The sequence below is a fragment of the Nicotiana tabacum genome, chromosome 23 (genome assembly GCF_000715075.1).
Source record: "Nicotiana tabacum cultivar K326 chromosome 23, ASM71507v2, whole genome shotgun sequence".
Classification (NCBI taxonomy): domain Eukaryota; kingdom Viridiplantae; phylum Streptophyta; class Magnoliopsida; order Solanales; family Solanaceae; genus Nicotiana; species Nicotiana tabacum.
The window spans coordinates 69,761,877-69,890,139 of NC_134102.1; the positions used below are offsets into that span (position 1 = coordinate 69,761,877).

The 128,263-nt window shown below is 37.9% G+C and overlaps 7 protein-coding genes across 11 annotated transcripts; 2 read left to right on the forward strand and 5 right to left on the reverse strand.

Annotated features, from left to right (window-relative positions):
• The first annotated feature begins 31,318 nt into the window (after nucleotides 1-31,318).
• Nucleotides 31,319-34,176, forward strand: LOC107796624 (cyanidin-3-O-glucoside 2-O-glucuronosyltransferase-like). The gene has a single exon (XM_016619417.2). It carries the CDS (start codon nucleotides 31,546-31,548, stop codon nucleotides 33,019-33,021), a length of 1,476 nt encoding a protein of 491 aa, XP_016474903.1. The 5' UTR covers nucleotides 31,319-31,545; the 3' UTR covers nucleotides 33,022-34,176.
• Nucleotides 34,053-62,231, reverse strand: LOC107822749 (protein ENHANCED DISEASE RESISTANCE 2-like). 4 transcript variants are annotated; one of them, XM_075246873.1, is made up of 23 exons: nucleotides 62,020-62,230; nucleotides 61,326-61,463; nucleotides 61,007-61,081; nucleotides 57,078-57,131; nucleotides 56,056-56,121; nucleotides 55,823-55,926; nucleotides 53,505-53,572; nucleotides 53,308-53,424; nucleotides 53,090-53,130; nucleotides 52,848-52,948; nucleotides 50,635-50,730; nucleotides 48,560-48,624; nucleotides 48,404-48,475; nucleotides 48,097-48,252; nucleotides 47,333-47,559; nucleotides 47,222-47,261; nucleotides 46,975-47,126; nucleotides 46,772-46,873; nucleotides 44,699-44,743; nucleotides 44,471-44,611; nucleotides 42,941-43,036; nucleotides 42,728-42,829; nucleotides 34,053-34,383 (listed from the first exon to the last, which is right to left on the reverse strand). In XM_075246873.1, the coding sequence occupies exons 2-23, from the start codon at nucleotides 61,461-61,463 to the stop codon at nucleotides 34,273-34,275; spliced, it is 2,169 nt and encodes a 722-aa protein (XP_075102974.1). In that variant the 5' UTR covers nucleotides 62,020-62,230; the 3' UTR covers nucleotides 34,053-34,272. The 4 variants fall into 4 exon arrangements, with proteins under 4 accessions (XP_075102974.1, XP_075102977.1, XP_075102975.1 ...); XM_075246876.1 differs by having other exon boundaries at nucleotides 42,728-42,801; nucleotides 61,326-62,230; XM_075246874.1 differs by lacking the exon at nucleotides 61,007-61,081 and having other exon boundaries at nucleotides 61,326-62,230.
• A 3,238-nt stretch (nucleotides 62,232-65,469) lies between these two features.
• LOC107822747 (uncharacterized) lies at nucleotides 65,470-70,680 on the reverse strand. Of its 2 annotated transcripts, XM_016649313.2 has the most exons (3): nucleotides 70,488-70,680; nucleotides 69,338-70,077; nucleotides 65,470-66,079 (listed from the first exon to the last, which is right to left on the reverse strand). In XM_016649313.2, the coding sequence occupies exons 2-3, from the start codon at nucleotides 69,682-69,684 to the stop codon at nucleotides 65,602-65,604; spliced, it is 825 nt and encodes a 274-aa protein (XP_016504799.1). In that variant the 5' UTR covers nucleotides 69,685-70,077; nucleotides 70,488-70,680; the 3' UTR covers nucleotides 65,470-65,601. The 2 variants fall into 2 exon arrangements, with proteins under 2 accessions (XP_016504799.1, XP_075102343.1); XM_075246242.1 differs by lacking the exon at nucleotides 70,488-70,680 and having other exon boundaries at nucleotides 69,338-70,192.
• A 4,338-nt stretch (nucleotides 70,681-75,018) lies between these two features.
• LOC142177207 (uncharacterized) lies at nucleotides 75,019-75,642 on the reverse strand. Its single transcript, XM_075245673.1, has 2 exons — nucleotides 75,430-75,642; nucleotides 75,019-75,381 (listed from the first exon to the last, which is right to left on the reverse strand). The coding sequence occupies exons 1-2, from the start codon at nucleotides 75,640-75,642 to the stop codon at nucleotides 75,019-75,021; spliced, it is 576 nt and encodes a 191-aa protein (XP_075101774.1).
• A 2,305-nt stretch (nucleotides 75,643-77,947) lies between these two features.
• Nucleotides 77,948-78,397, reverse strand: LOC142177208 (uncharacterized). The gene has a single exon (XM_075245674.1). The coding sequence runs from the start codon at nucleotides 78,395-78,397 to the stop codon at nucleotides 77,948-77,950; it is 450 nt and encodes a 149-aa protein (XP_075101775.1).
• Nucleotides 78,398-83,030: 4,633 nt separating this feature from the next.
• LOC107822744 (uncharacterized) lies at nucleotides 83,031-83,968 on the reverse strand. The gene is made up of 2 exons (XM_016649310.2): nucleotides 83,908-83,968; nucleotides 83,031-83,725 (listed from the first exon to the last, which is right to left on the reverse strand). Exons 1-2 carry the CDS (start codon nucleotides 83,966-83,968, stop codon nucleotides 83,031-83,033), a joined length of 756 nt encoding a protein of 251 aa, XP_016504796.2.
• Nucleotides 83,969-86,343: 2,375 nt separating this feature from the next.
• On the forward strand, nucleotides 86,344-86,798 carry LOC107822743 (uncharacterized). The gene is made up of 2 exons (XM_016649309.2): nucleotides 86,344-86,477; nucleotides 86,600-86,798. Exons 1-2 carry the CDS (start codon nucleotides 86,344-86,346, stop codon nucleotides 86,796-86,798), a joined length of 333 nt encoding a protein of 110 aa, XP_016504795.1.
• Nucleotides 86,799-128,263: the final 41,465 nt, after the last annotated feature.

The window sequence follows — 128,263 nt, forward strand, 5'->3', positions numbered from 1 at the left end:
GATGGTAAAAAATGGTGATATCATAGTCCTTGAGAAGCTCCAACCACCTCCGCTGATGCAAGTTAAGATCCTTTTGCTTGAACAGATGTTGAAAACTCAAGTGATCAGTGTAGATCTCATAATGAACCCCATACAGATAATGCCTCCAAATCTTCAAGGCGTGAACAATAACTGCTAACTCAAGATCATGGACATGATAGTTCTTCTCATGGGGCTTCAATTGGCATGAAGCATAAGCAATCACTCTAACCTCCTGCATCAGAACATATCCAATACCTATCCACAAGGCATCACAATACACTGTGTAAGAACCAGAAGCTGATGGCAGAACTAGAACTGGGGTTGTGGTTAAAGCAGTCTTGAGCTTCTGAAATCTATCCTCGCACTCATCCGACCACGTGAATGGAGCACCCTTTTGGGTCAATTTGTTCAAGGGAGATGCAATAGATGAAAAACCCTCCACAAAATAACGGTAATAGCCCACCAAACCAAGAAAGCTCCTAATCCCCATGGTTGAGGACGGTCTGGGCCAACTCTGCACTGCCTCAATCGTCTTCGAATCCACCTGAATACCCTCGCTGGACACCACGTGCACCAAGAACGCCACCTAGCCAAGTGAAAACTCACACTTGGAGAACTTTGCATAAAGCTTCTCTTCCCTCAATCTCTGTACCACAATCCTCAGATGTTGGGCATGCTTCTCCTGGCAACGAGAGTACACCAGGATATCATCAATGAATACAATAACGAACGAGTCTAAATAAAGCTGAAACACACTGTTCATAAAATGCATGAATGCTGATGGGGCGTTAGTCAGCCCAAAATATATCACAAGGAACTCATAATGGTCATATCGGGTCCTAAACGTTGTCTTAAGAATATCCGAATCCTGAATCTTCAGCTGGTGATACCCTGACCTCAAATCAATCTTGGAGAACACCCTCGCCCCTTGAAGCTGGTCAAATAGATCATCAATACGTGCCAAAGGATACTTGTTCTTGACTATGACCTTTTTCAGCTGCCTGTAGTCAATGCACATCCTCATAGGACCATCCTTCTTCTTTACAAATAGAATCGGTGCACCCCAAGGAGACACGCTAGGCCGAATAAACCCCTTATCAAGGAGTTCCTGAAGTTGTTCCTTCAACTCCTTCAACTTCGCCGGTGCCATACGATACGGTGGAATAAAAATGGGCTGAGTGCCTGGCACCAAATCAATACCGAAGTCAATATCCCTGTCAGGCGGCATGCCTGGCAGGTCTGCAGGAAACACATTCGAAAAATCATGCACCACCGGAACAGAATCAATGGCAGGAGTCTCTGCACTAACATCCCTCACAAAAGCCAAATAGGATAGACAACCCTTCTCAACCATCCGTTGAGCCTTCAAGTATGAAATCACTCAACCGGGAACATAGTCTATAGAATTGCTCCACTCAACCCTCGGCAACCCCAGCATCGCCAACGTCACAGTATTAACGTGACAATCTAGAACAGCATGACATTGAGACAACCAATTCATACACAATATCACATCAAAATCGACCATGCTGAGCAGCAAAAGATCCACTCTGGTCTCCAGACCCCCAATAGTCACCACACATGACCGATATACGCGGTCCATAATAATAATATCACCCACATGAGTAGATACATAAACAGATGAAACTAAAGACTCACAGGGAATATCCAGAAAATGAGTGAAATACGAGAAAACATATGAATAAGTGGAACCAGGGTCAAATAATACAGAGGCATATCTGTGGCAAACTAAGACAATACCTGTAATCACAGCATCTGAAGCAATGGCATCTGGTCTGGCAGGGAGGGCATAAAAACGAGCCTGGCCACCCCCTGATCTACCTCCCCCTCTTGGGCGACCCCTAGTTGACTAATCTCCACCCCGGGCTGGCTGAGCGGGTGGTGGAGGGGCTAGTGCTGATGACATAGACTGGCTCCGCTGTGGAGCAGAACCTCCCACTATACGGGGACACGCCCTCCTCATGTGAACAAACTCCCCACACTCATAACAACACCCTGGTGCTAGTGCAGGGGACTGAAGGGAGCCCCGAGCACCGGGATAACTGGCAGAAAGACCTGGCATAGACGAACCCTGACCTTATGGAGCACGGGATGAACTCTGCGCTGGGAGGGCACCGAGAGATGAACGGCCCTGCTGATAACTGTGAGAACCATGGCCATATGATGCACCACTGTGACCTGGACGAGCCGTCTGAGCATGTCTTAAAGGACGGCCTCTACCGTGCTAGAACTGACCCCTAGAAGGATCCACAAGGCCTCTTGGCCTCCCTCTCAACCCTCTCATGACTGCGAACCATCTCAATCTGATGAGCAATGTCGACAACCTCATCAAAAGTAGCACCAGACACTCTCTCTCGGGTCATAAGCAATCGCAGTTGAAAAGTGAGGCCATTTATAAACCTTCTGATCCTTTCCCTGTCTATGGGAACCAACTAGATAGCATGACGGTCCAACTCCGAGAATCACATCTCATACTGCATCACAGATATATCACCCTATCGAAGTTGCTCAAACTATCTGTGCAGCTCCTCTCAGTGGGACTGAGGCACGAACTTCTCTAGAAAGATAACGGAGAATTGCTACCAGGTAAGGGGCACTGCGCCGACCGGCCTACGCCTCTCGTAAGCCTCCCACCAACTGAATGCAGCCCCCAGAGAACTGAAAGGTAGTGAACGAGACCCCACTAGTCTCCAGAATACCTGTTGTACGGAGTATCCTCTGACACCTGTCCAAGAAACCCTGTGCATCCTCTCCCTCTGCACCACTGAAAGATGGAGGCTGGAGTCTCCCAAACCTCTCCAATCTACGCTTCTCATTCTCAGGCATAGCAGGAACCACATAGTCCTGAGCAGCTGCAACCGGCTGGGCTGGTAGTGCCCCCGGTGTCTGGAATCCCTGTACCACCTGCTCTGGTGTGCAGGCAGCGGGAGTCTGAGCACCTCCCCCGGCCTGATAAGTGGCTACTGCGGCCGGAACAGAGACTGCCTGAGCAAGACTGGTACACACAGTCAGAATCTGAGCTAAGGCCTCCTGAAGGCCTGGAATCACAACAGGCACAGGCGGTGCCTGAGCTGGTGCATCAACGACTAGAATCTGGTCCTGATATGGGGCAACTGGTGGATCTGCAGGTACTGCCCCAGCTGATGTGCGGGCTGCACCTATGCCCCTACCGCACCCTCTACCGCGACCTCGGCCTCTCGCTGCCCTGGCTGGTGGTACTGATGGTTGTCCATCCTGCCCAGTAGTATGAATCCTCACCATTTGTGAAAGAATGAAATAACAAATGTTTAGTTACTAGAATCAACAAATTCGCACGACAAGAATTCAAGAATGTGGAGTTTCCTAAGGATTCTGCAGCCTCTCGATGATAAGTACAGACTTCTCCGTACTGATCTGCAAGACTCTACTAAACCTGCTCATGACTCATGAAACCTATGTAACCTAGGCTATGATACCAACTTGTCACGACCCAAATACATAACCAGTCGTGATGGGGCCTATCATGGAACTAGGCAAGCCGATATTCTCATTATGCTTTCAATGTATAACAGAAGTGAGCTAAAGAAATTAAACTAACTGAATGTTTACATAATAACGGGGTAAAAACCCAAAACACAAGTGTGGAATGATAGCCCGACATCGGGGTGTCACTAAGTCATGAGCATCTAACCACCAATCTAGAAAGCAGAGTCTAGTATAGTCTGTGCCAAATGCCAATACAAGAGAGAAAAGATAACAAGAAAGGAGAAACAAGGACTGCGGACGCTGGTATCTACCTCGTAAGTTTCCGATAATCTGCCCGCGCACGAACTCAGCGACCGCCAGAACCGTACACACCTGGATCTGCACATGAAGTGCAGGGTGTAGCATGAGTACAATCAACTCAGCAAGTAACAGAATTAAATAAGGAACTGAGAAGCAGTGACGAACTATAAAAATACAGATCATTTCAAAAGTTTTCAGTAAAGAGTGAACATGCTTTCAAATCTAGTGGTATAAGTCAAATCAGTTCGAGCTCAAGTAAAACAGATATGAATCTTCCAAAAATTTCACAACAACAACAGATAACAACTAAGTGCAACAATAAATAAAAACAAGTATAGCCTCTCAAGGCAGCAGTCACTCAACTCATCTCAACAGCTCATACTCTCGGATCTCAGTCCTCAGCCCGATCCCTGTTTATAGTCGACTGCGCTCACTGGGGGTGTGTAGACTCTAAAGGGGATCCTTCAGCCCAAGCGCTATATTGCTGCGGCGTGCATCCCGATCCAATATTGTTGCGGCGTGCAACCCGATCCAATATTGTTGCGGCATGCAACCCTATCCAGTATTGTATATATATAGCCTGAAGGCTCGTTGCGGCATGCAACCGGTCCATATAAAATATAATTAATATGATAGCAGCTCGCAGCTCGGCACTCAGGCCCTATCTCAGTCACTAACCTCTCCAGCCCCTCGGGCTCACAGAGATATAACACACAAGTAAGACTGTGACTGAGCAGTCAATTCAATAAGTATATGACCGTTGCGGGTCCCAACAGTGATATCATATGACCTAAGCATGGTTTCTAACATGAAAGGCAGTCAATTGCTCAAAGACAAGGAAAATCAAGTAATAACAATGGCTATTCGACTTTACAGTCTCACAGGACGGACCAAGTCACAATCCCTCATGGTGCACGCTCACACTCCCATCACCTAGCATGTGCGTCACCTCCAAATATTCACATCATACCACTTCTTGGGGTTTCATACCCTCAAAACCAGATTTAAGACTATTACTTACCTCAAACGCGCAGAAATCCTACTCTGAAATGCCTTTGCCTCTCGAATCGGCCTCTAAATGCCCTGAATCTAGCCATAAACAGTACGAGATAATCAATATTGGCTAAAAGGATCAATTCCACAAGAAAACTACTAAATATAGTCCAAAATCCAAAATCGGCTCAACTCGGCCCCCCGAGCCCACGTCTCGAAACCTTACGAAAGTCACAAAACCCGAAAGTCCATTTACTCACGAGTCTAACCATACCAAATTTATCAAAATCCGACTTTAGTTGCCCCTCCAAAACCCCAAAATTCAATCTCCAATTCCCAAGCCCTAATCTCCCAAATCTCACCTCAAACACTCACCAACTAGGTGTAAACATCAGTGGGGAAACCCCATTATTGAAGATAAATAGGCACAAGGAACTTACCTCAGTGATTACTCCGAAATGTCTCTCAAAATCCCCAAAATCCGAGCTCACAAATGATGAAAATGTTGAAAACTCTCAAAGTGTTCTATTTATAGGTTCTGCCCAGACTTCTCGCACCTGCGGCTCCATTTCCACATCTGCAGGCAAAGCCCCGCTTCTGCGAAAAAATCCCTAAACACTGCCTCTGCTTCTGCGATCAAGTGACCGCATATGTGCTCTTCGCGGGTGCGGGAACTACATCGCACCTGCGGTCTAAACTCGTACCTGTGCCCCTATATCCGCTTCTGCGACCATCGCAGGTGCGGGAATTCCATCGCTCCTGCGTCCTCTGCCCAGATCCTCCTTAGACGTATCTACGGCTCCTCATTTTCTTCTGCAGTCTCGCAACTGCGGTTCCTACTCCACAGGTGCGGTTACACCAGTAGCAGCAGCTTCAGCTGCAATTCCTCAACTCCCATCAAGCCGTTAACCACCTGAAATCACCCTGAAGCCTCCGGGACCTTAACCAATCATACCAACAAGTCACGTCCGATTGACCTCAAATTTTACACACAAATCAAAAATGACACCACGAACCTATTCCAACTTCTGGAACTCCAATCCGACCCCGATATCAAAATTTCCACTGCCGGTCAAAATCGCCAAAATTCCAACTTTGCCAATTCAAGTTTAATTTAAATACGGGCCTCTAAATCACATTCCGGACGCGCTCCTAAGTTCAAAATCACCTAACGGAGCTAACGGAACCATAAAAATTCAAATCCGAGGTCGTTTTCCCACAAGTTGACATCCGGTCGACTTTTTCAACTTAAGCTTCTAATTAAGAGACTAAGTGTCTCAATTTACTCCAAAACCACTTCGGACCCGAACCAACCAGCCCGGTAAGACATAAGAAGCAACAATGGGGGAAATGGGGCTATAATTTTCGAAACGTCCGGCCGGGTTGTTACAGTATACTGGGCACAATGTGAAGGCGATGGCTTGAACTTGGTAGTAAACCAAGGAAACAGAAAAGCCAACAATTCTTTAATAGTGGAATCTCGAATTGCAACTCTAAGGCAATAAGGAAGAAAGTGGTAAAGATCAGGTTCTATTATTTATTTATGAATTTCTATCCTTTGCATGATTTCTGTGCATTTTATTCTCATAGGATAGATATGTATTATGTGATGATCTCGTACTATAAATTGTATGCATGATCTGGAATAATATGGTTTTAATGGTTAATTCCATTATTCCTTCACCAAATGGAAAAATATATTTAATTTGGTAAAATGCATAAAATATGTGAAAAAGATTATTTTCAAAGGTGTAAGGCATGAATTAGGCTTACACTAAATACTTGAAAGTATTCTTGAGATCATGAAAAGTGTTGTAATGGTTTAGTTGAAAATCCATTTAAAAGAAAAGTTAAAATCATCGTGATTTTGTACTGCCGTTATGGATATTAAATCTTCGTGATTTTGTACTCCTACTTTGAGATTAAAATCTTTGTGACGTTTCACTCGTTCGTTGAGATTAAAGTCTTCGTGACTTTCTACTCATTTGTCGGAATAAAGTCTAAGTGACTTTATACTCGTTTTGGAGATTAAAATCTTAGTGATTTTCTACTCCAATTTATTATTGGTTTGAAGATTAAAAACTTCACCGTTTATTAAATTTGATTGTGTCACATATTACTCGGTTTGAAGATTAAAAAAGCTTCACCGTCTATTAGATCTGGTTGTATCAGATATCATTCGATTTGAAGATTAAAAACTTCACTGTTTATTAATTCTGGTTGTGTCAGATTGGTTTGAAGATTAAAAACTTAACCATTTATTAATTCTGGCTCTATAGTGATACAAATAACAGCTCATGTGGTTGGCTCTACAAAGTAATAGGGAAGTGAATGTGAATCTCCATTTGAAGAAATATGTTTGGAATATGGTATTATTCATCAAACGACAGCCCCTTAGTCACTGCAATCTAATGAAATTACGGAAAGAAAGAATAGAACCTTAAAGGAGATAATGAGTGCATTGTTGGTAAGTTCTGCTTAACCTAGAACTTGTGGGGGGAGGGGAAGCTAATTTTACAGCTAACCGAATGCTCAATCGAGTTCCCCACAACAAAACGCAATCCATTCCATATGAAAAATGGAAAGGAAGGAAGCCAACTTAAAATATTTTAAAGTGTGGGGGGGTGCTTGGCTAAAGTGCAAGTTCCTAAACCCAAAAGGGTAAAGATCAGACCAGAAAATATTGATTGCATTATCATAGGATATGCAGCAAATAGTAAGGTATATTATTTTCTGGTTCATAAATCAGAAAATCCCGACATTCATATTAATACGGTAATCGACTCAGATAATGTTGAATTCTTTGAGAATATTTATCCGTATAAAAAGGAATATGAGTCGTCTAGTGAAATATCTAAGAGACCTCGGAAGAAGCAAAGGAAAGTACACCTAATGAGGTGAATCCAAGACGTAGTAAACGTCAAAGGACAACTACTTCCATTGGATCAGATTTTCTGACATTCTTGTTAGAAAATGAGTTTCAAACTTTGAAAGAAGTTATATCTTTCTCGGACAGAAGCGGGCAATAGTGAGATAGAATCCATATTAAATAACCATACCTGGGAGTTAGTTGATCTTACTCTAGGCAATGAAACATTGGATTCCAAATGGATGGCATTATTGACATGTATAAGGCAAGACTTCTTATCAAAGGATATAGACAACGAGAATGCCTTAACTATTTTAACACATACTCATCGGTTATGAGTATTACGTACATATGGATGTTAGTAGCATTGGCTACGGTGTATGGTCTCGGAATTCATCAAATGTATGTGAAGACAACCTTCTTAAATTGAGATTTAGAGGAAGAAATTTACATGGAACAACCTGAAGGATTCATGGTTCCTGAAGGAAAACAAAAAGGTGTGCCAACTTGTTAAGTCACTTTACGGACTAAAATGAGCACTTAAACAATGACATGCGAGTTTTGACCAAATAATATTGTCAAATCATTTCAAAATTAATGAGTGTAAACAAATGTGTTTACGTTAAGAATACTTCAAATCATATAGTCATTATTTGATTATATGTGGATGATATGTTGATGAAATATTTAAAATGTGGGGGCTTTTAGCTTATGCATGACAAAAGCCAATGTTAGACATAATGTCTAAATGATATAATTTTGAACCCCACCAATCCTTAGTGGATATTGATATGATAGTCGGTGAATTCATTACTTGTTCAGTCTTAGTGATGACTAGTGATGAAACTACAAATTCGAAAGTTATTTACGTACCTTTCCAGAAATGACTTGTTCTTTATTGAACATTTATAATGTTTAGCTCTCTAATGAAAGGGTGTCACCTGGAAGGTTATGACTTTTCATAGAAAGATACGTCTATACATTTTTGTATGGACATGACCGTTCATGAACGAATGTATTAATACGTTGGTCTATAATGAGGTGAACTAACCGATGAACATGACCAAAATCCATTGCAAGTTGGATTTGTTTCATGAATGAAGGTGCTATAATATGCATATCATATAGATGTATGGATAAATATCATACAATTGGTTGAAAATGGCAGAGTGATTGCGAAATATGTTTTATATTAAAAGGTTGTGGCCACAACTGATGCAAATCATTCCAGTTGTTGCTATAATACACTATTGCTACATTAAGTGTAGTCAATACTCTGATATGCAATTGAAAGTCGAGACGTATTAGTCTACGACATAAGGAAGTTTGCATTGAACTTTCATGATAATGAAACGAGTCTTGAAATATAATCAAAATTATGCTTTGCACTACAATAAGTATCCCGCAATAATAGAGGGTTATAGTGATGCAAATTAGATCACCGGTTCAACCGATTCTAAACAGTCGATGGAGGAGCGATGTCTTGGAAATCGTCCAAACAAACGTACATTGACCGCTCTATAGTGGAGGCTGAGTTTATAGCCTTAGACAAGGCCGGTGAAGAAGTTGAATGGCTCCTAAAAATTTCTCAAAGATATTTTATTTTGGTCTAAATCGTTGGTACATATATGCATATATTGCGATAGTCAAGCAGCAATAGGAAGGGCTAGGAGCATTATGTATAACGGAAAATTTAGTCATATACGACGAAGGCATAAACTATTAGGCAACTATTCTCTAGGGGAATTATCATAATTGACTATTCTCTAGGGGAATTTAGTCATAAGTCAAGCGATAATGTGTCGGATCCACTTACAAAAGGCCTAACTAGAGAGGTAGTTGAGAGATCATCAAGGGAAATGAGACTATGGCCGAGGACAAGTCATTGTGGCGGTAACTCTACCTAGAAGACTGAGATCCCAAGATCTAGGTTCAAGGAGCTCAAACAAAGTCATTAATGACGGTTCAACATTGTCAAATAAAATTTCTTTTTGGTCCATTCTCGTGATGAGACAATGTTCAGTACCAAGGATAAAGAGTTAAGGCTTTTTAATGGTTTCTAAGTTTGATACGGGGTATATCAAATTGTGTATCTACGGGATAACAATTTAGGAATCACCTATGTAAGTGTGAAGTGTAAGCCGCTTCAAGGAGAACTCTGTAAGGCTAGTTCTCTACAAACTTATGAACCAGGTGGTGTTCATGGCTGAAACGAACACAACAATGAGAACCAAAGACGGTTAAGGGTTGATTGTGTGACTTATGGTTTTCTAGGTATACACCAAAGTTCGATGGTTCAAAGATATCAAATGTGCTTAAAATTGTATGGGTAATTTCATATGTACTCATTGGGGGTTGGGTAAATCATTTATCATGTCTACTTTGCCAATACCATGTCTAAATTGTGCAACAATTTGAAAAAACTAAGTTCAATGCCGTCTAATTTTGAATTGTGCGGTCCACAGATCCTTAGTGTTAGGGCAAGTCTGTGCATTCAATGTGTGGACCGCACTCAAAATTGTGCGGTCCGCAGAAAATGATCTGCGGCAGCAGAAAAATTTTTGCGACCGCAGATCCAAACTTCAGAGAACTGGTTTTACTGGACCTGGAATTGTGTGGCCGCACTCACAATTGTGAGGTCCGCACTTCAGTTGTGCGGCCGCACTTCAAAATTGTGTGGTCCGCACAAGGAATTTTGCGGCCGCCCTCAAAATTATGCAGACCGCACTTCACCCTCTTGCCCACTGTTTTATCTGCAACTGTTTTATAGTATGTGTTTGAACTTTAACTGACTCATGTTGCTATATATTGCAGAAAATGGTTAGATCAAGAGGACGTGGTAACACTTCCAAAGGGAGGGCTGAACCCGCCCGAGGTCGAGGTAGGGGTACCCTACCACTCTCCGTGCAAATAGTGATTAGTAAGAAGGCAACAATAGGCCAAGCTAGACAGCCAGAGCCCTCCAAATCAAGTTCATATGCCTCATCTAGGGAAGCATCGGAGGGCGACTCAGTGCAAAGGCAGCCTGTTATGCCAACACAGCCACAGATGTCCCAGGACAGATACCGACTGAGAGACGAGCCTACCTCTTCTGAGAGTAATTCTGAGGGATCGAAAGGGAACAGTCAGGCTACGGATCCCTCATCTACTCATTCCCCTACTGCACCAGTCACAGTTGATGATGATGATGATATTCCAAGTGACAGTCGGGGGGTGATACTAGAGTTGTAGGCCTGGAGAGGTCAAAGAAGAAGGAAGTTTGGGAAGATAAGTTTGTGAACCTGACTGCATTCAATAGGTTCCGAGAGTGGTGGCTGCAGAGATCGCTCACTATTGAGCGGCAGTTTGTATTGAAAGATCTGGATAGACTGGTGGAAATGGTTCACGAAAAGCGTATCGGATGCCAAGGAGCACTTAGTCCGGGAGTTCTACGCCAATGTGGCGCACATCAAGAAGGGGACTAAGGTGACTAAGGTGCGGAACTTGAAAGTACGATTTGATCAGAGCACCCTGAACACTTATTTAGGGTTCGGGGATATGGAGCCGGTGCAGTATTTACAGAAGTTCGTACTTGGTGGCGCAACTCGCCCTTGGCTAGCTGAGATACTGGCAGCTCCAGGACCACCGCCACCATGGATCACAGCATGGGTTCCTATTCTACGGAACACCCTCAACTTTGAAGAAAAAGGGTGGCAAACATTTGTATTCAGTCGTATAGACCCAAGCCGAAATGAAAACAACCTTCCAATCCCCCGGGCAGTCTTAGTTGTATCTATCATGGCCGGGTACCCAATTAATGCGGGTGCCATAATGTCCACCAACATGTCTCTGGTTGTCAGGCAGGGTAAAAGCTCCTATCCATATCCCAACACTATCACGGAGTATCTCACGGATGCAGGGGTGGAGCCCAAGAGCTTTGATACGAAGGTAAGGGTGAAGCAACCCTTCTCCTGGTACTATCTGAAGGACCCAAGTAACCCGAAAAACAAGGGTAAGTCAACTACTACCGTAGGCCAGTCTGATGAGCTATCGGCGGTAGTTGCAGATTCTACTGCTATGCCTTCTACAACGTCCAGGCCTTCCACAACAGCTGGGCCTTCCACCGAGACAGCCACCATGCCACCGCCTCCATCTTCAGGGCCATCAACATCGGTATCAGTGCCTTCGTCATCAACTTATCCACTCTCTGCGCTGCTAGTCTCAACAACTGGATGCAAATAGCTATTGCAAAGTTGTCTGACCTATCCAGTGTTGTTGCAGCTCAAACCTCTACCTCAACACCCCAGATTCCTCCTTTAGTGGAGGAAACATTGAAGAAGATTTTGTACAATCAGAAGACCATCATGGATACATTGGTGGAACATAGGGGAGCTATTGAGGAGTTGGGTAAATAGGTGAAGAAGATGAGAAAATCACAGGCCTCAAGAAAATCAGTGGACAAGTTGAGACAAGAAGTGACCAAGATAACAGCTGTTGGGGATCTTCCATTTGACTTACTGATAGAGACACATCCATCAGTACCCGCAAACCCAACAGCATCAGTGGTACCAGCTGGCCAGTCTGAGGAGCCAGACAGCGCTACCCACACTGTTGAGGCTGTGCTAAAGATGTTCACCAACCCAGCTGCTCCCCGAGCAGAGGATGATGAGATCCAGTTGGAGGAGCCTGAGGTAGGTGATGCTGCTATGGATACAGAGACCACATAGGGAGTCCTCTCCACTCTTTCCCCTCCTTATTTTGATTTTTGTTAAGCATTGAGGACAACGCTTATTCTTATTCAGGGGTGGTCTATTTTTGATTTGATATGACATTTGACATTGGCCTGTAATAACTATAATACTCTCTTTTTATCTTTATCTTCTTTTTCATTATGTATATATTCCTCCCTCTCTATTGATGTATATATTCTTTTTCCCATTCTCGTCTTGTATATTCATTTGTGCTTTCAGTAGTTACTTCATAGCTTCTTTATTTTGTTTCTTAGTAGTTTAGCTTCTTATTTACTTTAATAGCTTCTTGTTGATTTGGTAGCTTCTTTTTTTGTTTAAATGATCAATAAGCCTTTGGTTTTCTTAATGCCACGGTTCTTTCCAAAGGTGATTTTTGTGTGAACCGGGTGGCTCTTCCCAACGATGGATGGCGTGACAACCTTCTTAAGGGATTGAGTCCGTTTTTGATGATTAGGTAAAAATAGTAGTAATAATGAATAAGAGGGTCAAGCATACTTCACTTGGTACCAACACACTTAACTACACGCTTATGGTTAAAAATAAGTTCTTGGAAAGAAATGGCTCTAGTTAGTGACCTTGTGACTCTTGTTTTGACTTAGGCAATTATCGAGTGGTTTAGTTGAACCATTAGCGATTTTCAATCTTGAATACGGTTGTTGTGGGCCCTCGCCTCTATCCTCTTAAACAATCAAGCTATGTGAGAGGTGAGATATTTTGTTACAAGTCTAAGTACCCGTGTGAATGGTCTATAACTTGCCCCGAATGTGCTTCTAGGTGAAATTCTAAGTTTTGCTTGGGTTGAGAAGTGATTGTAGGCTCTCCTTGGCCCGTTTTAAAATTTTCCATGGCCCACCAATGATGTTATCCCTAGGCAACCCTTTTGAGCCTAAAGCCTTTCTCATTTGATAATCATGTTACAAGCCTTTACCCATTTTGTAGTGACCCTCTCTTGGCACCCGAGCTTTCCTTAACACTCATGAGAAGCAAATTGGCAAAAACATAAGTTTGGTAGAGAGACGAGGAGTTTGAAAGTGGTATCAAGGTACAAAAAGAGAAAAGAAATGAAGGAAAAGAAAGAACAAAAGAAAAATACAAAAATAAAGTGAATAAATTGAAGAGTTGAAGGGATTCAAAGAAAAGCAAAAGTGCAAAGCATGGAGAAAACAAAGAAGGAGAAAATGAATATCATGACCAAGAAAGAGTGATGTCAAGTCTCTCTAGTTCCCCTAAGGAAAAAGAATTTGACTCAAAGAGTCGGCAAAGAATGAGCCAAAAAGAGAAAATGGAGTGCTTAAGGAAAGATGAACCCGTTCTATTCCAACATTTCCTACCTTAGTCCAAAAGCCTTCATTACATGCCGAAAAATCCCTACGTGATTTCAAACCGAGTGAGCTTACATTAGTGGTGATTTACATGAGGGGAAAGCATATGGTACTTAGAGCCGTACTTGTGACATTCTTTTGAGAGTGATGAGTGAACTTTTCACAAATCATTGAATTGAGTACTACATTCTTAAGTGAGATGAGCTAACGGAGAGTATAGGAGGAGGAGTTTGGAATCCACAGTGACCTACATGAAAGTGCGAACTTCCTTGATGAGTAAAGTTAACACTTGATACTCAAGTGTCACATTAGAGCTATTTGTGCTTTAACCTTCAAAACATTGCCTTGTTGATGATTCATGAGTGTGTGGGTAATTGTTGGTCTCAATTGATGTGTGTTTGATTCACCTTAGTAGCTTAGCTAGAATAGCTCTTTTCTTGTGGAGGTGGGAATTACCTTATTTGCTTGAGGACAAGCAAAAGCTTAAGTTTGGGGGAGTTGATAAGTGGGGATTTTGACTACTTATTTGCTCCTTTTGACTTTCGTTTTAGTTCAAAAATGCTTAAAGATATTTCCGAAAACTGATGAAATATGCTTACTTGCAGGAGTATTGGAAAATGAGCCAAAGTGATGAAATTTAACTCAAGAAGTGATTTTTAACAAGGACAAAAATCAAGCAAAAAGGCTAAAGTGCGAATCGCAGAATTTTGTCTGCGGCTGCAGAACAAGAAGAAAATTTGACAGTGCTGCAATGCAAAGTGCGAACCGCACAATAATTGTGCAGCCGCATAAGTAAAGGTTCAGAGAGTTGGGAATTCAAGACAATCAAGATCTGCGGACCGTACTATAATTGTGCGGCCGCAGAAATCAAATGTGCGGCCGCACCCAGAATTGTGCGATCCGAAGAACTCAAGATGTACGGCCGCACCCAGAATTGTGCGGTCCGCAGAACTCAAGAAGTGTGGCCGTAGTTCAGAATTGTGCGGCCACAGAAACCACTCCTATCAAGAGCTGCAGCAAAGTGCGGACTGCACACAGAATTGTGCGGCCGCAGAACCTCCTAAATGGTAATTTTGTCCGAAAATTCCAGCTTTGTATAAATAGACTACTTTCATGAAATTATGTCAGGTTTTGAACATCTGAAAGTTAGTAGCCATTTTTTCTTTACTGTTTTAGGAAACTTTATCATAGCTTGTCAATTTTACATTGGATTTTCATCTATTTATCATTAAATATGAGTTTAATCATCTCTTCTTCTTTATTTTCTTCATCACCCACTATGAGTAGCTAAATTTCTAATTAGGGTTGTGACCCAACCCTAGTGTGGGTACCTAGTGGGTGTTTGATTTAGGGCTTGTTTATGGTTGGGTGTGTAATATTTAGCCTAGTTCTTGTTATAATTGTAGAATTAATGGTTGCAAACATTGATTCAAGCCTATTTGACTTAGTCTCTACTTGAGAAAGAGAGACTTAGTTTAGGAAAACTTGGCCAACAAGAAATTGGGATGAACTCAAGAAATTGATAGTCTCAATTAAAGGGTTGAATCTAGAGATAGTAAAACCCGACTTGAGCATCTATCAACTGTTTTGTGCACTACCCATTTGGATTTGAGAAAGCTAAATTGGGCAAAACCACTCTATTACCGAGAGGTATTGAGTGGGTAATTGTGTGTTGATTGCTATAATACACCCCGACCAACAAAAGCAGCTCTAAAGCCCACAACTCATTAGGCAAACACCTAGGTGGAAGTCACAGCCCTAGATCTTTTACATACTTGAAAAACAACACCAAAAATATTATTCTCTAGCTTTACATTTGCAAACCATAGCATAATTTAGAAGTAGAATCAAAACACATTTTGTGGAAGTGCATCTTAGACACTTTACGTGCTTAGTCCGAATATATACCTAATCCCATCTACACTCCTTGTGAATTCGATCCCGACTCCTAGTTAGGTATTATTATTGCAATAGACCGCTTCACAACCCCAAACTGAGGTGTGATTTGGGCCAGATCACTCCTACGTGCCAAGGTGATCATCAATGAACATGTTAGATCCTACACATTTAGTGCAGAAGTGCAGCATGAGTATGTAAATCAACGTGTACCAAGTAAGTATCTAGCCTAACCCCGGAGAAGTAGTAACGAGGGGTCGACATCGACACTTACTAGAGGTCCAAATAAATAATATGATAATTCATAAAAGATATGAAGTGTACGGCTATAGTGAAGAAAATCTGTAATCTCATAATTTTTCCAATTCATTCCTTTTAAAGCATAAATTTTTTCAATCTTGTATTCTTCCTTAATATCTCAGAACATGCCAAGTGTCAATACCAATTAAATAAGAAATACCATAAAATGCCGGGAATCAGTAGAAAGATTAGCTCGTGAATATTCGGGCTACTAGCGATATAACGCATGATACTGCTGAGGTCGTTCGGCCTAATCCAAAATAATGTGTACATTGCCGAGGGTCGTGTGGCACGAACCATAGATGCATCTATATACTGTCGAGGCGTTCGGCCCGCTCCACAAGAAAAGGAAGGAATTTACCGAATTACGAGATGTGTGTTTACAATACCGCACATGGGTACAAAATGTATATAGTCTTTACTGTTTCTCAAATAACTCGCCCACAACTCAAAGTGTTAAGGCTTGGTCTAGTATACATATATTTATTTCTAAATTAATTTCATTTATAACTTCAATTTATTAAGCCATCAACATGAGTTAAAATAATTCAAATGTTACAAAATAAGATCCTATGTCTACCCAGACATAAACATGCTTTAGCTATGGACGGACTCTCGTCACCTCGTGCATACGTAGCACCCACAACTAGTTGCACATAATAATAAATATTACTTAGGGGGTAGTTTCCCCCTCACAAGGTTAGACAGGAGACTTACCTCGCTTCGAAGTTCCGTAACCGGCTCCAAAGCCACTCAAACACCTCAACCTAATGCTCGTCTCTTCAAAACTAGTCAAATAACGTGCAAACCAATCAAAATATATTCTAATACCCACAATTAATTAGTTTAAATAAATTTTCAACTCCGCTCGAAAAGTCGATATAACCAACCATCAGGCCCACGTGCCCGAATTTCAAAAGTTTTCTAAGATAAACCTTACCTATAACACCACGAACTCAAATATATAATTTATTCCAAATTCCATGTTCAATTTCATGGTTAAAATCCAAAAATGTTAAATTTTAGGTTTTCTACCAAAATTCCAAATTGCTACTAATTTCCATATACAAACCATGTATTTAACTTGTAATAGGCGGGAGTCACCTACCTTGTGTTGCTTGATGAACATCTCCCCTTAAAGCTCTCCAAAATCGCCCCAACCAAGTGAAAATGAAAGAAAATAGGCCAAATCCCGTTTTTATAAAAATACCTATGCCCAGACGACGGGAATAAAATCTTATGCCCGATGACTCCTCCGTAAGCAATTGTATGACGAACGAACACATCCGACCTGATGTAGAGCACACACTCACATTAGTCCCACCAACGGACCTCACACTGATTCTGATCATACCATACTGAGCCAATAACCTTCCAAAGATCCACAATGGCTCTATTCATGACACATAAGAACAACCGTCAAATCCGAAACCAACTCCCACAGTCCACAACAAAAGGAATAGAGCGCATTTCAGGCATAAACTCTCACATTAACGATAGTACCATAATCTTCATACTTGGCTTCAATCTTTAACAATCAAGTGACTAACATGTCACATTTATACAGGTTTCCCCGTGGGATACTCTCACACGACCTTTGACACCAGGTATCAAAGTCTGCATATCCATACCACCAACCGTTCTAATCTATAAAGCAATTCACAATCTGAAACTCAATATATAATGCATCTTCCGCAGAACACCATTCTCAGGAGTCACTAAGATAACGCCAGCTTACTCTAAACATATGAATTCTTCCTTGCTCATCCGAGCTCGTGACATTCTTATCAACACCGAACCGCAACCTTGATCCTCAACTTCCAATTCTCATGTCGCTCACTGCACCCATCACGCCGCTACGCGAGAATACAAGAATTCATCATAACCCCTGAATTACCAGTAGAATAAACACTTCATTGGCTAGAAACCTTTCACTTAACTCATTTTAGAAGAATCAATGCAACACGCAACCGAATTTCCAAATCGCAGAAAATACAAACCTCAAGTCGTGATCTAGACCGTCATGACTCTTCCGGAGTCCATTTAAACAACAAGGCCATTTGAATCAAATACCTCCTAAATCAATCAAGTTATGGTGGCTGCCAAGCCCACACGCACGTCCACAAACCACATGTATAACGTCACACACCGAAGGAACTAATCATTGCCACAATCATGCCGATTCAACCATTACTAATCGACCCAACTTCTTTTAATTTACTCTTGACCTGACTTAGAAATATAATAGCTTCATTCACAACATAACGAACTCAATCCGCACTCATATCGAGTGACCCGAATCACGAGACCACATTGTCTCAATACCCATGAATCATCTCATACCTCTTTACGTGCACAATAGCATCTCCAACTGGTGCACCCATTCTACAAGACCTTTCGCGCATCCGAAGCTATTTCTTCCTTTCCTCCAATACTGCACCGCATACTCGATGATAACATAGAACATTCCAAGTCCCGTTCGAAATCCACTGTGAAAACTCGATCCTTAACCACACAACGAACCCGAAATCCTTAGGCATTGCACTTTAATTCTTGAATCCACTAGAACCATTGTTGAGAGTCACCCATTCTGACCTGATCCCGAATATCACCAAGCTTCAACGCTCTGCTAAAACATGAACACACTCTCAAAGAAGCAACCAGCTGAATTCTTTTCCTTGTACATCACACCCACAAAAGCATAAGCTCCGAGTCTTCCCAAAAACCTGAACATGCTTCGATAAAGCCGAATATAGCACACATCCATCAAGTCCTTTGCTGAATTACCCCTGATGTTCTCTTTTCTTATTCATAAATAATCCACCAATGCACTGATAACCAGAAGCTGCACAAGCCGTCAACCACGTGATCCAATCGTAGATGGTGGGGCTCCCCCACTTTGCTTTAAACTACCATCATATAATGTAGTGTAGAGCCCACAATGATTCCTTCTCTCATTTGCCATGATCCCATACCGTTAACCCGCCAAGTTTCTCGATGTCTTTTGTTAAGCCTTTCATGAAAATTCTGAATAATCAGTCACAATCACATATTCGACCTCATACCGAGTAGCAAATAGTATTCTTCACAGAAGCTTTATCCACATCACGCAACCGCTAACCTGCTCACAGGAGATAACCCACATGTGAAATTTCTTACCGACATCTTCCAACGACGCTGCACTGGGAATAACTACCACGAGTTCAGTAACCCTCCTAAGCCTATGCTCATCCTCCTGCTATACAAGTTTGTTCCATCCCCGCTGACCTCAACTGAAAGTGCAACAATACCTTCCAAACTCAAAGCCATGTTGCATCCGAAACAATAATCAAATCTTCACACCCTTTTTATTTCAAGCAAACTCCTTTCTTCCATATTCAATCTTTCTCAGTACAATAACCACCATCCCAAATAAAATCCGTAGACCAAACCACCTTCTATCACGATTCCCAAAATCGCTCTAAACTCTCTCAAAGTACGTGGCTATCCTACCACAGAATCTATACGCTACTCTGCCACTCCCACTTTGGTCAAACCATCTCCTTTAAGAAACTTCTCAACCTTTGCTTTTCATACTTGACCTGCTAGTACTTCAACCACCGCGAAACACTTCCCGCCATGTCCTTCCTCATACTTCACTGCCCAAATGTTGCCTCAAATCAAATCCATACCTGTAGCACCGGAACTAATGAATTGCTAACAACTCTAAACCTCCTAGAAGATCATCTGTCTCGAGCCATCAACATTAGAAATACCAATTCGATCCTGAACCGATGCACACCGCTATCTCTGACAACCGCCCCTCAGGCACCATTTCACAACACCCTGCCTCGAAGGCAAAAATCAAAGAAGACCATAACACCGCCGAATCCTTAATGCATTCAAACAAGGACGATGACACTGCGTCACAATGAAAATCCCACCAAGCTCGAAGATACCAAGCTCGTTACTCCATAAACCAAAACCTGAACATCCATCGTCTGATTGCCTTTGCTTTGCTGGAATTAAATGCTGAACCTCCAAATCATGTGCTGAGAAATCCTCCTTTCTAGTCATTCACTACCTCAACACGTAACCAAGCACCTTACCATTACACCAACATTGTGCAATAACAACGCATAGACATTATAGCAATCTGTGCACAGTCTCGAGACCATAGAAAGTACTGATACTGAACTGAAACAACAGAACATTCTTCTGCAACGCGACGATAATAGCCTGCCTGAACACGCAGGGAAAAACATCCTGCACCACGTCTGCAGTATCAATACCACTACTCGACGTCCAATTGATAACAAGTGATTCACGTCGCATAATATTGAGTATGAAGGAAATAAAGGCACAAGCCTCAAAGGAATCAAATCGCACGATAGGGAATCAAGAAGGGAAGTACTCCTAACAGCCTTATAGCCTCTCGAAGATAAGTACAGACATATCCGTACCAATCCGCAAGACTCTACTAGACTTGCTCATGACTCATGAGACCTAAGTGAATCTAACGCTCTGATACCAAGCTGTCACAACCCAAAATCCGCTAAAGGTCGTGATGGCACCTAACACCGCCATCAGGCAAGCCAACAATGGTTGATCAATTTAATTACTCATTCTAGTACTTTAGAGTCATAATTTTTATTAATTAAATTGTATAAAATAGATTTTTTACAGAGTAAGTGATAATAATTACACAATTACAACAACGAACAACCTGTAAGAACCCCCAAAACCCGATGTCACAAGTGCATGAGTATTTTCTAAGAAATATAATAATAATACAATATTTGTCCCGGATATAATAAGACAAAATAAAATAAATAGTACAAAGAGACTCGGTGGACTGTGATGCATAGCCTGGAATGAAGCTCACATAAAGTCTCCTCAAAAGGTGTGCCTACGCGCCAAGGTGATCATCAATGAACCTGTTAGATCCTGCACATTTAGTGCAAAAGTGCTGTATGAGTACGTAAATCAATGCGTACCCAGTAAGTATCTAGCCTAATCCCGGAGAAGTAGTGACGAGGGGTCGACATCGACACTTACTAGAGGTCCAAATAAATAATATGATAATTCATAACAAATATGAAGTGTATGGCTATAGTGAAGTAAATCTATAATCGCATAATTTTTCCAATTCATTCTCTTTAAAGCATAAATTTTTTCAATCTTGTATTCTTCCTTAATATCTCAGAACATGCCAGGTGTCAATACCAATTAAATAAGAAATATCATAAAATTCCGGGCATCAGTGGAAAGATTAGCTCGTGAATATTCGGGCTACTAGCGATATAACGCACGATACTGCCGAAGTCGTTCGGTCCGATTCGAAATAATGTGTATACTGCCGAGGGTCGTGCGGCATGAACCATAGATGCATCTATATACTGCCGAGGCGTTCGGCCCGCTCCACAAGAAAAGGAAGGAAGTCACCGAATTACGAGATACGTGTTTACAATACCGTACATGGGTACAAAAATGTATATAATCTTTACCGTTTCTCAAACTAGTCAAACAACGTGCAAACGAATCAAAATATATTCTAATACCCATAATTAATCAGTTTAAACAAATTTCTAACCCCGCTCGAAAAGTCGATAAAGCCAACCCTCAAGCCCACGTGCTCGGATTCTAAAAATTTTCTAAGATAAACCTTATCCATAACACCACGAAACTCAAATATATAATTTATTCCAAATTCCATATCCAATTTCGTGGTTAAAATCCAAAAATGTCAAATTCTAGGTTTTCTACCAAAATCCCAAATTTTTACTAATTTTCATATCTAAATCCATATACAAACCATGTATTTAACTTGTAATAGGTGGGAGTCACCTACCTTGTGTTGCTTGATGAACATCTCCCCTTGAAACTCTCCAAAATCGCCCCAACCAAGTGAAAATGGAAGAGAATAGGCCAAATCCCGCTTTTATAAAAACATCTCTACCCAGACGACCTTCCGCTTCTGCGATCATCTTGGCCGCTTCTATGGCATCGCTTCTGCGGCGAAATCCATGCTTCTGCGAAGTCGTTCCCAACAGCCCTGCCCGCTTCTGCGCTTCAGGTACCGCATCTGCGTTCCCACAGGTACGGGAATTGCTTCGCACCTACGGCCTCTTCCCTGATCACCTCCAGTCGCTTCTGCGACCCACTTCCTCACTTCTGCGAGGTCACTTCTGCGACGCCTCACCCGCAGGTGCGATTCCGCTTCTGCGGACACTCGACCACATTTGCGGTCTAGCCTTCCCCCAGCAAAATCCACATCTACGCTTGCCTAGCCGCTTCTGCTGAGTCGCATTGGCGGCCCTATTTCCGCAGGTACGATTGCACCAGCAATTGGCCAAAACTAGCATTCCTCGACTTCAAATTGCGATCCGATTCTAATCCGAAACTCACCCGAGGCCTCCGGTACCCCGTCCAATCACACCAACCAGTCCCAATACATGACACGAACCTGCTCGAGGCCTCAAATCACATCAAACGATATCAAAACTATGAATCGACGACCAAAATTCTTCTTAAAACTTTTCAAACTTCTAAACTTCAACAAACGTGTCCGAACCATACCAAAACATTCCGGAATGACGCCAAACTTTGCGTACAAGTTATGAACCACAATACGAACCCATTCCAAGGCTCGGAATCCCAAACGGATATTGATAACATTAAAATCCATTTCACCTCAAACTTAAGAATTTCTTAAACTTTCAAAATGCCGACTTTCCATAATAAGCGCTGAAATACTTCCGGACCACCCGATACTCAACCCGAATATATGTCCAAGTCCGAAATCATCATACGAACCTATTGGAACCTTCAAATCCTAATTCCGAGGTCGTTTACTCAAAAATCAAGCCTTAGTCAATTCTTCCAACTTAAAGCTTCCGAAATTAGAATTTTCTTTCTAAATCAATCCCAAACTTCCCGAAATTCAATTCCGACCATACGTGCAAGTCATAATACCTGAAGTGAAACTTCTCAAGGCCTCAAACCGCCGAACGACACACTAGAGCTCAAAACGACCGGTCGGGTCGTTACAAATACAATGGTTGAACCATTAGAAACCTAATTGATAGTAACTTCTCATCTCAATCCAGGTACCCACTCAAAAGAAAAAATAAATCAATATATATATATATATATACATGCACACCCATGCATGTACATATATTTAACTTCTAAAAGATAGAACTCAAACATCTCAAACTGAATTAGAAGAAGGAAGACGGCACAATCTTTCTTTAGAAAACTGAGCACAAAGAAAATATATTCACTTACCTAAAGTTTGTTTTGAAGTTTTAGTTAAAAACCCAAAAATATTGACTTGGTGAGAAGAAAAATAAGGCATGGAGGAACAACTTCAATCAGAACCATGTCAATTTTTTCAATCTGAACCATTGGGTAACCGGGAGTTCTTTGTAGGCTTAAGCGTTGTGTCTTTTAGTTTTGCCGTGCGTCCATTGGCTAAGGTTGCGCTTTTTTTTTTCTTTTTTTTTTGTAAACTTGGTAATTTTAGGTTTTAAAAGGACAATTAAGTAATTTGACTTTCAACTTAAGAGCTTCATGTTTTTAATATATTATTACTAGTTTTTCGGCACGTGCGCACGTGTATATCAAATCATTTAATACAAATTTTTATAAAATAATATTAATATTATTAAAATAAAGCTTGGAGAAAGAAATTTCTCACAAAAAATTTCATCAAAAATATTCTTCTCCGTGCGAAACATACCCAAATTAGCAAAGATTGGAGACTTCACAGTTGAGAATATTCTGATTTTGTGAAAAATGATTCAAGAACCAATATCTAATAAATCAGATGTACTAAGCAGCATCACATACACAGAAAATAATTAAATTATCAAAGTATTGGAAGAACCCATCGAAAGGTACATGGACCGGTAGAGTTGGATCATTCCTTCTAAGTTATGAAAAAAATATGAAATTGGCTTCATAGCAAATAGGGTTATATTCTTATTTCTGTACAGTTGTCCAGAAATGAACAAACCATTCGCCGGATGTACTCTTTTTCGAAAAATTGGATGATAAATAACGTTTACATATAATTATCGTAGAAACTATCCTACATGCTATATGAATACAATAACATGTTATTTCAGAAGTAGATTAAAAAAACCTAAAACAAATGGAATATCAAGATATTCAAATATGTAATATAATCCTCAACCGCGTAAACAAAGATACACATATATAAATCGGCAAAGGGCCAAATATACCCTTGTACTTTCAAAAATGGTCTAAGAATACCCTCGTTATACTATTGGGTCACCTATACCCCTCCCGTCATACTTTAGAACAAATATACCCTTATTTTGGATGGAATGCCACATGGCAGCACCAAAAGAAAACGACCAATTTCTTTTTTTTACCCGATCCGTTTTAAAAAATCCACCACCCGACCCGTTTTAAAATTCAGTTTTTTCAGCTTTTTTAAAGCATATATTTTATAAAAACTGAAAAAATAAATTTTGTAAAAATTGGAAAAAAAAAAAAAAAAGGAAAGGAATTTGCAAAATATATATTTTTAAGTTTTTTCAGTTTTTTAAAGTATTTTTTTTGTAAAAACTGAAGAAAAAAAAATTAAAACTGAAAAAAAAAAAAACTTTCCTAAAGCAGTAGACTACATATGCATTAGTTTAAAAAAAAGAAAATATTTTGCAAAATATTTGTTTTTCTTCAGTTTTTACAAAAAAAATACTTTAAAAAATGAAAAAACTGAAAAATATATATTTTGCAAATTTCTTTTTTTTTCTTTCAGTTTTTACAAAATATATATTTTTCAGTTTTTTTTGTCAGTTTTTACAAAATATACATTTTTTTTTCAGTTTTTACAAAAACAATACTTTAAAAAACTGAAAAAACTTAAAAATATATATTTTGCAAATTCCTTTTTTTTTTTCAGTTTTTACAAAAAAAAAATTCCAGTTTTTATAAAATATATGCTTTAAAAAAATTGAACAAAATGAATTTTAAAACGGGTCGGGTGGTGGGTTTTTTAAAACGAATCGGGTAAAAAAAGGAAATGGGTCATTTTCATCTGGTGCTGCCACGTGGCACTCCATCCAAAATAAGGGTATATTTGTACCAAAGTATGACGGGAGGGGTATAGATGACCCAATAGTATAACGAGTGATATTCTTAGACCATTTTCAAAAATACAGGGGCATATTTGGCCCTTCGCCGTATATAAATTGAAGAATCACATTGAAACTTCACCGTGAGAATGGTTGGCACATATCACTTGTGTGCCTATACTAGGGGTGGCAAACGGGCGGGTCGGATATGATCGGGTCGAAATCGAATAATTTTAAAAACAGATAAATTATCCGACCCGACCTGTATTTGAGACGAATAAAAAACGGGTTATCCGGCGGATAATATGGATATCCATATTATCCATGGCTTCTTGAATATGATCACTTTTGGAAAAAATTTTTGTCTCCCAAACTTGAGTAACCCCTAATTTGAGGCTTTACAAATGTAAAAGTTAAACACATTAGTTATCCATTTGGTTAACCATTTTCTAAGTGGATAATATGGTTCTTATCCATATTAGACCCGTTTTTAAAAAGTTCATTATCCAACCCATTTTTTAATGGATAATATGGGTGGATAACTATTTTCTTTTAACCATTTTGCCACCTCTAGCCTATACCTTATGTATCAACCATCCGAAGATACTTACCGGTAGGGGTGTACATGTACCGGGTTGATTTGCTTTCTATAAAAACCAAACCAAACCAACTATATCAATTTGGATTAGTTCGGTTTTGTGGGGTTTTGTGGGATTTTTCGGGTTTTCAGGTTTTTTTATTACATGAATATTATTTCAATCTTACTTTGTTAAATTTTTTATAAGTAAATATATATTTAGTAAAAATTAAAAAATTAATAAACATATGATCTAATAAAATATTTTTATGGGAGAATTTTCTTAGTAACACATAATAGTTATTTTTTTGTCGTCTCACAATAATTTTTTCATGATGTACACTTTTAAGGTTAACCGAATTTAATAATTAAACATAATAATTAATATGATACCTAAATTATGTTCTATTTAATTTTAAATTATCGAAATACCACTTCAAATTCGAAAAAGTTGTACGAATTTAATAGATCTTCACATATGAATATGTAAAAACAAAGAGATTGACGCATTTTAGAAAGTGATCATACAACCCATTATTTAAAGTTAATAAAAATGGAACACTTCTTATTCTATTAAATATTACATCCCATAAGAGAATCCCAAATATTTCTAGCTAGACATTTTTTAAAGAAAATTCTATATAAAGTCTTAAAAGTATATATAAAAATTATAAATTTATATGTCGGTTTTGTTGAGGTTTTTTTACTCAATACCAAACCAAATCAAATCTAATCGGGTTTCTTAATCGATTTGGTTTGACTTTTCGGTTAGTGCAATTTTTCGGTTCGGTCTGTACACTCCGGCTTACCAGAGAGTTTATCTTTCTTTTTTCTTTTCCGCAAGACTTCCCACAAAATTGTATCCCATCACGAAAATGCTTGCCAAACTGAATGGAAACATTGAAAAAAATTTTCAAGCAATTTGTTGAAGCTACTTCTCAGTCTTGTCACTCTCTTGGGATATAAAAAATTCTTCACATTATATTGGCCAGCTTTATTGACATTTCTTTTCCTATTCATAGTTATTAAGTTGTCTTCTTTAGTGCAATCAAGTTGTAAAGCAATTAACCTTGCATGCACATTTCAATATAATATTATACACTACGTTTAGTATTAACTTTTGATCATAAGCCAAGAATATTCGCACTGTAAATATTTCAAATGTCATTTTCGTGGGTAACGTGTATTGTAATATTTGTAGAAACAAGATCTCAAAAATCACAAAGCATAAATAATTAAATAGTGAGTAAAGTAAAGAAAGTAGAAGTCGATTTTGCCACTTTCTTAATTCTTCAATCATCACCCTGAAGTTGATTGATGCCAAAACATATTACATTGGCTGCTGCAAGAAATGTTTTTATGTGTACCTCATCAAATGGTTCCGTCTTTAGTTGCAAAAAACTTGGTGCTCACTATGCATTTTTTCAAAAAATCTGCAAGAAGCCCAAAATGAAGTGTGAGAGAAGAACAGAAATTTTAATTAAGTCGTGGACCATTAACTTTAACTTTGGAATATGGTTGGTGTCTCTGGTTCCTTTATTGCCATGTGCAAAACTGTCATTGCTTTTGCAAACCTTTTCAATATTCACTAATCAGTGGAGCGGATGGTAGTCAAGAGAATTTAAACTGCAGAAGGCGAATCTATTAGCGATCGATGTTCTTTGATTTCTTCCATAATTGGTTTAAAGTTTCCTACAAATGTTCTTATCTATATTCAGGATCATAGTTGACTATTGTAGATGTTTTTAATTGAAGCATGACGCATTAGAAGAGCAAGAATTTGCAGGACTTGAGTTGGTTATCAATAATTGTGCAGGACTTGAGTTAATTAGACACAAACATGTAAATGGATATAGGAATTCAAGATGAACCAAATACTGCTACATGAATTCCCTATGCGAACAACTTTAAAGTTTTCTATCCTAAACCTACCTTTTCTTCGTAGACCGTTACTTTTGTTCAACAAACCGTTGGATCATAATTGATGTAGAATGCTATTTAGCACTGGTTTTCTTCACTGCCTAATTGTCAAGAGTTTCAATTAATGCTTCCAAGCATATATGCACTCGGCAAAATAAGAAGTTGCTACCGTTTCGTTATTCGTAGCGTCTTTTCGTTTCGGGCCGTTGCGAAGCATTGGGGTCTTTTTTATTTTTTGCTTAAGTTAGTGTATTTTGATTTTAGAAGGTCATTAAGGTAATTTAACTTTTAAGTTAAAGGGCTTGATAATATTATGGATATAAACTTTTTTTAACATTGCATTTAAAAGGGGTTATGCATAAAATAGTTGTGGCTTGTGACCCTTCATGAAGGGGTAGGTAGGTTATTTGTTGTTAGTTATTTTTAAATTTTGTATTAATAGAGTATTTAAGTTAACTAGAAAGATATTTTAGTAATTTAACTTTTAGCTTAAGAGCTTCCCACTTTTAATATAACTAGTCTGAGTGTACGTGTGATGCACGTGTGTTTTGCGTCTATTATTGAAAAGTCCTACATAATATAGAAAATGAATGAATTATGTGAAATAACAATTGATGTTGAGATACATGCAATAATATTTTGAATAAAAAATAAATACTTTACGTTAAGACAAGATGAATTCAAAGTAATTGAATGTTTTCTAAATCTTCACGTACGAAATGAGTTAGTTATTTAGTAGTAATTATAACTATACATATTTTATTGTATAAAATAATGATATGTTATGTTGTTGCTTCTGACCTAATTTATTATATTTAAGTTTTAATTTTCCTTTGAAGCATGGGCAAATATTTGCCACAATTATCTTGTTACTTTTTTAAAAGAAAAATATAAATCTATTCTTTATTTGGCTATTCTTTTTTTGGAGGAAAAAGTTTGTGTATTATTTTTTTAGTGAATTGCTTATATATAGGTCAGGTGACCAAATCATATTATTGTATCTCTTTTCATATATTTCTCTTTTCTTATATGATTTATTGTTATTTAAAGTTTGCTTTGTGAGCTTCCATATAATACATTGTTATTTCAATTTTAACAAATTAAAGTTAATGAATTTCTTAATGACCACAAGGTTTGGACTCCTCAATAACTTTGGTATTCATTCTAAACTAAACCTAGACAAATTATAAAATAAATTATAAATTAAATAAGAAAAACCTAAACAAATTCTGTAAAACAAATCAAAAATAAACATACACGTATAAACAAATCAAAAATACAAAGAAAACTAATTGTAATGACAATTTAATCTTATTTTCCCACTGACTTTAGATTTGGTCTAAACCAAATATAAATAAATTATTTTAAAAAATCAATATAGAAACACATTGACTGAACAATCCTCACCTAGACTTTTACAAAGAAACATGCAAGTAACAAGTTTTTAATTTTTTTTTTCTAATTTTTTATCAATTCTATCTGCCATCCCAAAAGAGAGTAAACTTATGGCATTGAGATTCTAATTTCACCTTTCCAAATGAGAAGAAAATTACTCTTGAAACTAATGTCAAGTTAAAATCAGAACATAAGTAGAATAAGTTCACTCCTTTTAGGTAGGGCTGCTTATCGGGCGGATTGGACGGTTAATTACTCTTAACGGTTTGACTTAACGGTTATCGGCTTTTAAATGTATTAATCCGCTAGCCACCCGATAAGATATCGGGTGAATTGGTATCGGTTTAGCTCTTATCGGGCGGTTATTGGGCGGTTTATCGGCCTAATTCAATTTATATTGTGTGTATTAATTATTTGCTGACCGCCTAGCATACAAATTCAGAATAGAAAATTATACATTGAGTCTAGACATACATGTCTGTTAACGCCTACATAAGAATGATGTAGTGTGTCATGTGTTGTAGAGTGAAAAAAGATGTGGCACAACACTGTTGTTCTTCTATTAAACATAGACAACATGCATTAGTTTTAAAAAACAAAAGCAGAGGTAAACCATAGACATCAACTTAAACAATCTTGTTGTAGGGTGGGAGAATAAACTAAGCTAAGCCAAGCCTGGGATCTTTTGATGCATAGTACGTAAGGGTTCTGATTATTTAGGAATTAGGCGTTAGAACTTAGAGATAGAGTACTGGAAGAAGTGGAAAGGTTTTTGATCTTTAATATATATTCTTAACGGGTTAACGGATTATCCGTTAAGAAAATTGAATAATCCGCCCCCAAACCGATAAGCCGTTAATAAAAAAATTTCAATCTGTTCCCCGTCCGTTAAACCGTTAACCCGATACCAATAAGCCATTAAGCTTCGGTTCCGGTTCAGTTTTCGGTTTCGGTTTCGGTTTGGTTTTGAACACCCCTACTTTTAGGAATACAAAAAGACAAACGAAAATTTAAAAATTTACCAACATACAAACTGATTTTGATGGTCATATCTTTTGCTACCAAAATCAAATTTTTATGGAACTTGATCGGGCATTCTTTCATAGCAAAAACCATCTTTTTGTGACCTTAAAAAAATATGTACAAAATAACGGACAAATATTGGCAGTAATCTATAGAATAACATATAGCTTTCCATTTCCATGAATTAAGTAATATGATAAAACTAAAGAAGAACAACAGTAATTAAGAAATATGATAAAACTAAAGAAGAACAACAGTAATTTAATCAAAACAATGGATGTTTAAAATCATATTTAAAGTGAGTGGTATATAATTTTAAAAACCTATATATATTATTTTAGCCTAAACTTGTACATGTTTTACTATTGTTATTTGCAATGGGAAGATATTGCTTTACCGATATTAGAGAACCAATTTAACCTTATTTAAATTAAATAAGAGATCGGCCACTTTAATCTTCATAAATTGTTAGAATTTTATAGTTAATTAAAGAAATTCTATTCACTTTTGTCGTTATTTATGTTGCAATAAATTAGAATTGTTCAAGTTTCCATGTTTACCTAATTAACGTTAGGTAAGTTTTTTTAGTTTTCTATTTCTCTTTTTGTTAGAATAAGAAAATATTTTAATTGATTTTAAAGGTCTAATTTAAATAAGAAAAAATTTAATAAACTAAATTTTATTTGATTTTAATGTCCTCAATATTTGGAGAAGCGCTAAATGACAAGATTATCCTATGTAAAATCATGTTTTAAAGGGTAAAAAAGACGAACAACATTTCGTTAAGGGCTTTCGAGATTTTAATATAGTATAGATAGATATAGATTATAGATATAGATATGATTGAGTAATTATTTGTTATATTTTGACTAAAAAATGCTGAATGTAACTCATCCAAGATATTTGAGGAAGATTACTGTCTCATTTTTGTAAAGAGAAAGTGGTCCTGCCTCTCTTCCCGGTCAATGCCATGACTTTTCTAGAAAAGTTAATATCTATTTATTTTTGGTCCATTTAAAATAAAATGACACATTTTTAAATTTGGAAACAATTTAGCTTAAACTTATAATTTTACCTTTAATGAGAAGCTTTTATAACCGCACAAATACTCTAGGTTCTTTTTTGATTTGTTTAGAACCACAAATTTTAAAAGTTTTTATTTTTTCTTAAATTCCGTTTTATATAAATTGAAACGGAATGAGTATTATTTTAGATGTTTATTAAAAAATAGAACAATCACGAAAATCTAAGAGAGAACCCCAAAAGTGGGGGGGGGGGGGGTGTTTATTAAAAAATAGAACAATCACGAAAGCTCCCCCCAAAAAGGGAGGGGGAGCTTTCCTCACCTCTTACGCTTTGCTGACGGATAAAGAAAATTTTCCCTAAATAGTGGAAGACTAAAAAATATGGATACCTTGGCTTTACATCACTCTTGGCTTCTTCTGCTAATTAATTACTATTCAACATTGCTAAGACGCTACTACTACTTGCTACACTCTGTCACCGAGTTCTCTCCACTTTTCTTACACATTCAATGTTCACATTTCACACGTAGAATTCCTTCTCTATATTTCTATATATACATGGAATAATTTGATCAAAGTGTAATCCAATTATTTGAAAAGACATGGAAGCCATTGGAGATATCTTGGTGCTCCCATTTTACGGTCAAGGTCATCTCTTCCCCTGCATGGAACTCTGCAAAAAGTTGACATGTTTCAACTTTAAAGTCACCCTTATCATCCCCTCCCACCTCTCCTCCTCCATTCCACCACACGTTCGTCATCATTCTTTAATTCAAGTAGTTGAGATTTCAGGTACATCAACTCCCCCACCACCACACAAGGCAATAGAATTACCAGCTTTGCCACCAAATGAAAAAGGAGGACATGGTTTCATGCATGGGCCCTTTTCGCATGACCATCAGCAGTTAGGACAGGGGATTGATACCTTCCTATTGAAACGATGCAACGGGGCGGGCCAGACCCGACCTATATGCGCCGCGGTGGACGTCATGATGAGCTGGAGTAAGGAAATTTTCTTGAAATATGAGATACCCTTTGTCTCTTTCTTCACTTGTGGTGCATGTGCTGCTGCAATGGAGTTTGCAGCCTGGAAAAACCATGCGGATGAGATGAAAGGGTTGCCTGAAAGTATGGCTCTTGATATAAAGCGAAACCGTCATCATCCTGGTGGTGGTCCAAATAGACAGAATGAACCATCAGGTGGAGTAGAAGATGGGCCTCAAAAACCACGATGGTTGGATGAGGTGGAGGGTTCTATTACGTTGTTGATCAATACCTGTCATGATCTTGAGGGTCCATTCATTGATTATGTGGCCAACCAAATTGAAAAGCCAATATGGTGTGTAGGCCCCTTGTTGCCAGAGACGTATTGGAAATCAACTAGTAGTTCAATACTACACGATCATGAAGTCAGGTCAAACCGACAGTCCAATTTTACAGAAGAAGAGGTGATGCAATGGTTGAACTCAAAATCTCAGGGATCAGTGATTTATGTGTCCTTTGGTAGTGAAGTTGGACCTAGCTTGGTAGAATATGCTCAACTAGCTGATGCATTAGAGGCATCAAACCATCCTTTTATTTGGGTTATTCAGGCCGGTTCAGGTAGACACTGTCCACCTCCAGGTCTCTTTGGAGACGGTCAACAAGAAGAAGGATATTACCCACATGGACTGGATGAAAGAATAGGGAATAAAGGGTTGATAATAAAGGGATGGGCACCGCAGTTGTTGATTCTAAGCCATCCTTCAACTGGTGGGTTTCTGTCGCATTGTGGATGGAACTCAACAATGGAAGCAATAGGACGTGGCATCCCAATTTTGGCATGGCCAATCAGGGGTGACCAATTCCATGATGCCAAATTGGTAGCAAATTACTTGAAAATGGGACATATGATTTTACTCGGTGATGAACCGGGAGAGATGGTGAAGAAAGATGACATAGTTCAAGGAATTGACAAGATGATGAAAGATGAAGGGGTTCATAAGCAAGCAATGGCATTAAGATCCATATTCCAGAGTGGTTATCCAGATAGTTCAATGTGCTCTTTTAAGTCATTTATTCAGCTCATAAGCAAATAATGTGGAAAACTACATGATTGGACAGCGCTTCCGTTTCCAAATAGAACAGAGAGAAGCACACAATAGATACACCTGAATAAAGGGAAATATGCGAATCCCAGTTATTAGCATTTTGGTAATGCATGAGACTATAAGTTGGACTTTACGACAGTATAGAGGTTAGACAATCTCAGTAATAAATGAACAAGTTTGTGATTCTCCATACATGTTTTGTTTCACCTATGTGATTATACAAGCTAAGAAGCCTACTAAGTTGGAGAAAAAAATAAAAAAGATGCAAGACAAGGAAAAAAGTGTCACAGCAATCCTTTCATTTTATTTTATTTTTTGTTTTTTCTCGAGGGGAAATGTTTTCCTTAATCATCAACCACATTGAAACGTATAATATCCCAGGAAGAAGAGAAACAACAAAAGACAACCTCGCTGAACGGTTGCACCAATCTTATTTCAGGAAAAAGAAAGGAGGAAAGGAAAAAAAGAGTTATCTACCTACAATTTAATTCACCAAATCTATGCTATCTAATGGCTATGAGCAAAACCTCTACCATGCAGATACTGTTATAGTCCATTGCAAGGTATGAGACTTGAGTCCCACATCGGTATTGCAATGTGCCGATGTGGGGATTCATATAGCCTTGGGCTCTCCCACTTTAATAGCTAGCTTTTGAGGTGTGATTCTCCTTGGGTTGTATCAATGGTATCAGAGCCACCCACTGCCCTCCGTGCACACCATGCCATGGATGGTGACACCGGTATTGCAGTGTTCGCCCGGGGCTAGAAAAGTCTAGCGCACAATCGTCGGGGACGACGGATGCGGAGCGTGGTGGTTTGTTATGGTCCATTGCAAGGTATGGGACTTGAGTCCCACATCGGTATTGCAATATGTTGATGTGGGGTTTATATAGCCTTGAGCTCTCCCACTTTAATAGCTAGCTTTTGATGTGTGGTTCTCACTGGGTTGTATCAGATACAACTAGAACTGCGCCTTACAAAAAAAATCACACTTCCTACAATTTTGTACATAGATGAAATTTGCTGCTCTAACCACAAGAGTGAAAGACCTTTAGTATTAGAAAACCAATCTATACAGCCTATATACAAAATATAGCCTCCATCTGATGTTCTAAAAAAAAAAAAAAAAAAAAGAGAGAGAAACTAATGAATTAAAAATATGATAGGACTAACATGGAGGTGTATATATATTTCAAAAATAAATTTCTATGAAGGTTAATGGCTGTCAAGATTGACCTATTATGGTGCGTCAGCTTGCTCCAGTTTTGGTACAATAGCCGATGACAGTTCTACATGAGAAACACGAACAGCACCTACAAGCCGCTCCGGTAACTCGTCAGGGGTGTTGGCCTAGCACAGAAGGAAATCGCATCATTATAAAGGGGCATATGCACCACATCTTTCATTATTTCAAACAAATAAGAATCACTGCATTTGGATTCTCCGTGTCATTTTAGCCAGCGGAACAAATAGGGGTGTGAGTGGGAGGTCAATTTCATTGATCGACATACACATAAATATGAAAAGCTAACTTATGTATCGTAAGGAATATCTTAAACAAGGGATGAATGCTTATAGATGATAATATTATACACAAAAGGACAAGCTAGAACTATGCTATGACATACCATTTGGTCTCTCTCCTATGAGGAGGATGATTTTCCATCCAATTTTCTTTGGTTGTTACTTTTTGACAGCTTTTTGTGCCATTATATTTACTTTATATACTTCAGCACATACGCTCAACTGCAGAAAACTACCATCGCGATATCCCTAAGCGAATAAAACTATTTTACATGGCACTAAGACCATTCATTTTACATGAATTTGAAATGCTTCTTTCATATAAAGATAACTTTCTTTTTTTCTTTTGACGGTTCTTTCTTCCACCAAAAAAGTATAATAAAATGAAAATAAAAGAACACCAAAGAGAATACGCAGTATTTACTAAAAATCATTCTTACACAAACTAAATGAGCTTTTCCCTAGTTACATTGTTCCAACATGAAGACAAAAATTAACCGTAAAAGTAAAATTTATTGCCCAGTGACAGAAGGGAAAGATGTGGGCAACACAAGAATAGTAAAGAAATTGTTGAAGTTTAAACAAGTGTCAGAGATCATCATTTGTCTCATATAACATCAAATGAAAATTTCCTAATAGAATAGGATATATACTACTTCTATGTCTGGATTTAACCGTCTTATTATAGGTTGGTTCCACGTTGCCACTATCCCAAAAATAGAGAACATTCATTAACACCTAGCATTCACATAAAAAGTTTTACTTTTAAACTTACCTTTATTCTAAACATTATTAAAATTCTTCAAGAAGTTAAATATATCTCCATTTTTAACCCACTTTAACCTAAATATACTAATATACAACATTACCTTTGTAGTCGTGACACCAAAATTGGGACAGAAAAAAGAAAATTAATCTTCTGAATTTTAGTTTTACAGTAAGGAATCTGGAGAAATGTCGTTGAAATCAAATATGGTAGAGAAGGTTTTTGGGCCCCAGAACCTGTTGAAACAGCTTATGGTGGTTCTATTTGGAGACAAATTGCCAACCTTTGGGAAGACTTTGCTAAGTATACTGTCTTGACAGTGGGAGATGGAAAAAGAATTAGGCTATGGAAAGATAATTGGGTTGGAGAAGGGCTGCTAAAGGATCAATTTCCAGTCTTATATAGGCTGGTGAATCTTTCTGATATATTGCTGGCTGATTGCTTTAGTATGGCAGGATCGAATTTTCAATTCAGGAGGGACTTTTATGACTGGGAGTTGAAAAATGAACATCAATAAGGATCCACACTAAATGAGCTTTTCTGTGTAAAATGCAATCTGTTGTGCTAGACAGGCGTAAAATGATGCTATGTTTTGGAAGGCAAGCAAAGATGGAGAATATTCCTTCTACAGATTGCTTCAGGAAGATTCTCTGAAAATGTTACTTCTTGGCCTTGGAAGATGATTTGGAGGACACTAGTCCCTCCTAAAGTGGCATGTTTTGGGTGGTTGGTAGCTCATGGAGCTTGTCTAACCCATGAGAAGTTGCAAAAAAGAGGATATAAGCTATGAGGCAGGTGTTATTTATGTGAAAGCTCTATTGAATCCGCTGATCACCTTTTCATACACTGCATTTTTACTGCAGCTCGGGACTATGTTCTCGATAATTTTTGGAGTGTATTGGGCAGCACCTCATAGCTTTAAAAGTTTGTAATGCTGCCGGAAGGCATATTATACTGGCAGAATTCACAAGAAGATTTGGACGTCTATTCCTCTGTGAATTGCTTGGACTATATGGAGTGAAAGAAATAGGAGATGTTTTGAAGACAAAAAGGAGATGCTTGCTGTTGTTAAATATAGATGTATGGAGAATTTGTACTATTGGATGAAAGGGAATTTAGTTTTGAATTTGTGAGAAGGCACGGGAGAAAATATGTTATTGATATTAGATAATGAATACAATACAAGAGGTCCTTATTTATAGCTATACACTACAAGGACATATTATTCCAATTCCAATGTGGGACAAGACTATGTTATGTACATAGCTCTAAACTAACACTCCTCTTCAAGCCGGTGCATACACATCATATGTACCGAGCTTGTTACACATGTAACTAATACGGGAACCAGTAAGAGACTTAGTGAAAATATCTGCTAGTTGATCATTCGACTTTACAAACGTTGTAACAATATCTCCTGAAAGTATTTTTTCTCTGACAAAGTGACAGTCGATCTCAAAGTGTTTAGTCCTCTCATGAAACACCGGATTTGACGCAATATGAAGAGCAGCTTGGTTATCACACACCAGTTCCATCTTGCTGATTTCTCCGAACTTTAATTCCTTGAGCAACTGCTTGATCCAAACTAACTCACACGTTGCCATAGCCATGGCCCGATATTCGGCTTCGGCGCTAGATCGAGCAACTACATTCTGTTTCTTGCTCTTCCACGAGACCAAATTACCTCCTACTAGAACACAATATACAGACATAGAACGTCTATCAAAAGGTGATCCTGCCCAATCGGCATCTGTGTACCCAACAATCTGCTCGTGGCCTCGATCCTCGAATAGTAATCCTTTGCCTGGAGCTGACTTTATATACCGAAGAATGCGAACAACTGCATCTCAGTGACTATCACTGGGAGAATCCATAAACTTACTTACAACACTCACCGGAAAAGAAATGCCAGATCTAGTCACTGTGAGGTAATTATATTTTCCAACTAACCTCCTATATCTCGTAGGGTCTCTAAGAGGCTCCCCTGTCCAGGCAGAAGCTTAGCATTCGGATCCACAGGAGAGTCAATAGGTCTGCAACCCATCATTCCAGTCTCCTCAAGAATGTCTAAGGCATACTTCCGCTGTGAAATAACAATACCTGAGCTAGACTGAGCGACCTCAATACCTAGAAAATACTTCAATCTGCCCAGATCCTTAGTCTGGAAGTGTTGAAAGAGATGCTGCTTCAGATTAGTAATATCATCCTGATCATTGCCAGTAATAACAATATCATCAGCATAAACCACTAGATAAATACACAGATTAGGAGCAGAATGGCGATAAAACACAGAGTGATCAGCCTCACTACGAGTCATGCCGAACTCCTGAATAATTGTCCTGAACTTACCAAACCAAGCTCGAGGGGACTGTTTCAAACCATATAGTGACCTGCGCAATCTGCACACACAACCATTAAACTCCCCCTGAGCAACAAAACCAGGTGGTTGCTCCATATAAACTTCTTCCTCAAGATCACCGTGGAGAAAAGCATTCTTAATGTCTAACTGATAAAGAGGCCAATGACGTACAACAGCCATGGACAAAAAGAGACGAACAGATGCTACTTTAGCCACGGGAGAGAAAGTATCACTATAATCAAGCCCAAAAATCTGAGTATATCCTTTTGCAACAAGACGAGCCTTAAGCCGATCAACCTGGCCATCTGGGCCGACTTTGACTGCATAAACCCAACGACAACCAACAGTAGACTTAACTTTGACTGTATAAACCCAACGACAACCAACAGTAGACTTACCTGCAGGAAGAGGAACAAGCTCCCAAGTGCCACTCGCATGTAAAGCAGACATCTCGTCAATCATAGCATGTCGCCATCCTGGATGAGATAGTGCCTCACCAGTATGAGATAGTGCCTCACCAGTATACTTAGGGATAGAAATAGTGGACAAAGAAGATATAAAAGCATAATGAGGTAACGACAGACGATGATAACTTAAACCGACATAGTGAGGATTAGGATTAAGTGTGGATCGTACACCTTTGCGGAGTGCAATTGGTTGACTAAGAGGAGACAAGTCCGCAGTAGGTGCAGAATCCGATGCAGGGCGTGAATTATCTGGGCCTGATGCTGGATGTGGACGACGATGACAAGCCAAGAGTGGTGGAGCTGCAGAAGGTTGAACTGGATTGTGTGGAGGAACTGGAGCTATAGGTGATGGAGCTACAACTGGAGCTGTAGGAGCTGCAACTGGAGCTGTAGGTGGTGGAGCTGTAACTGGAGCTGTAAGTGGTGGGAGCTAGAGTGACTTAATCTCCAAAAGATGAAACTGGAAGTACCTCAGAAATATCTAAGTAATGACCTGAACCTGTGAAGTATGATTGGGTTTCAAAGAAGGTAACATCGGCGAACATAAGGTACCGCTGGAGGTCAGGAGAGTAGCATCGATACCCCTTTTGTGTTCTCGAGTAACCCAGAAATACGTACTTAAGAGCACGAGGAGCTAACTTATCTGTTCCAGGAGTAAGGTTATGGACAAAACAAGTGCTTCCAAAGATACGGGGTGGAAGAGAGAACAAAGGTAAGTGGGAAAACATGACAGAGAATGGAACTTGGTTCTGGATAGCTGAAGATGGCATACGATTAATAAGATAGCAAGATGTAAAAACTGCATCCCCCCAAAAACGCAACGGAGCATGAGATTGTATAAGTAGGGTACGAGCAGTTTCAATAAGATGTTTATTCTTTCTTTCAGCTACCCCATTTTGTTGAGATGTGTACGGACAAGATGTTTGATGAATAATCCCATGAGATTTCATAAACTGCTGAAATGGGAAAAACAAATACTCTCGGGCATTATCACTACGAAATGTGCAAATAGAAACCCCAAATTGATTTTGGATTTCAGCGTGGAAGGTCTCGAAAATAGAAAACAGCTCAGATCGATTTTTTATCAAAAATATCCAAGTGCACCTGGAATAATCATCAATGAAACTGGCAAAGTAGCGGAATCCCAAGGTGGAACTGACCCGACTAGGACCCCAAACATCTGAATGGACTAAAGTAAAATGTGACTCTGCTCGATTATCAAGACGCCGAGGGAAATTGGAGCGAGTATGCTTACCGAGCTGACATGACTCACACTTTAGAGCTGACAAGTGAGATAAAACAGATACTATTTTCTGAAGTTTTGACAAACTGAGATGTCCCAACCGTTCATGTAATAAATCTGGTGAATCAGTAAAAGGACAAGTTGTTGAAGGAAGACAAAATGTGAGTCCATGTGATTTAGCAAGGATAAGGTAATAAAGTCCGTTTGATTCACGCCCGGTACCAATGATCCGCCCTGTACTGCGTTCCTGTATAAAAACATGGTCATCAAGAAATAAAACGGCGCATTTAAGTGATTTGGCTAAGCGACTAACAGTTATGAGATTAAAAGGACTATTGGGAACATAAATGACTGAATCTAAAGGTAAGGAAGGAAGTGGGCTTGCTTGACCTATTGCAGTTGCCATGGTTTGAGACTCATTGGCCATTATGACTCTTGGAAGAGATTGAGAATACGAAATAATAGTGAAAAGAGATTTGTTACCAGAAATATGATCTGATGCACCTGAATCAATGACCCAAGACTCAGAGGATTAAGATCGGGAGAGACAAGTCACGCTATTACCTGTTTGAACAACAAAAGCTATCTCAGAATTTATCGGGATAGCACTGGTCGACTCGGAATTTCTGTGCGAGTAAGCTTTCCTGAAGGAAGATCGTCGGAATCTGGTTGTAAGGAGTCTCACGCGCTCGGCGCGTGCACAGATCTTGCCGGAAAATTTGAACTCTGTCCGGCGCGTGAGGGCACGTGGATTTGAGTTTTCCGGTGGGATTTTCTGGGGTTTGGTCGCAGGACTACAGCGGACCTTGTGGTGGTGTTGGTTTGTTCGCAACACTTATAAATAGTGACTTTGACGCAACAGTCTCTTAGGTCACCGGAAAATTGCACGGTAACCAAGTTCTTTCTTCCCGTATGTTGTTGGAATGACGCACAGCGATCTTTTCTCACTGAAGTTCTGATACCATGTGAGAAGGCACGGGAGAAAATATGTTATTGATATTAGATAATGAATACAATACAAGAGGTCCTTATTTATAGCTATACACTACAAGGACATATTACTCTTATTCCGATGTGGGACAAGACTATGTTATGTACATAGCTCTAAACTAACAGAATTGAATGATATGCTCGACTTGTTAGAATCCCTGAATATGTAATGTAAACAAGTCTTGCCTTTTGTATTTGCTGCAATACTATCTTGGTATTGTTTCTTAATAAGGCTACTTCTCTTACCTTACCTTAATAAAACCTGACCCCTCCCCTCGCTCCTACCACACTGCCCCCCCCCCCCCTCTATTCTTAAGTTGCTCGGACTCTTCACTTTCGGTGTCGCACCTGTTTCGACACGACGTGGGCGTAGGTCTGGGATCCATCCATACTAGATCTGGTCAAATAATTTTGGGTACTTTGACCAAAATCGATTAAGAAATTCGGGACAGATACAACAATTTCTGAAATCAAAACAAAAGTTAGAGTGGAATTGAAGAAAACGGGATACCTTATATACAGAAATTTCTATATCAGTCATTTTCCTTTTATCTCCTTCCCGAATTCTCTTCTTGATCAATATTTTCTACTTCTCGGAATACCTTGTAAGTTTCCCATATAATGTCTCATAATTTAGACATATTTTTATAATTCTATTCTTAGTTATTATTTTTAAGCAAATCCCTGCACCCGTATATGTACTTGGATCTATAACCCGGAACTTAAAATTTAGATCATGAAGGATCCGCACCCATATCGGACGCCCCTACCCGAGTCCGAGCAACTTAGATTTATTCCTGCTCAATTTATGTGAAAGATATTATGATTAAGCCTATTTACAACAACAACAACAACCCAGTATAATCCCACTAGTGGGGTATGGGGAGGGTAGTGTGTACGCAGACCTTACCCCTACCCTAGGGTAGAGAGGCTGTTTCCGATAGACCCTCGGCTTCCTCCCTCCAAGAACTCCCCACCTTGGGGTGATTGAGCCTATATGTTTCTGATAAATCTTGCATTGAGACATACTTCTAGGTAGTAGGGAATTAAATACAATTTTGTTGATTGGGGTAGAAGGTCGAGAATAATGGTAGAAGGTTAGTTGTCGAGCGCCTTTCCTGTCCATTCTAGTAGCTGTATTACTATTCTCATTTTTTTTTTCTGTTTCTTAGATCTGTAGTTACATATGTTGCTTCTGCCTCGGCTTTATTCTTAGTCTTGTTCTTGATCAATATTTTCTCCTTCTTGGAATACCTTGTAAGTTTCCCACATAATGTCTCATAATTTAGACATATTTTTATAACTCTATTTTTAGTTATTTGAATTATTTTTACGCAAATCCCCGCACCCGTATATGTACCTGGAGGGAGGGAGCCGAGGGTCTATCGGAATTTTTCTGTAACTAAATTTCTGTAAAAAAATTTAGATCATATGTAACTATACCCCGAACTTAAAATTTAGATCATGAAGGATCCAACCTCTAAATCCGCACCCGTATCGAATACCCCCGCCCGAGTCCGAGCAACTTAGATTTATTCTTGCTCAATTTATGTGAAAGATATTATGATTGAGCCTATATGTTTATGATAAATCTTGCATTGAGACAAAGTTCTAGGGAGTAGGGAATTAAATACAATTTTGTTGATTAGGGTAGAAGGTCGAGAATAAAGGTAGAAGATTAGTTGTCGAACGTCTTTCCTGTCCATTCTAGTAGCTGTATTACTATTCTCGTTTTATTTTCTGTTTCATAGATCTATAGTTACATATGTTGCTTCTGCCTCGGTTTTATTCTTAGCCTGTTGTTACTGCTCCCTTTTCCTTCTTTATTACTGCATTTCTCGTTCTTTAACGGTTGTGCTTATGCTTGTCTGAACCAAGGGTCTATCGGAAACAACCTCTCTACCTGCATAAGATAGGGGTAAGGTCTGCGTACACACTACCCTCCACAGACCTCACTTGTGGGATTACGCTGGGTACTTTGTTGTTGTTATGTTGATTATTTTTACTAATCACTAGGAGTACTTTTTTTTACTAAACTTTTGGTAGACGACTTCCAAGATATCTAAATTACAAATGTGTACTAAATCACAGCTCAATGGCAGATTCATATGAGAATCTCTACCAATCTCACAATTTGTCATTCCCAACCGTATTTTTTGTTAAACTAAAATATTTCAGGAATAATACTAGTAAGTTAATAAGGCTTGTAAGCTTCTTGGTTTCACTTGCAAGTCTTAGATGAAACCATTCTCTCATTTACTCTAGACCTGAGATGGCGGATAATGTACCTCCAATCAATTGTCATCAATTTAATGAATCTCATGGGTGAAGAGGTACTCACTCACCTGTACAAGAAAAGCCATATCAACCACTAGTGACGTAATTACACCAATCACAAGCCCCAGAACGCCATTTGCCACTGTAGAAGAACCAATATCAATATCAACCTACAGAAAATGAGCAACACATACAAGTTCAACACCATAATATACCAGGCACTATGTCACATTGTGTGTCTATGTAGCCTTTTAAAAGAGGAGAGGGACGTGGGTCTTTACTTCCAAATATGTAGGCCCGCGTATATAGTTGCAATCAACTGCTTTCCCCAGTAAACAAGGGGTACTTCCAACACTCTGACGCACAATCCAGGATCCCTGCATAAAAATGGTCAAAATTCCAAACAAATATCATGATGAAGTCACAGTACTGAGGAAGACTGAAGGCGAGTGGAGCAGATGGGACTATTGATTAAATGAACAATGTAACATATTTAATACTCCCTTCGTCCCAATTTATGTGGCGGTGTTTGACTCCGCACGGAGTTTAAGAAAGAAAGACTTTTGATACTTGTGGTCTAAAACAAGCCATAGATATTTGTGTGGCTATAAATCATCTCATTAAGGTAAAGCAAAAAGTTCAAGTTAAATTGTTTCTAAATAAGGAAGGATGAAATTCTTTTTGGGACGAACTAAAAAGGAAACTATGATACATAAATTGGGACAGAGGGAGTAGTAGAAAACAGAAGAATCTCTCCAAGATGTCTACATTTAGCATGTTACGTGTTTTACATAAAATATCATTAGTTGAAGAGATTGGTAAACTAGGGGCAGCTTCAAGCTGATGCGGAGTACAACTCCTCTACGTCACCAGCACAAGTATATACATAAGAACTTCAAATTCAGAGAGAATCATTTCAAACGGGCCCTAAATTTTTCGATTCAAAAACTTCCACCAAAGTTTTATTTAAAGTATTTTTCAAGTAATTCCATTATGAACTCCAAACTTCCACCATTACTTCTGGTCATCCTCCCTTTTGCTTCTCCCTTTCCATCCTCCTCTAGTCTAAAGATTTTCCTATGAACCTGAATTCTGAGACTACATCTCACTCACAGCCCCAACCCTGCTATTCACTAACTTTGAGATTTTTGTGTTCCCATACTTCTAAAGAGACAAGTCTTTAAGAGTCAAAAAGTCATTACGTCTAAAAAATTACATGAGATCATATCTAGTTAAAACATGCGAACTTTGTGATTCCCCATAATACAGAAATTGTAACACCCAGATTTTAGACAGAGTTCCATATCGGCAAAACACAAGAGAGATGTTGGGTATACAAGTTTAACAGCCCAGCCCGCTAGTGATATTGTCCGCTCTAGGCCTAGGCCCTCACAGATTTAAAACGCGTCACTAGGGTCTAGGGTTTGTTAACTTATACACCCAGCATCTCTATTGTGTTTTGCCAATGTGGGACTCTGTCTAAAGTGACTCAACACTGAGGTTTGCCCCGCCTGACCGGGATTTGCCTAAACTCAGTTGAACTCTGACCCACCATCGGCAAGGTTGACACAAGAGTGGCTCTGATACTATCTGTAACAGCCCAGCCCGCTAATGATATTGTCCGCTCTGGGTCTAGGCCCTCACGGATTTAAAGTCACTAGGGTCTAAGCTTGTTAACTTATATACCCAACATCTCTCTTGTGTTTTGCCGATGTGGGACTCTGTCTAAAGTCTGGGGTGTTACAGAAATGTCATTAAATCCATTCTACCTTAAACACCATCTCCCAGACAATATGAATAGAGAAAAGTACCTTCGGCACAGAAGGGATGAGCTTCATTCTACTGTTGCGGAAATCATCATCACCATCAACAAAACGTTGCAAGAGAGAACCAGGTGCTAACTCTTTCATTACAAAATAGAAAACCATGCTGTAGTGAGTTGATCCAGGTACCTTTCAGAAAACAAATGTTGTCTACTTGTTTCATCATGATGCACTTGAAATATTAACCCAAATCAGGATACAGAAGGATTTTCTTACTTGAAGATTAAACACCAAAGAAAACAGTCCTTTCTCTGAAGCAACCTGGAGAATATGGGTGCAGGTATAAATATAAAGTGGTTCACCATGTAATGACTACAAAAAAGTAAAGCTTCAATATTATAGCAAAACCAGACAAGATGCGCAAAATAAAGCACATTGACTGAAAACTCTCTGGACCCTGCAATATGAGTCCATCAACCAGTAAATTGTACAGATCACCCAAAGAGACACACCCCTACATAAGGCAATTAGTAGATTAGCAGATCCTAAATCTGCATGTGGCTTTTGCAAAATGGAACTTAAACTCTACACTTCATTCTTAGGGTTTGTAGATTCATTTGCAGAAAATTGTAGTACTCCTATATTACAGACATCCTGTACTTAATTGCGTCAGTATTAGCATTTTCTAAGTAGGTAATTTACCTTGTTAGGCCAAACTATTATATAACAAGACTTTTTACTGTCTTCAAGTAAATACAAGTTTCTGTGCTTATCTTTTTTTTCAACATGGTATCAAAGCCAAGAATAAAAAACACTAAACTTTAGTTCGTCTTGCTGATTGGAAATTTTCCTACGAAGTCTGAAGGGTATTTATTTACTGTCTGCAAATTCATGTCAATTTTGTCGTCAGATCAGTAACCAATAATAGTAAGAGCTTTGTCTATGAAACAAACACAGTGGCTGCAGACTGCAAGGACACTGCACACATCTTAATCCACCATCATAGTCACTGCCATTGACTCATTGCCGGCACACCAGATAATCTCCAATCACTGTCACATCAGCACCACACCAGATTCCTTCAGAGGCAGACCTACACTACACGGAGGAGGTGCACAGGTACCCGTAAGCTTAGTTCTGAGTTCTGACTATGAATTCTTCTGTACTACCACTGCTAGAAATATTTTATATACAGTATATGGGCACCCGTTATCAGATAAGACCAATGGGTGCATTAGTCAGAGATGACTCTTCTAAATATTTTGGTGTTTGTAAATCGAGCCTCTATTAAGGCGTTTTTTTGTTTTTTGCAGTTTTTCCTTCTCTCTATCGAGTCAGAGCACACCTTCAGGAGATCAGCCAATTCATCTTAAGTATTGACTACGACTAGTTCCTGGAAAATGAGCCAGCTAATTCATCCACTGTATTGCCACTGATAAAGGTCAGTCAGTCGCATGTCTAACTCTTCATCTCTTAGACCTGGATCCTTGATTCAGTAGCTTCAGACCAAATGACCGATAAAAAGAACTTTGTTCTCATTCTCTTCCATTATCCAGACAACCACTCACATTTACCATTCTGAAAGAAACCAAAATCATGGCCCAGGCAGTTGGTCAAATTCCATTAATCAATCCCTGGCACGGTGTTTTATATGTTCTGAGTGTCATTTTAACCTTATTTCTATCAATAAAGTATAAACTCACTAAATGTCTTGATTATTCCATTAAAATTAATTCATCTGTTTCTAAAATGGGGTACAGGATGGATGATTGGTGAAGGGTCTGAATCACAAAGTTTCTGAATCCTCTTTCACATCATTAATTTTCACTAAGCCCCCTCTCACCCACAGCTGTCTTAGCCATCTGCATCGTTAAATTTCAGCTGATGATCCCAATCTTCCCTCTGTATCATCAATTGATTGTCAGTCATGTTAACTTAAGGAACAAAAGCGTGCTTCATTCCCAAAACAAGCTGTGTCCCTTTCAAGATTGTTCACATTGATGCATGGAGACTAAATGACTCAATTCCAGTTTAGGTCTCCACATTTTGTAACCTTTATTTTGTCGCACTTGGTTGCTCTAAATTAAACACTATTATGAGTTTTTCTACATATTTATTGAGTTGTCCTGAAATTAAAACCCAATAAAATTTTCCATCTGTAACTTGACAATGATAAGTTCTGTGTATCGCTGAGTTATTTTTGTTTTGCCAAGAAACACAAAACAAGCAGGTTTGACTAAAGTTATACGTTTCAAGTTGCTAATTTACAAGTAGAGAAACGATCATAACAATCCTTGGCTACCCCAAATAGGTTCTTATTCCCTTGAAATTTAGTCAAATATCACTTACTTGTGCTGCACAACCAGGACGCCTGGCAACATGGTCCATGCGTTTAGTATCTTTGAACCAGTCAACCGCAACAAGATCCATTAAATGTTTACCCCCAGTAGTCTGCATGAATATTTTCCAAAGAGATGCTCAACCAGCTTGCAATAGATTATTAAACTAAAAATAAATCACTTATAAAGGGTACAATATACAAATTTAAGGACCTTTGATTTGTCATAACAAAAATTCCTGCTACGAACTCGAAAGTTATTTCCATCAGATATTCTCCAGCAATTACGTCCACCATCATTGTCATTATGTCGAAGGTTACCCGAGAAAATGGACAAATCAATTTGCTCCGAAGGCTCTTCAAGGGCTTCAGCAGTACACAGACATTGTTAATAACGAATTGAACAACCCAAATAAATATTTCAACATATAGAAGTGAAACAAATCCATTTTAAGACCTACCAGTTTTCTTCATTTCATTTTCAAAGCTGGGTGGCATTACCTGCAAAGAGTCCAAGCCACGTGTTTAAAAGGAGACTCGGAAAATACATGAAATGATCAAAAAGTTCAAACCTCCTGATCAGCCACTTGAAAATCTTCATCCTCATCAGAGAAATCATCCATCATTGAAGCATTTCTATTTGCAGCATGTACTAGGTCTAAGGACGCAGTACGGTGATGAGAAGTCCCTTGTTCGTTTTGACTCTTCTTGGAGATAGATGCTGATGTCATGTTAACCATAACTGGTATTCTCGGCGCAGCAGCCCTTTCGTCAGTTTGGGAAAAGTATTCGCGAAGTCCTGAAGTAAGATAATCAGAAATCAGTTTCAGATTGAGCTTTGATCTGTAAACACTATCAAAGAAAGCTGTTCACTATGTACATTTTTCCCTTCTTACTATTTTGTCTTTCAACAAAATGCGGGGCAAATAACCATCCCGACAAACTATTTTGTGCACAACAAGCAGTACCGGGGAAAAAGGAGGAAGATAGTCCCTCTTACTATTAGTCTTTTAACGAAAGGGAAAATAACCATCACTACAACCACTAGTTTCCGCAAAATAAGCAGTTTCCAGGAAAAGGAGGAAGACAGAAGATTCCTGAAGTCACATCACAAGCAGTGATCACTAAAGTAATTGCTCCGATGCTAAACACTATATATCATAAATAGCTCATGCACTAGCCTAGTTAATGCATTTATTTACTAGCCTATTTTTTTTTTTGGATTTTTGATTTTTGATAAGGTAAAGATTAGCCTAGTTAATGCATACTAGAAAACTATGATATAACAAAAAACCTGTTTCAATGGATGTGTCTTTCGCCTAGCATAAAAGCTTACCAGCAACACTGTTTAACATCTGAAACAGACAATGCTGTTGAAAGGATGAGATATAGCCAACACCCCACCCTTTCAAATCGATCTGCATTAGGTGTTGGACTTGCGTTCTGGGCCTCCCATTACGAGATTTGAGAGGAGAAATATTGAATCCACCACCTAATAGATTTGAAAACTGGTTAGCATCTTTTGTCACAAATAAGATATTAAGCTGCAGAATACCTCTGTTAAAGATATATAGCTTCAACAGCATTCCCAATTTATATGGTTATCAAATGAATTTATTGCGGAGTAAGAGAAACAAAGTTACTCTCTATATGAGCGCGAACATATCCAGGTACTGGACCACAATTCTCATGCTCCCTAGAACGAAATAATACAACTGCAAAATGACAAAGTAAATCACGTATAGTCATAAATAGCAAGGAGAGAACAAAAATTAGCAACTTTTTAGGGGTATGCTTACCATAGCTGCCATCGTCATTTCGACGCCAATATCGTACATAACAAAGATCACGAGGCCATATAAACCTGCATTGCATACAATGACATCTCAGCCAGAAACACCCACAATAGTCCGCAAAAGAATTTCCTTTTTTTTTTTTTTTTGCGGGGGGGGGGGGTGGGGAGGGGGAGGTCTTTGTGATAATAATAAAAAATCATATTTATTTTCTTTCAGAGAAAAAAGAAACAAAAGAACAAAGAAAGTGTGAGAATGCACGGGAGAAAAATCTATTTTTTAACAATGATACAATGAGCCCTGTATATATTATACTCTTACTTCATATGAGACTAGGACATATTCTAATCCTACTACATATGGGACGGGACTAGGACATATTCTACTCCTACTACATATGGGACTAGGATTATTTACACATAACTATCTAACACTCCCCTCAAGCCGGTGCATACAAATCATATGTATCGAGCTTGTTACATATGTAACTAATACGAGGACCAGTGAGGAACTTGGTGAAAATATCTTCAAGTTGATCATTCGACATACAAGGCCACTCGACTTCCCCTGAGCAACAAAACCAGGTGGTTGCTGATAAACAGAAGTTGGCCGAAAGATCGCCGGAAAATTTGAAAATAGTGAGACTAAGCCAAATTCCACACTACAAAATAGGTTTTAAAACACCACCAGAAAATAGAAACTTTTCTGCAAATTACTGTTCACGCCGGGGAAAGAAATCACTGTTCACGGCAGAATAGTGCACTCACTGTTCACGCTGGAAAAAATTAAAGTTGTCAGAATTTGATGTAATTTATATGGGTAGGCTCGGAATCACTGGACAGTAAGTTGTCCTGGCCGGAACCCTAGTATTGGCGGCGCGCGAGTGACTTTCTGCCGGAGCGATTGACTGGGGTTTTGTCGCCTGACTTTTCCGAACAAGATGATAGTGTTCGTTTTCGCACAACACTTACCAATGAGGAGATAACGCAAATCAATCTTGAGTCGTCAACCGGAAAGACGCACGGTGACTGACTTTTCTGTTCTGATGGGACTGGAATTTATGGGGTTTGGTCGCACAAGGGTTTCGGATCTGATGGTGATACTGGTATATGCACAGTACCACTGTAGCAGTGATGAACCCTGGGAACAAGACGAAGTTACCGGAAAATTGCACGGCGATGAGATCTTTCTTCCCGGATGTTGCTGGAATGACACACAGCGATAATTTTCTCACTGAAGCTCTGATACCGTGTGAGAATGCACGGGAGAAAAATCTATTTTTTAACAATGATACAATGAGCCCTATATATATAATACTTATTCTACTCCTACTACATATGGGATTAGGACATATTCTACACCTACTACATATGGGACTAGGACTATTTACACATAACTATCTAACAGAAAGAACACAAACTCGTAGCTGTTCAAATGGAATAAAATTACTTTTACTTATCAAAAAAAGAAAGAACACAAACTCATATGGTGTTTAAAAGCAGTGACTGATTTAAGTAATTTCGTTTGTTTGGAGTAAACGTAGGTGAACAATGAAGCTCTCTCTCCTAATATCGGTCCAGTACACCAAAACCTCAAGAAGTAGCCAACTCGCCCATACACAGAGTTGAGTCCCATCTTTTAATTCAAATATTACTTAATACTCTTATGCTATAATACTATATTAGGAAGTGAAGAGGAGCGTTGTATTTAAATGAAGTGAAAAAAATTCTTAAGAGCAAATGTCAATGTAGGCAATATAACTGAACAAATAATTAGAAACAAGTATTTCCATCACCAAAAAAGGAAATTCTCAGAGACAAGTGATTGGTTACACATACACAAACACCTTTTCTATATCAAAGCAAGCATGGATAACACAAGTGTATCCACGCTCCTTGATGGACAAACAGCTAGGCTGAGAGCCGCCAACAAGCTCATTAGCATTTAACTGTGTAACATTCAACTCAGTTTCCTGCCGAAGCTAATGTAACCAAACTAAACAGAAGCCAAACAGTACACATAAAATAGTGAAACACCAAACTACAGCACACTGAAGATCTGTAACCAGGGAAATATATTACGTCGAGAACCAATCCAGTTGAAGTCTGTGATATAGTATTGCTGTGTGTCCATCTACCTCCTCAACTAGACTACCATACTGGAAGCTGCAGTCCCACCTGTTAGGCCAATAGAAAAGAGAGCCCGAACATCAAAGACTAACTGATAACTGAGAGACAACTTACCATTAACTTGCCATGCTTTTCTTTCAGACAAAATGGCTACATTATCCATATCACCTTATTAGATACAACAATGCAAGAGTGTAAGACCAATTAAAGGAATATTGCAAATTTCACAAAAAATAATCTGAACAGATGTATGATTTATGCCAAGCTGAATAGCTGTATGACAATAACTGCAATATAGTGTAACATTCCAAACTCAAAAAATTCATTATTAGATCCAAAAATACATTTCCTTCTTTGTAACACCAAGATACCTAATTCACTTTTTTATTTAATTTTTCCACAACTTCATTGACTATTGCATCAAAACATATAAGGCCTAAAACAGTCTTTTGAAATTTTAAGTAGCATAATTAAAACAGCCCTAAATTAAGTTTCAGAATTATGCCAAAACCCCGCATCACGCAAACCAGAAGAATCTTCTGATTTAAATGCATAAATCGCTGATCCTATCACAGAAATGCATGCCAGAATTTCTGAGCATGAACCGATTCCACAAAGTAATACAGACAAACATCCAAGAATAAACCCAAAAGGAACAAACAGCCAGGAATTAGAAGCATAGAACACAGATCATACATAGAGAATACAATTAGCTTGGACAAACACAAGAATTGTTTCTGAAAATAGGCGTTCAATTTTCACCAAAAAGTCTCAGGAGTAAATCTCCACCCATATGTTGGTCCAACACTTTGAAAGGATAGAAAAAATTATTATACAACTACTGACAGAATCATCTTTCCCCTTTGACATGTCATCTTACTGCAGCTCTGTTACAAATGCATCATATATAGAATCTGTTTCAAATCTTTGAAATGCTTATAACTCCAAAACAGCATACATCAGTAAACAAAAGAGCAGTAAGAACATAAGCTGGCTAATAAATGTTCAAGCATCAGATCTTCAACCACCTCATAAAACTGTCAGGATGTAAAGAGAAGGAAGCTGAAAATCAAAGAAGGTACATAATTATAAATGATGGCATACAATAGGTTTTTCGAACCACAAATAGAAATACATGCAAGAGCTGAAAGATTACCCAAAATGCTCCTTTTAACACCAGTTAACAACAAATAACATCCTTCTAGAATACTGAACTAAGCCATTTTGAAGGTTACTCACTCTATGATCATAACATACCTTACAAATGATGATTTTTAACCACACTAACAACCCCAAATCACAATTAAGACCTTAAAAAAAATTAATTGGGGAGTTAGACCAGTAAATAAACAAGCAATGTAGATGATCCTGCTTGCTTTGGACAGAATATCTAGCCTACTTGTCCTCAAATTGTTGCATCAGGATTTCTCTGATAAGCTCTTGAAATAAGAGTCTTTAGTTATTTATCAGAAAAGAGACTCTGCTTGGGATTATTTAAGTTAAATGCAGAGATTAATACTTTTTAAGTTAAACCTAGAATTCGCTATTTAAAGATTATATTAATAAGTAGTTACCATTTATCAGCATCTGCGTACTCGGATGACCGACAAAGATTTCCCTCGACATCGAGCAACTTTGTGTAGGAATCACTGTCAAGCCTTGCAGGCTTATAACAAAATCGAGTATATATTGAGCGGAGAAAAGTTGATATACTCACTATAAATTCGAATAGTAGTCAACTTCTGCATGTTTAAAGTATTCTTATTCATTTTATGATACTAATGTAACCATGAAATTTCTCCTCAATACACCAAATTATAATTGCTAAAACCTGTTTGTTTATTATTACAACCAAGTATGCAAGCCAAATTGGCTACTTGCTACTCATTCCCAGTCAAACTATGTTAGATTAAATGAAACAGAGATGTTAGAGAGAGTAAGTACCAGACAACCAGTAAAAGCAGGAAGTAACTTTAGGTACCAAGGCAGGACTACTATGGAAGCTCAGTATGGGAATACGAATAAAATTCGCCTCAGAAATGACTGCCATTTTAAATCTACAACCCTACAATTTAACAAGTGCAGAAACTAACAACCAGAGCACTTTTGAAGGAAAATGAAACATGAAGACTATGACGAATAAATTGACAATGTTGAGCACCCACTCAAAACGGGTTGCATCCATGCTCATCACAAGCTCAAATACTTCTTCACAACTAGCCTCCACAACCCCAGCAGCCTTCATTGCTCTACTGCAGCTCTTTGGCTACACAGAAACAAAGTGAGACATCATAAAAACACATAGAAATGCCCTGTTTTTAGATTGAAAGCATTGAAATTTTCAAAACGCCCAATTCTAAGTAATGTTATGCGTAGGCCAGAAAAGAACGTAGCACTGAGCTCATACTAGAAAATCAACATCAAGAAGCTCCTCAAATAAGCGAAGGCCTGCAACATCCATCAGTAAAAAAGTCAAAATCCAGGAAGATGTCACATAGAAAATGTTCAACATCTTAACTAATGACGATAATCTACCACCCAGAAAATGAACAAAGAGAACATTGGTTCTAACAGTTGCATGAGAAAACATGTCTACTGCAAGAGAACTTGATCAAATCCACATACCGTTTTGGCATTGAAGTAACCGCCAGTACTTTCTCGAGAACGCTTGATTGCTAGCGTTCTGGTTTGACAAATCTGAGTCTGATTCCTTTGTCCAGTCAACCACAGACTCAGGAAGACCTGACCATTAATGATGTGAAAAAATAACCAGTTTGAGTGAAAAGTACACATTAGACCAGGAACAAAAGCAAATTAACAACCATTTCCAATTGTAGTCCTTCGCAACAAGTTTGCATGAGAATCATCTTCATCCTCAGCAGCACTTAACCTACAAAATTGGAAAAGCACTTGACTTGTAAAAGCTGAAGTTCGTTTTTTTTTTTTTTTTTTTTTTTGGGATAAGGTAAAGATTTTATTGAATGGTATCAAGATGGTACAGAAAAAAAATGACTGTGCCTTCACAAAACAAATCTGCATAAACACTACCAGGATGCCCCCAGAATGTTATATTAGAAGATATAAATGGCACTGTCAATGACAGGAAACATAGCCCTTCAAGTTTGTCGGTTCTGCAATTTGGTAACTTTTCAATGCCTAGTTCTTTGATACTCCCAAATTGAATGCCTAGTTTTGTTTCTGAAGAGTCACTATGACCAACTTTTAAAGTGAAATAAAAGATGATACAGCTATTTTAATTAGTTTAGATATCTGGATACCCTGTAAATACAAAACTAAACATTATACAAGTAATTGCATTTTAAAAATGTCTTGAAATACTGGCAAAAGTTCTGATGAAAGATGCTAAAGTTGAACTCTCTAAAAGCAAAAGCAGGGCATTTAAATGCAGAACAAGAGCAGCAAATTAACAGAGTCCATTCAAGAACCCCATTGCCTTGTATTTTGAAGGGAACATGCACTTCACTTGTAATATTTCCTAAAAGAGCATGAAAAGTGTCGTTAGACACCTGACAGACACAAACTAATTACTTTTAGGGCCTGCTTGGCTTGAATTATGGTCTGATTATGATCATTTAAAAAAGACGACTATTGTATAATCAATTATTATGTGGGTACTAGTCAACAGAACAATTCCAAACAGTGGTAACCGACTACTAATTGTGATAAACTAACTTAATTTGAAAAAGTGATAAAATCGGCTGACTAAATCCAAACCAAGCAGAGTCTATAAATGAAAAAGAAAAGAACAAAGACAAAAGGAAAAAACCAACTGTGTTGATATGATTAGATTACCATTTTCTCCTGTTTTATGCATGGGGACTTGGTTTTCACATCATTGGCCAGCTCCCTGACTAGGTGAAGGCATATTAAGCAAAATAGTAATCCAATAGGCAAGAATATACTCTGCAATCTCTCTCCAGAATTTCTTTAATCAAATTATAAATGTGTATAAATAAAAACAGTAGCTAGTCAAGTTGGAGGACAAAAATGTCTCCTAAGGTCCAATGCTTTGCCTGGACAGTTCTCAATGAGGTTTGCCTCAGTCGAGATAACCTCACCAGAAGGTGTATAGAGGTGGTGAACAGGTGTTACATGTGTGTCCAGAATTCAGAAAGACATTGAACATCTGTTTCTTCATTGCCCAGTTGCAGTCGACCTATGGAATATGTTCCTATCTCTTTTTGGACTCAATTGGGTAATACCTCATAGAGCGAAGGAGGCCTATCAAAGCTGGTGCACTTGGAAAGTTGAAAGACAACAACAACAACAACAACAACAACCCAATGAAATCCCACAAGTGGGTTCTGGGAGGGTAATGTGTACGCAGGCGTTACCCCTACCTTATGAAGGTAAAACTTGAAAAGTTGACAAAGCCATCAGGAATATCTGGTCGATGATCCCTGCTTGCGATTTTTGGTGTATTTGGAATGAAAGAAATCGCAGATGCTTTGATGGAGTATCAACTTCTACCCAGATGCTGAAAGCTAGATGTCTTGTTTTTCTTTTTAGCTGGGTTATACACTCTGTTTTGGAATTGCCCAGTACAGATCCTAGACTCTGTTAGCTCCTTATCCCACAAGTGGGTTCTGGGAGGGTAATGTGTACGCAGACCTTACCCCTACCTTATGAAGGTAAAACTTGGAAAGTTGACAAAGCCATCTGGAATAGCTGGTCGATGATCCCTGCTTGCGATTTTTGGTGTATTTGGAATGAAAGAAATCACAGATGCTTTGATGGAGTATCAACTTCTACCCAGATGCTGAAAGCTAGATGTCTTGTTTTTCTTTTTAGCTGGGTTATACACTCTGTTTTGGAATTGCCCAGTACAGATCCTAAGCTCTGTTAGCTCCTTATCTTTTGTTTAGGAAGCTCCTACTGAGCTAAGGTCATCTTTCTTTTTAAGCTTAACAGTAATGATCTCTATAGTAACTTTACTTTCTGTAATTTGCATCTTCCTGACGTATTATTTAATACAGCAACTTACTTCATCAGGAAAAAGTTGTTAAGAATTGATATGACTTCGAATGAAAAAACACAGGAAAGAAAAGAAACAATAATGGATCCACATATTCGGCAGAATAATTCTATACGTTGCAGTGCAAATGCACACAATACTTACTGGCTTTCACGATCTGATGAGGAACCGTTCCTCCCACTGTCCATTCCAGATTTGTACTCGAAGGAGACGTACTTATTACCATTAGCACCTTTTGACTCTTGATGCTGCATATTGTCAACATGTTACTACCTCCATCCATATCTGGGAAAAAGGAGGAGGCAGGGGGAGAATGTACGTCTGAAGAAGACATAATACACGGGAGAATTAACAGACAGATAAGACAAAGAAACAACCTGATCAATCACCGATTCGATCTTTTCTTTCCAAATAAGTGCCTCCTGAATGTTGAAAGCTGCCATCTGGAACAAGATTAATAATTTGAATGAACGAATCTCTTAAAAGTTTATAGCATCAGCGAAATATAATACTAACATTGAAACAAGTAAATTGCAGATGGGAAAGGAAAAAAGACACCAACCAGAAATTGTCAATAAAAAGGAAGTTGTCAAGACTAAATCATAAAAGTATTAAATCTAGATTGTGCCCTTGTCAGCTTAAGTTCTAATCAGCTCTTTCTCCACCTAATGAATTTAGAATTTGCAAACCAAAATCCCTAACATGGTAAAGCATCCAGTACCTATCCAAAAAAGTGCCTCCTGTGTCAATTGTTAAACTGTATGAAGAATGTGACCTGACTATCAGAAGAGACTAAAGTAAGTGAAGAATGTGAATATGGCACCCAAGGAGTGGCCTATTGGTCAATGAAGTGGGTGCAAACCTTAGACACCAAGGTTCAAATCAAATCACAGTAGAAACAAAAATTACTATGTCATTTCTTCCCATCTGTCTAAGAGCCCGTTTGGATTGGCTTAAAAAAAGTGGTTTTTCAATAGAAATAGCTTTTAAGCCAAAAAGCAATAAGTTGGGGTTGCTCAGCTTATTGCTTTTGGCTTGTTTTAAGCAGTTTTTAACTTATTTTAAGTACCTTATAGCTTTGCCAAACACTGAAAAAAGTTAAAAAGAGCTTACAAACTAATTTGACTAGCTTAAAAGCCAATCCAAAAACCATCTAAGTCTTAGTGGGCAGAGTTACCCAGAACATGAGCCGGTGGAAGGTAGCAAGTACCCACTGGATTAGTCAAGGTGTGCACAAGTTCGCTCGGACATCACCATTAAAAGAAATTGAAGAATGTGAATAAGTTGTGAAGCAATGAAGCAGGAACAAAAGAATGAATTTAAAGCCATGTGAAACACACCGAAGATGGCAAAGCAAATATTTTGAGTATGCATAAAGAAGAAAAAGGGAGATACACACCGTCATCCGATTATACTTCTCTCTCTTGTTATATATTGATAAGACATAAACCATCTGCCAAGGACAGAGAAAAGGATTAATACCCTCAATATAAAATCCAAATAACTAGTTATCAAGAATATATCCCGGCACGCATCATATATATCATTGCAGGGTAATATATAAAAATCCATTATAATATATAAAAGTTCACTATTCAGCAGAAGATATGCCATCAGATGCCCAGATGAACTAACACTTGCAAGTTGAAACAAGGAGAGGAGGAAGAAAGGGGAGTAGAAAATATTAAATTCTTCGCCTAAACGGACTAAATAGCTTTAGCTCAATCTTGTGTCACAAGTGAAAAGACAAAAAAAAAAAATGTTACATTCTAACCCCTTCATAACAAGTCTGAGAGCATGGAAAAGCTGGCAATCTCACACTTATGTTTCCTAATAACAAGATGAATGACCCATTCCCTTCATTTTTACTTATTACTATCTCTTATACTCCCTCCGGACCAATTTAAGTGACATAGCTTGAATTGACACGGAGTTTAAGAAAGAAATGAAGACTTTTGGAAAGATTATTCTTTTTTTAAAGTCATTTACAAAAACTACAAAAAAAGATAAAGCTATTTACAAAAACCTAAAATTAAAGTTATTTACAAAAACTAAAAATTAACAGCAAGCTTTACAAGGAGAAGGACGAATGATAAAGATGGAATAGAGGGGAAGTTAAAGATTTTGTTTTGGAGAGGGAGTTTCAAAAATCACAAGAGATATTACGGATAAACTAGTAAAAACCTTGGTCAAATCAAAATGCTAATAAGTTGAAAAGTTATAAGTTGGGGGCACCCAACTTACGGCTTCTAGTTTATTTTGGATTATAAGTACTAATGTTGTTACCAAACGCGCAGATAAGCTAAAAATATTTATAAGCTAGTTTTGACCAACTTATAAGCTTACACAAACACAATCCACTTACTTTCATTTCTAAATTAGTTGAAATTGCATAATAGAGTTGTTCTCCTTACTGCATTCATTTGACGTCCCAAACTTTTGTTATCTCCAACTCGTGTATCTTTCACTGTTTGTGACAGCAGTGAATTTCAAATCAGTGTAACAACTCTGTAATGCATGTAGTAAACCATATTCCCATATCAGAATGATTTGGAGTTGGGAAGGTTAACTGATATTTTCAATGGCCTATCCAGTTTTAAAGGTTCTAAGAGCTGTACAGATCAAGTTAGATGGAAAGGACAAGTTGATGGTGTATTTACATTGAAAACATGCTACAGAATACTCACAGGAAGATCATCTGGTACTGTAGCAGACCCTTGGAAGACAATATGGAAATCTAAAGCTCCAGCTAAAGTGATGTGCTTTATCTGGTTGGTGTTAGAAGAGGCATGCCTCACCCAGTATAATTTTTTAAAAAAAAAATATACAACTCAGCAATATCTGTTATATGTTTGGGGAAAGTAAAATACTGTAAACCGTTTATCTATACACTGTTCAGTGGCCTTATAGATCTGGCAGATGTTTTACAACATTTTGGGGCTGAGATGGGCTATGCCCAAGGTCTATATCTGGAATTTGCTAAAATGCTGGAGCAGGAAGGCATGTCAAAAGAAGAGAAGAGTGCTTGGAACACCATATCACCATGCATATGATGGTCTATAAGGAAGGGAAGAGATGTTTTGACTTTTGAGGGACAATATAGCTCTACTCTTAAGATTGTTACCTTTATCAAAAAAAAAAAAAATATAGCTCTACTCTTACGTTCAAATCAGATTGTATTTTTTTATTTCCTTTTGGTGCAATCTGAAAATTGTAAATGAGGCTGAAACCCTATTACAATTTTTAGAGTCTCTACATGGATAGACAGGGTTTTCGGGGGTTTTTATTTTTTGGAATGTAATCACAGCACAAAATTTGTGTTGTTTGTTTCTTTATAAAAATATTTACCTGTTCAGAAAGAATTCCTACCACACAAACAACACCAAGTCACCACAATTCTCCACCTTTTCAAATTACATGCCGTCAAGATCATATTCTACACTGTATATCAAGAAAAAGAGGCTACTTTCTTTGGTGCCTTGGTACCCCACAAATTCCTCCATATTCAGTCTCCCTCCGTCGCCTGTTATGGATGGCCCTCCTCAAGTGATCCCCGTCTATTCTCCAAAAGTGACCATACACTTCCTGTCATTCATTACACCAACACCTGTTGGGAATACTTCCTCCAATCCCCCACACCACATATGTCCCAAAACACATACTATTTCCAATCCCAGCAGTATATTCAATGTGCTGTGAGAACCTTTGTCTTGTATTTATAATCCCTTTTTACTCATTCACTGTAAATAATCATTGTATCCCTAAGAACCACTCATTGCTTACATCTCCATATTGAGCAGCGTTATTACATTTCTCCCTAAAGCATTGTAACTCTGAGAGCCACTCAGTGCTTATATCTCCACTATAAGCCATTATTACTTTCCTTCCTAGCAGTGTTATCAAAGGCACGCTTAAAGCGCGCTTAAGCCTTGAAGCGAGTCTCAAAACATGTTGAGCGATTCCCAATTTAGTGTTGTCATCAAGGTTCTAAGGCATAATTTTCCTTGCCAATGAGTGTAATCCTGAAGAGGCAACGCTAAACAATTGATATTTCACTTTATCGTAAATTTTCTTCAATTTCTTTGTGTGTATATTTGGTATTTATGCTTATAGATATCAGTCTTGGACTATACATACATATCTGTAGTTTTTCACCATTTGCGTCTTTCTTCATTAAAGTCCACGCTTTATTTGCGCTTTGCGCTTAAAACCCCAACAGACCTTAGAATTTTTTTGCACTTTTCGCCTTTGATGACACTGCTTCCTAAAACATTCTCCTCCTGAACCAACCTCACAACCACTTTCCTAGCAATATCATATTAGATATAGATATTCTCCAAATTCCTAGCACCCTCAATCCCTCATAGATGGGGACGATTATCTACATCTTTTTTTTCTTTTTTCTTTCTTTTTTGTGGATAAAGTATATTGGGACAATTATCTTTCTCAATTGTAGACTTCTTTTCTCCTCCTTTACCTTCTTAAAAGAAGTCTCATCAATTTGTCTCCAATGGCAACGAGCATGCAAAATAAAGACACGTGAATTTTCAAGAAAGTAATGATTCAACAATTTAATTTTTCCCCAATTAAAGATATCTTGTATTTTCTAACCACGTAACTTCTCAAATTTCTCAATTACAAGTCGCAAAGCTCCTTATCCTACAACTTCCAGCCAAGTGGCAACTCCAAATACAATGTAGGTGAAATGACATCTTCTCTTTTATAACGATGGTTTTTGGGCCAACTTGCGTGTACCTAGACTATTCCACCGTATACCAGCAACTTCTCACTAGCACAAGTGTTGGGTAACTTTGCCCCCTAAGACTTAGACAGATGGAAGAAATCTCTAACTTTATTGTCTTTGCTCATATTTGAACCCTGTTCTCCAAGATTTTCTTTCACCATCTTCATTGACCGCTAGGCCACACCGTTGGGTGACATCTTACATCAGCCTATCTGTGTATGAACTCAAATTTCTATATGTTAGTCCCTCTGTCCCAATTTATGTGTCATACTTATCTCATATTGAGTGTGGTATAAAAACAATACGACAATTGTGGTAACAATCAAGCGCGGAATAAAATAATCCCAAGTTTTATCCCGGGTTGTTACCGCTTATCCTTCTAATCAAACATCTAAGAGTTGCTAACGATTCATCTATATGTGCATTTCACACCAACATATCCTAGTCCAACAATAACAGTTTATCAATCTGGACCCACCAAACCCACTTAACTCAATAAAATTGATCAGTATCTCCCGAATAAATTTACTAATCCGTATATACTAATGGAAAACGAATATCAACAGCAGTACAGAACAACTCACATGTCCATGGTGAGTCTTCAAGCCGCGATCTTCCACCCGACAATTGCCATCTATTAGAAGAGTCTTGACTGGAACCTAATGATCATGGCAACAACAGGACATCAAACATTGAAGCGCTTTTATATAAAGCACCAGTTCAACAACTCCAAATTCACTGCATTTCAACTCCCTACACTAAGCTTGGATAATAATTACAAAGAATATCAAGTCTGTAACAATTCAAATTAAAAGGTCAAGTAATCTGAATTCAAAGTCACAAAGTACTGAACAGCTGACTATCAATTTCAAATTCAAAGAAAATGGAATTAAGGAAACTCACCACATTGTCCTGAGGCTTCTTCTTGTAATAGGCCAATAATCGAGTCTCAAGAACAAAATAACGCATATGAATATAGGATTTCCCAATCTTCCTCCTCCCATACCTCACCATCCATCCCTCATACACCACTTTCGACATCTAACAACAGTCCAATTATATATTTACACGTTTTCAGAATCCAAATTGTTGAAACAAAAAAAAAACTCCAAAAATTTTCAGAAAACCGGAAGACCAGTGGAATCCTCACTTCCGCCAATTCGATTAACACTATGCGACACTATCGATTATCATTATTGCAAATTCCATTAAAAAAATCCACACCCCCCCCCCCCCAAAAAAAAGAGAAGCTTCCAATCAATCCGCAAAGTTCAAATTTCAAATTCACTGACTGAAACCAAACGAACACTCCGAAATTCACTAGACGACAACAAAAATTTATTCCAAATTGATGGTCGCAGCTAAAACAGTTCGAATCTCCTCAATTTGTGAAGAAAAAAAAAAGCAGCGCGTAAAATGAGCTAATGTGTGAGTGCAACCTACGTGGCTTTACTTGAGATAGTCAAATATAGGTGCGTGCACACAATTATGGAGCTAGTGCATCTACTGGAGTACACACACAGAGGAAAGAGATACAACATATGTATCTGTAGGTAGAAAGAAGGAGGAGGAGGGGCGGGGTGGGGGAGAGGCTCACATGATCTGCGCCACCAGAATTGCAGAGTAAAATGGCCGGCGAATGGAAGAGAAAGAAACAGTGGGAAGAATTGGGATTATCAAAAAAAAATTACATAAAATATACTCTAGTAGTATACTAATGTTTTTGTTTTCTTTTGAAAGCTCTTTATGTTTCTTTTTTATTTTATCGCATAAAGTTTCTTTTTTTGGTTGGTGTATTCAGATAGAATTTGATTTTGATTTCCATGGGACTCGTTTAAGCATATTCCGGTGCCAGGTGGCAAGTCAACTTCAGCGTCCGATGGATATTTACTGGAAGGTGGGGAATATGATCTGACAGACACAACTGTGATTGCCACGTTGTAATTGAGACACATTCTCGGTCATGATTGAGGGTCTTGGAGTGGAGGTGACGGTATATGATTAGTTGTAAGCGTAAGACAAGTTAAGATTGATCTTTAAGGTCGTTTGGTTGGAAATAAGTTATCTCATAACTAATTATTGTGGGATTAGTTATTTTAACTTTTTACGAAAATACTACAATCTCGAAATTAATTATATCGTAATTTTCTACCAACCAAATATGAGATAAACTCTTCTTAAATTTAATCTCAAAATTAATTATTCTTACTGTCGTACCAAACGAGCCCTTGAAATCATTTGTCCTTTTCTTTGCCAAACGACGATAATGTGCTTGATCTTTTGGACAAACGTTTGGTTTTCTGTCCTTTTCCTTGTTTAATAAATTGAACTTAAATTGAGAGCTTCAATGAATTTTGTCGAATCATTCCCAAAGTATAATATGAAGATACGATTTGTTATATAGGGTGTGAGGAAAGTCACATTAGAATTTTATTTTGGTATAAGTACACCAGTTTTAACATATTTACCTAATCAAGAAATTACTTAATCAATTTGAATTTGTATGTCACGGAGGACGAGCAATTACATTTTTTAATTCTCATAAGACTGTTAGTGATAGTTATAATGTGTAATTATTCAAAAGTTAACTTTAAATTTTGTTATCTCCATTTTTTCACACTACCTCCTTCTACTTTTTCCTCCATGCTAATTACTACTTTTTCATCAATGAGTGGAGTATTTGTTTTAGTGAAATGCTTTCACATCCCATGTCTATCTGTTAAAATATTTGTTATTTTCAAAATGAAAACAATTACTCACAAAATATGTGTTTTAAAATAGGAGGTGATAAATTATTCATAATTTTTATTAGATACACGTATATCTATAAGCAGTTTATAGTTTGTTTGGCCAAGATTCTCTAATCCTATAAAAAAAAGTATTTTTTTCAAAGTTGAAGTGTTTGATAAGCTTTTGGAAGAAAAAAAAAGTGTTTTTGAGCAGAGGCGGATCCAGAATTTAAATCTTATGGGTTCAATTTTAAGATTTTTAACATTGAACTCATTATATTTTTAAAGTTATAGGTTCATATCTACTATTTTTACAATTTTAATGAATTTTTACATACAATTTTTTACTCCGCGTCAAAAGTTATGGGTTCAGTTGAACCCGTAACTAGTAGGCTGCATCCGCCTCTGTTTTTGAGTAGTAGCAAAAGCGGTTTTGGATAAACCGAAAAAATTAGCTTCTCTCTAAAAGAACTTTTTTGTAAAGTATTTTTGAGAAAAATATACTTAGAAACAGTTTTTTAAAACTTAACCAAATGCTAATTGTTGCTCAGAAATACTTTTCAAATTAATTAGCCAAACACAAATTGTTTCTCACCATAAGTATTTTTGGAAAAAGCACTTTTGAGAAAGAAAAAAAAAACACTCTCAAAATAAGTTAATTTTATAGCTTGGCCAAATATACTATTAAGCTCATTTGCGATTCACATACTTATTTAATTTTTTGGAAATTACAACACTTATTTTAAATAAAAAATGATTAGATTGTTTAATTACTACTTGTGATACCAAACATGATGCACGGAATTACCTAGTAGGCTTTGCGAACACGCACTTAAGAAAGCAAGAGATCTTGAGCTTTAAAGAAAATTTTCCAACTACTCGTTCACTTGTCGTAAGTATTCTAAAAATAAATTTTTATTTTTATTTGTTACAGAGAAAAATAATTTATTTTTTCTATTTTGCCCTTAGCATTAATTGTTCATTCTAAATTATTTTTCAAATCTATTAAGACGAGTGTTTTAAAAGGCGTGGCGAAAGGCGTGGGGCGTAAGGCGGGCGTTTTACATATGCCTCAGCGAGGCATAAGCCCCGAGGCACGGGGCGTAAGCCCCATAGGTATTTAATTTTTAATATTTTATAAAATAATATAATTACAGTAAATATTTATAAACATGTAAAATTGCATAAAAAATAAATAAAACTATATATATATATATATATATATATATATATATATATATATATATATATATATATATATATATATATAGAGAGAGAGAGAGAGAGAGAGAGAGAGAGAGAGAGAGAGAGAGAGAGAGAGAGAGAGAGAGAGACAAAAACTAGTCAAAACAATCTATTATACGATACTTAGAAGCTCAAGTAACTTGAGTAGAAAAGAATAAAGTTTTCTACTTGGAGGAATAAAAAGGATGACTAACCTTCAATTTGAACTTTGAACTTGCTGCTATGAATGAGAATGGAGTTCTCTTTGTATTTGTTGAAAAAAAAATTGAATATTCGTTGTTTTTGAGAGATATTAGTAGATTAGCAGGCAAGATAAAGAATTGGGAAAGACCATGAATTAGGGCTTCGATCAATAAAAAAGGTCTTGACTTTTAAATTTAATACATTTTAGTTTCTTTTTAAAACTTTTGAGTAATTACTAAGCTGAATTTTGAACATTTGGGTATTATATGAAGGACTTATCCAACAAATTTTGTTTTAATTTAAAAATATCTCTAGGGCTTACGCCTTACTAAAAAAAACTTACCCCGAACGCCCAGGTGTACGCCTCTTGAGACTTTTGCCCCACACCATCGCCCCGGAGTGTTTTTGGTACGCCTCGCCCCGAAAACGTCTTTTAAAACACTGATTAAGACTATACACTAATTAATATGGATTTCATGATAAATTATGTACCTTATTTATTATTTCTTAAGGGGTATGCAAAGTCAATAGTGAAAAAGTAAAAGTGAGCGTACGCCTCTTGAGACTTTCGCCCCACACCATCGTCCCAGGGCGTTTTTGGTATGCCTCGCCCCAGGGCTCCCCCGAAAACGCCTTTTAAATCACCGATTAAGACTATACACTAATTAATATGGATTTCATGATAAATTATGCACTTTATTTATTATTTCTTAAGGGGTATGCAAAGTCAATAGTGGAAAAGTAAAAGTGAACAGAAGGAGTAATTACCATCCGTTGCATTTAAGAAAAGACTAAACACCTACATCTGCAATTACCATCAAATTATTTTGTGCTTAGTCCATCGTTATCAGCAACTAACTTAAATCAGTAGCAACCCACGGATAGTCTACTTTTCAATGTCAAATTTACACTTAGGCAAGGCAAATGAATAATTTAAGAGCAACATCTGAAAATGTTCATTCAAGGCCTTTCCCTACCAAAAAGAATATGGTACAAAAATGGTTATCATACTGTAGATTTTCCTAACCATCAAGAGGCGCATGTGAATTCCTAATTTCTGAATGACCAGTCCCGGAAGCTGCAAAACCATAAGCTCCTGCAGTAGCAGCAAGGACAACAAACACCATGGAGAAAAGTTGAAAGTTTGCTAGCAACTCGCCCCGAACCTCACTATCTGCTGAACGGCATATGATGTCGTTCCCCTTAAGTTGGCAACCGTCTGGCATCATGGGACCATACAGAGTGAATGCAGTTTGATAGAACCAAAGGCCTTGAAGTGTTACAGAAATGCCGCTAACCAAGTCAACGGGGAAGCTGGTTGGCATAAGAGCTCCAGCGATAGTTGACAATACACAGAGGCCTATGAGGAGGACAAGGATAAGGTGATAGTACCCTTCAAGGCCTTTGTGGGTTGTGGAGTGGAAATAGAACAGGAAATACTCTGCACAGAAAGCTGTGGCCGCGATCAAGCAGAGAGCTCCATCAGGCAAGGGAAGAAAACTGCACGATGAGAGCACAATGTGTTGTTAAGAGCGTGATGGAATTGAAAAATCCAAGACAAACAGACAGCCATACAAATAAAAATGTTCAAAGTTTGACAGATAGTTTATTTATAGTCCACATATACTGTAGTTTATTAGCAGAATACATAGTTTACCCATCAACCTTGTAGCGAAATCCCTGTTACACACCTCTTCATTACGGAAAACCTTTTACACACTCAACATTTCAAAAGTGTGTCTAAGACACACTACTTTTGACCAGATAGCACTTGCGTGTTTACACACAAAAAAATGCGTGAAACCCGTAAAAAATCCCATTTTTTGTCTCCCTTCCCCACAGAAACCCCTCCCCCTCCCTCTGGTCTTCTTCCTCAGACCACCCTCCCCCCTCTTCTTCCCCAAATAGAATTTTTGAAAAAACATAAAATTTTAGATCTAAAATTGAGCAATTTTTGTTGGTTTATTGTCTAAATATTGTGAAAACTATTTATTTATGATAGATTTAAAAGCTTTAATAGTAGCGTTGAAGATTTGGTAAAAAAGTCTAGAATCCACCATTGTTGGGGTATTGAAAAAAGCTTGTAAATTCAATTGGGTCTTGTTGATTATTGAGTTGTTGAACTCAATTTGTTGCTCGATTATTTTCGGCTAAGTTGTTTAGATAGTGCGGTTGAATTTTGGTGTTGTTGGAAACTTTCTCACAAACAGCTATGGTGGCAATAACAATGGTGCTTAAAATAGAAAATGGGAAGAAGATGGGTTTTAATTGTAATTTCTAATTCTAATATTTGTTTTCCTTGTTAAGGTCAATGACACGTGTCACGACCCTATTAGGGCGTGACTTTCACGTTATTTGAAAAATTGGTCAAGCACAAAAGTGGTGTGTCTTAGACACACTTCTGAAAGGTTGAGTGTGTAAAAGATTTTCCGTGAACGAGAGGTGTGTACAAGGGATTTCGGTGGACACACTTCTGAAAGGTTGAGTGTGTAAAAGATTTTCCGTGAACGAAAGGTGTGTACAAGGGATTTCGGTGCAAGGTCGATAGTCCACATATACTGAGACCCCTTATCCAATAATTGAGGGTGACAGGGAAGTAGACCCAGGGGCGGAGGTAGGGTATTCTGTACGGGTTCGACCGAACCCAGTACCTTTTGCGTTTACCTTGTATTTGTATTAGAAAATCTATTAAATTTGTATTAATATATAATTGCGAACCCAGTAACTAAGACATATTATGAGTTTGGTGTAAGTTCAGAATCCACAAACTTGAAAACCTAGCTCCGCCTCTGAGTAGACCTTCAAAAACCAATCATATGACTAATACAATAATGGCTACATCTTAACTAGATTTTTCCTCGCTCACTAAATGATTGTGAATTATGGAAGATTTTGCTTCTACTTAGTAAAGGGTACAGAAACTGTAATCGCGATCTGGTTAATATCTAAGCTACTAACCATTAGTAAGATGACAATATTTCTCTCAAGAGACAAGCAATCATTGAGAAGGAGGAGAATTCCAACACATTGTATGATAGCACGACGAATTCATGAATATCTCATTTTTAACTGATTTTAGATGGATCTTAACCTATGCGTGTATAAATCCAAAATGGAAGGTTGATGATGGTATGGCCCTCTAGTTTTTCTCTTGTTGATTTCAAATAAAAACTGATTCCAAAACACATCTTTGGAGGCATGATTTCCAACCAGGATTGCATGAAGGAGTAGGCATTCTAGGGAATCCAGACCCCTGTTCGGTAGACCAGAAAGAGAGATTCAATAACTATTGATGTCGGTGTAAGAAACATCAGATATCACTAATTTAACATATACGCAGTATTCTTTTACATGCATCAGTTCATCCAGAAACATTTTTTATAACCGAGAAATCCCTGAGGACCAGTGCAGGTCATCCAGAAACTTAGATTTTGTGCGATTGTATTAGTATGTTTTCAAATATAAGTATGTTCATTGACGTGCAAACTCAAGTCTCACTCTTCACATTCAATCCTATAACTTCTGAAAGGAACTACTCAGTTCATGAACTTAGTATCCTTTAAGTGAAATAACAAAGCAGGAATTGGCTCCTTTTCTAAGTGGAGAAGCATGGTTCATCTATGATTCCAACTAACCAAATGTTAATAAGATGTATGACTGAATTCATAATTTCGGTTCCTACAACTGCCATTAAAAGATCTTTGTTCAGTCTCCAAGCACCTGTTATACCTATAACTGGTACCCCTCTCATCTAGCTAAATGAATGTGTTACGGTGTCTGTTCTGACTGCTTCCCTTTAACTTTGAATGTTGCTTAAGACTAGAAGTGCTAAAAGCGGGGACATCTAGAAACAGGAAAACAGAAATAAAAGGGAAGTAGATAGGGTGTCCCACGGGACGAATCGAGGAAGGGCAGTTAGAAGGCTAGAAAAGGGCTTAATCGATTAGAGACATCTTGCAATTTTCCATTGGCAAGGGGAGAAAACCTCACTTGGTTTGCATGTGTTACAATCTTTGTCATTTTCCACTTTTCTCAGGGCTGGAGGAGCAGTCTTCCTCAATCAGGAAGTACGTGCATATAATTATTTCAAAGATAAGTAGGCGTAGGGAAAAGAAAACTTACTTGACGCACAGTAAGTAACCCAAATTGACAGTATGTAAATTACTTGATAAAATTTAGTCCATTGTGATTTATATATTGAGAAAATTGTATATACAACTATACTGATGCAGCAAAAGAACTATGCTGTGTGTATAAAGTTCCAAAACTTATGACTAGCCTGAAGAACTATTATGAGTAGATCACCTAGGAACAAGTCATAATGTTGAACAGAGAATACAGCTGCAATACAAAATAATTAAGCAGCAAGTAAACAATGATTACCATTAGTCAATCTTCTCATCATTCTAACAAACAAAGCAATATGCTTCTAAATAGGTTCCTTTACAAGGAGAAAAAGTCAGAGTCATGCTCCTATCAGCAAATAATCATTATAAATCAATCATATGGAGCACCATAGCTGGCAACTTTATATTTCACTGAGTTCGTGAGCGTAGCTTTTCAGTTCAGCATCATAAGTCTAAGTAGTACAGGGTCTGGACATTTGGGTTCCACATGATCAAAAACTAATTATGACAGCAATCGTCTAGATCTTCTAACTTCTATAGTTTACATAAGTACATAGCATACACTATAATTTAGATACCCTTGGGCCAACAAGCAACAAAGGCAAGAAGATAGTGAAACAGGAAAACTAACCTGGTTTTCTCAGAAAGGAGCACAATCAAACCGAAGACGAAGAACATGAGAAGCATCCCAGCATGCTCAAAGTTATTCATATGAGTAGGATTCAAAACCCCATGAACAAAAAGTCTGAGGTGGGTTGAATAGAAGAGCTCAATACAAAAATCAATAAAACCTCCAATAGCTATAACATAAAGTTCCAAATATTTCAGCTTCCCATCAAAACCTGGAACAGGGTTCCAAACCCTTACCCTGAATGACTTGGGATTTGATGAATATCTAACCAGAGCACACCATATATGCCACACACCAACCACAAGAAACAGTGTTCCAGGTAGAACATGCCCAGGAAAAGAACCCATCTTTTCTTTTCTTGCACAACCAAGATAATAAATATTCTTCAATAACAACTCTACTATGTAGCCTTTAAACTAAAAAACTATCAGAAAAACACACTACCAAATAGTTTCAGCAAAATTCAAGATTGACCCAATTCTTGAAACTTGTTCATTTCTTCAATACAATATGACCAAAAGAAAAAAAAAATTACACTTTTCTCATATAACCTGCTCTTTGTAATTGTGCTCTGTAAAACACTGAAAGTTGCTCAAGAATCTAAGAAACAGCTAAGCAAGAAAGATGGGTTTTTTAGTACAGCTAACGTTCTGTTAGAATATATTCTAAAACAGACTGAATCAATGCCCTCTTACCCCAAAACAAGCTTGTTAAGTCCTTGGCAATCAAATAATTACAACCTGTTCCATAGAAAAGCAGCGATTAAACTGTATGCAATAACCAAAACTGCACATTTACCAAACTACGACTTTTAGAAGAACGAAATAATTTCTCAAAAAGCAAAGTTTAGAATTGACAAAAAGAAAATTGTGGAATAGGGAATTCCGTGTATTCTAGTCCTAGGGGAAGGCCCACTAAATGACTAGGATAAAGTCAAAATAGTAACACTATTGTAGAAAGTTAATGCAAGTCCCACAAGAAGTCAATTAACAACAGCTTGAAAAGAAAATTCAAAAATCCACATTCCCATCGCCATAGTTGACAAGATTGAAGAATCAATCTCAGATCTATAATTATTTACTACTGTAGTAACAAAAAAGATTCAAACACAGCCCAAGAAAAGTAAATATGGCAGGTAAATGTGGCGCACCTTCTAATTGTTGTGATTGCCCAAAAAAGTCTAGTTTTCTTGTTGTTTGGAAAGCAAGGAAAACGAGGGAGAAAAGTGAAGGAATGATGAAGAAACAAAGTGGGGATCGGAGAAAGTTTTGATGGGTGGGTCAAAAGAGATTAAAAAAGGCCAAAAGAAGTGACGCCAATTATGGACGTATTATTGAGTTTGAATGAATGGCGTCTCAGCTTTTTTTTCTCTATCTGACACATATGCTTTTATTTACTCTTATATACGTGTGAAATAGTAGACATATTATAAAATGAATGAAAATGCTTTTGGTTTTTAGTTAATGGGTTTTTTACTCATCTTAGGTCTCTCTAGATGTTCGGTTTTATCGCCATTTGATATTTGGCATTGTGAATATTCTTTCCACACAATAAAAGATTAAAATCGTGCTGATGGGAATTTTAAAAAGTCATAATCAACTAATATAAATCCTGGTGTGCGATGGGAACTTCTAAAAACAATTATTCACTATTAGCGAAATGATCAATTTATTTATAATATATGCTTTTTATTTATAACGACAAATTTATATTTGCGTTAAAGGGAAGATAATCCCTATCAAGTGATTCTCCTTTTCCAAGGTTGATCGATTAATCCATATTTAGCCAATAAAAGAGAAAGACGCTTCATGTCAAGACTTTCTTCATTCTTAGGACTCAAACTCAATACTTAGATTTAAGATGATGGGATCATATTCATCATATTATACCTTTTAGTGATAAAACATAAGTATTTGATCCTGCGAAACGTAACATATTTAGATCGTTCTTGGAACTATGTGACCTTCAAATCACGGAGTAACAACACACAGTAGGTAATTAAATGGTTTAATGACTAATAGTTCATTAAATTTACACAAATTCACAAGCAAATGAATAAAAAGTATGTATTTCAATGGTTGAAAATAAAATATGCTATTTCACTATCGCCACTCACAAGTATCAAAATTTATCAGCATTTAAGTAACTAAAAGTACAAATCTTATTTTTAGCATAGTGAGTGCAAGCAACATGTTCCAATATCTATAAAAGGAATTCTACTTGCTTCTCTAAGTCAGCAAAAAGCGGATTTGCATTTTGCCTCTAGGGGCATCTCACTGCAACACTCATTTTCAAGTTTTTTTCGGGATTTCAATCTCAAGTTTTAATTCATAAAAATTTATATCCCTTTTATGGTTAGTGTTAATTTGAAACCAATCCTAAAATTATAAAACATACGATTTGATCCATCGAATAATTATTAAAAACTTCCCAAACATATAAAACAAAATAAAAATATAACTGCTCTCCGCTAGAACTGTTTATCGGACGGATCAGGCGGATATTTATATTTAATGGTTCGGCTTATCGGTTATCGGCTTGTAAATGTAATAATCCGATAATTAACCGATAAGATATCGGGATGATCGATATCGGGTTAGCGATTATCAGGTGCTTATCGGTAGATTTATCGGCTAAATTAAATAGACAATGAAAGTGGAGTCAATAAGCAAAATAGTAGATACTAGACAGATTATCCAATCATAATCACAATCACTCTCGATTTAAATAGGTTCCAACTATTACCATGACTCCAAGATATTCTACCGGAAACTAGAATTTCAAGTCTATAACGAACTGAAATTCAAAAAAAGAAAAGAAAAAATGTAGCAACCCCTAGGAGATGCCACTTATAAACATGAATGTACTACTTATAAATTTAAACATTCTTTTAATAAAATAAACTAGCAAAAAGCAAAAATAAAAATAAAAATAAAAATATGCCCATGAATAAACTTTAACATACGACATCTCCCCTTAAAAAAAATCTCATAAAAATCTCTTTAAAATTTTAAGATACAACTATATATAAAAAAAAAAAAAGGATAAGAAAATAGCAACATCTATTTAAGTTAAATCAATACTTTAAAATTTACCAAATACTTAGTAGAAGAATATCTTTTTTCATATACCATTCAAGGTTCAAACTAAGCATAAAATCCAACTCTCAATCAAATACAAGCTACTTAAGTCTTCAAAAATAAATCTCCCAAGTTCAATTCAAGTACTAGATTTAATAAATTATAAGACTTGGGCATAAACACCCCCAAAAAAGTCAAATAATTCACCAAGATTAAGTTACAAAAATAATAGTGTCATGACCCAATAATCATTCAAGAGTGCATAATTAAGTGCATCATATGGATCATGTACAAGTCCCCAAAAGTCTACAAAAAGAATACATATGCTTATGCAAGTGTGATCTTCATCTAAGCTTCCAAAGAGTCTACTTCAAATGATATCCTCAAGCATATCCCGGCACATCACCTACGATAGTAACAAACTATCGCTAAGCATAAAGCTTAGTGACACATAAACTTATTAACATTTCATAATAAAAGAAAGGTAAACTATGTAATGAATACAAGGAATAAATTCTAGATATGAGCTTAGTAAAATCAACATCAAGTACTTTATGAAGGTATAATCATCTCAAGAGGGCTAAATATCAAATCATAAAATGGTTCAAGATACCATTATTCAAAATCTCAAATGTCAATAAGATTTTCAAAAGTCCATCGATTAGTTGATTCGCCCAAGACAAGCGTCATGCAATTACATCAAAGCATAATCAAGTAACAAGAAAGACCGGAGTCCTAGATCAAGTAGGGTCGTCACCCAATTATCAAGAGAATCAAGAGCCATATTGAAAGTGGCTTTCCCATCCATACTCAAAATGGACAGAGTCCATGATTAAAATGGAATGTGAATCCAAAGTCAAGATGGGTCAAAATCCAAACAAAAGACATGCCAATATAAGTGACAAAGTTACTATCACAAGAGGGACAAAATCCCAACAAGAATACAATGATGCTCAAGCAATCCGTATATGTGGGCGAGTTAAAATGTCTTTCAAAAATACTTCACATGACACCCATATGATTTTTAACATATTTGTATACGGTCAAAACCGAGTTTGCCCTTCGTATGACTAATCGAGATTGAAACATGATAGACCAAGGTTCAGCCTCGTGCAGAATCGAGCCATAATGCGAAGTTAGGTTGCCGAGCTCGTGATCCAGAGGCCGATCAAGATCGAGACCGATCACGATCGAGATCGAGCAAGTTAGAGACCGATCAAGATCGAGATCGGCCAAAGTTGAGGAGAGCTTATCGAGCCAAAAAATAGAAAACCGAAATATCCGTAATTGGGCGAGAATCTCAGCGGAAATCCCGACGCATATCAAAGAGAGGCCAATTAATTAATCTATCATGGGATTCTTTACTGTATTTAGAAATTATATTAAGAATATGACTTCCCTACTATATAAAAGGGGTCTGATTATTTGTAAGGCAGAGATTCATTGAGATTCATAGAACATAAAGCAATATACTATCTTTTTTCTCATTTTGATATTTAGTCAATTTGTTCTTCTATCAGTTACTCTTCATTCAGTTTGAGGGTGATAAAACTTGAAGGCTTAGGCTAATTAATTCTTTCGGTTTGCATTCATTTCTTTTACATTTTATTTTGATATTCATTTATATATTTTTTTAATTTGTACCGAATTATACCACGTATCCTTAGAACTGCTTATAAATTCAATTGTCATCCATTTTTCGAGTAAATAATATTCCTAACTCAATTTCAAAATTATACCCTCAATGACCACTAATAAATCAAAATGCCTCAAGATATTCTTTCTCAAGCAACAAAGCAAGTAAACTAGTAAAGTAGGAACCAGTCAATATGATAACAAATTTAAAGTAAGGTGAAATTTCACCAAACCTTAACCACTTACAATATTTCAATAAATTAAATTAAAAGGAACACTCAAGTTTATGTGCAAACCTTGGAGCTTTAGTGTTTCTAAAGCTCAAACGACATCAAGGGATTTAAGATCTTCTAAGCCAAGAAAAAAGCGATTTTCCTAAGGTGTGCTCGTTAGCTTGAACGTATGTCTCTTGTACCTTAAATACGTAATCAACATTCACTTAAGATCTGAAATTTAAAAATATTTAAACCAAATCATGATGAATATCAAAATGGGGGACTAAATGGGTCACAATTATTTTAATAAAAATCTGGCAGCAACTCTTCCCTGTGTTTCGGCTCCTATTGACATGGTAGACAGAAGAAGTGACCAATTTGGTCTCATAATAATTATAGATCTATGTCTTATCTTTCTACAGAATTTTGAAGCACTACAATCTAAGTTTTAGAGAAAAAGTTACGCTCAAAATACTAACTGTTGTCCAGTTCAAAAACGGAATTAAATCTCTTACTTTCAAATTCTCTAACAACAAACTTACAAATTTCACCAAAATATGTTGAATAATAGGATATAATAAGTCTTTTTTATACCTTTTTTTAAATAAGGTAGAAAAATTAAATTTAAGAAAAGTGATAAAACATTAGCAATAAAAACAAGATCACTTAAATACACATAATTTATTTATAAAATTCAGAGTGTTACAACCTTCTCTCCCTTAAATAAAATTGTTCCAAAATTTATCTGATACTAGTCTTGAAATAAATGCGGATATTGCAGTCGCATATCCTCCTCTCGCTCCCAGGTAGCTTCCTTGCCAGAATGATTTCTCCAAAGGACTTTCACTAAGGGGATTCTCTTGTTCCTAAGATCTTTAAATTCATGAGCCAAGATTTGAATAGGTTCTTCTTCACATGTTAAGTCAGGATTAACTTCAATGGACTCAATATGAAGAACATGAGACAGATCAGAGTGATATCTTCTAAGCATAGAAATATGGAAGACATTATGAATCTTGCCTAATTCAGGTGGTAAAGCTAGTTTACATGCAACTGGACCAATTCTCTCAAGTACTTCATAAGGTCCAATGAATCGAGGACTAAGTTTCCCTTTCTAGCCAAATCTCATAATCTTCTTCTATGGAGAAACCTTCAAAAATACCTTATCATCCACTTGATGCTCAATTTCACGTCTTTTACGATCATCATAGGACTTTTGTCTGTCTGAAGCAATTTTCAAACGATCTTTGATAATTTTTACCTTATCTTCAGTTTGTTGTACAATCTCAGAACCAACCAATTTTCTTTCACCAACTTCACTCCAATATAGAGAAGTTCTACATTTTCTCCCATATAAAGCTTCATAAGGAGGCATACCTATACTTGTCTGGTAGCTATTATTATAAGCAAATTCTATCAAGGCCAAGTATTTTTCCCAACAACCCTCAAATTCAATAATACATGCTCGAAGCATATCTTTCGAGACTTGTATTACCCTCTCAGACTGGCCATTTGTATGTGGATGCAAAAGCAGTACTAAAATTCAACCTGGAACCCAAAGCTTCTTGTAAGCTAGACCAAAATCTGGATATAAACCTTGGGTCTCTATCAGACACAATAGAAGCAGGGATTCCATGTAGCCTCACAATATCATTAATGTATAATTTTGCCAAACGTTCTAGTGAGTAGTCCATTCTGATTGCCAAGAAATGAGCACTCTTAGTTAGTCTATCTATAATGACCCAAATTGCATCATGATTCCTTTGAGTGCGTGGAAGTCCAGAAACAAAGTCCATCGTTATCCTTTCCCATTTCCACTCAGGTACTGACAAGGATTGCAGTAGACCAGCTTGGACTTGATGTTCAGCTTTTATTTGTTGACCAACCAAGCATTTAGAAATGAACTCTGCAATGTCTTTCTTCATACCACTCCACCAGTAGTTCTCCTTGATGGTCCGGTACATTTTAGTACCTCCAGGATGCATTGCATAAGGTGAACTATGTGCTTCAATCAAGATATTCTTCCTCAATTCATCATCATTAGGAACATACAACCTATTTTTATAAAATAAGGTACCATCTTCCTTCAATGTAAAATCTGATTCTCTTCCACTTTGGACGCCTTCAACCCGTTTCACAAGCTTCTCATCTAACTTCTGCGATTCTCGGACCTGCTCAAGTAAGACTGGCTTGACTTGCAAATTAGCAATTATAGAACCATTAGAATCAAATGAAAGACAAGCATTTATGGCTCTTAATTCAAGAAGCAAAGGCAAAGGACTTAGAGTTAAACTTGCAAGAGAATTGCGACTCAACTCATCTGCAACCATATTGGCTTTACCAGGATGATAATCAATCGTGCAATCATAATCTTTGATGAGTTCAAGCCATCTATGTTGTCCCAAGTTTAACTCTTTTTGCATACCCAAGTATTTCAAACTCCTGTGATCAGTAAATATATGACACTTCTCCCCGTACAAGTAATGCCTCTAGACTTTTAAGGCAAAAACAATGGCAGCAAGTTCAAGATCGTGAGTGGGATAATTCAACTCATGCGATTTTAACTTTCGAGAGGCATCAGAAATTACTTTCCTTTCTTGCATCAAAACACAACCCAATCCATGGTGAGATGTATCACTGTATAACACATAATCTTTACCTTCAGCTGGAAAAGAAAGTATTGGAGCTTATGTCAACAAGGATTTGAGCTTTTCAAAGCTCTCTTGACACTTTTCATCCCACACAAACTTGGCGTCTTTTTCCAAAAGTTTGGTCAAAGGAGAAGCTATAATAGAGAAGCCCTTCACGAACCTCCTATAGTATCCTGCTAAGGGGTTTTCAATCAATAATAGCTTGAATCTTACTAGGATCAACCTCCACACCTTCAGCTGATACAATATGCCCCAAAACAACCACTTCACTCAGCCAAAATTCACATTTGGAAAGCTTTGCGTAGAGTTGCCTCTCCTTCAGAATTTGCATGACAATCCAGAGATGCTTAACATGATCTTCTCTATTCTTGGAATAGACTAAAATGTCATCAGGAAAGACCACCGCAAATTGATCAAGGTAAGGCTTGAATACACAGTTCATTAGATCCATAAATGCAGCAGGAGCAGCTGTCAAACCAAATGGAATTACCAAAAATTTATAATGGCCATACCTGGTCCTAAAAGCAATTTTAGGAAAATCTTACTCCCTCACTCGCAATTGATAATATCCAGACCTCAAGTTAATTTTTGAGAACAAGCTGGCACCCTTCAGTTGGTCAAACAAGTCGTCAATTCTTGGCAGTGGGTATCTGTTCTTGATTGTTACCTTGTTCAGTTGTCGATAATCAATGCAAAGCCTAAGAGTGCCATATTTCTTTTTCACAAATAAAACATGAGCTCCCCAAGGCGAAATACTGGGACGGATAAAACCTTTCTCAAGAAGTTCTTGCAATTGAGCCTTCAACTCTTTAAATTCAGCTGGAGCCATTCTATAAGAAGCGATAGATATATGAGTAGTTCCAGGAACAAGCTCTATAGGAAATTCAATCTCCCTTTCTGGAGGCAACCCAGGAAAATCATCAGGAAATACATAAGGAAAGTCGCACACGGTTGGTATGTCCTTAAGACTTGGACTCCTCAATCGTGTATCGACTATATGAGCAAGATAGGCATCACAACCTTGACGAATCATCTTCCTTGCCAAGACCGCAAAAATATATTAGATGTCAATGATCTTTCTCCTTGAACTACTATGTGTGAATATGCAGGAGTTCTAAAAGTCACTTGCTTCAACCTACAATCAACCAATGCATGGTGTCTATGGAGCCAATCCATATCAATAATAACATCATAGTCTTGGAAGGACATTACAAGCAAGTTTGTAGGGAAGACTAGATTTTGAATCATGAATGGACAATCTCGATAAATCCTGTTAACAACAACCTGATGACCTAATGGACTCGTGACAAGCACATCAAAGTCAAGTCTCACAGATTTAACAGTATCAGAAAATGCAAGTGATGAGTAAACATAAGAGTGTGAAGATCCAGGATCAAATAATACAACAACAAATATGCCAAATAAGTGAAATTTACCAACAACTACGTATGGGCCATCTTGGTCATTCTTCTGTCTCATATCATAGACTCATGCAGTAGCTCTTGACCCACTAGACTGATTAGCTCCACTCGAACCTAATGGTTGCATATTTCTAAGTATTGCACCTCTATTAGCTTGAGAATGAGTAGTGACAGGCTTTTGAACTGAGCCTTCTGTATGTATAGAAGAAAGAGGATTAGGATTAGGACAATCCTTCACTTTATGATCTAGGCTTCCACAATTAAAACAAGCACCATAGTGATTCTTCCCGCTCTGTGCACAAATAGGTATATAAGTTTTACCTTGGCCATAACTTGGAGTACTAGCAGTAGAGAAATTTGGCTTATTCTGCTTATGATATGATGACTTCCGTGCACTTTCAGTCTTGTAATAGTCAAACTTTCCCTTCTTGGATGGACTACCATAATCCGAATTACCCTTCCTAAACTTGCTTTCTCTCCTACTAGCTTCTTCCTTGTCAATTCCTTCCCAATTAAGAGCAACTGAAACTAGCTTGGAAAAATCCTCCAGTTGCAAGATTGCCATAAATTTTCGGATGGAACCATTCAAACCTTATTCAAATCTTCTGCACTTGTCTCTTTCATCATCAATAATACCTCCAGCATAGCGAGAAAGCCTGAGAAATATTTGTTGATACTCTGCAATAGACATACTCCCTTGTCTTAAATTTAGAAACTCCTTTTTCTTAGCATCACAATAGACAGGGGGGCATATTTCGAACGAAATACTTTCACAAAGTCATCCCAAGTAAGCACTGGAGGTTTTGCTTTTGGCATACTTACCCACCAATCATAGGCATCTTTTTGTAAAAGAGATATAGTATACTTAAATTTGGCAGCATTAGTACACTCTAGTTGTTCAAAGACCCTCTCCATTTTCTCGAGCCATTGTTCAGCTACCGTGGGATCAGTAGTGCCTTCAAATTCAACTCCTCCTATTTTTCACATCTTCTCAAAATTCATTTCATTAGGTTTTGATATTGTCCTTGCCAAGTGACGAAAGAACTCAGCCATCTACTGAAATGGAAGAGTCATAATAGGAGTACTATGACTCATTTCTCTAGAATTATTTCCCACTTCAGATTCACTAACACGAGGATGGTTTAGGTTAGGAAAAGATTCCTTATATCCTCCCTGAAGGTGAGGTGGAGCATTATAATGGGTCTGACTTTCATCAACGGATTCAATAGCTCTATTCGAAGAGGAGGCCATATTAAAATTCCTATAAAAGACAAGATCACACTGTATTAGGGACATGTACATGATGCATATGCACAATGAATACAACAAATTACATTAAAAAAAGTATGCAAAAATTTATAATCTCCGAGTTATTTTTAAGAAAAGAAATAACAATAAATACTAGGTACGATCACAACAAATATCCTAGAATCACAAACCTAGGCTCTTATACCAAAACTTGTAGCAACACCCTAGGAGGTTGTCACTTAAAAACACTAATATAATACTTATAAATTTAAACATTCTTTTAACAAAATAAACTAGCAAAAAGAAAAAAACGAAAATATGCCCATGAATAAACTTCTACATACAACATCTTAACTTAAACAAATCTCATAAAAATCTCTTTAAAATTTCAAGATACAACTATATAAAAATGGATAAGAAAATAGCAACATCTATTTAAGTTAAATCAATACTTAATTTACCAAATACTTAGTAAAAAAATATCTTTTTTCATACACCATTCAAGGCTCATACTAAGCATAAAATCCAACTCTCAATCAAATACAAGCTAGTTAAGTCTTTCAAAAAATTCTCCCTCGTTCAATTCAAGTACTAGATTTAATAAATTATAAGACTTGGGCATAAACACCCCCAAAAAAGTCAAATCATTTACCAAGATTAAGTTACCAAAATAATAGCACCATGACCCAATAGTCATTCAAGAGTGCATATCTAAGTGCATCATATGGATCATGTACAAGTCCCCAAATGTCTACAAAAAGAATACATATACTTATGCAAGTGTGATCTTCATCTAAGCTTCCAAAGAGTCTACTTCAAATGATATTCTCAAGCATCTCCCGACACATCACCTACGATAGTAACAAACTATCGCTAAGCATAAAGCTTAGTGGCACATAAACTTATTAACATTTCATAATAAAAGAAATATAAAATATATAATGAATACAAGGAATAAATTCTAGATATGAGCTTATTAAATTCAATATCAAGTATATTTTTTTAAAATTTTATGAAGTAAGATGTTGCATTAAAGGCATCAAGAAGATGCAAAGAGTACAAGAAAGAAGTTCTGTTTGCTCCTAATACAAAAAATCTAGGTCAGAGCTTAGAGCAAAACCAAAACCAAAAGAAAAAAATTGGCTTTTAAGCAATAGTGAGAGAGCTAATAAAATCTAACATGGAAATTACATCATTTACAAGGGCTAGATTACTCCAACCGAACAGATTCATCAAACACTTAGATTTCAGGGTGCAATTGGGATTTGAAATGCCATCAAAACATCTGTTATTTCTCTCTGTCCATATATACCAAAAGATGCATGTTGGGATCATTTGCCAGATCTTCTTGATGGCCCTGTCAACTTTCCAAGAGTTCTAACTTTTCACTGCTACCTTTATGTTCTGTGGAGTTGCCCAGCTAATTCCAAAAACTGATAGGAACAATTGCCATATATTTGTTGCCCCTGGGCAATGTAAGAAAGAATGATTTATTGATTCTGAGCTTTGTTGGCACATGTAGCATCTATTCACCATCTGAAAGTCCCTTCTGCATAGATTATCTTGGGTCAAAATAGCATCTTTAATAGTTGTCCAAGCAAACACAATACTTTTGCAGGGAGTTTTGATTTTCATATCAGCTTCCAAGGCTAATGCTCAATCACTTCATTAGCTGAACACAGTTTGTTATATCCTGCCTACACTGAATATATGCTTTTGCTAGAGTTGCCCCATCTGAGGTTGTCTGGTACATATGGATCTGTTGTGAAGCCCTCCAATATACTATACAGGTCGAAGAGTTCACCAAGTTCCCAGTCCTGTATGTTCCTCCTGAAGTGAATGTCCCATATGTTTCCTACTCTGTTCTGTGCTATTGTGGAGTCAGGTTCACTAACTATTTGGTAAAGGCTAAAGTGGGATGTTTTGAGGGGTACATTATGAAGCCATTTGTCCTTCCAAAATTTTATAGTATTGCCATTCCCAATCTTGAAGGACACCTCTTGAAAGAATTTATTTTTTCAGGTTGTTGATATGCGTCCAAGGACCGACTCCATGTGGTGCTCTACTCTGCTTGGTTCTCCAGTGATCTTGTTTACCATATTTAGCATTAACTACCTACTTCCATAAGCATGTAGTTCTCTGACCATACCTCCACCACCACTTCATAAGTAGACTTTTATTGTGTTTATCTAAATCTCTGATGCCCAACCTACCTTGATTCTTTGGCATGATTACGTTGGACCACTTCACCAGATGAAATTTGTGCCCTTCAAAGTTGCCTTCCCACAAGAATGATCTCCTTATCTTATCTAGTTTCATTTGTATCTTAATTGGCATAGGGAAGAGTGACATAATGTATGTTGGGAGACTATTCAAAACACTATTAATTAGTATCAGTCTTCCACCCATAGACAAATATTGCATTTGTCATGTAGCCAGCCTTTTCTCCACCTTCTCAATAACTCCACTTCAAACTTCAGCAACTTTGTACTTAGCTCCTAGCGGAAGACCTAAGTATGCTGTTGGAAAGGAGCCAATGTAACAGCCCATGATATCAGCCAATTCTTCCAAATTTTCTACAAAATTAACAGGGTAAATCATACTCTTCAGCATATTTATGTGCATCTCTGAGATAGCCTCAAAGAGGAGCAGTGTCAGGTTTAGATATTACACCTGCATTTTGTCTGCCCCACAGAAAATTAATGTGTCATCAGCATAAAGCAAGTGTGATATTGTGACTGAGTTAGCTACACTGCTGCCCACCCTAAATCCTTCAATCCACTGCATTTGCTTGGCTTTGTCTAATATTTTACTTAATCCTTCTATGGCTAAGATGAAAAGAAAATGAGAGAGTGGATCTCGTTGTCTTATCCCCTTCTGTGGAGAGAAAAATCCAACTGGAGTCATGTTCACTAAGATAAAGTATTTAACTGTAGTGAGACTGGATCTAATCCATTTGATCAATTTGTCACCAAAACCCATATCCTTCAGCATTTCTAGTAAATAAGACCAGTTAACTTTGTCAAAAGCTTTCTCTACATCGAGCTTGCATAAAATGCCAGTAATTCTACTCTTTAACCTCCTATCTAGCAACTCATTTGCTACTATGATGCATCTACGATTTGTCTGTTCTTTAGGAATGCTTTTTGCTCTCCTGATACTAAACTCCCCATGACTGTCTTCAATCTTTCAGCTAGAAGTTTGGCCAATATCTTGTAAACGCTTCAATAAGACTTATAGGCCTGAAGTCTCTAAGTTATATTGCACCTTTCTTTTTAGGGATCAATGCAATAAATGAAGCATTACTAGACCTGACCATGTAGCAATGCTGATGAAAGTAATTCAGAGCTCCCATAATGTCTGCTTTGATGAACTCCCATGCTCTTTGAAATAATGCCATTATGTAGCCATCCAGGCTAGGGATTTTATCTGCTGCACATGAATTAATTGCTGCCAATACAATCTTCTTCTTCAAATATTCTCTCTAACCATACTTTCTGAGTTACTGTTATGCTAGCCAGGTTTTGAAAGTGAGTACTTGGCCTCCATTGCTCATTTTCAGTGTACAGATCTTGATAAAACCTTAGGATTTTTGCTTCGATTCCATCTTTGTCTTCACTGATTTCTTCCCCAATTAACAACTTATCTATGGAGTTGTTCCTTCTATAAGAATTTTTCATTTTTTGAAAGAACTTGGTATTTCTATCTCCTTCTTTGAGCCACATGCATCTTGATTTTTGTCTCCATGATATATCTTCAACCTTTGCCATTTGTTGTATATTCAGTTTCAGTTGCAAAGATTTCTCTTTTTCTACCCAAGCCGTTATTCTATTCTCAGTTACTTGCTTCAGTAAGGCTAGGTCTTCAAGCAATTTGTGCTTCCAATTGGCCAAAGGTTTCCCTGTTCCAATCTGAATGTCCTTCTTCAATCTTCTCAATGTTTGCATTAAAATGAAGTCTGGACTGCCCCCAATTGTATAACTTTGCCACAATCCTTTGATTTTATCAATGAAACCATCTACTTCATGCCACATATTTTCTAACTTGAAATAGGAAGGGTTAGCTCCCCAATCACCACATTCCAATAGCAAAGGTCTATGATCAGAGACAACTCTTGGGAGGGATAATTGCTTGATTGCTTTGAAATTGTCATTCCATCCGGTAGATATTAAAAACCTATTAATTCTGGAAGCTTGCAAAGATTCTTCCTCTCAGAACCAAGTGTATTGATCCCCTTGGAGTGGTAAATTTATGATTTCCAGATCTTGTATAATATCGGTGAAAGACTTCATAGCCCTAGACCTTCCAATACAATTGTACCTCTCACTTTCAAATCTGCAAACATCGAAATCTCCTCCAATGACCCACTGCTCATCTTCATTATGATTATTTGGGTGCTGTTGAAACTTTACATGTTGTTTTATCTTTTGAGTAATCTATTTTGCAGGAAGAAAAGCTACTTTGTATGCGTAGAAAGTACAAGTGGGCGATTGGATCGACCATGGCTGAAATTCATGGTATTAGCCCAGCGTTTTGTATGCATAAAATTCTCATGGAGGATGGGCACAAACCGAGTGTGGAACACCAACTCCGTTTGAATCCAGTTATGAAGGAAATGGTAAGAAAGGAAGTCATAAAGTGGCTCGATGTAGGTATTATCTTTTCCATCTCTGACAGCAAGTGGGTAAGTCCATTCCAGTGTGTACCTAAAACGGGGGGAATGACGGTGGTCATAAATGATAATAATGAATTAATTCTAACTAGGACTGTCACGGGTTGGAGAATTTGCATAGACTACCGAAAAATTGAATAATGCCACTAGAAATGATCACTTCCCCGTCCCCTTCATTGGTCAGATGCTAGATAGGTTGGCTAGATAAGATTATTATTGTTTCCGTGATGGATATTCTAGCTATAACTAGATATCAATTGCAGCAGGAGACTAAGAGAAGACCACATTCACTTGTCCTTATGGCACCTATGCTTTTAAGCAAATGCCATTTGGGTTATGCAATGCATCTGCGACTTTTCAAAGGTGCATGATGGCAATCTTTACTGATATGGTCAAAAAATTTGTTGAAGTATTTATGGATGATTTTTCGGTCTTTGGACCATCTTTTGAGTAAAGTGCTTTTCAGGTGTGAAGAGACGAACTTAGTGCTGAACTGGAAAAAGTGCCATTTTATGGTACGAGAAGGAATTGTACTCGGAAACAAGGTGTCCAAAGATGGTTTGGAGGTGGATAAGGCAAAAGTGGATGCAATTGAAAAACTGTCGCCTCCAATCTCTGTCAAAGGAGTCGGAATCTTTTTAGGGACATGCAGGTTTCTATCGTAGATTCATTAAAGATTTCTCTAAGATTTTTGCTCTATTGTGCAGGTTGTTTGAGAAGGATACGCCTTTCAAGTTTGATGAACATTGCTTGAAGGCGTACGAGGAGCTAAAAAAGTGATTGGTGACTGCACCAATTATCACCACCCCAGACTGGGGAGAGTCTTTTGAGTTGATGTGTGATGCTAGTGACACGGCAATTGGGGCCGTATTGGGCCAGAGAAAAAATAAAGTGTTCCACTCAATTTACTATGCTAGGAAAAATAAAGTTTTCCACTCAATTTACTATGCTATCAAAACTCTAAACCCAACTCAGATAAATTACACAATTAAAAAAAGAGTTAAGGTCATCATCTATACATATCATGCAGCCATTATGTATTTGTTCGAGAAAAAGGATGCTAAGCCTAGACTAATTCATTGGGTTCTTCTTTTGTAGGAATTTGATGTGGAAATCAAAGATCGAAAAGGGAGAGAAAATCAGGCAGCAGATCACTTATCGCGCTTGAAAATCTCGCGCATATGTTCAAGAAGGGGGTGAAATTCAGGAAAGTTTTCCAGATGAGTAATTGCTAGCCATCACAGCTGGCAGAGCCCCATGGTATGATGAGTATGTGAACCTCATTGTAAGTGGGGTGACTCCATCAGAGTTTCACCGGATGGTAAGAGAAAATCCATGCATGATGTTAGACTTTATCTATGGGATGAGTCACTTTTGCTTAAGCAATGTGCAGATCAGCTGATGCGTCGATGTGTTCTTGAGGAGGAGATGGAAGCAATTTTACATGATTGCCATGCATCACCATATGGGGGCCACCATGGTGGAGACAAAACGGTTGCAAAGGTGTTGCAGTCGGGATTATATTGGCTATGCTATTCAAGAATGCACATGCTTTTGTGAAAAGATGTGATAGGTGCAAAAGGAAGGGTATAATTTCGAGAAGGCATGAGATTATATTGAAGAGCATACTTGAGGTCAAAATCTTCGATGTTTGGGGAATAGACTTCATGGGGCCGTTTCCAGTATCAAATGGCCATCGGTACATCTTGGTTGCAGTTAACTATGTGTCAAAGTGGGTTGAGGCTGTGGCTTTGCCTATGAATGATGCTAAGGTAGTGGTAAGCTTTGTGAAGAAAAATATTTTCACAAGATGTGGAACTCCACGTGCTTTGATTAGTGATGGAGGTACTCACTTTTGTAATAAACTATTGGGCAACCTCTTAGCTAAGTATGGGGTGAGACACAAGGTCGCAATTGTTTTTCATCCGCAAACCAGTGGTAAAGTGGAGGTCTCAAATAGGGAGGTGAAGCAAATTTTGGAGAAGACAGTGAGCGCAAGTAGGAAGGATTGGGCTAGCAAGCTAGATGATACTCTATGGGCATATCACACTGCATAGAAAACTCCAATTGGCGCTTCGCCAAACATGTTGGTTTATGGAAAGGCTTGTCACTTGCCCCTTGAGCTTGAGCACAAGGCATATTGGGCAATCAAGAAGCTCAACTTCGCTATGGATCTAGCTGGGGAAAAACAGATATTGCAACTGAATGAGCTCAAAGAGTTTTGACTACATGCATATGAGAATGCGAAGTTGTATAAAGAGAAAACAAAAAGATGGCATGACAAACATATTTTGCATTGGTAGTTTGAACCAGGGAAGTCGTTCTATTGTTCAATTAAAGGTTGAAGCTCTTTCCTAGGAAGTTCAAGTCTAGATGGTTTGGTCCATTTGAAGTAGTGCGGGCTACAAAGCATGGAGTTGCTGAGCTACGTGATCCCGAAAACGATGGCACATTTTTAGTCAATGGGCAGAGAGTTAAACACTATTGGGGTGGTGGCATTCGTCATCAAAAAACTTCGATAGACTTGGTGGATGCTTGAGGGAACATTTTGCATCGTGCTGCGACATTAAATCAGGCGCTTGATGGAAGACAACCCATTGTGATGTTGTATACGTCATGCCATGATGTTAACTAAGGCGCTTGTTGGGAGGCAACCCAATTCGTAGTGTAGATCAACTTAAGTATTTTTTTGACTTTGATATTTAGGTACTAACAAGTCTTGGTTGAATTTTGAGGTTTGAATAGGTAAGGGAGCATGTAAGAGGCCAGTTTAACGCATGAGGAAGTCCAAACGTGAATGATCTCGCTACAGAGCTGGCCTAGCCCAGCCCAGCATGCACCCCCATATCCCATCCCACTGGGTGTCACCTGGCCCAACGCCAGGTCCATCGCACGTCCTAGTGGACGTGGCCTAGCAAGAAACTCGCGTCCTACTGGGTGTCGCCTGGCAAGAAGCTCGCATCCTACTGGGCGTCGCCTGGCCTAGTGCCAGGTCCATATCGTGTGAGAACGGGCATCGCAAGGTAAGTACTCTGCCCTTTTTTAATTTTAAAACCCCAACACTCCCTTCTAACACCCTCCTACAACATTAACACAACACATGCTCAAAACCCCTCAACATCACACTACCACCCTCCTCCTTCTCTCTTTCTCTAAATCAAATTCCTTCCATCTCATCTCACCCAAATATTATCTCAAAAATCACCACTAATTGAAGATTCATTCCTCCTCTACAGTATTCAAGGTGTGAATTATGCTCTCCTTCTCCTCTACTTTGGGAACAATTGAGGTAAAAATTGCAAATTGCATAATCTATGAATGCTATGAATGAGAAATTGTGCATGTTTGTCCCAACCCCATGAAACCCATAAGATTGTTATTCTTGTTGTTCATATGAGTGTTTACACTCGAAACCCAAGCCGATTTAGAAGGGCGAGGCAATCCCTCACCCACACAAAAACCTCAACCATATTAGTGCGCACCATGTATTTGCTAGAATGTCTCAAAGGCACGTTATGTCCCAATTGGAGCCCGAGTCTCCAGAATTGATACACTAGTAAGTTGTAAGCTTCCTGAACATCAAAATTAAGTGTGGGGTGTCTCGCCATAGCCGGGCTGAAGGGTTCAAGCATTGCACTTACATTGTATTACATCATGAACTAGTTGTATTGTAGCGCGAATTATTGCTTAAATTCAAAGGGTGAAGTCTGAATATCCTTGAATTACTTGACAACCATATTCTAAACCGCTAAGTGTGGGGTCGTACGACTATGTTTCAAAGTGATTAAATGCCTTCTACAATTGACTGACGTTCGCTTGTGTAGGTACAAAACAAAGATGGTACAACCAACTGATAAGGGAAAAGGAAAAGTTGTGGCCACCACAAAGCGGAAGACATCCTCTGTGCCATCACCAAAGAAGTGAAAAGGGGGAGAAGCCACATCCAGTCAGGCTCACGGGCAGAGGGAAGTTGCAGCAGTGGCAACCTCACGTCCCAGGCCCCCGGGGCAACGAGAGTATGGAATTAAAAGTATACCTCCCTCTATTAAAGAATGGTATAAGAGTTGTCTCCCCAAGCATATGCATCCTGATATGTACGGGTGTTCAAAACCAAACCAATAACCAAAAACCGAAATACAAAAGTGGCTTAATGGCTTATTGGTAGCGGGTTAACGGTTTAACGGATGTGGAACGGATTGAAATATTTTTATTAACTGCTTATCGGTTTGGGGGCGAATTATTCAATTTTCTTAACGGATAATCCGTTAACCCGTTAAGAATATATATATATATAAATTATTTTTATCCATATATATATATTAAATAATCAAAAATCCCTTCTTCCACTTCCAGTACTCTATCTCTAATTCTCTATTAGACATTTAGAAAGAAAACCTATTAGATACCCTAACAGCCTAATATCGTTAACTTAAAGTCAAAATTTCACCCAGCGGCCAGAGCAGCTCAACAGTAGACTCGCGGTCTCTCAGACTCGCTGTCTCCCTCTCGCTGACTCGCCTCTCCATCTCGCTGACTCATCATCTTGCCTCTCCCTGTCGCCATAGCTAGAGCAGCAGATGGTAAGTTTCTTAAAATCAGAGACATCTTAAAGTATTCTGCCATTTCACGGATCTCCAATCACTGAGATTTCTTCTAAAATTAACATTCCAACCATTGCCCTCTCTGCCTTGTGCTATTTTGAGATCGATTTTAACAGTTTCTGTTTAAATATCCGTTAAGCAACTTGTTATTTTCATTGCTTTTCTTTTCTTGTTGGAGTGACTCATAGCATGGCTGAAAATATACAAAGTGATAAGGTGATGGGTGAAAGTGGGGCTTCTAATTCAAATGCAATAAGTCAAGCTGAAACAACAGAATCAAATATAACCAAAAATAGGAAAAAAGGTCTATTGTGTGGGATCATTTTACAAAAATTATTACTTTCGAAGGGAGTACAAAAGCAAAATGTGACTATTGCTTTATTGAGTATTTTTTTAAGACCAAAGACGGTACGTCGACACTTCTTTCTCATATGTATAAGTTTCCTAAATGCCCTGCTATAGTTGATAAAAAACAATCAAATTTAGGCTTTCAATCTGTTCCGGGGGGTAGTCAAGGTGACGTATCTGTTGTTACTTGAAAATTTGATCAAGAAGAGTGTAGGAAGGCGTTAGGTCGTATGGTAATAGTTGATGAGCTTCCTTTCAGCTTTGTTGAGAAAGAAGGTTTTAGAGACTTTATGAAAGTAGCGCAACCTTATTTTCGGATCCCTTCCCGTAATACTGTAACTAGGGATTGTTTTTATCTTTTTAATGAAGAAAAGTGAAAATTGAAGAGGTCTTTTATAGAAACGAAACAAAGAGTATGTATTACCATTGATACCTAGACTTCTATACAAAGAATCAATTATATGTGTATCACTGCCCATTGGATTGATAGTGAATGGAATATGCATAAGAAAATAATTAATTTTTGTCCTATTGTTAGTCATAAAGGCGAAGATATAGCAAATGGTATCGGTAGGTGCTTACATGAGTGGGGGAAAAATAAGAACTTCACAATCACAGTTGTAAAGATGTTTGGTGTAGATCCGGAGGCAACTATACAAGCAGAAGTAACAAAGTACATGACTTCATTATTTAGTGAGTATGTAAAGTCGAGCTCAAAAGGTGTCGTGCTTGCTTCATCTTCAGATTGTTCTTCATTGGACACTTATACTTCCGGGCTTTCTGGAAGTCAAGTAAGCACCCAAAATACAGGACTTTTAGAATCACTCATGCGAGATATAAAAAAATATAAAAGTGGGAGTGAAGGTGTTGATACTAGAACAGAGTTGGATAAATATTTTGGGGAAGAAACTGAGGATGACACTAAAGAATTTGATGTTCTTCTCTGGTGGAAATTAAACTCAGCTAGATTTCCTGTTCTTGCAGAGATGGCTCGTGATGTATTAGTTGTTCCGGTTTCAAGTGTGGCATCCGAATGTGCGTTTAGTACTGGAGGACTTCTTCTTGATTCATTTGGGAGTTCATTAACTCCTAGTGTGTCTTCAAGATTGGCTTCGAAATAAAAATTTATAACAACCTGTTAGTGTTGAGGAAGATCTTGATAAAATCGAGCTGCTTGAACAAGGTAATAATATTGTTACTATATTTGTTGTATATAAATGTTGTGTATGCTTATACTTATCGCACGACTCATTATTTTAATTTTTTTCTTTAGATTTAGCCAACGATGGAAAAGATCCTTCCGTAATTGACGTGTAGTGTTAATATATCTGGTAAGAATTCGAATTGTAATATAGTGTTAATAAATCTGTTAATATATTTATCACATGACTCATGTTTGTGCATAATTTTAATTCTGTTATAAGAAATCGTTTTCTAAAGTATCTTTGTGTATGTCCTAGAGCTTTTTGGCAGTTATCTGTTGGTGAAGTGGAGAGCTTGTCTCCCAGTCCCTTGGACAGAATAATCAGAGCAACTTGGTGCACCACTAGTCAACTTTTCAATTCCACAATAGCTAAAAGTATCAGAACTAGTGTTTTTGTTTCTGATACTAGTTCTAAAAGTATCAGAACTAGTGTTCTTTGTCGAAATTAAGCAGTCCATCTGTTGCGTGGAATCAAGAAAGATATGTCTTGATTTGTTTTGATTCTGAAATCAAGCAGTCCATCTGTTGCGTGGAATCAAGCAGTACATTTGTTTTGTTTTGTCGAAATTGAGCATGTATACTTCATATTGGTTTGTTTTGATGCTGAAATTTGGAAGTGTTAATAGTGATTTGTTATCTCTGTGTAATGTTTAGGGATTAATCATTTTGACAGATGTATTCTGGACTCACTTTTTTTATCTATGTCAATGTATGGATTAAGCAGGGACTAGCAAATAATGATTTAAGCATGTATAAATTAAATGGTATGTGCATCATGTGCAATTGCAATTTGCAACCACTGCTCCAATATCTGTAGTCTGCTCTAAACTCAAAGCAGCATCATGTGCAATATAGATTGAATTAGGCCGATAAACCGCCCGATAAGAGCTAAACCGATACCAATCCGCCCGATATCTTATTGGGTGGCTAGCATATTAATACATTTAAAAGCTGATAACCGATAAGCCGAACCGTTAAGAGTAAATAACCACCCGATCCGCCCGATAAGTAGCCCTACTGATATGGCCGTTGAGGAGCATCGCTTCAGAGCTAAGTATCCAGCGATCTGGAAATCTGTTCATGAGCTCAGATTGGCATTTTGTTTAGGAACCCCGATGGCATTAATGTGAATCTTGTACGACAGTTTTATATAGGATTTGACCTAGAGGATCCAGAGTCGTACGTTCCTATTTGTGGTAGATTGATTGACTTTTCATCCACAACCATCTGCCACTACTTGGGGACCCCAGATGTCCCACATGAGCCTCTGGGCGATTTCATTGCCCGTCCAATGTATCGAGAGTTGAGACATACGTTATGTGGTGTCAATTCTATGGCCGTCTGGGTCCATGACAAGAAGACCGGCCGCCACAGGAAATTCTCGAAGAAGAAGATGAAAATAAAGGCACAGGTTTGGTTGAAGTTGATTAACACTCGGTTGTTGCCATGCAATCATGATACTTTGATCAGGATAGATAGGGTGTGCTTGCTGTACTTTCTGATGACTGGCCAAAAAGTTAATGTGGGCCAGCAGATACGTCAACAGATGACGCTTGTAAGAAAGAGTAAGAGGGTTGATTGATTGTTCTTTGGTAATATGTTGACTCAATATCTGAAGAAGGAAGAGGTAGAAGTGGAGAAATAATTTAATATAATCATCCCAGCACCCCTGTATGGGACGGACATCACTAACATCTGTTTGAAGAAGGAGGCCGATGTGGTTGTACTCACTGGTCCTGAGCGAAATGTTTGAGATGATAGTTTTATAGCTCATTTTTATGGGATGTTGGACCTACAACTGCAGATTAGAGGGAGGCCAGCCACTCAGAAAGAGAGAGACCATTTGCATATGCGGTACCCGCTCAATGCCCTGTCAGAGCAACTGGTGGGGCTTGCCAGGGTCAGCGCTTGCCTAAGGATGAAGATGTTAACATGCCCGAGTGTTCTGATGAGGATGAGGAGCCAGGGGATGATGATTTAGATTGGGTAGCTACAAGCATGGCCTTCTATGATGAGGGCGATGACGAGGAGTGACCAGGGAGTTTTCTTTTCACCTCAGTGAGGACACTGCATAAAATTAAGTGTGGGGTGGAAATTCTCTGGATGATGTATATAGTAGGTTAGTGCTAGTAGTTTTTTTTTTGTTTAGTAACTATTCTCGTAGCTTCTTGTTTTTTTAGTTGTAGTTAGCCTAATGAAAACAAAATACAGAAAACAAAAAAAAAATTATTCCAGAAAATTTAGAATTTTCCCGACAATGGATCTCTTAGGCGGTATTCTTGAGGGATTAAAGTCTAACATAAAAATTTGAAAAAATAGAAAAATCCAAAAATATGTTTTTTATTTTCCTTTAGGTAGTAATAATCCCCCGTGGTTTTTCTTTGTGCCTCGATTATTTTTCATGGGATGTAGTTTGAACCGGGTAGTAATATTTTTATTTTTTAAAGTAGGGTAGAATTTAGGTAGAATTTAGGAAATAAAAGGAGGAAGGATGATGTAATTCCTAGGCGCCCTTGACTTGTTTGATAGTAGCATACTTAGGCTTTGGCATGTAGAGTATCTTCCCTAAATTTTGAAATTGAGCATGATGCCTTTATATATTGGATAGAATATCATGTGACGCCTATGTCTCTTTTACTTAACAATTGTTCACTTTGTGCTTAATGCTTAATATCTTGTGGCTCTGTGAATACTTACATTGTTTGAGAGTCGGAATGAGACCGTCCTTAGTGAGTCATGTGCCATGTATGAAGTGAGAGTTTGTGTAGTCCATGTTATTGTGATTGAGTCTAGAACTTTCCTGGTATGTTAGTTGAAGCGAAATTTGTAGTGATACTCTATTTGAAAAATAATTTTAGGCTTTCTTTGATCTTTTTGAGTTTAATTGCTTATCACAAATAAAATTGATCCCTAACAAAGCCTTTTGAGCCTATAGACTTTTATTTGGCACCCACATTACAAGCCCATATCCCTGTTGTTCTTAATTGAAATTATTTTGATAATGTTACCTCTGAAAGAACTTTAATTGTGAAATGAGAACTAGAAGAAGTAAGGACTAAGTGTGGGGTGGCTTTCGAGTGGAACCAATAAAAGAAAGAAAGGTGCACTTGTTTTGTAAAATAATACACCACTAGCGAAAATTTAAAAAAGAATAATCTTGAAAAAAAAAAGAGAAGGAAAAATTGAGGTGAATAAATTGTTGTTTTATTCTTGCTAGTGGGGTATAAAGTAAAGTAGTGCTTAAAGAAAAAGGAAATAATTTTGGGGAGTGATCTTGTTTGTAAAATTGAAGTGGATTGAAGAATTTTCTCTTAATGTTGTCATGTGATGTGTTAAAGTGCTTAGGAGGATGAGTCATTATTCCTAAATATATCATACCCGTCCCTTAGCCCATATTACAACCATAAAAAGTTCTAATTGATTTTAGATCGAGTGATCCTACATTAGTAGAGATTTACATTATGGGCAAGCCTATGGTACCAATTGCATGCATGTGACTTCTTTGCGAGAGTGAGAAATTTTCTTCGATATATGTGAGTCCTTAAATTATATTTGATCATGAGATTCGAATGTATGGATTCAACTTACTCTCTTGTTCTTGCTGTGAGGGTACATGGTTTCACTAGGAATAGGTAATGTTATTAGACTTTTCTGTGATATTGGGTGTTCAAGCCATGAGTGCATAAGTAAAAGGGAAGTATTTGTAATTGCATATGCTCTAGCTTAATTGTTGTTATCTACCGTGGTCATTGGTGTAGTGTGCTTCAATTGTGTAAATGTAAAGTGCTCAAGAATAGTGTAATCATTGGTTGACTCGAGGACGAGCAATATTTAAGTGTGGGGTAGTGTTGTTTAGCGATAAGTGTATATTTTTAGTGCATTGCTTACATTACATTTTAATATTTTAATGACTAAATGTGCGACGTTTTGGCTCAATTATGTCATTTTTATATGTAGGAGCGTTGGAGGATGGAAATTCGTAAAGTTTGCACACAATGAAGTCAAAGATACACTAAAAGATCAAGAAAATGAAAAAATGGGGCAAATTCCAGAACCAAGCGCTAGGCCAGGCGACGCCTGGTCCTGGGCGCGGTACACTAGGCACTGGAGTGGGCTAATCCTGCTCTGAGGTGTGCTGCACACCAGGCCTCGCGAGCTTTGAGGCCTGGTCCTTTCCTAGTCAGTGCATTAGATATTTTCTACTTGGATTTGGTCTTGGGGACTTCGACCCTAACCTATACCGCCTAAACGTGATTAGTGGGGGGTTGGTCAATTTTGGAGGCAAGCAAAGGCAAAAAAACACAAATGGAGCATGGAATTCATCAATCTTCCATTTTTCATCTAGTATTCATAGCTTTTATGTTTAAAAATAATATTTTGAGTATTGTCATGAACATGAGTGGAACCTCATTATTCAAGGGTTATGGGTTGTTATTGACTATTGTAGTTTGACGGTCGATAATATTGCTTGATTTTATCATATTAATTTGTTTATTCAATCTTGCACTTAATTATTCTATTGCATAGCTAACAATATAGAACTATCTACGAATCTATAGTTGAACTCGAAAGTGGGAACTATAGATTGCATATAAGATTGAATAGAGTAAGTTCTTGAATCCGGGCATCGGAGAATAGATTCGCGATTAGAATAGACATATTCTAGGTGTCTTACTTTGTTATTTATGCAGAAAATACACATGCATTCTTGTTAATTCTAATTTTACGACATATAGTCTTAGGTTGACTTGAATAGACGAGCGAAGCGTCGAAAGAAATTTGTGAGCAAAATAAACCCTGCTAATCAACAAATTAGATAAATCAAGTGATTGAATCAATCGGAAGAACGCAATAAGAGAGACATTAATCCCATAACCACGGAATATTCCCATCTCATTGAATTCTTCTAAGTGTTTGTTTGCTCTACTTGCGATCTTATTCTCTTATTCTCTTATTCTTATTAGTTTCGTAGTAATTTAGTTTGTAAAAACCACATTCATCTTCTTCAAAATCTCTTGAACAAATAACTCGTAACTAGTTTAGGCAAGGCTGTAGTTGATCATAAATCCTCGTGGGAATGATACTCTCTCATCATTTTATTACTTGTCAACCGCGTATAATTGCGTGTGCGTCTGGACCCAACATTCTCGTATATAGGGTCGCGTTCGAGTAGTTTTGGGGCTAGAAGCATCGTGTTCACGCAATGGAGGTCACGTTCGCGGAGTAGTTGAGGCAGGCTAAAGCTTGGTCTACACGTTCGTGATAAAGTCTTTCTAGGCGGGTGTAGAGTGGTGCTTCCTGATCGTGAAATAGTGTATTGTGTGATCGTGAATGGTAGTTCTGGGCCGACCCATAAGTGTTATATTTTAGGATTATTACCCATTCTTTCATATTTTGAGCCCTAAACTTGGAGAGAGGTGATTTTGCTTGGAGATTTTCATATACGACTTTGGGGTATGTGATTATTTCTACTCATTTTTTTGTATTATTTCAAGAATTTACATGAATTACTAACACCCAAAATATTAAATTTCGAGATGAAATTTGGGGTTTGAACTACACTTTAAGAGAAGGTATTTTGAGGATTTGAGTACCGATTTGGACTAGGTTTTGAAATCTTATCATATATTTGGACTCAGCATGTTATGAAACATCAAACTTTGATATTGGTTCTAAATTTCGGGCATGCAAGCTCAGGTTGGCTTTTGTTAACTTTTTTGGAATTCATCAAAGATCGAAGCTTTATATATTGGGATTGATTTCTATGGCATTGGTTGACTCATTGGTTTTGAAGTAGAAAACTATTTGAAAATATTTTGTTTTAGTATAGCAACACTTAACCTTTCGAAATAGCTGATTCTTTTTTGAAGATTGAACCGCGACAATTCAGATTTGATTTCCCCTTTTTGAAAGAAGGACAATTGCCTTTGCTAAGCCTTTGGGCCTCAAAGATTTTTAAGAAAGGAGTTAGTAAATCACGACAAATTGATAATAGCTTAGGATTAACGGATATGAAGTTAATTTCTAATTAAGGCTTCTTTTTATTCCTAAGTTCTTTAGGCTTGCCTAAATCATTCTATGAATAAAAGGGTAAGAATAAACATTCAATCCAATATATATACTTGTCACATACATAATAAGATATAACAACAGAAAACAACAACGAGCAACGACATGGTGCAAACTTAAGGCATGGTGAAGCAGTGAATAAAGAGATAAAGGAAAGGACTCACTCTGAGAGATTTGGGCCTCAAAGGACAGGCCCACCAGTGGCAAATGATGAGCAAAGGCAGACCCCTGGACCACAGTAGAGCTGGACTTGGGCCCGAGTTATTAAAGAACTCAGCATGCCCAAATCATTTGTATAAGCCCAAAAAATAAAAGAGAAGGTCATTAGAATAACAATATTGCATATATATCCATGATATAAAATTCTTAATCAAAGACTAAAACAATCACTAACAGTGTTCGAATACTTAAAGAAAATCATACTAAGCAAAGACTAAAGAAAAGATTACTGACAGTACCTGAATGTTAAGGGAATCGTGTTGATGCGGAGGTTATGTATAGTGAATGATTCATATTGAATATCTTTCGTTGCCATTAAACACCAAACCCGAGAGGAATTGGTGTCAATGAATTAAAGTCTAAGGAGTGAGTTCTACTCGAGGCCGATGCCCCCTTTGAATCCACCGACACTTCAAAGTTTTCAAGGGTCTCAAGGCCCAGGGAAATTCTTGTGCCGGGGAGAGCAGTACAAACTAGAGCTAAACTCTACTCCAAAATACCTTTAACCACTAACAAATAACTCTTCCCTATAGGTTTGAATGCCAATGAGGCCTTCTCAGTGCAAACCAACCGTTATGACATTTCCTACCACATGAGCCTACTTTTCTTAGCAAACTAACATAGAAATGGACACATAGAATAGTCCCTAAACTTCAGCACTAAATAAATGAAGAACACAAATGCATAGGTTCTGAAGATCTGATTTCTAGGCACATATGGTAACATGAATTATGTTGCTATTGCTGAAAATTAAAACAAAACAGAAGTCGTACATCTCATGGACAAATAAGGCACATAATTTGGACTTATAGTAGCTTGAGGATACATAGACCTTAACATTGATCACAAAGGAACATACACTTAGGCTAATGACATTACTTGAATCACATAGATTCAGACAATGATATAAGTAGGTTATTGTATCCAACCAAGTAATAGTAAACGCTCTCCTTTACACCATGTTCAATCAAGAATAACAAAGGAAAACACAAAGGTTGAACACAAGCTTCAACAGTACTAAAAAATGTGAAATCATGGAGGATAAACAAAGTTCATTCCAAACTTCCACACATACATGGACTTCAATTAAGATTATGACTTCACAAGATCAAATAAGTCCCAAACATTGAGCAATCAGGTTGGCAGTATCATTATGGGTTAAGGAAAGGAAGACATCACACTTAACAAACTCAAATCAGCTACACAAGATTACTTGAGTGGCTAAACATAATGGAGTCATATTCAAACTATTAACATGGTACAACAATAGTCTAATTCACATGAAATAGACTGATTGTGGTAGACCCTACTGATATTCAAGGGAGAATCCATCCCGATAGGACTGTTTACAAGCTAGCAGTTAGATATGGATGTAAAACACGCATAATGAGGATTCAGAGGATACTTAGGGATCCATTAACATTCATGAAAGTATTCTTTAATACTAAAATTCAATAAATCTTAACTTAGTGAGGCAAGGCCATCCTATGCATTTCATAAATAGCCTAGCTAAACCATCTAACAACATCCCAAGTTTAGAATAACAGGACTAAAGAACATAGCATGTTAAATATAGAGACTGTAATAACAACACTAAGTATAGCATAATAGAACCCAAAAGATATGGCATGATGAACAGGAGAGCCTAAGCAAGATTGCAGAACTTTAGAAGGATGCTACATATTGCATATGATAACAACAGTAGGACAGAACGCATGAGAACATAGCAAGATAAGTCATAAAGGCTTATAACAGAACATCCAGTAGGGTATAACTTAGGATACAACATGGTGATCATAAAAGTCACAACAGAGCACTTAGTGGGGCAAAACTCAAAAGGCAACATAAAGATTATGAGAGTTGTAACAAGATATAAACAAAACTCATAATGCCACATGATGATTATAAGAGTTGCAACAACAATAACATAGGTCAAAATGTAACATGATGAGTATGAAGGTTGTAACAGGACATTAACAGGACTCAGAAAATAACACAAAAGTTATAAAAGAACATTGGAGCAAGGTCTAAGGTTTTAGGCAAATATGAGAAATCAACAAGTTAATCAGCCCAAACACATAAGCCATCCAATAGAGAACGGAAGTCACTAAGATTATACAGCTATTTAGTTAATAGTAAACAGATACAAAAGCCTATCATAGGTCATCAACAAATCATAACGAACAAAAGCAAATGACAAAAGGCTAAATAAACATTATAGAATAAACAGTTAACCAAGAAGACAATAACATGTTTGGGATTATGAATGAAACAATCAAAGAGAGGATGGAGGTATATTGACCTCCTATTGAGAAGCAAACCAAACAGGATTTTAACTTCGCCGTGTGAGGACCAAGGTCTCAAACTCTTGAACAGTGAAGGAACTCGGAAGTAAGAGAGAATAAAATTACTCAGAAAAAAAGACTAGGCTTCTAAATTGTTAATTCGTATAAGATTTTTTATCTTTGTAGGCTAGATAGGTCTGGTTGGTGTTGTTAGGTGAGAGAAATCAAGTCTCTATTTATAGTTCTATTTAATAGCTTAGGGTTTCAGATTCAAACTAGGATAGCGGAATATGACGAATGATAGATCATGTGAGCAAGATTGGGGAAAATAAAGAGATAGAGGAAGAAATGATGAACTATTTACCTGAGAGAGTAGGACTGCCCGTTGAGAAAAAAATACATTGGATAAAGGCCGAATGTCCATAGGTCTCAGCGATTGACCTCTGGACCAAGAATAATGATAATGATATTGTAAAACGGCCATGCGTGCCACCAATTTTGACAGAGCACAAAGAATCCTGAGGATTTGACCTTGTACCGATTAGTCTAGGGTTTCGAATTAGGATTTTAAAATCTTATCGGTAAAAAGATGAAATAAAACCTCAAACTTCATAGCCTAGGGACGAGGTGATTGATTCTGCCAGTTGGATTTGAGAACAAAACGAAAATGGTGCTTCAATTTTACTGTCCATGTTCTGGTGTTTCAGATTCGAAGAACAAAAAGGAAAGTCAGCAGGATTTGTGGATAATGAAACATGGAATGGCGATTTGATGAGGGATTTTATGACCTTGCACTGATTTGTGCAAGGTTTATTGATTGATGTTCATGGGTGACTTGAGAGAAGGGAAGACGAAAGGGGAAATGGGGGGCGACCATTTGTGGAAAAAGAGTTAGGGTTAGGGAGTAGGGTTTGGCCGTCTCTTTCTTAAGAGTGAGAGACGAGATCTAGGCCGTTGGACATGATGATCAACGACCCTGATAATTCGGTCACTTAAAGGTTTTAAAAGGTTTTAAAAAGAAAATATGAGAGTCATTAGATCTTCTATTTTCAACGGCTGAGATTAAATTGGATAGGATGTTTGAAATTAAAGGAGAAACGGAGATTAAACGAGGGTCGTTGATCTATAGGATGGACGACCTAGATTGATTGTGTTTCTTTTGTGAGTGATAGAGACAGGTGATGTGGCGTACTCCGATTGGTTCTATGGAGTGGCAAGGATTACCAACTTGGAATGAAGGGGTTGTTTAGACAGGGTCAGCTGGCGATTGGGCCTATGTGTTGGGCTAAATTTATTTCAAAAATAACCAATTTGTGTTTAATTGGAGATTTGCAATTGTAGCCTTTTGGTCTTCTAACCCTTTTAAAATTAACTTAATTAAACTTAATAATTTTCAATAAAATATAGTAAAAATTATAAGTATCAAATAAACCATTAATTATTGTAATTAATTATTTGCAAAATATGTTTTTTTTCTAAATTTACACACTAGTTTTGAATTATCAATGTAGTAATCTAATTAATCAAAACTTTGTGAAGTAATTTGTTAGATTAATTATAAAACCTCTGTGTAAAAAAATATTTTAATAGTATAATGAGTATATTTGGAATTATATAATACTAATAATAGGTTATTAGTTTCAAAACTAATATTTAATTAATTTTTTAAAAATAGGTAGTTATCGATGGAAACTAATTTCAAAATATTTACTGTAAATTTATTAAGTATACATAGGCATACATCCTACCTAGGGATCATCTCTTGTATACATACATACATTCATGCATGGTTATTTCTCTGTACATGTGCATTATATATACTTATCTTTCATTCATATGTATGCATCAGTGCATATAGTTTACTGATATGGACTGAGGTGATGGCACAAGGTTTCTAATGTGCAGATATTGGGATATTGTTTCTTTATTGGGCACGAGTTTTTTGTCGTACGATGACTGTAAAGTGATATTAATTATGTCACCTGAGTTGTCCGTGCAGCATGTGAGTTGTCCATGCGATTGTTATGATTATGGAATGTTGAGTTATTTGTGCAGCACGTGAGTTGTCTGTACTCCATGTGTGTTATCTGTGCGGTTATTATGATTATGGCATGTGAGTTATCCGCGCAACACGTGATTTGTATGTGCGGTTGTTATAAATCTTGGCACGTGAGTTGTCTGTGCAACATGTGAGTTGTCTGTGCGGTTGTTATGATTATTGGCACGTAAGCTATCCATGTAGCATGTAAGTTGTCCATGCGGTTATGGCACGTGATTTGCCCGTGTTGCGTGTGGATATGGCACCATCCCCCTAGGTTCGCCCTCTTATGTTTCTCTCTTGATGGCGTACACGCAGATTGTGAGAAACTGACGGATTTCTAGTTAATTGTGATGTGGGATCCTATGTGATGAATTATTGAGAATTAAGGTGAAAGATTGGCCATGTAAGTAATCCTTTGTGCATATTCATGCATTTACATGCATATTTTGCGCATATCATCTACCTATGCTAGTTGATGTATTTTACATATATAAGAGACTTGTTAGTGAGTTGTTGGACACTTGGAGAGTGTCAGATTGATATAAAAAGAGAGTTATCATCATACATTGAAATGTTAGACTCATAAATATGGTATTTGAAAATTGATACAGAATTGGATCATTGTTATGTAGAGACTGTACATCCATGTATGAGTATTTGAGCACATACTACTTGGTGTATGTCTCTTTATGTACGGAGTTGGTGCAAGTTGTATTTTCTTGAAATGTTTAATTGGCAAAGCTTGTTTATTACCCCTACCCAGTTGTGCACCTTTATTATTGATGTATGTTATTCTGTGACTGTATTTTCTGGATACTTCTATATATTGTACATGTTATTGAGCGGCATAGGTTATTCAAAGTGGGTATCTTTTTGACTTAAAAACTCTGTCACTACTTCACCAAGGTTAGTCAGGATACTTACTGAGTACATGGGGTCGATTGTTCTCATACTACACTTCTGCACCTTGCGCGCAGATCTTGGAACTGAGCTGTTGTGGATGACAAAGCCAAGCATTGAAGGCGTACCAACGTTCCAGATTCAAGCTACCTTTTGTTCATGGTAGTTTAAGACTTAAGATTTTGTTATGTAAACTTCAAACATATGTTATATTTATTCTTCATACTAGCTTGTAAATCTAAATCTTAGTGGCTCATGACTTGTACTACCAGTCCTGGGATAGTTGTATTGATTGTTCACATTCTTATTTATTATTATTGATAACTTCTCATTAGAGTTGAATCTTATATTGTTGGGCTTACTGTGATGATCCGAACGGTCGTTTTGAGTATTTTAGTTATGTTTTCCTTATTTTATGCCTTATATATGTGTATTTGTGTTTACATGACTTGTGGGGATGGTTGGTTTGGTTTCTGCGAGATTTTGGATTAATTTGGGGCACTTAGTCCCTTGGTTGGAGGCTTAAGTTGTTAGAGTTGATCGAAATTTGACTTTTGGGTAGACGACTCCAGAATGGTATTTTGATAGTTTCCATAGCTTCGTATTGTGATTTTTGACTTAGTCATATGTCTAGATTTGGAGTTGGAGGTCCCTAGGTTGAATTGGTTCTATTTGGCGAAAGTTGGAAAGTTGAAGGTTTGAAAGATTGATAGTTTTAACCTAGAGTTGACTTTATTAATATTAGTTACGAATTTTGGTTCCGAGAGTTGGAATGGGTTCCTCTCACCCGAGGGGAGCATGAGCAACACTTGAGTATCGTGCTCCAGACTTTGAGAGTGAAGAAGTTGTATGCTAAATGTCCAAGTGCGAGTTTTGGCTTAATTCAGTGGCATTCTTGGGCCACGTGGTGTCCAATAAGGGGAGTAAGGTGGATATAAAGAAGATTGAGGTAGTTCAGTTGGCCCTGAGCTTCTACCTCTACTGAGATTAGAAGTTTCCTTGGGTTGACTGGGTATTATCGCCGTTTTGTGGAGGGGTTTTCATCTATAGCATCCCATTATCTAGATTGACCCAAAACGGTGCCCTATTCATGTGGTCCGACGAGTGTGAGGAGAGCTTTAAGAAGCTCAAGACTGCCTTGACTATAGCTCCAGTTCTAGTTTTGCCTTCAACATCGGGTTCATATATTGTCTATTGTGATGCTTCACAAGTTGGCATTGGATGTGTGTTTATGCAAGGGGGTAGAGTGATTGCTTATGCTTCGCGTCAGTTGAAGCCCCATGAGAAGAACCACCCAGTTCACGATTTGGAGTTAACAACCATTGTTCACGCACTTAGGATGTAGAGGCACTATCTTAACAATGTGTCTTGTGACATGTTCATAGATCACCATGCTTCAGCACCTATTCAAATAAAAGGACTTGAACTTGAGGCAGAGCATGGGGGGGAGTCTTGCTTTTATTCCAGTTGGGGAGAGACTGTTAGCTTTGGGTGTTCAGGCTTTGTCCAATAGTTTGTGAGGCTGGATATTTCAGAGCCTAGTCGGGTTCTTGCTTGTGTGATTTCACGGTCTTCCTTGATTGAGCGTATCATGGCGCGTCAGTATGACTATTCCCACTTACTTGTCCTTAAGGACATGGTGCAGCACGGTGATACCAAGGAGGTGACTATTGGTGATGACGGGGTGTTGAGACTTTGGGTAGGATTTGTGTGCCCAATGTGGATAGGTTGCGGGAGCTGATTTTTTAGGAGGCCCATAGTTCGTGGTATTCCATTCATCCGGGTTCTGCAATGATGTACAATGATTTGAAGCATCACTACTGATGGAGAAGGATGAAGAAAGATACTGTAGAGCATGTGGATCGGTGTTTGACCTATCAGTATATTAAGTACGAGCATTATAGACCGGGCGGTTTGCTTCAGAGGCTTGACATTCTGGAGTGGAAGTGGGAGCGTATCACTATGAATTTTGTAGCTGGACTTCCACTGACCTTGAAGAGATTCGATGTAGTGTGGGTTATTGTGGACAAACTGAACAACTCTGCACACTTCATTCTAGTCATGACTACCTACTCTTCAGAGCAATTGGCTCGGATTTATCTTCGTGAGATTGTTCGGCTTCATGGTGTGCCGGTGTCTATTATAAGCGATTAGGGCACGCAGTTCACATCGCATTTTTGGAGGGCCGTGCAGTGTGATCTAGGCACATAGGTCGAGCTGAGTACAACATTTCATCCACATACGGACGGGCAGTCCGAGCACACTATTCAGATCTTGGAGGACATGTTACGTGTATGTTTCATTGATTTGGGAGGCTCATGGGATCATTTTCTACTATTAGCAGAGTTTGCCTACAATAATAGCTATTAGTCGAGCATCCAGATAGCTCCTAATGAGGACTTATATGGGAGGCGATTTCGTTCTCCGGTTAGTTGGTTTGAGCCTGAGAAGGCTAGGTTGTTGGGCGCTAATTTATTCCATGATGCTTTGGAGAAGGTAAAGTTGGTTCAGGAGCGGCTTCGCACAGCAGTCCAGGCAAAAGAGTTATGCTGATAGGAGGCTCGTAATGTGGTAGTCATAGTGGGTAAGAGGGTTCTACTCAGAGTTTCTCCCATAAAGGGTGTGATGAGGTTCGGGAAGAAGGGCAAGTTGAACCCTCGGTATATTGGTCCTTTTGAGATTCTTGAGAGAGTTGGCAAGGTGGCCTACAAACTTGCATTGCCACCCAGCTTATTGGGTATTCACCCGGTGTTCCATGTTTCTATTCTCCGGATGTATTGTGGTGATCTGTCACATGTGTTAGATTTCAGCAGTGCAATTGGACAAGGATTTGACCTATGTTGAGGATCTAGTGGCTATTTTGGATAGGCAGTTCTGGAATTTGAGGTCGAAGAACATTTCATCGGTGAAGGTTTAGAGGAAAGGTCAACGGGTCTAGCAGGTGACTTGGGAAACCAGGCATGATATATGGAGCCGATATCCTCTCCTTTTTGGCACTTCAGGTATGTCTCCATACTCATTCGAGGACGAATATTTGTTTAAGAGGGGGAGAATGTAACGACTCGTCCTGTTGTTTTGAGTATTTTATCCATGTTTCCCCTATTTGATGCCTTACATATGTATATTTGTAGTTACATGACTTGCGGGGATAGTTGGTTTGGTTTCGAGGAGGTTTTGGATTAATTTGTGATACTTAGTCCCTTGGTTGGAGGCTTAAGTTGTTAGAGTTGACCGAAATTTAACTTTTGTGTAGACAACTCTGGAATGGTATTTCTATGGTTTCCATATCTTCATATGGTGATTTTGGACTTAGGCGTATGTCTAGATTTGTATTTGGAGGTCCCTAGGTTGAATTGGTTCTATTTGGTGAAAGTTGGAAGGTTGATAGGTTTGACCGAGAGTTAACTTTATTGATATCGGGTTTGGATTTTGATTCCGAGAGTTGGAATGGGTCCTTTGGGGCTTGCATGCAAAATTTGAGGTCAATTCGAGGTGTTTAGGCGTGTTCGGCATAAGTTTTGAATTTGGAAATTTGGATTTGTTTCTTAGACTTGAATTAAGATGCGATTTGTGGTTTAGATATAGTTTTGTGTGATTTGAGGCCTCGAGTAGGTTCCTGATATGTTTTGGGATTGATTGGTATGATTAGATAGGGTCTCGGGGGCCTCGGGTGTATTTCAGATTGGTTTCAGACAATTTCCTTTTATTTTGGACTGTTGATGACTGGTGTCTGGTTTCATTCTTCGTGATCGCGAGAAGGAAGTCACGTTCGCGGAGAGAATTTGGGTGTCAGGGGAGGTTTGTTCTTCATATTTGTGAAGGGAAGATCATGTTCGCGGATCTTGGGGAGGCAGTGGCCTTCGCGATCGCGAGCTGGGAGCTGTGCTCGCATAGAAGGGAAGGCCGGTTGGAGCATCAGGCTTTTGGCCTCCGTATTTGCGAAAGCTTTGTTGTGGTATGCATCACGTTCGCAACCAGATCATCGCGTTCCCGTAGGGGTTTCAGAGGTAGTCTTCATTTTGTGCTTCACGAATACGAAACACTTGTCGTGTTCGTGATTTGTATGCCTAGGCAGATCACTTAAGTACTCTATTTCTAGGTTTTTGATTATTTTATCACATTTTGAGTTATAGATCTCGGATTTGGGCGATTTTGGAGGGGATATTCACGATTGGATTGGGGTAAGTATTTTTTACTCGAATTTGTTTATTATTCATGATTATGATCTTGAATTTAGCGATTGATTGATGAATCAAATTGAAGAAATCGGGGATTTTAGTAAAAATATTTTTAAGTAAAAATTGATTAGAGAGTCGATTTGAGGTCAGATTTGAATAAAACACATATATTTGGACTCGTATTGGAATGAGTGTTCAGAAGTTGTGGATTTTGTCAGGTTCTGGGGTGCAAGCTCGGGGCTGACCTTTTGGGTTGACTTTGCATAATTGAACCAAGATCGTAACTTTATTGTTTGGGCTTATTTCCTACGACTTTTATTGATATTATTAAGCTGTTTTTGCTAGATTCAAGTCGTCCGAAGGGTGATTCGAGCAGGAAGGGATTCTTAGAGTATTGAGTTAGCTTATTTGAGGTAAGTATCTTGCCTAACCTTTTATGGGGGAAATTCCCTTTAGGATGTGGTCTAATTTGCATTATTTGTGCAATGTGAAACGACGTGTACATAAGGTGACGAGTGTGTACATGGGCTTATGTGTGGTAATTGTTCGGATTAGACCTTAGGTTATTAATATGCCTTGAATTGGGATTGTTTGTTATATGAAACATGTCTTATTGTTGTTCACTCCTCGCGCCCTTATGTTATTATTATGATTCTTGTTCATATTTTTGTTGAGTCATGGGCTATATCTTATTGTGACTTTGGTATTGTTATTGCGGTGATATTTTGGCACATAGGTGCGTGTGGTGCAAGTGATTGTTACTGTGTGGAGTATAAAGGTGGCGAGATGCGCATGCGGCAACATACGAGTGGTGTTTATTAATGCGCATGTGGCAAGATAAGGGGGCTTATACGCGTGTTACAAATAAGGGAAAATCTTCATTGTGATGTGCACACGGCGAAATAAGGGGACTTATGCGCGTGTAGCTATATAAGGGGAAATATTTCATTATGAAGCTCACGCAAAGTCATAAGGGTGGCTTGTTGATATGTTATGTGGTATTTCGGGGTGATTCTTGATGTTATTCTTGTGTTGGAATGGGTTGATAGTGTGAACATATCCTTATTTTCCTTAAATGATTTCACTTTGTATTTTACGAGTTATTGATTAATTTGTCGTGTTATCATATGCCTTATAATTTGTTAATATTTATTTTGTCATGCTTTCTGTTATTAGTGTTATATTGATATTCTGCACATGTTATTTGACTAGTGAATGTCTCGACTTGAAGCACGTTACTACTCCGCCGAGGTTAGTCTTGATACTTACTGGGTAGCGCTTGTGGTGTACTCACACTACGCTTCTGCACATTGTTATTTTTGTAGATCTAGGTACCTCAAAGCGTGTTGATTGTTAGTGAGTTGATCCCGAGTTGTTGGAGACTTCAATATACCTATTGTTCCACTTGCAGGCCTCAGAGTCACCTCGTTAGTTGCTTTATTACTGTTTATGTATTCCAAATAGTGATGTACACTTTGAGACTTATTATGTACTTCTTGTAGAGCTTATGACTCATTATTACCTGGTTTTGGGATTTTATGACTATTGTATTCCGTTTTTTGTTATGCTATGGCACTCTTGAGCATTCATTAATATATAAGTTGGTATTTTCTATTGATCTTGTTATGTGATAGGCTTACATAGTCTTAGGAACTAGGTGCCATCATGATCCTTGAGGTGGGATTTTGGGTCGTGACACTTACCTAGCGAGTTGGGTTAGGTACCATCACGACATGGTGGGATTTTGGGTCGTGACAAGTTGGTATTAGAGCTATACATTCATAGGTTCTATGAGTCATGAGCAAGTGTCTAGTAGAGTCGTGTGGATTAGTATAATGACGTTCATACCTATATTCGAGAGGTTATAGGGCATCTAGGAAACTTCCTCTTCTTTGTTTCCTCATTGTGCGACTTTGTTTCAGCTTGAAGCCTAAACCTCCAGTTTCTTTCTTTTTGATTCGTCTGCAATATTGAGTACTCAATATGTTATGTACAGCGATAGTTTGTGAGTTATGGAGGGAATGTGAAGGGCTATGGATACTGGATCATCATCTCGATGTGCTGTACAGTTTTGAGATATTGATGTGTCGATGGATCGTTTAGTTGTTCATTTGCGGAATGAAGTGGATTCTTATATCTTGTTGATGAGTGTAGACTCAGGAATATTAATTGATTGATTAGTGGTTATGACCATGGTAGGGTCATAGGAAGATATTGATTTGAGGTTAGTAGGTGGGTTATTTTCTGTGAGAAGATTTGAGGTTGTGTGATTCGTATAAGGCTTCTATTCAGTGGAATGCATATACTACCATTTCGGAGAACTTGAGGAATTTGGCTTGGCTGTCATGAGGATGAGTATGTACTCGACAGATGAATAGAGTGTGTTTTGACTAGTGATAAGAAAGCTTATGATGAGATTCAGCTGGATAGCAACGCGAGGTTATGGCAAGTGAAGAAGGAACGGTATTCAGGGTTCAATTTTCATGTGGAATCTAACGATTTCCTGATTTATGTGTCGCTAAGATCTGAGATTTGCATTGGATGATGACGGCATCAAACAATACTTCTATACTGCAGTATTAGAGAGATGGAAGAAATAGCTTCGGATTCATTAAAAGGTCTCTTTAGAGCGAGAATTTAGGTGTGAGTTACTTATTGGTTTGGCATTCTGCGTGCCTTGGTTGATTTAGATAGATCCAGTTCCAATGGTTGGGCTATATACTAGTGGGTTTCGAAGAGTTCATGATGTTTTTGACCACGACTCGAGGTTGATATCTTCTACATGTATAGAAAGTTTGTTACGATTCAGTTTTGGAAGGAAGGTCACGAGTTCTAGGCAGCACGAGGATTTCAGATGTTTAAGATAATGCCGGCACTACATCGTATCACCTGAGAAGGGTATGTGTTGTGGAAGACGCATTGTGTATTGATTTATGGATGTTTGACTAGTACTACAGAAATCGTGTTGTTAGTAACTATTGATGTTCAGATTTGCTACCTGATGTAGAAGATTTATGGGAGTATTTCTCATGAGGTGATTGTGTATGAGTGATGTATCACTCATTTAAGTGAGAGAGTTAGAGATCAAATATAGAGATTCATGTATTCTTGAGGTTTAGAGACTAGATGTTCTCATAGGCAGACTATTCCTTGGTTACAGACTGTGAAGGTGTGTTAGAGGTTAGACAGCTGGTTGTACGTGTTATGGATAGGTCATTGTGGACCTCTAAAAGGCTATTTACCTATTTTAGAATGATTTGAAACGGTTTGGGGGCCTATTGGTCGGCCTAATATGAATGTGTATTCTACACCGAAGTGTATTTGCTTACTCGTATGCAGCTTTTACCGTAGGTGTATCATCGGGTAGAATTGAATTCATGCCCTGATCTGTGTTATGTGCTCCTCTGTTATGCTATGATGGGTTGTAAGGTTACTTGATTATTCACACGCTTGTTGTGGTTCTGTTTAGGCCTTGTGGCGATATTGAGCGAGATGGATCTTGAGATGTTGGGCTACTTATTGCACCTTAGTCATGTTTTGCCAATCTGTGGTATATCGTGTTATTTGTCTTCTACGGTTATGGCCATGCACTTTACGTGCTTGTTGTTGTTACACATGTTCTAGGTGAGCATGAGGATTATGGCTCAATGGGTATTCCCATGTGGATTGATATATTTTGATTGGGTTGCGCGCTGCAACGGTATGATATTGGATCGTGTTGCACGCCACAATAGAGTTATGATTGGATATTATTCTTTGTGTTATTCTGTGTGCTTTGTTTCTCTCTTGTGGGATGGATCCACAACATTGTGCTTTTGTGGTTTTTATTTGTTGAACTTGTTTGATAGTTCACTTATTTGGTTCTCATTCCATTATTGATCACATTTAAGATGTTGCTTGTTTGGTGTATGGATCATGTCATATAAGGTTCTACATAGCATTTGATGTGACTTGTCGGTCGAGCAGCTTGTACTGAGCGAGACGAGAACTCCACGACTTCTTGATTGGATGGGTGGTTAAGAATTTCTACATGCTTATTTTATTAGTAGCAGTGTTGCGAAGGTTTAGGTCAAGGTTTTATTTGATATGAGGTATATTAACGGTACCGGATTTGGTAATGGACAGCTAATATGGTCAGAAGGTATTACTATGAGTATATGAGTTATGTGGTACATTGTGTAGTTATATCTTGGGAGTACATTTATGACTTAGTACAACTTATGGGAACTGATACAATGTATATATGCGAGAATTGAATCTTATAAGGACTTTCAGATATTGGAATTTAGTTCTAAGGATTGTAAACTAAGGTTAAAAAAGAATCTTCTGTTAGGACTTTGTTAGCGGGCTTATATGGATTTAGGTGATGTGAGATCATCCATGGTGATGTGTATGACGATTTATACGATGATTGGATATCTTTGGAATGACTCTTGGCATGTTCGAGAACAAACATATGTTTAAGTGAGGGAGAATGTAACGATCCGACCGGTTGTCTTGAGTTCTGGAATTTTAGTTTGTGATTTGAGATTTGAGTGGCTTAATATGGTGTATTATGACTTGCATTCACGATTAGTTTGCTTTTCGAATGGTTCAGGGTGGACTTGATAGAATGATTCTCAAGTTGGAAAGTTAGAAACGTTGACCAAGGTTTGAACTTTGAGTAAACGACCCCAGATTGGTGATTTGATAATTCCAATAGGTTCGTATGATAATTTTGAACTTTGGCGTATGTTTGGATTTGAATTTGGATGTTCCTAGAAGGTTTTGGCTCTATTTGTCAAAAACTAGCAATTGGAAGAATTTGAGAGTTCATAAGTTTAACCGGGAGTTGACATCGGTGTTATCAAACTCGAATTGTGGTTTCGAGACCTCTGATAGGTTCATTTGGTGGATCAAAATTTATGTGCAAAGTTTGGATTTGATCCGGAATGACTAAGCATGATTCGGACACATTCGACGAAGTTTGAATGTTTGAAAGCTAAGAGAATGAATTTGATTTTTGGTTCTTGGTTTTGATGTTATTTGTGGTGATTCGAACCTTTGGATAAGTTTGAATGATGTATTTTGACTTGTTGGTATGATAGGACAGGTCCCGAAGGGCTCAAGTATGGTTCGGGGTGATTTTGGACCATTTTTATTTGATTTGCACAGTTGATCGGATGTCCCTGATGTGCTTCGCATTCGCAGTTAGTGGGTAGCGTTCACATAGAGTGATTTTAGTCGCTGGAGTTTTGTTCTTTGCGTTCATGTACATTGGGTCGCGTTCGCGTAGTTTTGGGGCCATAAGCATCGCGTTCGCGCAATGGAGGTCACATCCGCGGAGTAGTTAAGGCAGGATGAAGCTTGGTCTACGCGTTCACGATGGATAGCTAGTTCACGTATGAGGTTGGTCCTTTGGTCATCGCATTAGGGATGATGTGACTGCGTTCGTGATGAAGTCTTTCCGGGCAGGTGCATAGTAGTGCTTCGTGATCGCGAAATAGTGTATTGCGATCGCGAAGGGTAGTTCTGGGCCGACCCATAAGTGTCATATTTCGGGATTTTTACCCATTCTTTCATATTTTGAGCCCTAGACTTGGAGAGAGGCGATTTTCTTGGAGATTTTCATATATGACTTCGGGTAAGTGATTATTTCTACTCATTTTTTGTATTATTTCAAGAATTTACATGAATTATTAACACCCAAAATATGAAATTTTGAGATAGAATATAGGGTTTGGACTACACTTTAAGAGAGTGTATTTTGAGGATTTGAGTACCGATTTGGACTAGGTTTTGAAATCTAATCATATATTTGGACTCGTCATGTTATGAAATATCAGATTTTGGTATTGGTTCTAAATTTCGGGCATGCGGATCCGGGTTGACTTTTGTTGATTTTTTGGGAATTCATCAAAGATTGAAGCTTTATGTATTAGGATTGATTTCTATGGGATTGGTTGACTAATGTTTGGCTAGATTTGAGCCGGTTAGAGGTGATTTCTCAAGGAAATGCGATTTTGGAGTTTTGGACTAGCCCGGATAAGGTAAGTGTCTTGCTTAGCTTTGGTTGAGGAAAGTTTCCTAATAACTAGTATTGTTTGCTACATGGCGGGATGATGTATATATGAGCTGACGAGCATATATACATGTTTCATGGGTATTCTTACTCAGGGTAGATTCTAGATTATCTTATACCTTGTTTGGTTGTGTGTTCCACTTAATTCTATGTTTTACTCAATTGATTAACTACGTGAGCACAATAAACCATGCTAGAGTTAATGTTAAGATTAATGGTTCCTTATTTTGAGCATGACAAACTATTCTTGAGATTGTTGCTATACTTGCTTTAGACGTAGTCACACGTATGTTACGAACACATATCTGTACTTGTTATTCTTGTGTTATGCCTTTAATTAATGTATGACTACATGAGATTCCTTGCCCATGTTAAAGACTATGATTTGATTTTGATGCTTATTTGGTCATGATCATTATTTTGATGACGTATTATATGTTGGGTCCTGTCGCGCCTCGTTTTCTCGCGAAAGCGTGTTTTGACATGTAACAACTCTTTTAAATGGGTATTAAAAGAGAAGAGTCACCACTTGACAATTTTTAAGGTGCGTTAGGGCACCTATTTACGAATAACTCAGTTTGACTAGTCCGTGTCACCAAAGATCGGATAAGGGCTCAAATTACCTCAAAGAGAAGGTGTTATGCACTCTTCAAGGTCCACAACTGTGGGTCCTGACCGAACTTTAAATTATGTGGATTATGTAATTAGACTAGGTGAGCAAATAAATAAAAGGAAATTTAGAAGTCGGAAAGTCTTATTATAACTCATGAGAATCGATACAAAATCTTAATGACTACAAGGATACAACTACATTGATCTATGTTAAATGACTAAGTGTAAATAATGAGTCCATGAAGAAAGGAGGGAGGGGTCCTAAGTTTTTTAGCCTACAGGATCACTCTGTGCAACATAAATAATACTTCTCAACTCCCTTGAGGTAGGGGTTGCTAATATTATTCAGCAGACATAGACTATCATCTCCTGCTACCCGATTACTATGTTAAAGTTGTTTACCTAATGGCGCTCTAATTCATTTCTGGGTTCGTACCCTATACGTGCACTACCCGTCCCATACCTATGGTCCAAGAGGCTTTGGACCTACTATTAGGTGGTTCTATACTCTACTTAGGATGCTCAAAAGTGATAAAACTAGCGCACATTCAAAACATATAGGACTACACATAATCAACACATAAGGGCTCAAGGTTGCCTCCTCATATAGACACAGATGCACGCAGACAGTTATAAACTTATCCCAACGATGTTCAGATTATTAGGCAGGCAACGGTATATAAGCAGGCTTGGAGTCAAGGTATATTAAATTGTTCAAGACCTATAGGCATTATTTCTATGTGGTTGAACGATTCAAAAGTTGACATAAAGTCCTATAGGCAGTATTTCTAGGCAGATTGTCTTGACAAAGCGGTTGATTTTAACATATGATCCAATCAAAGATCCTATAGGCATGATTTCTAGGCGAGTGGCAGCACCCTATAGACATGATCTCTACATGATTGCGTATGGGCAGTGAGGCCATTGAAAACACAGAATTACTCATTTTTTATCCCTATAGGCATGATTTTTAGATAGGAATGTTTTTTAGACGAACTATGTAACAACAATATCAGTTTTTAATTAATCAATTCAAGATCCTATAGACAAGGCATCTAGATGAGTCAAATGATTGAGAGAAGTACGATAAAGCATGCATTTCTAGTCATTGCATTGAGTTCCTATATGCATGATATCTAAGCGCAACAAATCCAATTTCAGACCTTATAGGCATACTTACTAACGTTTGCAAGTTAAGGAATTATATTTACCCTAGGTCAAGCTTTCTAAGTGAAAAGATAATTTAATCGACATGTTGTGCAAATAATTCCCAAATGTGGGACATGGAAAGCAAATAAACAATTAGAGCCTTATAGACATACTTTCTACCCATTCATGCAAAGATATAACATCCCAGACCCCCCCCTCCCCCCCAACCTTTCACTAATCCCCAGTTGTTGTTTATTACAAGTTATTACAGGCCCAAGTGGAAGAATACATGCTTCAAATATGACCAAATTACAAGCTGAAACAAATACAAGCCCAATAAGCAATTACAGGCCCAAGGAAAATAGCCCAGTAACACTTCTGGGTCTTCAGCGACCCCATTCTTTGCACAAACAGCAGACTCAATCCCAGCTTCACCCAAGGCATCAGAGTGTTCCAGTTACAAGGTACAACTCCAACAACACACACGGATCTAAACCAGGCCCAAATGGAGGACTTACTTACCCAGCCGGATGCCAAACTTTACCATAAAACTACACATGGGATAAATTAAACAACCTTTTGAAATCTACACACTGAATTCTCCAAACTGTATCTAACAACGGTTTTCACTAAAGCATATTGACAATTTCATAGGGCATACATAAGGCAAGTTCATGCTTGCATTCTTTGAGAACAAAGCTAAGGTGACAGAATTGACCAACATGAGATAGCATACTACATCAAATAAAGTTTCAAAGCAAACATGGTCCAGGAATAGTATAAAGAACTTAGTCATGAGATTTTAAACATGAGAGTCTAATAAAATCGTGGACAGAAAGCCAACAGAGTATAGTCCTCATATAAGGATGTCTAACATGAGAAACTGATAAAAAATGCATAACCAAACAATTTGTGGACATGGTCTACAAACAAACCTTAATTTGAACATGCTAAGTACCAGTCATAACACAAAAGGCTTAAGCAACACCAGAACTTAGTAGGCAAGGATACATAAAAAAACTAGCCTAGCAAATTACACATAAGAGGAAAGCGGGATGATGCATTTTCACCTTGTAAACCATAGGTAGTACTAGACAACATGGGATTAAGTTAGGTAGGGAACACACCTTAAAGCTCACAATTATCAGGGCAATACGTTTGGCTAATAACACGGCTAAGAGCTAACTCTAGTAGGGTATTAAGTACACATGAATGATCCAATAGGAATTAGAATACATGAGTTGATTTATCACAAAGATACATAACAAGGCAAGGATACAAACTCGGGATGAATGGTAGGTATAAACATTCAAACACAAAAAAAAATACTAGGTTGGGCATGCTTAAGGTAGTGAGGATCATTCATGCTGAACACATACAGTAGGCATACATCAGAGTCAGAAGTTGGACAAGTTTAGATGCTAGAAAATCTTTGAGTCATAAAATGACAGGGATAACACAATAGCATATAGATTCACATAGTTTAAGTGACATAGATGTACAAACATGAACTCAACAAGAAGGAATGAAATTGACAGAGCCAAAGACACCTACTAGCTGTGAATTAACAAATGGGTAAACAAGAAGAATAATTCCAATAATACTTTAATCGTTGACAGTAAAGAGAGCAGCAAAACCCAAAACTCAGTGAGTCAAAGTTTTCAAGGGTTTTAGATGAACCCCGGGCAGTGCTCGCACTGAGAAGGTCAGTTAATCAAAATTTGGTGGCCTTGGCTTTCAACCGGCCAAGAACCAAGAGTGCAGAAAGTATAGAAGAATAAGAGTAGTGGTAACAGTAGTTAAGTAATGAATCGTTGAGAGCTCGAAAGGGAACGGGGAAAGGGTTTTATATAGTGTAGATATCAAACAAGCAAACATGGAAAACAATTAACTAAAATTCAAATAAGGAAAGAAAATCAATCAAGTTTAAGCAGGAAAAAGGAAAATCACATGCATGGCTTATTCTGAATCAAAATAGGTAAAACAAAATCGTACAAACCCTAGTTTGACAAGTAGTAGAAATTAGCCAAGAATATCAGTGAATCGGACCCACACGACCTTGTTGAGAGTGTATACACACGTATTTTCGTCTGAAACCTATAGGTTGAGGATGATTGCACCCGATTCAGAGAGGTAATACTTACCAAAATCGGGCAAGTACTAAGTAATACCACTAGTGCATGGGTCATAACGAGATGGTGCAAATAAGGTAAGCAGATCGTGATCGTGAAAGGATTTCATGATTTAGCCGGGTTTCGAAGGGATTTGGGAGGAGGCAACTAGGGTTTCTCAGAGAAGAAGAGAGTAGAGAGGATTTTGGGGCGGCGGTTCTAGGAGAGTGGGTAGGGTTTCGTGGGGTTTGGGTAATTAAAGTGAGGGAGAGGTTGTGGGTCATTGATCTTTTGAGGTCAACGGCCAGGATTGAGCGAGAGGTGGGGAGGGTAGGAGAACGGGTCCCGGCCGGGTTAAGATTAAAGGGGTCGTCTGGTTTGGGCTGGGGAAATTGGGCCAGGGATTTGAGGAGTTTGGGCCACTAATGTGGTCCAAAACATTGGTATAATTTAGGCTATATTTTAAATACACGAAATTATTTAAATAAAATAATTAATAAATATTACTTATGTAATAAAATGATTGAAAATAATAGCTTAACATTATAAAAAATATAAAAATACTATTTTAGCATGAATAATGTAATAATATAATTATGTATAGAATGTAGGCTATTCTTGCAAAATATTGTGTAAATAGGTAAAATGCAAATGTAATCATATGCAATGAAGTAAAAAATGTTGTAAAACATATATGTGGGTATAAATGATAAATTTGGATGATTAAGTCATCGCAAAATAGTTTAAGGGGTAATTAATGCATATTCAAGTAATTAAAACGCAAGAAAATCAATTTTAAAACTTTAAAAATTATAAAAATTATAGAAAATACTTGTATGACTCTTGTAAATTAAGTAATAGTGCAAAATGATATTTTGAAAGTATATATACTATTAAAAAAATATGAGGGCAAAATTGGGTATCAACAGCTGCCCCTCTTTACCCGCGAATGATGAAAGAGTTGTCGGGTAAAGAAAATGATGACCAATTTTGTCCGAAGTGAGTGAGGAATGATGTATTTTGAAAAAATGGGGCCTGAACCCTGGTTCTTGAGTTGCCTACATATCCCCGGTGTTACGGGAATCAGGTCGTGCGTAGTTCTGGATCCAACAGTGAACGAAACCGATGGAATTGTTATAAGAGTGGTCATATGCTTCGAAAAAGGATCTTTTGGGTAGGGTAGTGTCGTATGTAATAGATAATTTAGGTGGAGCCGTGAATGCGAATTTGAACATTACGGATGTATAAGGCAAATATTTGAACGTTTATTGAACAAAGGGTAATCAATTGTTGATCATCAGTTACATTTAAAGGATATGAACATTGTGAATGGATACCGGAGCGAGAATTGCTCCTGTTTGTAGAACGGTTACCTCCCGAGTTACCTGCAAAACATAAAATATGATGCGCGTGAATATATGGGGTTATTGCGTAATCTAAACATGATGCAGATTCCCTTCGAACCATGAGAGTTGTCCTTGGACTATGAGGATAATGTCCTTAGACTATGATGTCCTCAGCCATGAAGTATATGATAAGGGATTCGCCGGCCATGGAATAGTGTCCTCGGGCCATGAAGATAGTACATCTGGACCATGACGCCTTTGAATAATGATATGCAATTTTGATAGATCCTCCGGCCATGGCATGATGTCTTCGGGATATGAGGATGATGCCCTCAGACTATGACGCCTTTGGAAAATATGGCGATGTTTTAGCCTATGAGATGCAAATATGCGGCGATATCGATAGTGTGATAGAGGAAAAAGATAATGCTTAGTCATAGGTGAGAACGAGACGAGACAAGGTTTAGTCTTGTATGAGATGAGGGCAGTGCTTAGCCCGATGCAAAGGGCAGAGATAATGTTTAGTCTCATGTAAGAAAAGGCAATTCCTAGCCTTATGTAACAATGGAGGCAATGCTTAGCCTCGTGCAAGGAATGGAGACAGTGTTTAGTCTCTGGCAAGGAAAGGCAATGCTTAGCCTTATGCAATAATGGAGGCAATGCTTAGCCGTATGCTAGAAATGGAGACAGTCTTTAGTCTTATACAAGGAAAGTCAATGATTAGCCTTATGCAATAATGGAGGCAATGCTTAGCCTCGTGCAAGGAATGGAGACAGTGATTAGTCTATGGCAAGGAAAGGCAATGCTTAGCCTTATGCAATAATGGAAGGAATGCTTAGCCGTATGCAAGAAATGGAGACAGTTTTTAGTCTTATGCAAGGAAAGTCAATGCTTAGCCTTATGCAATAATTGAGGCAATGCTTAGCCTCGTGCAAGGAATGGAGACAGTGCTTAGTCTCTGGTAAGGAAAGGCAATGCTTAGCCTTATGAGATAATGGAGGCAATGCTTAGCCTCATGCAATAAATAGAAACAGTGTTTAGTCTCATGCAAGGAAAGGCAATGCTTAACCTTATGCAATAATTGAGGCAATGCTTAGCCTCATGCAATAAATGGAGACAGTGTTTAGTCTCATGCAAAGAAAAGCAGTGCTTAGCCTTATGCAATGTGGAGACAGTACTTAGTCTCATGCAGTGAATGGAGAATGTGTTTAGTCTCATGCAAAGAAAGTCAGTGCTTAGCCTTATGCATTGTGGAGACAGTGCTTAGTATCATGCAAAGAATGGATACAGTGCTTATTCTCGTACAAGGAAAAGCAGTGCTTAGCTTATGCAAGGAGTAGAGACAATGTTTAGTATTATGCAAAAGAAGGCAGTGCTTAGCCTTATGTAATGATGAGGGCAGTGCTTAGACCTATGCAATAAAAGCAATGACTAAATATGCGAGAGAATAAAGAATTTCTTAGTTTGATGTGTTTGCGTTTGGCGACCTTTATCGTTGTGAAGATAGTGATCTTGTTGTGTTTATGTATTTGTGGACATTCCTGTTATGTTCATTGTGCCTACATCCAAAGAAAAATCGTGAGTTTTGCGGGCGAAAGGTTAGTTTGAGATCTCGATTTCTTGCTTCGCCTTTGCTTTTGTCCGAAGTCCCTGCTTGAATTACCCCGAGTAACGTCTGGCTGCTATAGAAACAAAACTTTTGAAAAACATGCGTTTGATAAATTATTTGTGAAAATGTAGTTGTTTGAAATATGTGATAATGTACGAGAGCAAATAATTTGTTGAATTGATGACTGTGACACGCTTTTGATACATTGCAACCTCCTCGACTTGGAATTTTGTGGATCCTCCTCAAAATTCTGCCCCAGTTTAAATGCGTACTCATGGCGGTACATTCCTTGGCGGTTCCAAACATGATGAGATCGGGAAAATTTGAATTCTTGCCCCTGTTTCTGACCATAGGGGGAATGAAGATTTTATTATGATGTGATCGAACCCACAGGGCTGCCTACGTATCCCCTCTTAAATGGGAATCAGGTCAAGCGTAGTTCAGTTATATCAAAGAAAAAGTGCAAACATAATCTTAAACATAGTATCTCTTGACTGCGTCCGAATTGATAGGTTTTGGCCAAATCTCTCCATCCATTTCTGCAAGTATAAGTGCTCCTCTTGTTTATACTCGGTGAACCATGTAAGGGCCTTGCCGGTTGGGTGAGAATTTCTCCTTTGCTACATCCTGATGTGGGAAGATCTGTTTCAACACCAATTGCCCTGGTGTGAATTGCCTTGACCTGACCTTTTTATTGAAAGCCCTTGCTATTCTGTTTTGGTAGAGTTGACCGTGCATTCATTCTTTTTCCATCAATGAGAGCTAATTGTTCATACCGACTCCGCATCCATTATGTGTCTTTGTGCTTGACTTCATGTATGATTCTTAAGGAAGGGATTTCTACTTCGGTGGGGATAACAGCTTCAGTATCGTAAACTAGTAGATAGGGGGTTTCCCCAGTGGATGTACGAACTGTGGTACGATACCCAAGCAAAGCAAACGGTATCTTCTCGTGCCATTATTTGTAATTTTCTACCATTTTCCTCAATATCTTCTTGATGTTCTTGTTGGCGGCTTCTACGGCTCCATTCATTTGTGTCATGTATGATGTAGAGTTTCGATGCTTGATCTTGAATGTTTCACACATGGATTTCATCAAGTCATTGTTGAGATTGGCAGCATTGTCAGTAATGATTGACTCGGGTACTCCAAATTGACAAACGATGCGGTCCCGAACAAAATCTGCTACGACCTTCTTAGTTACAGCCTTATAGGATGCGGCTTCAACCCATTTTGTGAAATAGTCTATATCCACCAAAATAAACCTATGTCCGTTTGAAGCAGTGGGTTAGATTGGTCTAATAACATCCATACCCCAAGCAGAGAAGGGCCAGGGTAAACTTTTTGCATTGAGTTTGTTGGGCAGCACTCATATCATATCAGCAGGTATCTGGCATTGGTGACACTTTTGAACATATTTGATGCAGTCTGCTTCCATAGTCATCCAGAAATATCCTGCTCTTAGTATCTTCTTGGCCAGAACAAAACCATTCATGCGGGGTAAGCAAGTTCCGGCATGTATTTCCTCGAGCAATCTAGATGCCTCCATGGCATCGATGCATCGCAATAATCCCAGATCAGGAGTCCTATACAGAATTCCTCTGCTTTGAAAGAAATGGTTGTCCAATCTTCGAAGCGTGCGCTTATGAGTGTGTGTAGCGTGCTCTGGATATTCTCCATTTTCCAAGTATTTCTTGATGTCGTGGAACCACAGATTTTCGTCAATCTCTTCTTCAACATGAGCACAATAAGCTGGCTACTTATGAATTCCTATTGGGATAGGATCGATAAAATTCTTGTCTGGGTGTTGTATCATGGAGGATAAAGTGGCTAATGCATCTGCAAACTCATTCTGAATCCTTGGAACATGCTTGAAATCTATCTTTGTGAATCTCTAGATCAGCTCTTGTACACAGTGCAAGTATGGCAATATTTTGGTGTTTTTCATAGCCCATTCTCCTAGAACCTGATGCACCAATAGATCTGAATCTCCGATTACCAGCAACTCCTGAACGTTCATGTCAAAACCTGAGTCCCAGGATGCATGCCTCGTATTCCTCCATATTGTTGGTCCATGAAAACCTGAGTTTTGCGGATACCGGATAGTGTTGACCGGTTTCTGACACTAAGACAGCTCTGATACCTACTCCTTTGAAGTTTACTACTCCGTCGAAGAACATCCTCCAACCATCATATGCCTTGGTAATTTATTCTCCCATAAATGATACCTCCTCATCGGGAAAATACATTTTCAATGGTTTGTATTCTCCATCTACGGGATTTTTTGCCAAGTGATCCGCCAATGCTTGCCCTTTGACTACCTTCTGGATTACATAGATGATATCGAACTCACTCAACAATAACTGCCACTTTGCTAGTTTGCCCATAGGCATGGGTTTTTGAAAGATGTAATTTAGCGGATCCATCCTCGATATGAGATAAATAATGCCTCAACTTCTGGGCTATCCATGTCAGAGAACAGCATGTGCGTTCCAATAAGAATATCAGGCTTCATAAGGCGTGAACTTCTTGCTCAGATAATATATCGCTTGCTCCTTCTTTCCCATTTCATCATATTGTCCTAGAACACAACCAAAGGCCCCATCCAACACAGACAGATAAAGCAGCAGGGGTCTTCCTGGTTCTGGTGGGACCAACACGGGTGGTTTGGATAACTACTCTTTGATTTTGTCGAAGGCTTTCTGGCATTCTTCAGTCCAGCTTGTTGCAGCATCTTTCCTCAGCATTCTGAAGATTGGCTCACATATCACCGTCGATTGTGCTATGAAACGGATGATATAATTGAGGCACCCTAGAAAACTCATCACGTTTTTTTATTCTTTGGCGGTGGCAAGTCTTGGATAGCTTTGATTTTTGACGGGTCTAACTCGATACCTCAGTGACTGACGATGAAACCTAATAATTTTCCAGCAAGTACTCCGAAGGAACATTTTGCAGTGTTCAACTTCAAGTTGTATTTTCGGAGCCGATCGAAAATTTTCTTCAGGTCTGCTATGTGATCCGAACTCCTTTTAGATTTGATGATAACATCGTCCACGTACACCTCGATTTCCTTGTGTATCATTTCATGGAAGATAGTCATCATGGCCCTCATGTAGGTGGCCCCAGCATTCTTCAAACCAAACGGCATCATTTAATAGCAATATATTCCTCATGGTGTGGTAAAGGCGATCTTTTCGGCATCCTCTTCATCCATCCAAATTTGGTGATATCCTGCGAAGAAATCCACAATGAGTTCATGCTTAGTGTAGTTGTCAATCAGTATGTGTATGTTAGGTAAGGAAATCATCCTTAGGACTTGCTCTGTTCAGATCTCGATAATCGACGCATACTCTAACCTTCCCATCTTTCTTTGGAACTAGCACAATGTTGGCTAACTAGGTAGGGTATTCAACCACTCGGAGAACCTTGGTTTTGATTTGCTTGGTGACCTCCTCTTTTATCTTAAAACTCATATCTAGCTTGAACCTTCTGAGCTTCTGCTTTACTGGTGAACACATGGGATTGATGGGTAGTTTGTGAGCTATTATAGATGTGCTCAAACCAGTCATATCGTCGTAGGACCATGCAAAGATATCCTCATACTCCTTTAGGAATCTGATATACCCTTCTTTCTCTGATGGTGATAGATGAATGCTTATACGAGTTTCCTTGACTGTTTCATAAACCCCTAAGTTAACGGCCTCAGTTTTTTCCAGATTAGACTTCGGTTTTTTTCAAAGTTCTCTACTTCTTTGACGATTTCCTCAGGTATTATTTCATCTTCCAGATCTTCCAAATCATTGTCCTTATGTTGTATTGTTTCATTACATGTCACAGTCGTAGGTTCATCGGGATATGTAATAATTATGCTGAAAAGAATGTAGAAAGATAATAATAATTATGAAAAGCAGTAATGCATTAAAACTTTAAAATGTCAACAAGTACGACTCGATGGCTCGAGAAATTATTTCAAAACAAAATACTAAAATGCCTTAAATGCTCAAAACTATTTGAAAGTAAATCATGCTAATTTGCTAGGCTACCTAGAAACTCGGCAAGACCGGGACGGTACAGCGGTCCAGTTTTTGAGAATAGCTCCCTCTTCCATCGTCTAATTGGTAAGGTCTTCCTCCTCCTCCTTCTCAACAATTGCATTGCATTCCATGTCTTCTTCATCTAGAAACAGCTTCCTCATGTCGGGCAAAACCTCATATTCCTTAGATCCCCACATCATGTCAGTCTGGTGGAATGTCTGGTGCAACGGTGGTACGGGCTGTTCTAGTGGATAATAAGGAGCACACCATGGCGGTGTCCAATCCTGATATTCTTGCCATGTATATTCATATCCGAGTCCAAAGGTCGTGTCATGATACTGTGGTTGTACGGGTTTTGTGATCCCCTGAAACTTTTTGCCAAGACCCTTGCCTGGTTCATATCCCATCCACAGCAATATGCTTTTTATCTTCTTGCTCCACCATTGGTCCTTTTCAATTGCATTCACCGGTTCAATGCGGTGATATATTTCTCCGCCAAACTTCCTCATGTTTTCGATGACTGGAACGGTCTGATTGGTGTAAATGGGGTTGCTTCCATCTCTATGAATGATCACCTCCTGATGATTCCACTCAAACTTGACAGCTTGGTGCAGAGTTGAAGCCAATGCCCCGGCTGCATGTATCCATGGCCGTCCCAACAATAGATTATAAGTAGCATATATATCTAGCACTTGAAACTCAACATCAAACCAAGTTGGACCCATCTGTAGATCGAGGTTGATCTCTCTGATAGTTGCTCTCTGAGATATATCAAACGCTTTCACATTCATGCTTCCCATTCGTATCTCGTGCAGGACTTTACCCAATCTCTTTAGAGTGGCCAGTGGGTATATGTTCAGACTCGAACCTCCATCTATCAAGACCTTGGCGATGAACTTATCCTCGAATTGCACTGTGATGTGCAATGCCCTGTTGTGACTCAGTCCTTCTGGTGGTAACTCGTCTTCGTAGAAAGTGATTTTGTGGCTCTCCAGTACTTGTCCTACCATGTTAGCCATCTCTCCACTAGTGATGTCGGCGGGTACATAAGCTTCACTTAACACCTTCATCAAAGCATTCTTGTGCACGTCTGAGTTTTGCAATAGTGATAAGATGGATATCTGAGCAGAAGTCTTGTTCCGATGGTCAACAACAGAGTACTCCATTGCTTGTATCTTCCTCCAGAGATCGTCAGTGCTAGTCTCAACAACAGGCAGCTTAGGTACAGCTTCCTTGCTTGTTCCTCCCAGATTCTCAGGTGTGTAAACTCTACCAGCCCTAGTCATACCTTGCGTGGCACCTATTTCTTCCATTTTGGCTTTTTCCTTTCTCCTTGCTTCCGCAACATAATCCCACGGGATGGCATCAGACTCATAAGATGGTGTGGGAGCTACCATTACAGTGAAGGGCGTAGCTATCTCAACTTCAAATGGCGCCCGAGTTTGTACCACAACTGGCGTGAGTGTGACTGGAGATGTTTTAGGAGAGTCTCCCTCTCGAATGAGTCTAATGGACCCTTCCTCATCCCACTCTTCATCAGTTTTTATCACGTTCACTCCCTCACCTTTGTGATCCGGGAGAGGGTTGTTGCGAACATTTGGTGCAGCTTCCGTTGCTTGTATAACCTTAGTGTCGATTAGCGTCTGAATCTTGTCTTTCAACGTGCGGTACTCCTCAATGGTATTACCCTTCATGTCTGAATGATAAGCACATGCTTTGTTGGGGTTGATCCATTGGGAGGGATTTTCCATAACAACAGCGGGAATATGGGTGATGTAACCAGCGGCCTTCAGTCTTTCATATAGTTAGGCTACGGGTTCAGCAATTGGGGTGTATTGTCTAGGTGGTCTGTGGTCAAAATTTGGACGTGGCTTTAGGTAGTTGTGGCGGGCGGGTGGAGGTGAATGGTAATATGCAGGTTGAGTATTATAGGTATGATAGGTGGTGGCAGGGTACTGGTATTTTGATGGTGAGGGTTGATATGTGGGTGGAGGTGTTTTGTATGTGAGAGGAGACTTAGGGCCCTGGGCTACCATCACACACCCACTTCTTTCTTCTTTGAGATACCTCCTGATTGCAAGGCTTTATTTGTGGCTTGCAGCACCTCGAAATTAGTTACCATCCCGCTCTTGATTCCTTCTTCTATTCTTTCCCCTAACTTGATGATGTCGGAGAACTTATGATTTTCTATGACCATCAGTTTTTCGTAATATTGTGAATTTTGAGCCCTAACAAAGAACTTGTTCACAAAGAATTTGTATAGAATTAATAAATTGTATGTTTACTTGTACTTAAGTTAAAATCTCAATTGTGAGGGTAAATAAGTTTCAAAACAAGTATAGCTAAGTAAAAATTCCGAATGGACTTGTTTTATATGTGCCCAACTTAATGGTCTAGCCCAAAAATATTTGGAGTGTTGATCTAGTAAAATTTTGATGTCTACTATGTCATACAAAAAAATATATATGAGCAATTTTTATTCTCAGTATTGCATAATGAGCAAGTCTGATCATCCACAATACCTCATCTAGCTAACCTATCTTTAGTTTGTAACCTCTGTCATATTGCAAAGTCTCAATATAAATATCCACCTTGGGGAGACAAGCCTTCTCTAAGGCACTTTTTGAAAGTCACCTTTAAGATTTATACATATCTTCCTGATAGAGAACCTATTTAGTGCCAAAAATGAACTTCCCATGTACCTAGCCTCATCTACATAATTTCGAGCTTTCAATATTTTTTGTATCATCCATGATGCTTGCTTAGCAGTTGTAGCTCAGATAGATCTGCTCTTACTATAGTAGATGTGTACCCAATGAATCCACAATTTGTCTTTTTTCCTACATAGATTTCAAACTAGCTTAAAAATTGCAACTTTATTCCATGTTTTGATGTCTAATATGTTTAACCCTCGTACTAATTGTGGAACAAAAGAGTCTATCCCAAGTAATTAAAGCTTTGTTACTCATCTCTATCCCTCATGTTCATAATAATTTTCTGTAGGTGCTTTCAATCTCCATTACAATCTTCTTAGGCAATATGAAAATTTGTGACCAAAAGGTTTATACAGAGAAAAAGACACTCTTGATGACCTGAAATTTACCAGCATAAGAAAGAAACTTGAAAGTTCAGTATGTCACTCTATTCAAAATTTTCTCAACTAATGGTTGACACTGACCAACAAAGATCCTTTTTGTACACAATAGAATTCTTAAATATCTTATGAAAAAATCACCTCTAAAGAAGCCAAGTAAGTATAGTATTTTCAGGTGACCCAATGAGAAAACACCACCAAAGTATACTAAGACTTATCAAGATTAGCAATTAGTTTAGATATTTTATAAAAGCTTTAAAACTTGCGAAATAAGAGATGAATTAACACCACATCACCCCTACAATAGAGTAAAAGGTCATCTGCGAACCCTAGTTATATGATGTTTATATTTTCACACCTAGGGTGGCAGCTAAAATTTGGCTGCATTCTCAAGATCTTCAAGGACCTACTAAAATATTACACTACTATTACAAAGAAGAAAGGAGATAAAGGGTCCCCTTGCCTCAATCCCTTCTTGGCAGGGAAAGGTGCAGTAGGTTTTCCATTTATCAAAAAAATTCAAACTGACTAATACCTGCTCCAAAAATACCTACTCCACATAATCATATGCTTTCTAAATATCAATCTTTAGCATACATTGAGGATACCAATTTTTTTTCATAGCCCTTCACTAGCTCATGACTAAGTTTGATATTATCCATAATGATTCTATCAAGTATAAAAGTAGATTGGCTCTCATCCACAAAATACACTATCACAGATTGTATTTTGCTCATTAATATCTTGGAGACTATTTTGTACATAACTATTGATAACAACACGATAGGGGATTCAAGAATTTACTAAAGAAAAACAAGAAAATCAAGAAACGTGCGGAAGCTAAAAGAAAATAGGGAAACGAAAAAGAAGACAGAAATTAAAGATAGATTGAATTCAAGAAAGAGTTTCTTGAATTCAAGAAGTCTATTCTTGAAATTGAATCCTAACAACAACAATTAGCTAATGAAGAACTAATCGCCTTTGGTAGAGAATTAAAAATAAGAGATAGATTGTGAAACCCGACCCTTTAGAATAACAAGAACAACAATAAGCCTAAACTTATCACCTTTCTTGAATAGCTAGAAGTGATCTAAGATTTCGAAAAGGGTTTAATCTTACCACCTTAAGTTGATTCTTGAAGGTTGAAGAATAAATCCAAGAGTAGTCACATACAAGAGTGCAAGAAAAATCTCATATTTTTTGTTGATATTATCTATCATAATCTCCCCTAAAAATAAAGAAGACATCCAGAGGGAGTCACGAAATTCTACCACAAAAACAAAGAAAGAAAGTCCTAACTACTTTGGACAAAAAGTCCAACTACCTTAGGATAGGATCTTGAAAGTCCAAAACCAATCTTGAAAATCTTAGAAATCTTGAAAAAGAAAAAAAGTTCGAACTACCTTAAAATAAGATAAAGAAGAGAACCACAATCATAGGTGGACTTCAGCCTACGCTTTTGTATGGGCATGTGTACAAATAGTCGTTCTTAGAGCCCCTATTTAAAGAATAGCCGAAGGTTACAGATTTTTCAAAGTTTAATCGCTTTAGAATTAACTTCAAAACTTGTTGAACTGAATTTGACAATCGTGAGCACGAAGTTTCGAACTTGAGACATATGGGTCCGTAGGTGGGGATTATCATGCATAACATCAAACGTAAATGTATGAAGTTAGCATATGGCATGTGCAGTTAGATATGAAGTTAGGCTTGACAGTCCCGAATTTCATATCCGTAGCTCTGAAGCAAGAAACTTTGAACCAAAATGAACGTAAGAAGCAACAATTATGCCAATATTATCATTCACTTTTTGTAAACCTTATGCATAGAGATATCCAAAACATAGTGAAATCAAAATACCATAGGGCACCAAGAACCAATCTTTTGAAAACATAAATTGTTATTGTCCCCAACACTAAGATCCTTCCAACTATATACAGATAATATATTTCACCTACATTTGATTTGAGACAAATTTGAACGTCATAACATATCCATAAGATAAAATAAAAATGTCACAGCATATCCCAAAAGCTAGCAAATATCACATGACCTTGAGGCGGAGGAAGAAGAAGAAGAAAACAACGATTTTGCCTGAAGTTCCCCTTTTCATGCTAAATTTTAAATACTTAAAAAACAA

Bases quoted from the DNA above. Each gene is read 5' to 3' on its own strand.
- LOC107822744 (XM_016649310.2), bottom strand. From the start codon at position 83,968: ATGAAGATGAGCAGTGGGTCATTGGAGGAGATTTCGATGTTTGCAGAT. The intron at 83,726-83,907 runs GTACAATTGTAT...ACAATTTCAAAG, and splicing joins TGCAGATTTGAAAGTGAGAG to CAATCAAGCAATTATCCCTC.
- LOC107822749 (XM_075246873.1), bottom strand. From the start codon at position 61,463: ATGTCGAAAGTGGTGTATGAGGGATGGATGGTGAGGTATGGGAGGAGG. The intron at 53,573-55,822 runs GTAAGTATTGTG...CCAATTTTGTAG, and splicing joins TCATCAGATCGTGAAAGCCA to GTTAAGTGCTGCTGAGGATG. The intron at 46,874-46,974 runs GTCCTTAAATTT...ATATTCATGCAG, and splicing joins TTTGTTATGACAAATCAAAG to ACTACTGGGGGTAAACATTT.
- LOC107822747 (XM_016649313.2), bottom strand. From the start codon at position 69,684: ATGGGTTCTTTTCCTGGGCATGTTCTACCTGGAACACTGTTTCTTGTG. The intron at 66,080-69,337 runs GTTAGTTTTCCT...CTCATCGTGCAG, and splicing joins CTCCTTTCTGAGAAAACCAG to TTTTCTTCCCTTGCCTGATG.
- LOC142177207 (XM_075245673.1), bottom strand. From the start codon at position 75,642: ATGCCTCCTTATGAAGCTTTATATGGGAGAAAATGTAGAACTTCTCTA. The intron at 75,382-75,429 runs GTATTTTTGAAG...AGATTTGGCTAG, and splicing joins AGCATCAAGTGGATGATAAG to AAAGGGAAACTTAGTCCTCG.
- LOC142177208 (XM_075245674.1), bottom strand. From the start codon at position 78,397: ATGAGACAGAAGAATGACCAAGATGGCCCATACGTAGTTGTTGGTAAA.
- LOC107822743 (XM_016649309.2), top strand. From the start codon at position 86,344: ATGTTGGTTTATGGAAAGGCTTGTCACTTGCCCCTTGAGCTTGAGCAC. The intron at 86,478-86,599 runs GTTTTGACTACA...GTTCAATTAAAG, and splicing joins CAACTGAATGAGCTCAAAGA to GTTGAAGCTCTTTCCTAGGA.
- LOC107796624 (XM_016619417.2), top strand. From the start codon at position 31,546: ATGGAAGCCATTGGAGATATCTTGGTGCTCCCATTTTACGGTCAAGGT.